The 144,179-nt window shown below is 44.6% G+C and overlaps 1 protein-coding gene across 1 annotated transcript; it reads left to right on the top strand.

Moving 5' to 3' along the window:
* The first annotated feature begins 59,709 nt into the window (after window positions 1–59,709).
* Window positions 59,710–142,898, top strand: si:dkey-22o22.2 (neural-cadherin). The gene is made up of 34 exons (XM_058648281.1): window positions 59,710–60,799; window positions 87,774–87,962; window positions 94,733–94,955; window positions 95,053–95,257; window positions 95,328–95,439; window positions 95,733–95,982; window positions 96,807–96,949; window positions 97,871–98,043; window positions 98,123–98,291; window positions 98,372–98,542; window positions 100,767–100,939; window positions 102,066–102,233; window positions 102,767–103,016; window positions 105,142–105,269; window positions 105,354–105,540; window positions 108,070–108,213; window positions 117,728–118,011; window positions 124,240–124,869; window positions 124,950–125,946; window positions 126,116–126,209; window positions 127,106–127,290; window positions 127,432–127,667; window positions 128,997–129,274; window positions 130,221–130,435; window positions 130,519–130,646; window positions 131,952–132,064; window positions 132,208–132,319; window positions 135,838–136,018; window positions 136,652–136,818; window positions 136,889–137,156; window positions 137,602–137,785; window positions 137,865–138,115; window positions 138,383–138,540; window positions 140,717–142,898. Exons 1-34 carry the CDS (start codon window positions 59,851–59,853, stop codon window positions 141,224–141,226), a joined length of 8,625 nt encoding a protein of 2,874 aa, XP_058504264.1. The 5' UTR covers window positions 59,710–59,850; the 3' UTR covers window positions 141,227–142,898.
* The last annotated feature ends 1,281 nt before the right edge of the window (window positions 142,899–144,179 follow it).

Genomic DNA, 144,179 nt, shown 5'->3' with positions numbered 1-144,179 from the left:
GCAGGTGATTCAGCCTCTAATTATAACCTACGACTGCCATCTACGGTGCCCACGTGACCCAAACCCCACATATCACCGTGGCAACCATACCAATCAAATCAAAGTCCAAATAATCCCCCGCAAACAATGTGTGGCTCCTACAACACCAGCCCCATTTATTAAATTAATCTAAATAATTACTCACATACCAAGGAGGAGACATAAGCACATAAAAAAAACTTTCCACAATAAAGCTCAGCAATAAGTGTCCATCAATAATCCACGCTCAAATCTTCTTTCTTCCTGAATCATATACTGTATATGACTCAAAGGTCCACAGTGTCACCGGTCAAAGTCAGACAGTCAAAATCCAGTAAGATGAGTCTAGTAACAGTCCAAAACAAAGTCAAAGAAGTCACAACTGAAGCCAGCATGTCCTCAAATGGCTTCAGCCTCCTGCAGCAGGCAACCTTCGTGATAGGCCGGTCCAAGCAGCTGCTCCTGGTTTTAATCCGCACCACACGAACAAATCCTCTTCGGTCCGGGAAGGTTTGTATCACGCGTCCCACTGGCCAGGAGTTTTGAGGCGCCGTGCTGTCCATGATGATGACATGGTCTCCCACGACAAGGTTCCTCTTCACCCCTGTCCTTTTCTGCTGCTCCTGCATTGAACCTGTTTCCACCTCCTATGTGCATAAATGTCTGAGGGCTCAAACACTCCTGGTGGCAATGTTGGTGAGGTCTTTAACAGTAGCAGGTGATTTGGCGTCAGCGCTTCCAGGTCATTCGGATCCATGGAGGCCTTGGTGATTGGTCTGCTGTTCATTATGACTTAAATCTCACAAAGCACTGTGTGAGGCTTTCTTCATTCAAGTTTTGTATTTTCAGGGTTGAATTAAGAACCTTTCGAACAGACCATCAGTTCCATTGGGTCCCCTTTTGAAGCATGACATCGTGGATCTGCACCTGATTCCACTGTTCGATGGCCTTCCTCAACTCTCGTTCTGCTCCTACGAAGTTCGTTCCTTTGTCAGATCGTAGCTCCCGAACTTGTCCTCTCCTGGCAATGAAACGCCTTAATGCATTAATAAAAGAGTTGGTGTCCAACGATGATGCAACTTCAATGTGCACCGCACTGCTGGCGAGGCAAGTAAATAAAGCACCATACCTCTTTACCATGCTCTTTCTACTCTTAACCTCAAAAGGTCCGAAGCAATCAACTCCCATACGAGTGAATGGTGGTTCATCTGGGACAATTTTTTCATGAGGCAAATCTGCCATCTGCTGATGAACTGGCAGAGCATTCTGACAGCGACAGATGATACACTTAGCTAGCACTCTCCTCATAGCTGAACCCACACCAGGTATCCAGTATCTCTCTCTCAGTTTAGACAGCATATGGTTATGGTTATTATTACCATGTCCAACTTCCTGATGTACGTGTCTAAGTAAGAGCTCTGAGATGTGGAGATCTTTCACTAGGATTATAGGATGTTTCTCTTCCACAGGCAAAGACAATCTACTGAGCCGACCACCAACTCTCAGGATTCCATCTTGCAGCTGTGGACAGAGCTTATGGAGGTGACTGGACTTCTTAACAGGCTGCTCTTTCCCCAAACTAATTAGCTCTTCAGGAAATCTCTTTCCCTGGCAGAACTTGATGACAGCTAGCTCAGCCTGGTCCATGTCTTTCACTGTGGGACACCTGTGCACCGATGTCCTCCTAAAATCCTTCATCTGCCTTTCCACGGAGGATGCCTGTTGTTCCTTACTGATGTCAGACTGCGCAAAGGTCAAATGTAACTGTCTTCTCTTCTTTACACAGGACATAAGCCAGCTTTTAATCCTCAAGAGCCAAGCCACTGATTTCTTTAGATTTGTCCAGGAGGAAAAGTACTCAATCAAGAGAGTTACAGGTTCTTCCCTGGCCTGGACAACATTCACTGCAACTCTTTTGACCTCAGGATCACCAAGTGAAAGGTGATGGAGGTCTTCCTGGTCAATAGGCCCTTCACTCTCAGGCTGCAAAAGAAAGTGAGGTTATGACACCCATGTAGCATCCCCAATGAACGTGTCAACTTTCACGCCTCTAGAGGCTATATCTGCTGGATTGCTGCTGGTGTCCACATACCTCCATTGAGAAGAACAGGAAACCTTGAGGATTTGTGAGACCCAGTTTGCGACGAAGACTTTGAACCGCAAAGTCTCATTCCTGATATATTTCAAAACAGATGTGCTATCCGTCCAGAACACAGAGTCCACAAGATCTATCTGTAATTCCTTCCTCCAAAGCACATCAATGCGACTGGCCATAGTTGCAGCGATAAGCTCCATCCTAGGGATTGTAACACATTTCAAAGGAGCTACTCAAGCCTTTCCCATCACAAATGCATTGTGTACTTCAGAGTTTTTGGTTTTCAGCAGGAGGTAAGTCACTGTTCCATACCCGTGTTCGCTGGTATCAAAGAAATTATGTAACTGGGCTGAAGTAACTTCTCCAAAGCCTGGTTTGCTTCATACCACTGCCAACCTCAAATCTGTCCATTCCACACCAAGCACTCTCTCCACAGGCAGCGAGTCCAGCTCCATGTCCAACCCTTCAATGCCCTTTGCTCTGTGATTCTCTGGGATGGCTTTCAGCTCTCCAGGCCTATTACTCATCCACTTTGTGAGAGCAAATCCACCCTTGGAACACAAAGAGACCAGGTTCCTGTAAAGCAACACTGCTTCCTTCTCCGTGGCAACTGACATGAGACAACCGTCCACATAAAAGCAGTGCAATAACTTATCCAATGTTTCCTCAATGTAGAGATGCCCATAGTCCTCTGCACACTTTCTGAGACACAACTGGGAGATGATGTTGCCCCAAACAAATGCACTTTCATCCGACGCTCAATGGGTAGTTGGTTCATATCCCCGTTTGGCCACCAGAGGAATCTGAAGAGGTCTCTGTCATCAGGAGGGACCTGTACCTGATTGATCGGGTGACCACTCCAATCAGAGAGCTGGTAAGCGACTTACAATGGAATTGAGTACAATCAGCCAGGGGTGGAATTGAACTAGCGACCATTATGTCTATCGCACAACTTTGCGGAGACAGGTTGGATGGAGCACTCACAACTGGTTTTTTTCTGCAACTGCAACATGGGACAAACACATAACAGTCAGTGCAGTCAACAAGCCGCCAACTCTGCTCCCACTCGAACCACAGTGTAGCATTTTGCTTCTTTAACATGGTGATCGTATAGTGAAACATAGTGATCGTATAGTGGCATCATTTAATAAAACACAAATAAAATAGAAAACATAAAAATATCTTAACGATTTATAATGAGTAGCATACCTGCAACATGGGACAAACACATAACAGTCAGTGCAGTCAACAAGCCGCCAACTCTGCTCCCACTCGAACTACAAAAGAGGAGCTCCGCATCAGTACGTCCAGACCACGCACACATCACACTGCTAATAGCTAGCATACGCCTCACACACCAGCCAACACACACATCGCACACCACGGCAACAATCAGGTCACAAAGCAACAAAACTCCGTTTCTTTAACAAACACATTATACAGTAAAAACAGATAAAGACCACACACCATATGAAACATAATTGCATTTTACAACAGTTTTATGTCCAGACGCACAGGACAGCGACTTACCCACAGCGTAGCATTTTGCTTCTGAGTGCTAAGCAAAATGCACGTCATTAAGCGTAACACTGACTTCCGCTGTGGGCTTTCAAAATAAAATATACAATGATGCGGCTTTAGTCCCAAGTTTAACAGGAATTTAACAATAACAAAACTACTTAATTATGTCCACCGTTACATACACCCCCTTTAAATTCTGTTAAACTCCAGACAAATCCAAAGTACTATAGAAGGAAAAGAAATAGAGAAGAAAAAAAAATCATTTGGGATCACTCAGAGTGAAACCATATCACTGATGTAAACCACAGTCAATACAAAATCCTCCCCTAAGGAGTGCTAAAGCATCAGGAGGTACCAAGCCCAATACTTTTCACAGACCAGTAAAAGATGCCATATACACCTTTTAAACATCTCGTTCAAGGCAATACACACTGCATACCCAAATCCACAAAAACAAAACAAGCAATACCTGGATGTAGCCCATACAAAACTTGTGGGGGGGAGTTAAACAAACAAACAAACAAAAAAAAAAATCCTGGTCACTCAGACCTTAAACAGTCCATGGAAAAATGCATACACAGGACTTGAACTGGGAAAGGTCTGTTGAGCAGACCTTTTCCCAGTTGTGTTTTATGTTGACATCTCATGAATCAGCTTTTTAGGAGGCCTGACATGTCTCCCATATCTAGTAGTGACTGCATCACCCAGGATTGCATGAGTACTGCGGGGTTGTGAACAAATGGCAGTGTTTCCATCAACATCTTCCGTGGGAGTCAAGTGAACTACGCCAGGCACAGGTAAGCGAGCAACACTGGCGGGGACTGAGTCAGGTGGCTGAGCTACACTGGCGGGGACTGGATCAGGGGAATGCATTAGCCAGTCCATAGTCCGGTTGTGGCCATCTGCATCGTTCATCTCCACCGAGTCACAACTACCCGTACATGCCACATCCTGGTCATCCGAGTCCACAAGGGAGGTAGGAGTTTCATCCACAGCAAGAAAGTCAACTGGGAGATTCCGGTGCACAACTTTCTCTCTGCCAGTCATGACATCTCTTATTCTGTAAACGTTGATCCCAGACCTCACCAACACAACATCATAAGGCGTAGAGTCCCATTTATCAGCGAGTTTCTTTTTTCCTCTTTCACCGCAATTGGCCAACAACACTCGATCGCCCACAGCCAGTGGAGAGCCCTTGACTTTCCGGTTGTACAGCCTGGCATGACGTGCTTGCTCATCAAGACTGTGTTTCTGAGCAATTTGTGCGGCTTCACTCAAGTTCTGCTTCAAACTCAAGACAAACTCATTATGACTGATCACTTTGTCATCTTGAATCACATGCTGGAACATGATGTCGACAGGAAGACGTGGGACCCGTCCATACATGAGGTAAAATGGGGCAAAGCCGGTCGTCTCATGTATCTTACAGTTGTAACAAAAGGTCAGGGTCCGCAGCACCTGAGGCCACCTGGCTTTTGCAGTTGGAGGAAGGGTTCTCAACATATTCCCCAGCGTCCTGTTAAAGCGTTCTGTTACACCATTACCCATTGGGTGGTTAGGCGTGGTGTGTAACTTCTTCACTCCTGCTACCTCCAAGAGTTCCCTTAGGAGCCTGCTCTCAAAGTTGGCACCCTAATCGGAATGGATTCTCTTAGGAAAGCCATACACACAGAAGAAATCATCCCACAATCGACGGGCAACATGTTTTGCAGTTTGATTTCGACAGGGGAAGGCATGCGCCATCTTAGAAAAGTGGTCAGTTATAACCAAGACATCAACTACTTTTTTGTCATTCAGTTCAGCTGTCCAAAAGTCAATGCACACCAGTTCCATGGGTTCAGATGTGTGAATGGATTCAAGGGGTGCACGGGCTGCAGGTTCAAGGGTTTTGCCAACAATACATCTCTCGCATCGCCGTACATGGTCTGTTATGTCTGTTTCCATGCCAACCCAGAAAAAACGTTCTCTGGCGAGAGAGAGAGTTTGTGCACGGCCCTGGTGACCAGCATTGTCATGGAGGCCAAGGAGAATCTGATGTTTAAGGCCATCTGGCACAATGAACTGGGACAGCTTTTTGTTCAGTCGGTTGTCTCTTCTCACCCTGTACAAAATCCCATTTTGTACTCTCAGCTTTTTCCAGTGTCTGAGGAGCTTACTGACGCAGGCAGGTTCAGCTTCAGCCTCACGTCTAGTAGCTTTCCTTTTCCGCTGCACATAGAACAGAACCCTGCTTATTGTTTGGTCTCGCTCCTGGAGGCTCAAAAGCTGGCTCTGAGGAATAACGGTGGAAGGGTCCTCGTCAGGCAACTGTGGCAATGGTGACACCATGGGTAAGTTCACTTTTCAGGGTTTGGAATGATTCTTGACATGCAACAGTCCAATCACTAGGTACCATAGCTGGTGGAGCAGAGAACTTTTTCTTGAACTTACCCCTTCTCTTGGCCTGAGGTTGAACTTGCCGTCCAGAAATGAGCCTAAAACGAGGCTTGGCTTTTGCGGAGCAGTCAGCAATGAAATGTTGGTAATAGAAAACCATGCCAAGGAAAGACCTAAGGCTTTGACCTTGTCTGGGTCAGTTCTCACCCCATCTGCACATATGATATGCCCCAGAAACCTAACTGAGCTCTTCAGGAGATGACATTTCTTGGGAGCCAGCTTAAGCTTGTGAGTTTTCAGACGAGAGAACACCATCTCCAGACGTTCAAGGGCCAGCTGCTCACTGGGAGCGAAGACCATCAGGTCGTCCAAGTAACAGAGCAAGCTGCAGAAGTTTTCATCACCAAAGATCGATAACATCATCCGCATGAATGTTGCAGGACTGTACATAAACCTTGAGGCATCCTATTGTACTCATAAAGGCCAAAGGGAGAGGAGAAGGCTGTGTATCTCTTGTGAGCCTCATGAAGTGGTACATTGTAAAATCCAGATGTTAAGTCCATGGTGGAAAAGAAGACATTTCCTCCAAGTGCAGCAAGGGTGTCAGCCTGGTGAGGCAATGGGTGAGCATCTTTCACAGTCTTCGCATTGAGCCATCTGAAGTCAGTACAAATGCGCAGACTCCCATCCTTTTTCCACACCAAGACCAGAGGTGAAGCATACTCTCTTTGTGACTTCCGGATTATTGAATTGAATTGAATTGAATCCTTTTATTGTCATTTATACCAAGGTACAAACGAAATTTAAAATGCAAACCTCCATGTGGTTTAAAAAGACATACACACAATCAACAACAATAAGACAGTAAAATTCAATATTGCACAGCTTCCTAAAGTGAACAGTCAATTTTTAAAGTGCAGTCAGTGTTTTCAGTGTCAGTCAGTGTGGGCAGACAACTATGTGCAAGAGTTCAGTTGCCTGATGGCGCTGGGGTAGAAGCTGTTGGTCAGCCTGGATGTGTGGGACCGTGATGATCTGTAGCGCCTCCCGGAGGGCAGCAGCGAGAACAAGGAGTGGCCTGGGTGGAAACTGTCCTTGATTATGTTTTGTGCTCGTTGTTGGCATCTGGTGTGGTGTATGTCAAAAAGTGACGGCAGTTGTGTGTGTGTTATTTTCTGGGCTGACTTCCTGACTCTGTCCAGGGCTTTTCTGTCAGCCGCAGTACAACTGTTGAACCACACTATGATGTTGTATGTGATGATGCTTTGTATGGCACAGGTGTAAAATGTCTGGAGCAGTTTCTGAGGCAGATTGGCTTTCCTCATTGTTCTTAGAAAGTACAGGCGCTGTTGACCTTTCTTCGCCAGGGCAGAGATGTTAGTGGACCAGGTGAGGTCACAGGAGATGTGTGTTCCGAGGAACTTGAAGTCACTGACCCTCTCCACTACATCTCCTCTGATGTGGACAGGGGCAGGGTCTGTTCTTTTCCTGCGGAAGTCAATCAACATTTCCTTGGTTTTGGAGGAGTTGAGGGCCAGGTTGTTTGTGGAGCACCAGGTGATGAGTTTATGGATGTCGTCTCTGTAAGCAGACTCATCGTTGTTGTGGATGAGCCCCACTACTGTAGTGTCGTCAGCAAATTTGACAAAGATGTTGTTGTTGTGTGACGGTGTACAGTCGTAGGTGTACAGTATGTACAGTAGCGGACTCAGCACACAGCCCTGGGGGGCCCCTGTGCTGAGTGTGAGGACTGATGAGTGGTGAGGGCCCATCCGCACTGACTGAGGGCGGTCTGTCAGAAAGTCTCTGATCCAGCTGCAGATGTTCTGGTTGATGCCCAGGCTGAGTAACTTGGACACCAGCTGGCTGGGGATGATGCAGTTGAATGCAGAGCTGAAGTCCAGAAACAGCAGTCTTGCGTAGGTGCCAGGGTGTTCAAGGTGTGTCAGTATGTTGTGGAGGGCTGTGTTGATGGCATCTGCGGTGGATCTGTTAGCCCTGTACGCAAACTGGTGCCGGTCAAGGCTGGGGGGGAGAGAGGCTTTGATGTTTTTTAGCAACAGTCTTTCAAAACACTTCATCACAGTGGAAGTGAGCGCCACAGGTCTGTAGTCATTTAGGCTGCTCATAACTGTTTTCTTGGGGACCGGGACTATGGTGGCAGATTTCAGGCATTTTGGGACAGTGCAGGTGGAAAGGGAGAGGTTAAAGATGGGGGTAAGAGCGTCTGCCAGCTGGTAAGCGCAGTCTCTCAGTACTCTCCCTGGAATCCTGTCCGGGCCAGCTGCTTTCCTGGGATTTACCCTGCAGAACACCTGCCTTACCTCCTCTGTGCTAACAGAGAGTGTTGGGGTGTTTGTGCATGGGGGTGGTGTGGGGTCAGTCTCATTCCTGCTCACCTCATAGCGTGTGAAGAAGTGGTTGAGCTCCTCAGCCAGGTTGCTGCTGGTGCTGATGTCATGATCCCTTGTTCCCCTGTAGTTTGTTATTTGTTGAATGCCCTGCCAGACACGCCAGGGGTCCCCCTCGTTGAAGTGTTCCTCGATCTTCCTCCTGTATGCTGCTTTTGCCTCTTTGATTCCCTTCTTTAGGTTGGATCTGGCAACATTGTATAGCTCCCTGTTGCCAGAGCGAAAGGCAGTATCTCGATCCCTCAGCAGCAGCTTGACATCTCTGTTCATCCACACTTTGTTGTTTTGATAATGCCTGGTCTGCTTCTCAACAGTAACATTATCAATACAGAATGATATATAATGCAGTACAGTGGATGTATAGCCTTCAAGATCCTGCTGTGAGAACAGTGTCCAGTCAGTGAGCTCAAAGCAGTCCTGCAGTTGTAAGATGGCATCAGTAGGCCAGGACTTTATGGTTCTCACTGTAGGCACAGATGTTTTGATGACAGGTCTGTAAGCCGGGGTAAGCAGGAGAGAGAGGTGGTCAGACTGGCCGAGGTGGGGCAGGGCAGAGACTTTATATGCTCCTTTAACATTGCTGTACACATGGTCCAGTGTTTTGCCCTCCCTAGTTGGACATGTAACGTGCTGATGGAAATTGGGGAGGACGGACCGCATGTTTACATGATTAAAGTCTCCTGCCACAATAAAAATCCCATCCGGGTGTACAGACTGAAGATCTCCAATAGTTTTTAGCAGAATGCTCAAAGCTGCGCTGGCATTTGCGCTTGGTGGAATATAGACTGCCAAAACAAAAACAACAGTAAACTCACGTGGCAAGTAAAATGGTCGGCATCTCAGGGTAACAAACTCCAGATCTGGTGAGCAGTGTCTTTCAGTCACTGTGGCGTTTGTGCACCATCTGTTGTTAGAGTAGATGCAGACTCCTCCACCCCTGCTTTTACCGGAGTTACGGTTCCTGTCAGCCCGGTGCGCTGTGCGTCCTGCCAGAATAATGGCCTCGTCTGGGATCCCCGCATGTAGCCAGGTCTCTGTGATCACCACCAGCGAACAGTCTGTAGTTGTTCTCCGAGCGTCGATGGTCAGCGCCAACTCGTCTAACTTGTTGCCGAGCGATCTGGCGTTGGTCAGGAAGAGGCTTGGGAGCCCTGGTCTGTGTGGGGCTCTCCGAAGTCGGACCTTAATGCCCCCCCTGCTGCCTCGCTTCTGGCGCCGTTCCCTGCGCCGTCTCCTGCGTCTCCGCCCCGGTAAGGTAATCCACGGGTTCCCCGCTGGTAGAGTGATCTCGTGCGGGAGATCAAAACGATGAGATTTAGCAGCGTCTAGCTCACCGTAGAATGTCCCAATCCGTATAAGGTCAAACCGGTCATAAATCAAAGTGTTCGTTGTCACAAAAGACACGGAAGGGAAGACGAACAAGACAAACACGAACCACCACGGAGAGAGCAAAGCCGCTGCATGCGTCTGCGCCGCCATCTTATGCCACTTTCCTCCATTTCAGTCAGTGCAGTTCTCAGCTTCTCATACTGTTGGCGGTACTCGGCGGTAAGGCAGGCGAAATGGCCTCTCGTCCACAAGGTGAATTTTGTGAACAAAGTCTGCAGCCTCCCCACAGTCCATCTTGTCCCTTGAGAAGACCGACTCATACTTCACGACAAGGTGCAAAAGTCTATCTTTCCACTGGTGAGACACCTCACAACCATCCAACTCCAAATCTTGCAGTCCCAAGTTGTTTAAAACCTCTTTTCTCTGCTCTGGTGAATTTGTCGGCACAGGGCCCTGCATGACATCCTGGATATTGGCAGAAACCTTTTCAGGGGAAGGCAACTCCTCAACTGCGACACATGGAAAGATGTCTGCAATCTTGCAGTTCCTCCTCAAAGTCACTGCCCTCTCGCTAGTATTGATTAGTTTAAGGGGGACCCACCTGTCGCCCCACAGAGGTGTGATAACACGACTAACCAGCACATTTTTGGGCCTTGATCTTGACTGAGCCGGTTCAACGATGACTGTGCTCCCCACCGACAGATGTGTGGATGCGGGTAGCTTGCCCCAGACCAGGTGTTCACGCACCGTGAACACCAACTTCACCGTGCCGATCTTGTCAGGCATGGGCCCTCCCCGCCACTTTTCAGAGTTGGAGAGCAGGGATAAGAACTGGTCACAGTCATCATCTGCAACGTCAACTGGTGCGGACAGAAGTCTCCAAAAGTCCTCAGACTTTTTTATCAAGTGTATGAGCAGCTTGATGGCATTACTACCGACAATTATGTCATCTAATTGTCCAGGGATGACCAATGTTGGGATAAGCAACTTGCAGCCATAGATAATCACCTCCAAGTCATAGACTGCTTTTGGGTAGACATGGTGACCTCCTGCACCAACAACAACAATATCATCAGCAGGACTACTCTTTAAATCGGGGCAGTGTTTCAAGAGACATGCAGCAGCAGATTCACTTACGGAGCATGACATGGAACCACTATCAATCATGGCTTTCAGTTGAACTCCACCGGCAGCACAAACATCAGTGTAGAACAAGCTGTCAGACTTCTGAAGTCTGTGGGTCGATTGGAAAACAACTGTCTTTCCAGCTGGTGCAAAGGGGCAAAGAGAGCCATACAAAGATTCCAAATCATCACTGTCACAGCTGGGAGAATCACTATCAGGATCTACACTGTCCTCCCCAAAGTGCAGACCCACTAGTTTTCCGGCTGCTGATGAATGGTTGAGGCAATGTGACCAGGACAAGCACGACTCGAGTGGTTTGGTGAGTGACACTGAAAAACAGAGCTTATGGTCACGGCAGTGAGTGAAGGCGGAGTGAGCAGTATCCTGACAAACAGAACAAGGCATGTTGTATAAACCTTCAATCCTAGGACGCCGTGGGCCAGTCTGTCTGGTTGGACCCGACTGAACAGGCCTCTGCAAAAGTACCTTCTCCAGCATGGCAATAAGGCGCTCCAGGGAAGCAGAGTCTGCAGCCTGCGACTGTGGTAGGTCCTGCCCCACAGGAAGCGGTACAGGTGGTGGAGAAGCAGTGTGCTGTATGTTCATTGTTACCTTCTCCTTGGCTACCTTACTCACAGCGGATGACATGCCTGAATGATACTCACATAAGATTTCTTGAACCTCATGAGCTGTCCACTTGTCCATGGTCTTTGAACGAAAGGTCATAGAAAGCTCAGGAGTGGGGCAGTTTCTTATGAACATACGTGTTACTTCAGTGCTAGGACTTTCCAGCATCTTGCCATGATCCCGCAGCCTTACGACTGCAATGTCAACGGCACAAGTAACCTGAGAAGTCTGCTAGTGGGAGTGGTGAGCATGAAGCAGAGCCAAAGTGCTTCCGTAGGAGACCATAGATAGCTTCAGGGTCACAAGATATCGACGTCACTGTTTCTGGTACCAACCCGGGCAATGTCTTTAGCCTTACCTCTAAGATGAGCAAGAATCTCCTCAGCTTATTCCTCAGATCTCAGGTTACTTTTCTTAATATAAGATCTCATGAGGTCCTCCCACTCTCTCACAGACACAGAGTCAGAGCTATCTCCTCTGAAGCATGGAGGATCTTTAAGCTTCCTGTGGGATACAAGCTGCACATGAGAGGCATCAAACATGTTTGAAGCAGACATGTCAGTATCGGTCGGTGAAGTGGCAGCATTAGCTATAGGATTACTCACAGATGGGCTGAGTTGGGTTATAACATTCTGTACAACCTTCTGAGTCACATGCTGAATTACATCTCCCATCTGATTGACAATCTCACGAGCTAGGGCCTCAGGGGAAGGAACAGCAGAACTGGTGCGTTGAGGCTCATGTGAATGACCCACAGAGTGACTTGGGGGGGAGGACAAATCCCTACTGATCAAAGGGAACCCTGGTGTACCCGCACTACTCCCCAAAACAATTCCACGACCATTTACAGGTGTTTCAAACTGTAAGAACACAGGAGAACTCAACACACCTCTACCCCTACCAACACCACGAGGGGTGCTATCTCCCTCCCGAATAATACTCATTGTGAAAAAAATAAAATAAAATGTACAATGTCACAATTATGCTCAAATACTCGAAATGCAACAAAGCAAGCACAGATGAGCAGTAGAAAAACAACAACAACACAAAAATCACTATGTCCTCTGAGAGCTCTACAGTCCAAATAAAACGTCCACCTGATCACACAAAGAGGAGCAGCAGCAGCCAAAAGAATCCCCGAGTCGTGCTGAGGAAGCCACCGACCAGCAGGAGACCGACGAGTCACGGCACCAATGTGACTTTCGTTACGATGCTCAGCTGCTGTTTGCACAAACTTTGCAGAGACAGGTTGGATGGAGCACTCACAACTGTTTTTTCTGCAACTGCAACATGGGACAAACACATAACAGTCAGTGCAGTCAACAAGCCGCCAACTCTGCTCCCACTCGAACCACAGCGTAGCATTTTGCTTCTTTAACATGGTGATCGTATAGTGAAACACAGTGATCGTATAGTGGCATCATTTAATAAAACACAAATAAAATAGAAAACATAAAAATATCTTAACGATTTATAATGAGTAGCATACCTGCAACATGGGACAAACACATAACAGTCAGTGCAGTCAACAAGCCGCCAACTCTGCTCCCACTCGAACTACAAAAGAGGAGCTCCGCATCAGTACGTCCAGACCACGCACACATCACACTGCTAATAGCTAGCACACGCCTCACACACCAGCCAACACACACATCGCACACCACGGCAACAATCAGGTCACAAAGCAACAAAACTCCGGTGTTTCTTTAACAAACACATTTGACAACAGTTTTATGTCCAGACGCACAGGACAGCGACTTACCCACAGCGTAGCATTTTGCTTCTGAGCGCTAAGCAAAATGCACGTCATTAAGCGTAACACTGACTTCCGCTGTGGGCTTTCAAAATAAAATATACAATGATGCGGCTTTAGTCCCAAGTTTAACAGGAATTTAACAATAACAAAACTACTTAATTATGTCCACCGTTACATATATAAATATAAATATAAATATACATATGTAATAAGGTGCAGTTTCTCTCTGTAGTAAAAATATACAATGAATGTAAACATCGCGTTATGGCAGACCAAAAAAATGAAACATGATAACAACAGGGACATAAACATCTGTTGTTGTAGAGTCGTACTGCAGTTGGAATGAATGACCTGCGAAGGCGCTCTGTCCTGCACTTGGGGTGCACCAGTCTCTGACTGAAGGAGCTGCATAAGGCCCCAACAGTCTTGTGTAGAGGGTGTGAGGTGTGGCCGATAGTTTGGCCAGGGCCCTCCTCTCATGGATGACCTGAACGGAGTCCAAAGGACAGCCACAGACTGAGCCGGCTTTCTTTATGATTCGGTTCAGTCTGTTATTGTCCCGCACAGAACACCCCCCTCCCCAACACACCACAGCAAACAGGGCTACTGACGCGACCACAGTGTCATAGAATGTCCTCAGTAGTTTCCTGCACACCCCAAAGGAACGCAGTCTCCGCAGGAAATACAGACGGCACTAACTCCTCTTGTAGAGTGAGTCAGTGTTGTCAGACCAGTCTAGTTTGTTGTTTAGGTGAACACCCAGGTACTTATGTCCTCACCCTCTCGATGTCCAGTCCCTGGATGTTCACCAGTGCAGTGATTGTGGGTTTCTTGCTGAAGTCAACCACCATTTCCTTCGTCTTGCTGGCGTTCACTTGAAGGTGATTTAGCTCGCACCAGCTGACAAAGTCCATGATGTTCTGCCTATACTCCAGATCGTCCCCCCCCGACACACACCCCACGATAGCGGTGTTGTCTGAGAACTTTTGGAGGTGGCAACTGTCTGTGGAGTTGCCACAGACAGTACCGAAGGGGGAGAGCACTGTTCCCTGGGGGGCTCCCGTACTGCAGACCACCATGTCGGACACACAGTCCTGCAGCCTCACAAATTGGGGTCTATCTGTGAGGTAATTGATGATCCATGCAACCAGCCAGTCGCTGACACCTGCTCTCCCCATCTTCACCCTGAGTAGTGGTGGTTGTATGGTATTAAAGGCACTGGAAAAGTCGAAGAAAGTAATCCTCACGCTGTTTCCAGTGCCCTCCAGGTGGGACAGGGATCTCTGCAGTAGGTAGATGATGGCATCATCCACCCCGATGCCAGGCCGGTACGCAAACTGCAGAGGGTTCATGCTTGGGCTCACCAGAGGGCGGAGGTGATTGAGGATTATCCTCTCCAGTGCCTTCATCAGGTGTGATGTCAGGGCCACAGGTCTGAAGTGGTTGAGCTCCTTGGGGTGCGATATCTTGGGGACGGGGACCACACAAAAAGTCTTCCACAACGTGGGGACATTCTCCAGACTCAGACTCATGTTGAATAGGTAGCAGACGACCTTGCAGAGCTGGTCTGCACAGTCCCTGAGGAGTCTGGGGCTGATGCCATCAGGACCCGTGGCTTTCCTTGGGTTTATTTTCCTCAGCTGCGCTCTCACCTCCTCCACCGTGATAGTGAAGGGAGGAGTGGGGGGTAGCAGAGATGGGGGTGATGGTGAGGGGCCCAGAGGTGTTGGTGATGGTGACGGGGAGTGGGGGTGTTGGGGGAGGGGGACAGGCCGGAGGGGGAGGAGGTGTGAGCGGCGTCGACTCTATTGAAGAACAGATTCAGGTTGTTGGCCCAGTCTCTGTCATCAGGAGCAGGGTCCCTCGTCCTGACCTTGCTCTTCCCCGACATGGCTTTAAGTCCTCCTTGGCGTTGCACTGCTGCAGGTGGTCTTCCATCTGCTTCCTGTAGTTGGCCTTGTACTCCCTGGTCTTCCTTCTCAGTTCCCTCTGCACTCTCCTCAGTTCCCCTCGGTCTCCAGATCTGAAGGCTACACCTTGAGCAAGAAATCTTTTTCCGGCAATCTTTACTGATGTGTCCTGTACACAAGCAGCCAAAACAGATGCCATTTTCCTTTAAGAAGCCTATTTTCCTCTCATGAGGCATTCTTCGCATCTGTACACATACATCCAATGTGTGTTCTCCTCCACAGCAGATGCATGCTTTCCTTCCCGTTTGTTTGATTTCTTTTTCTTTCCTTACAGAATGATGTTTGTTCTCCACAGGGCCTACAGTGGTAGCAAAACTGCTTCCTTTGTTTCCAGGACGAAACTGTGGCTTGGGTTTGTTTGTTCCTGTATTTATGTTTATTGGTTGAGAGTCTTGTATGTTACCAAACACAGGATCCGTCATAATTTTCACTTGCCTTTCAATTAAGTCAGCAATATCTGTGAACTTAGCTCGTTCTTGCAGCTCACATGCACGGTTTCTCCATTTGTCTCTGAGTTTGTAGGGAAGTTTTTTAATGATGCTCAACATGTTGGAAGGCATATCCAAATCCCAAAGATAGTGTAGGAATTAATTCATCTGCATTGACATTGAGTAACTGCTTAGACTGTGCCTTTTCCAAATATGATTCCATTCCATCAGAGACCTTTGACATCCTTTTTCCACTTTTTTCTGCAATTTTAGTGTTCAGTTGGAGTTCTTCTCTCTTTTTGCGCAGATGTTGCTCTTCTTCTTCCAAAGCAGGTTTTTCCTTTAATAGTTTGTGCCTCATAGTTAAAGCTGCCAGCTCAGCTTTCGCCCTTAAACGTGCTGAAGAAGTTGAAGAGCAGTGTGACTGAGATGTTTTGTGGCTTTCAACATTTGAAACACTGTCATTTGGGTTAATGTCATCCTCAATTTTATTTGCTCCATTCATTTCCACAGAGCGCAATGGCATTTCTGGAGAATCCTGTTGCTCCTGAGAAATATTTTGTCAATTTTCAACAATCCATTTTGAGCGTCCTTGTTTGGCTGTAATTCATGATGCTTGAAAACCATTCCTTTTGTTTAATGAGTTCATCCTCAGGGAGTAGTGGCAACAATTCATCAGCGAGCTGGTTTGCCGATGCAGAGCGGAGTGGGCGGGCTGGGGTGTAGGTTTTGATCATGTCCTGGATGTAGGCTGGACGGGATCCGTTTGTAGCATGGAACGCAAGCACTAGGGTCTTGAAGCGGATGCGAGCAGCTACAGGAAGGGAGCGGAGGAGCGGTGTAGTGTGGGAGAATTTTGGTAAGTTGAAGACCAGTCGAGCTGCTACATTCTGGATGAGCTGCAGAGGTCGTATGGCACACGCAGGGAGACCAGCCAGGAGGGAGTTGCAGTAATCCAAGCGTGAGATGACAAGAGCCTGGACCAGAACCTGTGCCGCCTTCTGGGTTAGAAGAGGCCGTATCCTTTTGATGTTGTGCAACATGTATCTGCAAGATTGAGCTGTTGCAGCAATGTTGGCAGTGAGGGAGAGATGGTCATCAAGTGTCACACCCAGGTTCCTTGCGGATGATGGTTAGATCTGTGGCAGGAGAGCCCTTTTGCTCGGAGAAAAAGAAACTCAGTCTTGTCGAGACTGAGTTTCAGGTGATGGTCAGACATCCACTGAGAGATGTCGGTCAGACAAGCGGAGATCCGTTCTGCTACATGTGTGTCGGAGCTGGGAAAAGAGAGAATGAGTTGGGTGTCATCGGCATAGCTGTGATAGGAAAAACCATAAGAGAGAATAACAATGTTCTCACATTTTTTTTTTCAATTGCAACCTCTTCTGTTTCGATCTCAAAAAGATTTTTTTTATTGCCACTAACTCCTTTTTGCTCTCAAATCTCTTTTTTGGTTTCAATTTTATTTTATTTGATTGAATAATAAAGGAACAGAATTCTCTCCATAAGGTGGCGAATGGTCTTTCATGGATGTGTGGATGGCTTTTATTCTGTCCACTGCAAGTGTAACAGATAGCTAAACAATTGGTGTGGCGTTGAAAAGATGAAAAGATGACTCAGACGTAGAAGTAAGTTGAGCTTTACTGTTTGTCTTTGTCAGTTGCTTCACAAAGCCAGACACTCTTTCTTGTGAAACTGAAATAAACACAGAAAAAAATGTATTGTTTAACAACCAATAGAAAGCCAAGGGGTTTTCAAAATAAAAGAGCACCTTTCAAAATAAATGAGGAGTCACTGCTATGTTGTCACTCCGGCAGTTTGCCCCGCCCCCTCCTCCACCGGCCTGCCGGTCCTGATTACACACACCTGCTGACAATTAAGCCATGTGAACCTTAAAAACTCTCTGTTTCCTTGTTTCAGTGCCAGTGTGTTTTCGTCCATGCCTGATCACCAGAGCTCCTCGTCACAGCCACAGATTCCACAAGTTTTCGATCCTCTTAGTGAGCAACTCTTTCTTTTGTAAGTTTTCTTATCATAGCTTTTCAGCTGATACTTTAGTTAAGATTTATAGCCCCTTTTGTTTTGCCTCCTTGGGAGAGATTTCTGTTTGTAAATTTTCACAGCCTTTTAGGAACTCCAATCACTAGGATTGTGACTTACCTTTTATTAGTAAGATTGATTAGATAGAGCGTTGTTTTCCTCCGTTTGGAGAGTTTTCTGTTTGAGTTTTAGGTGATAACAATAGTCTGAGTTTGTTTCCTCTTCGGAGTGATTATTTGTTCCTCGTCCATAGTTCTGCTACGTTTCTTTTGAAGAGCGTTGCGATCTCCATTTGTTATAGTTTTTCATAGCCTCGCTTTTGTTTTCCCTCAGTAAAGAGGATCTGTCTTGTGTTTTGTTAACAAGTGCCAATAAAAACCATTAAAAGGCCTCTGCATCTGAGTCCTCTCTGAACCATCTTGTCATATGTCACATCAGAGCTTTAATCGAACTATCATTTACTTACAGTGTCTCAACAAAAACAACAGGGCCTCAAGTGTACTGGGACTGTTCTGTACTGGTGTACAGACCTTTGGTCTCCCTCTAAGGGTACGCTGTGACCACGGCATGGAGAACACGGTTGTTGCCAGATATGTTGGAGAGACGAGGGCTGAACAGAGGCAGTGTCATTACTGGTCGCAGTGTCCATAATCAGAGAATAGAACGTTTATGGGAAGAGCTTAACAGAGTAGTCTCATTTCACTTCAGCAACCTCTTCACTTTCATGGAACATGAAGGCATATTGGATTCAACAGATGAACAACATCTGTTTTGTCTCCATTACATCTACTTGCCAAGAGTTCAAAGGGCAGCTGCAGAATTCCAAAATCAGTGGAACAACCATGGATTGTCTACAGAGGGAGGACAGACACGACATGATGCCTTTGGAATTAATGAAGACAATCCTGAGTTAGAGACTGAGAACAATGTTGTTGTTCCGGAAAATGACTTGTAATCATGGTATCAGTTTATTTTCAGGCCTGCTACATTTTCTTAGTCAACATTAACAAGGCCAAATGGTGTCGAAACAAATATTTCAACAGACCATCTAAGGCAAAACAGGGTTCCTAAATTCAGTAATATAACTGTCTATACCAAAACCCAGTCAAAAAAAAAGTGGCTGTTTCAGAGAGATGTTTCATGTGTTGGCCATAGGTAACACTAAACTATGATGTAACTGTGAGGAAGCAAGTAACGTTAAGTGGTAGACAACTGTACACAACAGTATTAAAATAAAAACTTGACTAACATTTTCATTCCTTTTTATATTCTAAAAACAAATAAAAACAGTAACCCAAAACATCTACTCAAATTTAATCAGCCCCAAAAATAAATGGTCTAAGCAAATTTCCAACTGACCATATGAGGGAAAAACGGGTTCCTAAATTCAGCATTATTACTCTACCAAAACCCTGAGTATTTTCTAATGCAAAGTCTATACTGTCTTTGAAATCAGTGTATGTATTACAAAGTGGCAGCTTCAGACAGTTGATGCATGTGTTGGCCATAGGCAAACAGCGTCCTGGGCTTACAGACTGGTCATGTAGGAAATCAATTGTGGTTGAGGGGAGAAGCCAATAGGTGGGACGATGCTTGCACCAGTTGCAAAGGCTAAGACATCGCTTAGATTTGAGGTTCCGCCCTCCTCTAATACACAGAAAAAAACAACAAAGAACAATGTCAATGTACAGAACATATCACACTTTATACTGTACGTATATATACTTTGTCATGACACAGAGCCATATGCAATACCAATATTTACCCTCAACATCCAGCAAGTAATCTCTCCAAAATGGCACAACACGTTCCTCTGCCATTCTCCTATTGCTTCCCGCTACAGATAGTCTTATTTGGAAAAGCTGATCCATGGAGTTGGCTGTGAGTGGAGGTGGTTGATGGCACAGCAAGGGTCTAAAACTCTCCGGGTACATCCTCATGGCATCCAGGACACCAAGGGTTTTCAGTCCCTCTTGAAATCTGCAAAAATTAAAAGATGAGACAACAAAATAAAATCATTCCTGCTACTAATTCAAAATGCCAGCAGAGGTTAAAATGACATCTAGGCTGCTAAAACATGTGAAACATTTGTCTGTCAGAATCTGAAATAATTCTGTTTACATCTGGTAAATACATTTTAAAGTGTAGTTTGGTTAAAGATGTACAATGTTTTTTTTAAAGATCTAGCAGAATGCTGTTCCTTAAATCAGGGATGGGCAGTATTACATGTATTTCAAATACGTATTTCAAATACAAAATAATATTTTGTAATTTGTATTTTATTGAGATGATGAAAATGCCTTCGTATTTTGTATCAAAATAGACAGACAGACAGACGACAGACAGACGACTTTATTAATCCCTTTGGGAGGTTCCCTCTGGGAAATTCAGTTTTGTGTATTTTTATATTTTCAAAATACTGTAAAATACTTTCTGTGAGACACTGTAATAACATCTATCTATCTATAAACCACGAAATCTCTGTCTCTGTCTGTGGCACCTTCGCATAGTTAAGCCCCTGTGATGCCACTCTCGGCCACTAGGGAATTTTGGCGCTGTTTCACGCTTGCTATGGGCATGCACATGATTGCACTCACAACACAAAACGTACGGTGCTGCAGATTGAGTGAGGTACTTGGTGCTTTGTCCGGAACTGTCAGAAGTTGTTTCAAAGCAAGGTGAGCAACCAAATTTACCTAGTTTATTTTAGTAACACATTTATTCTCAACCATGAATCACTCTTTTTATGGCATGTTCCTGTTCAGTGTAATGTAAGGTGTTCTTTGTAAGGCTAGGCTATTTCACTTTTGAATGTTAGCTGCTAACTAACTCGCTGTGTTAGTTTCACTCTCTTTGATTTCGCCAGTGAACATTCAAAGAATCACTTTTTTAAAGTTATTGTTACAGTTTCCGTTTGTTTCATGTAGCCTATAGCCTACATAGGAGTTTTGTACGTCATTGTCAATATGTGTGCTGCTGCAGCACCATTAGGCCATAAGGTGAACCAGGAAAAAGTGGCTAGAAAGTGATTTTCGTTCCCACTTCTGGGCACTACTCTTTTTTTGCATTTTTGCATAGACAATGCCATTGTGGACATTAGGTTAAAAGTTCTCCTCAAAATATCTATGACTCTAAAAAATATCCTTTTTAGAGTCATAAATGTATAAAAATAGGAATTACAAAAAAACGAAAATCTTATGCAGCTGGTTTTTCTTGTAAATGTATTTACATTCATTCTGGAAACAGAATCTTTCTCACAAATTGACATTAATACATATACCTAACATGTAAGACAAGTATTTTAGCATTAGTATACTTTAATTTGAATTTAAACCATGAAATATACAAAAAAATTAAAATAAACGCTTCAAAATAAGTGAATAGCAACCTGTACAATTGAACATACACATGGTATGTTTTGCTAAACAATGATGTTTTATACATTAAAAATTTCAGTAGATACTGTGTTATAAGAGGAAGTAAAAAATAAAATAAAATAAAGAACACTTTGGCCCAAAATGGCTGACATCAATCAAAATATCGAATAATGCTGAAAAATGGATAATACAACAAAAACTGCATTACAGTTCTGAATCTGTACACAATATAGTATAAAACAATATTTACCTGAACAAAACAATGTGTTGATGTCACAGCAGGTCTTGAATATTTTTTTATACATTTATTTTATTATTTTGTCTTAACTTTGCACATTGTTAAAGCCATATCTCAAGAATTCTTTGATACATTTTCCTCAAATTTGGCACAAACTCAAACTATGATTATTATAATTTTTTTAAGGTCAAGTGCACTTGTCTTATTACTAGACGCCTTGTCAAGTTTTGTCTTTCCAACGGATTTGTTGAGCTTTGGCATATATAGCTTGGTCAAACACTAACACGATATGGTCCAGTTCAAGCCGATCAGCAATTTGGACACTTCGCTTCAGAATTGTGTTTACTGTTGACATCTCTGTCGGTGAAGCCTCAATGACTGGAAGATAATGCAGTGCTGACTTTTGCAGAGTAGCATCACCTTGAAGCAATGTATGGAAACCTGTCCAGCTTGGGACTGTGCATCGTTCAGCATCTATGTATTTTACAAAAACATATGCCAGTTCAGTTTGGGCTGCAGACACGGTGTTCAATCGGTATGTTTCCAGCTGCAGTGGAATACTATTATTATGAGACAAGTTCTGTGGCCCTTGTCTTTTAGACTGTTGGTAGTGTTCTACAGGAGTGCTAGGGGGTGCTTTGAATGAGGACACTCCCTTCTGTAGTGGTTGTCTGTTTGTTCTTGACGCAGGTTCAGCGACAGAACTTTGCAGCATAATGCCATTTGTATGGTGTGTTGTTCCAAGACCTGACAGTGTCTCCTCCCCAAAGTCAATATTGTCCCACACCAGTATTGTAGGAGTCTTCTTCGAGAATCCAACCGGGATTTTGTCTCTGCCCTCTACTAGCTGTAGTTGGGCAAGGCTAGTGTCTAGACTGACAACTGTGTCCCATGAAGCACAATGTCCTAGCCCACTCAGCAGTGACACAACTTGTGAGGAACCTGTTAAATGCCGAATACTTAGACCAAGACATAATGATTTGGGTGTCTGCCTCCGACCTTTAGATGCAAGATACATAATGTCTTGACAAACAGATATCACTTTTAGGTTCAAATCTTCTGGAATATCAACATAACAGGCTAATGTTGGTTCCTCTGTTGCACCTACAATCCAAGCAATAACATTGTACAGTTCAAGTGGCACAACAGATTTTGCATCGGACATATTTAAATCATCTGATGTGGGTGGCCAGGGGCACGTCATACCGGGAGAGTCACATAGTAGCTGCTTCAATATCAGCGCTGCACTATAAAGTGTCCTTGTGTTCTCAGTAGTTTGCGGACCAGCTTTTGTTCTTGGCAATGTTTTTGCACCGTATTCAAAAACATTTGTCGTAGCTAGTTCATTCTCAGCACCTCCTGATTTACTATTATTCTTTGGCGGATGATCCTCTCGCAGAATATGTTGTAGCTGGCATCAAAGGTTGGTTCACTTCTGAAAAGAAACACACACACACAAATTTAATATGTGCCAAAAGGTATGCAGTCAAGATTGTAGCTACAATACAAACAGCCTTTACAAGTGCATCTAAAACAAATGTAATATCATGGAAAATTCCATTCAAAAAGTGAAACTTCTTGTATATGCAAGAGAATGCTACTGTCTTGCTTTATCCTGGCAGCGTTCATCAACTGGCCTAAAAATGAAAGATGATTAAATGGTTTGTATGTGTGTAAGTGCTGTGTGTGTGTGTCTGTCTGTGTTTACCTGCTGAAAGCGTTTCTGCCTGTGAAAGATGGTCCTTCTGACGTTTGCCTCGCACAGTAATGCTCTTGTCCGTTTTCTTGCAAATTATACAAAAGGCAGGGAGCACAGGACCAGCAGAACTGATAGGCAGGCCCGTCTTCGATCTTAGTTTTTTCCGTGGAATGTCACTAATCGAGGCTGAAGCGTTGTCTGATGCCACAGACTCATCTTGATCCACAGCCAGCCGTTTGGCCCGTTTTTCGGCAGAATCCAATCGCTTCTAACCGCCGATAACAAGTCGGGTGAAACCCAGCGTCATCAGGAATATCTTTATATTCAACATCGATACAGGATTTGAATGTCTCGGCTACTTTATGAGACTCGCCATGAAAGCAGAGCCACCGTTGTAGACAATTCCTGTAAGTATCCTACCTAATAATAGTGAAATTGTTCACCTCTTCATTTTGTACAGACGTAACATGCATGTAGCATATCTTGTTGTTCTCTTTTCAAACTCTTTTAAGGGGTTTCAGATGTTTTAGAGTATTTTCCTCTTCATCGCCAGACGTTGTTGACATCGCCATCTTGGATCTGCGCGGCAACCTGATTGGTCGAATGTGAAGCACGTGACAAAAACGTCACCTCTCGGGACGGAAATATTGTTACGCTCAGCAAGAAATAGTCCCGACTTTAAACACTAATTACAAAAATTCTGCAGGATGTCAAGTGGAGAACTTTTTTTTTCTCGTTGAAAACCAAAATATCTTTTTTAAGAACCAAAAATGTTTTAGTGCCCGACATGGGAACGAGATGAAATGAAAAACGGGTTCACCTTATGGCCTACATGAGTGACTACCCTTCTCCGGCCATTTTAATCTACTTTTTCCAAGACAGTCTGGCTGCAGACCTGCACTGTCAGGACCCTTAGTTGCAGACCTGCACTGTGAGATCTCCTGCACCGTCAGGACCAGAAGTTGGTTCGAAGCCTTTAAAATTAAAGCGAGCATACCGGAAGCATGTATTCAAAATAAAAGCGAACATACCGGAAGCACGTATTTTTCGTTCATGTGAAGTGCAGCAACGACGAGGTGAGTAAAAGTCAAGTGACAACAACTCTGCGTCATACGAAGAAACAGAAACAGTCTTTATTCACTAGAACGTTATGTTGCACACTATATATTGACTATATAAAGTTATATTAATTTGAAAGAATTGGGTTTTGGACTTTTGGGTAGTTTTTGGTGTTGTTATCGTATCGATAGTGCTCACTTAAATGTGCCATTTTCCTACTCAAAGACCAAGAAAACTGAGTTATATCATATAGTTTTTATATAATTTTGTTTTACTTATTACGACATTATTTGTCTCTTACAGATGCATATTTCAATCTTAAGTACCGGCACTACGCCCAAAGTTGAACGCTGCACGTCATGCTGCAAGCGATTTCACTGCCCCCTTGTGCCTAAAAATGAAACCAACACAATTGTCCAAGCTGCAGAGCCACATAGAGGCACATAGGAAAGGTGGCATTTTATTTAAAGGTAAGCATAATGTATTTGTCTGTGTGTTTGTACTCATAAGTATGAGCCAACGCTACTAACTTCTGACAGGTTGTGGTTTGGCTGGTAAAAGGGGAAAAGGAAAATGAAGGGAATGTAAGTTGCAGTGAAGAACACCTGACACCTCACTTTTCTGTGTGTCTTACTGTTCTGAAATTATGTTAATTGTGTACAGTTTTAGATCATTAATCATTAAAATCATCAAAAATAATAAAATAAAATAAAAAGACATTTGAAAGTTTGTCTTGTGTCTACTGTTTTCTCTTGTAACAGAGGTTATTGGTTATCTGGGTCATGTAACTAGGTATTCAGTAATTCACTTTGAATACACAAAGCTCAAAGTTCATTTAAAATCATCAACCCTCTCACCCTCCATTGGCAAATCCATGTGGTCCAACAGCACAAGGTAAGAACATAGCCCAAACAATATTATGCAATCATTAAATGAATTATGAGGTGTTACAATTGCAAACACACATAAGATATGCCTACATAAAAAAATGAGTAAATCAATATGTAAATGTGTCTAACAGTGCAGGGGGCTACAGGGGGCTACATTGTCAATGATAAATAATGGTATAGAAGCAAAGAACAGTCAGCATTAGGTTGGAGTGTAGATGCATTATGCCATCACACATTATGGTGTATTTACAGAGACTTATTGTTTCAAAATGAATTTGTAGTGCAGACTAAACTAACAGCCGTCCTTTTTACAAATTAAATTAAATTAAAATACTGGAGTAAAATAATGCATGTTTTGAGTAGGCTAATAATGTTTTAAGGGGATCATAACAATAGCTGTACATCTAGTTTGCACTGATTATCTGTAGAATAACCCTAGAAGTGGTCATAATGTTTTGTATTTTCTTTTTTTTTATATATATAATTTTGTTTGTTTTTTATCTTGACATTTTCCTGCGTGTTTTCACTTTATCCAGTTTAACTGGAAAGATATACAGTTTTTGAAAAATCTTTAATTAAACATATGGATACATGGAAATTGACAAGATGGTTCAGAGAGGACTCAGACGCAGAGGCCTTTGAATGGTCTTTATTGGCACAAGACATATCCTCTTTACTGAGGGAAAACAAAAACGAGGCTATGAAAAACTATAACAAGTGGAGAACGCAACGCTCTTCAAAAGGAACGTTGCGTTGCCAAACAGAGGAAAACAAAGCTCTAAACTCTTTAAAATGAAAACTAACTCAAAAGCACAATCCTATTGATTGGCGATCTTTAACTAACAAAGAACGAGGTCAAAAACAAAACACAATCTAAATGATTGGATCTAATCAATCTAACTAATAACAGATAAGTCACAATCCTAGTGATTGGAGTTCCTAAAATGGCTGTGAAAATTTACAAACAAAAATCTCTCCCAAGGAGGAAAACAAAAAGGGCTATAAATCTTAACTAAGGTATCAGCTGAAAAGCTATGATAAGAAAACGTACAAAATAAAGCCTAAGAGGCTAAGAGGATCGAAAACTTGTGGATTCTGTGGCTGTGACGAGGAGCTCTGGTGATCAGGCATGGACGAAAACACACTGGCACTGAAACAAGGAAACAGAGAGTTTTTAAGGTTCACATGGCTTAATTGTCAGCAGGTGTGTGTAATCAGGGCCGGCAGGCCGGTGGAGGAGGGGGCGGGGCAAACTGCCGGAGTGACAGATATATGGATATGGATACAAACATATTTACATTGTATACATAAAATAAAGACCCAAGAAATAAACATGGGGAACGAAAAATATGTGCTTCCGGTATGCTCGCTTTTATTTTGCGAGGCTTCGAATCAACTTCCGGTCCTGACGGTGCAGGAGACCTCACAGTGCAGGTCTGCGACGAAGGGTCCTGACAGTGCAGGTCAGACCCCTCTCACTTTTTCTTAGAAATGTACCTAAATAATGTTCTGCTGTTGACTGTATGTAGCCTACACAATATGTAGGCTAAAGTAAGCATCATACAACATGCCTCAAATTTGTTCTCCCTCAGATTCAGAACGTGATTGTAGGGTCAGTTAGGAGTAGCAGGGACCTGTGAGGAGAAATGAGTGAGAATAAGTGATAGAATGGGAGACAATGAGGAGATCATGTAAGGGAGTTGAACTGATGGAAGCTTGTATGCTGCATTGACACATTTACAGCTGTGTAGCATTCATAATGGTATTACAGAAACAAGTATTTATGGATGCTGATTCTGAATTTACTAAGCTTCAGGAATTATGAACGTTGAGCATAGTGGCTATGCTTTTTCAGTGCATAATGTGTTCACAGTTTTCAATTTCTGATGCATTTGGAATTTTAACATAAAAATATAATAGTATATAATATATAATATAATAAATATAATAGTTGCAGCTTCAAACAAAGCACACCACCCGCGGGTGCTATAAACAAACCAATACTGAATTATAAATGATGAAATTATATAAACAATCAAATAAAATAATGAAAATCTGATTTACTAGCAATTTTCAATTAATTTATTATTGGTATAATATTATATATTTAAATTAAAAAATATTTCTGTGGTTTAGATGCAATAGATAGTGAAGTCTTCTTTTCATTTCACAGCTCTGACCAGCCCCTGGAAATACCAGAGGAGAATCCTGCCCCAAGCACTAGTACTGCTCTGTGGAATTGGGGCAAGTTCAAGCTGAGTGCAAATTATGTACAAAGAAGAAAACCATCATATCTGGTTCTGTTCAAGCCCCTACAAATTTCAAAACTCACCTGAAGAGGTTGCATGGTGAGGTACTTCCAGAGTTTGAGCAATACAAGCAGGGTTTCAGCAGTGGAAAGAAAAGGACCATCGGTACCACACACAAGCAGACAAAGTTGTTTACAGAGTGTTCTCCCAGAAATGCCCAGATCTCTCAGAAAAAAGTAGATGACTTAATCACTGCCTATGTTATTAAAGGAATGCATCCTCTTTCAACTGTTGAACAGCAAGAATTCATTGACCTCGTTCAGGGCTTGAACTCAGAAGCAACTGTAATCTCAAGAAGAACTCTAGGAAGAAGAATTGACTTCACAACAAAAGTGGATGATTTGAAAGAAGGTGTTAAGCACTTATGTACCACTGCTGACATTTGGTCTACCAATGTTTCAATCTTTTTTGGTGTGACAGCACACTGGATTCAGCCAGATACATTGAGCCGCCTGTCTACAGCAGTAGCATGCCGCCATTTCCCTAGTCCACACACATACGATAGAATTGCGGAGACACTGGATGAAATCCACGCCGAATATGGGCTGTCCCATGAACGTGTTGTTGCTACAGTAACAGAAAATAGGTCCAATTTCGTCAAAGCATTTAAAGAAAGTAATATTTCAGCAGTGTGTGTGGATGAGCAGAGTCAAAAAGATGGAGAAGATCTCTCATTTATCGCAATAGACTCTTCAGACTCCGAGGAAAATGAGACTGGCATTATTTTACCAACTCATTTGCGATGCGCGTGCCATACTCTAAGTCTGGTTGTGACAATTGATGCAAAAAAGACCATGAAAGTTGTGATGTGTCGTTCGTGAACGATTCGTTCAAAATGAACTAATCTTTTATATAACTCGGGAGTAATGAGTCATCTCAGTGAGTGATTCGTTCATTTTCATGCAGTACCTTCCTTCGCCACATGGCAGGCAGCTGCATAAGCTCAGCAGGACAGGAAACAGAAATGATTAGTTCAGGACTGACTCAACTGAGTGGTTCGTCGTTCATTTTCATGCAGTACCTTCCTTCGCCACACGATGGCAGACAGCTGCATAAGCTCAGTCAGCAGGACAGGAAACAGAAATGATTAGTTCAGGATTCACTCAACTGAGCGTCCGTCCTCAGGTCACTTGACAGCTACCTAGTCACTGTTGTGCTGTTAAACAACAATGGCAGAGAGGATACAGGACACAAGTCACTTGTCACTTTATTGAGGTGTGTATTTGCTTTCCTTGGGTTTCATATGGTTTGAATTGCTTGTGGCATTTTGTTTATTATACTTTGTCAGCTGAAGCAAACAATGTTGCCTACAGTGTTAAGTGTTTGAGAACTGCGGTCTTTTTACAACGCCTACAAGAGGGATACAGCGCCACCCGCTGTAAAAATGAACGAAATGACTCAAAAAAAGATTAGTTCAATTTACTGTCCGAGAGTAAAAGATCCGACTCAGTAAGAAGAGTCAAACTTCCCATCACTACATGAAAGAACACTCTAGCTTGTCGTGTCTTAACAACTCTACAATGGGAAAATGTTCTGCACTGTGGAACGCAGCAGGAAGGCCTAAAAGCGCTGAAGTGGTGTCTGCAGTACTGAAATTCAGGTTGATTACACCTTGTGCAACGCGTTGGAACTCTCTATATAACAGCCTTCATCAGCTCTGCAGCATCTGCGAGACACTCCCTGATCTCATGACAAAGTTAAACCGCCATTGTTTAAGGATGCAGAGCTGGAGTACATTGAAGAGTATACCAAAGTCCTAAAACCCCTTGCACAGGCAATTGATCGCAGAGCCAGTCACCGTGCTATTACGCAGAATTAATTCCAACCTTATTTGCAATAGAGGCTAAGCTTGAAGCTCTGCATGCCAACAACCTTCGTTACTGTTCGCACCTCCTGCATGCCATAGTGTATGGTTTCCAGTGGAGATTTGGTGCCTTTCTAGATCTTCGACCAGAAGTAAACGAAGCGATCCTGGCGAGTGTGACCCATCCGTACTTTAAGATGCACTGGCTGCCTCCACATATGGCAAGTAAAAAAGAAAGAATCCAAGAACTGATGCTTCAGGCCGCCACTGATCTTGGGCATCCTTGGACCAGTATCCCCTCATCAAAAACCTTTTTGTAAGGTTCAATACCATCATTCCGTCCTCTGCTCCAGTAGAGCATTTATTTTCCTTTGCTGGACTGATTAACAGGCCCCATCTGAATGCAAATCTCTTTGAGAAGTTAGTTGTGCTTAAAGGCATTAACTGAGGAGACACCACTAGTTTATACACACCTCTTTGCACATGATTAGATCACAACTCTTGAGTTTACCATTTTCCTTTCTTTTTTCTGTTTTACAGTATTAATGTGACAACCTGTTTTTTTATTTTTTATTTTTACTTTTTTGTTGTGCACTGTGATGAAACTCACAAGTGTGGTAGTGGTGGTGTTTATGCTTCCTAATGTGGTTTAAAGTTCAAAATAAATCATCCATTTGGATTGTCTTTGAGTTATTGTCACTGATTCATAGTTCAAGATTCAAGATTCAAGATTCTTTATTGTTATTATGCAAGCAGAAAACAGAAAACAAGAAAGGTTAAGTGTGCAAATTGCAAGTGAACAGTGCAGGAAAATGTATGTACAGGGGGAAAAAGTGGCAGTTAAATATAAATGATAAATATAAATATAAAGTGCAGCTTAGTGCAAGACCTGTGTCGTCCACTACGGGGGGGGGGGGGGGGGGGGCTTGTTATTGATTTCACAGCTCTGGGGAAGAAGCTGTCCCTGAGTCTTTTGGTGGAGGATCTGATGATCCTGTACCGTTTTCCTGATGGAAGTGGTGCAAAAAGAGCGTTGCCCGGGTGGGTGGGGTCTGTTGCTATCCGTCTGGCCCTCCTCTGGAGTCGTGCGGTGTAAACAGAATCCAGAACAGGTAGACGGCGGCCCACAATCCCCTGTGCAGTTCTCACCACCCGGGCTAAGTCCTTCCTGTTTTGTGACGTGCAGCTGCCGTACCACACCGTCACACTGAGACACAGGATGCTCTCTATTGTGGCTCTGTAAAAGTTTGTGAGCAGCTGAGGAGAGAGTCCAGTCTGCTTCCTGAGGAAGAAGAGCCTTTGTTGGGCCTTCTTCACCAGGTGCGAAGTGTTCACACTCCATGAGAGGTCAGAGGAAATGTGGATTCCCAGGAACTTGATGTTGTCTACGCGCTCCACTCCCTCTCCTTGTATGCAGAGTGGAGCGTGTTCAGTCTTCCTGGACCTCCTGTAGTCTACTATGACCTCCTTTGTTTTGGTGGTGTTCAGGATGAGGTTGTTCCTGAAGCACCATTGTGTGATGTGCTGGACCTCTTTTCTTTAGTGGGTCTCATCATTGTTGGATATGAGACCCACCACGGTGGTGTCGTCCGCAAACTTTACAACCATATTTGTGGGATGGATGGCAGAGCACTCCTGTGTGAAGAGAGTGAAGAGGGCTGGGCTGAGCACACAACCCTGTGGCGTTCCGGTGTTGAGGATCAGTGGTGCAGAGGTGGACCCCCGTATCCTAACCACCTGGGGTCTGTTGGTGAGGAAGTCGCTGATCCAGGAGCAGAGCGATGGTGCCAAACCCAGATTGTGAAGTTTCAGCGCCAACACGTCCGGGAGAACAGTGTTAAACGCTGAACTAAAGTCCACAAACAGCATCCTGACGTAGGTGTTTGGATGCTGCAGGTGAGTCAGGGTCGTGTGAAGTGCTAATGAGACAGCATCCTCCGTAGAGCGGTTCTCCCTGTAGGCGAACTGCAGACTGTCCAGGCCCGCAGGGATGGCGTCTTTGATGTACTTCAGGAGGATCCGCTCGAAGCACTTCATTATGACTGGGGTCAGGGCGACAGGACGGAAGTCATTGAGACAGGTGACAGTGGATTTTTTGGGCACAGGCACAATGGTGGAGGACTTCAGGCAGACAGGGACCGAGGAGAGCTGCAGCTACATGTTGAAAATGTCCAGAAAAACCGCTGCTAGCTGATCCGCACATGACTTCAGTGTCCGACCTGACACCTTATCTGGGCCTGCTGCCTTGTTGGTGTTGATCCTCCTCAGGGTGGACATCACCTGGTGCAGCTGCAGGGTGAGAGGCTGGTGCTGCACCTCTGGCTGAGGAAGATGTACAGTCCTTCTGCTGCTCGGAGAGTCAAATCGTGCGAAGAAGCTGTTTAAAGTGTCAGGCAGAGTGGGGTCGTGGCTGGCCTGCTGCTCACTATGCTTGTAGTCAGTGATGGTCTTGATGCTTTTCCACATGTTGCGGGTGTTCTTGTCTCGGAAGTGTTCCTCGATGCGTTGCCTGTACCGATGTTTTGCCAGCTTTTAGCAGGGACCGCACTGTGCCGTCCACCCATGGCTTGTGGTTGGGAATAACCGTGATTGTTTTTGTGGGTAGAACAGCGTCGGTGCAGAAGTGAATGTAGGACAGCACAGATGACGTGTAATCCTCTAGGTCTGCATCCCTTTTGAACACCTCCCAGTTTGTCTGTTCAAAGCAGTCCTGTAAGGCTGCAGAGGCCTCCTCAGTCCAAACCTGGATGGTCCTGGTGGTGGGTTTTGACGTGCAGATCAGAGGTCTGTAGGCAGGAATCAGCTCCACAGAAATATGGTCTGACATGCCAAAGTGAGGTGCTGCTGCAGCCTTGTATGCCCCTTTGATGTTACAGTACAGTTGATCCAGTGTGTTATTGTCTCTTGTTGGAAAGTTAATGAATTTGGGGAATTTGGGGAAGACAACCTTTAGTTCCACATGGTTAAAGTCCCCAGCCACTATCACAGCCGCTTCTGGATTCACGTTCATTTGGCCGCTGATGAGGCAGTACAGCTCCTCCAGTGCTAGCTTAGCATTAGCTCGCGGTGGAATGTACACGGCTATGATAACAACAGAGCTGAGTTCTCTCGCCAGTTTGAACAGTCTGCACTTCACTGCCAGATATTCCAGGTCGGGGGAGCAGAGTGTTGAGATGACATTCGTAGCTGTACACCAGGAGTCGTGGATGTACAGCGCCAAACCTCCGCCTTTGGACTTGTCTGAAGCTGCAGTCCTGTCGGCTCGGAACAAAGAGCGGCCCGCTAGCTCCACCGCCGCGTCGTGGATGTTGTTGTCCAGCCAGGCCTCAGTGAAAATTGCCACACAGCTGTCCATCCGACGTGAGACGATCCTCAGTTGAATTTCGTCCAGTTTGTTCACGAGTGACCTGACGTTGGCGAGGAGGACACTGGGCAAAGCCGGTCTGTGTGGGTTAGCTTGTAGTCTAGCACGCAGCCCGCTCCGCTTACCCCGCTTTCGTTTCCGTAGCCTCCGCCGTCTCCTAGGCCACAGAGGGGGGATGGTGGGAGCCTCTATGGTCCGCTGCAGCTCCGATGGAATAAAGTCCAGTTTTGTGGGTGAAAAAGGTCCACAAATCTTCCCTAGGTCCCATATTTCAGCCCTTCCATATTGTATTATGGCGGATGTGGGTGAAAACACGAACAGAAACACGTAAAACACAAATGTAAACAAAAACAGCTGAGAGCCCAGAGCGGCTGTGTGTGCATGCGCCACCACCATAGTTGCTGTGGGCAACTATGTGGGCAATGGGCAATGTAATGCAATGTAATGGGCAGTGTTGTTGTAATACAACAATAGAGTAAGGGCAGAAGTTTATATTGGGATGTCTAACATGAGGGGTCAGCATATCTCATTTGTTGACTGATTATGAAAGGAGTCTCTTGTTTCAGATGTTTTTCCAGATAGTGTGCACAAGTGAAGGGATAGTCGAAAAAGGCTTTTAGAAAGAAGTATTTTGTAGTATTTTGAAAATACAAAAATACAGTATTTTATTTTGATACATTTTTGGCTGCTGTATTTTGTAGCTTATTTTGATACATTTTTAAGGTGGGTATTTTGTATTTTATTTGGAAATACATTTTGATGTATTTGTGCCCATCCCTGCTTAAAATGCTGTTCTATGTGCAGCCCATCTCTATGATGAGAATATAATTGTAAAATGTGAAAATAGTATAGGTCAACTTTAAAATAAAAACTTTATGAGTTGTGTTACAAACCTTTCAAATGCCCCAGAGACTCTGTGCACCACCTGGAACATCACAATATCTTGAACTAACAGATCTCTGTCTTCAATGCATTTTAATGGTCTGAGACACCCAGCATTTGCCAGATAATCTTGCAGTGGTTCCGTGGCAGGCATCAGATCCTCCAAAGATGTACTTTCAGACACCTAAAAGCAGCACACAATATAAAGACAGTATAGCATTAGCTGAACATAATGTATATTTATTCACTATATATTCTGACCTTTTTGACTTTCTCATAGAGGTCAGCATCAGCAATGTCCTCCAGAACAGGCTTTATCATGGAACTGCCACCAACCAGATGGGAGTACAGAGCTGGTGTAAAGAATCCTGGTGGAGGACTGCCATGCACCAGGCTGACACCAATGGCCTGGCAAGCAACAAAATATCGATCCTCTCTTAAAGATGGCGCGGGTGAGTCCAGACGCCGTCGCGACTGCTCCCTTGAGACTGTGCTTTTTATATGTTATTTATGCGACTTTCTTGTGCTAACATCTCCCGCAACGATAGTCTATGACCACAGTTTACTTCTGAGTGCTGCAGGGACATCTCCACTCACAATTTTAGGGTTTAAACACTCCTGCTCTACCTGGCCGAAGGAGATCCTACGGGACGCAGCCCCAAACAATGGACCCTCACCTCCGTGGAAAAACGCAGGAAAAAACATAGGGGGAAAAGGGCCGTAATCCGCAACAGACTGCGAGTGAGTGCACACCGTCCACCGCTGCCCAGTATCCTGCTGGCTAATGTCCAGTCCCTGGACAACAAGCTGGACGAGATCAGGGTCTGTGTATGCTACCAAAGGGACATAAGGGACTGCAATGTTCTGTTTCATGGAGTCATGGCTGACCCCCACTGTGCCAGACCACGCCATTGTTCCTGCAGATACTTTCTCCGTGTTTCGCATGGACAGGACCAAGGAATATGGTAAAAGCAAGGGGGGAGGCGTGTGCTTCATGACAAATAACAACTGGTGTGATTCGAGGAATATCTCAGTCCTTTCATGTTCCTGCTCACCACATCTGGAGCATCTAGCAATTCTTTGCCAACCCTTTTACCTGCCCAGGGAACTCACGTCAGTCACCATTGTTGCTGTTTACATCCCACCACATGCGGATGTGGACACTGCTTCGTCTTCACTTCACGACACAATAAACAAACACCACAACAAGCACCCGGACACTGCCCTCATCGTGACAGGTGATTTCAACAAAGCCAATCTCACAAAAGTTATGCTGAACCTTTTCCAGCATTTGACATTAGGTAGGTAACATGCTGGACCACTGCTATACCCTTCTCAAGGACAGCTACAAAGCCACAGCACTGCCGGCTTTCGGTAAGGCAGACCACGCTGCCATCTTCCTCATGCCGGAGTATAAACAGAATCTAAGGGCGGTTGCCCCGGCAACGAGGCAGGTCAGACGATGGTCTGCCCAATCAGAGGCCACGCTGCAGGACGAACTGTGCGACGTGGACTGGGACATGTTCCAGGAGTCCTCCGGCGATGACGTGAGTCTGTTTACGGAAGTGGTGACGGACTTCATTGCTAAGCTTATAGATGATATCGTCCCCGTGGTGACTGTGAAGATTTTCCCAAACCAGAAACCGTGGGTCGATGGAACTATTCGCGAGGCTCTGAAGGTGGTGGAGAGGATGATCGGGGTTATCCATGATGGAAAAAAGTTTATTCAGCATCCTCCTCTCCACCACCGTTTCCACGGTGTCCTGTCCTGCAGCCGATGATAGAGCCGTCCTTCTTTATCAGTTTTTTGAGTTTGTTAGTTTCACCACCATCTCAATGTGCTCCCCCAGTACCCTCAAAGGTTGTGGAGCTGTCCTCTTCCTCCTGAAGTCCACCACCATCTCCTTGGTCTTGGTCACATTCAGAATCAGGTGGTTCTCACTGGCCCACTTCACAAAGTCAGCTACCACTGTCCTGTACTCCCCCTCCTGTCCATCCCTCATACACCCCACCACCGCAGAGTCATCAGAGAACTTCTGCAAGTGGCATGACACAGAGTCATATTTAAAGTCTGAGGTGTATATGGTGAACAGGAAGGGGGACAGCACCTCAACCAGCAGCTCAACAGTCTGAGGTGAGCCAAGACCAGCAGCTCCAGCACCTGCGTGTGAACAATGCCCCCGCTGCGCTGTGCGTCCGTCTCGCCACCAAAAAGTAAAAAAAAGTAACAGAAGAGCCACAGAAACTGCACAAAAGTAGCGGAGTACATGGCGCAACTGTTCCGGAAAGTGTCACTCCAGATGCGAAAATAATAAGTTAGAAAAAAATACTTAAATTAAAGAAAACGCTAATACACAAAGGGAGCTGCTGTATCAAGCTGCCGCTAGCACGGGGCCTAGGACCTAATACAAACGGCTGTACAAAGACAAAGTGGAGGCATCGCTGGGCGATCGGGACACCAGGCATATGTGGCAGGGACTTCGGAATATCACGGACTATAGAGGACGTAAAGAATCATCGGCTGCTGTGGATCGTTCGCTAGCAGAGGAATTGAACTCCTTTTTCGCACACTTCAAGACCTCTAGCGTCGCAGCTAGCGCTAACGCAGAGGAGCCCAGCTTAAACACCGGTGATTACCATGCACTGTTCGTCTCAGAGCACGACATGAGGAGAAGGCTGCTGGCCCTGACTGCATCCCCAGCTGGGTGCTGAAATCATGTGCTGGGCAGCAATCCCCTGTCTTCACCTCTATTTTCAACCTGTCCCTGGCTCACTCCATTGTCCCTGCCTGCTTCAAGAGGTCCACCATCATCCCTGTTCCAAAGAAGCCCAGCTCACTCTGTAATGAAATTAAAATCTCCGATCTACCATTTATAAGCAAAACCATTAAACGGCATCAGTGCTTTAAAAGCATAAATATAAATACCTCCTTGTCAGCCTGGTGGGAATTTATCAAACTCACTGGGTCCTCGCATATCCCATGTAAATATACCCCAATCTGGAATAATCCAGACATACTACGGAATAAAACAACACTAAAACTCAGATCATGGCAAGAAAAAGGTATAAGGCACCTGGAACAAATTCTTCAAGATAACAAATTCATTCCATTTCATAACTTAGTGGAACAATATGACATTAACAGCAACACGTCCTTTGATTATCTACAAATAAAATCTGTAATCCAGACGAGGTTTAAAACCAGTTAATTGGATCTAGAACTACCTCCAATGATCAAACAATTTCTAAACCTTATGTCTCCCAAAATGTGTCTAAAACACATGCACTATTGACTAAAAATGATTGTATAATCTCTTTACCAACCACAAAATGGGAGGCGGACCTATCCATCAGCCTAGATGAAAATTTCTGGTTACAGATATCATCTAACACATTCAAATTGATAAAAAAATCCAGACCTACAACTAATACAATACAAAATCTTACACACTACACAGGACAAAGGATGTTCAGAATGGGGCTCTCACAATCAAATATCTGCACAAACTGCAACGAAAACACAGCAGATAGCTACATGCATGCTATATGGCTATGCACACCGGTGTATAACTTCTGGTGTAGGGTATGCGAGGACCTCTCAGCATGTCTTGAATACACCATACCACCTTCCCCCATGCTATGCATACTGGGTGATTTAAACGGAATACATATAAACATGGAAAAATCACACATATTAATCAATAGCCTAAGCATCGCCAAGAAAACTATCCTCTTGAACTGGAAAAACAAGAAAAACTTAAGTTTAAACCAATACAGAAATTTAATTTTAGATCACATCTCTATGGAGAGAATGTCTGCTTCCATAAAGAAACAATTACCTATATTTGATTTGACCTGGACACCTCTAATTGATTATATTTCCTAGGGCGGATTGGTGACTGTGTCTTCCCTGGTCGGTCCGTGGTGTTGCGGGCCGTGCATCTGGGGTGCTGGGGATGTCTGGTGGTCTGTGTGGGTTGGTGGCCCTGGGTCTACCGTCCCTCGGTGGCTGTGGGTCTGCCCTACAGGGGTCGGGGTGGATTTGTGGGGGGGGCCCCTCCCCACCGCAGATGATACATCTAAACACACACATCTAGGGCACCGGGGGGGGGGGGGGTGTGGCTGAGCTGATGGGGGGTCGGGGGGTGGGACCATCACATGATGGGGCCGCTCTCCGTTCCCCCGATGATCTGCCACTCTTCCCCTAATTTTATCGCATGTTAGACATTAGGGCCTGGTGGGCGAGAGACACGTCGACGGCTCCACTGTCTGCCAACAGTGGGACGCCCGTGCCACATTTTCCTCCGCCATTTTAACTACACCCCAGATACCAACATACATCGTATCACACACCACACACACGCACACACCTCCAAATCACTCACCGGTGGGCTGGGGTGGGGGTGGGGGGTCGTGGGTGCACTCCTGAGCGCTCGATTCCTGCTCACCCCCTGGCCGTGTTGAGACTGGCGGTCTGGGTGAGGGCAGCAGCCCCCACGTCCAGGCATCGCTGGACGTGGGGGATCGGATCCCCTGCGCTCGGTCTGGGGGGTGTCTGGGAGGCATGGTTGTGGCTCATCATGACGCACCTCCCTGAAGGTGCTGTGGTGGGCGGCAGTCTGCCTACCCGGCGGGGGTCGTCGGCGGGCGCAGATGCTCCTGGATGTTGGGGGACCCCTCTCCGGGGCACCGCGGGGTTGGGCGCAGCAGGTCCTTGGACCACTGGCCCTGCCTCTACCTGGGGGGTCTGGACCGGCTCGGGAGTCTGCCTCTCTTCCGTCTCTGGGGGCCCCCTTGGCTGGTGGCCCTACGTGGACCTCCGCCTGTCCCTCCCTGGGCTGGGGGGCGTGCGGTCGGCTTCTGGGGGGGCGGTGGGGGTGGCTGTGGTGGGTATCTGACTGTGCCTCCCTGGTGGGCGGTCTGGGGGGGCTCTGCTCCCCCCGGTGGTGGGCTGGCCCTGCCCTTGGGCGCTGGCGGGCTCTGGGTGTGGGGACCCTGGGCCTCTGCGGCCTGCCTGGGTGTGGGGTGGTTCGGCCTCTGTCCGTGGTCTTGTCGCCGTCGGCCCCCTCGGGTCGACCTTGGGTGGGGGGGGGCTTTCCCCCCGCATTCCTCCGACTGGCCCCCTGCGGGATGGATGCGTTGCTATCCTGGGGGTGGTGGCTGTGGGCCTCTCCTGCCCTGTACGGCTACTGGGCGCCTTAGGCGCCTGGATGATTTTCGGCCCGTCGCTGGGGACTGGCGGACATTGGCACGGTCCCCCACCCAGATTCCAATCACACCTAATGACAACCCCTGCACATATACACTGATATGCACGATCACACACACACACGCACACACACACTAACACGCTAAGATAAATTAAATTTAACTGATATAACTGTTGTAAGCCCGGACATACTGATGTGGTCGTTAACAATTACTATATAAACTGTATCTGAAAGTATGTTCTGTATACACTAAATAATTTCAACTGTTTAATGTTATTAACCTGTTACTAACACACTAATGTCACCCTTAAGTTGTCTAGGTTCTGTCTTATCAGGTATGTTCTGTCTACTTTATATAATCTCAATTTAATGGTACTAACCCATGTATTATACTGTTGTCCACCTTGCTCTCTCTCTCTCTCTCTCACTCTCTCTCCCTCTCGAGCTCTTTCTCTCTTCTTTTTTCTCCCTCTCTCTCTCGCTCTCTCTCTCTCTCACTCCCCCTCCCTTCCTCCTCCCCGCTCACTCCCCCTCCCCTTGTCAGTCCACTCCCTGTCCCCCTGTCCGGTCCGGCTGCCCGCAACACATAATCACAAAACGAATAAATAAAAATACTGCAGTTCCGAGTATCCCAGACTCGTCCTGCACATATCAAATCTGTCCGACACCAAAAGGCATGCGGTCAATCATATTACATGTCCTGGGTACTGGACAGGACAGGTTTAAAAAAAAAAAAAGAAGCCCAGCCCTGCCTGCAACAATGATTACAGCCCAGTAGCACTCACCTCCGTGGTGAGGAAGTGCTTTGAAAGACTGATCAAGGACTTCATCTGCGCTTCACTGCCCAGTTCACTTGACCCTCTTTAGTTCGCCTATCGCCCTAATAGGAGCACTGATGATGCCATCACCCACGTCCTCCACTCCACCCTCACCCACCTGGACAGCGGAAAGGGGAACTATGTGCGGCTGCTGTTCATCGACTACAGCTCCATAGTTCCCCACAGACTAGTGTCAAAGCTCAAGGACCTGGGGCTGAACTCCTCACTCTGCTTCTGGGTCCAGAGCTTCCTGACGGACAGACCACAGGTGGTGAGTTGGCCTGATCTCGAACAACAGGGAGACGGCCTATCTGGAGGGTTAGGGTTAGGGTCGACATGGTGCCAGAAAGACAACCTGGACCTGAACGTCTCTAAGACCAAAGAGATAGTTGTGGATTTCAGGAGGGAGAAGCAGAGGAGCCATCACACCCCCCTAAGGATCTACGGGACCCCGGTGGAGGGATCTAGCAGGTACCTCGAGGACCTAACCTGGACCACACACATCTCCACCCTGGAAAAGGGAGCAAGGCAGCGCCTGTACCACCTCAGACGGCTGAGGAAATTCAAGATTCCCTCAGTGCTGCAGAGAACCTTTTACACTGCAGCAGTGGAGTCTGTGCTCACCGGCAGCATCACTGCGTGGTAGGCAGTTGCACTGCCAGGGACAGGACAGCTCTCCACAGAGGGATCCGCTGTGCTGAACGCTCCACCAGGAGAGCACTGCCCACTCTGCAGGAGCTCTACACGAGGCGCTGCACCAGCAGAGCCAGGAGGATCATAAAGGACTCTCACCACCCATTTCACAGACTGTTCCAGTGGCTGCCCCCTGTCAGACCTGAACCTTGCTGTCCTTCAGGGATTAATAAATCCCATGTCATCGACATTGAGTCATCAGGAGCTTTATATTCAGACACTTGATCTCGTGCAAAGACTATGTTCCTGCAGTTGAACTCCCAAAAACATGTCGTTTTTGTATTTTGATTTTATTTTTTGCCTTTTAAACAATGTTAGGCATACAGAGTTACAACTGTAAATTAATTTGAAATTAAATAAACATCACGTTTGTGGCTATGCCAAGTTGTTGCAAAAGTTATTTACTAACTAGATATATCAAAAACAATCAACACTGAACACTGAACAAAAAAGGTAATATACTTTAGAGTCACATTTGATAGTAGTTTCCATCAGCAGTTTGAAATCGCAGTAATGGAAACAATGTGCAGTCGGAAATGTAATCGTTTGTGTGCATGCACTAACAACCGGATAACATATTGAGTGATTTGGCATCCGTTCCACATGTGTGGTCAAAGTGCACACTAAATGTCTCCCTCTCTGAGAGAAGGAGGTGTCGGTGTGACTGTCCTGTCAGCCACAAGATCAGTTACACCAATTGTGGGCTGAACCTTAGCTTACACAGTCATTTGTGACATAGCAGGAACAACTACTGGTGATAAAGTGACAGCATGACAACTCAAAGGAGCCACATCAGTAGCATGCAAAAGAGGAACAGTGGTCCGGCTACCCACTTTCAAATTACCTTCCCCTATGTTCAATACTGCATGGTGTGAAAGCAGAAAGTCTCAGCCTAGGATTACCGGCTGTGTAAGGTTCCTGACCACTTGAAATATGTGGTTGAACATCTCATTACCTAACCTGATGGTGACAGGAAGTGTACCTAGGATATCTAAATAGTCACCAGTCACTGATCTAGGTAAAAGCTCAGAGCGTTGCATGGGTTTAGTTCTCAATGAGGGGACTGACAATCAGTGAAATGTCTGACCCTGCATCTAAGAAGACTTTAGTAGCAATGTTCTCTATAATACAAATCACATGACACATGGGGGCTTTACAAGAGAGAGATGAGTGTTGTTGGGCCTAAGGTTTTGTAGCAGCAGACACTTGGCCCTCAATACCTGCTACCACTCTTTTCCCTGATAGGGGTCTTCAGTGAAGCTGACATGATAGTCTCTTTCTACACGTTGTTGGTGTCTCTGCCTGGCAGAGGGGGTAGAGTGTGAATCATATCTGGAACTGTCCGAGTCATTGGAGGTGTGTCTGTGAGAGGGACCATAATGTGGGTCTCACGGACCTGGACGATGAGGGGAGTAGTGCCTGTCTGGGCTGCCCTGCCTGAAGCGATCCTGCTGGTAAGCAGATTGATGATCATATCGGTGAGGTGAAGAAGATGGAGGAGTAGGTGAATAACGTCTGTCCTGGTGAGCAGAGGAATATCTAGGGTGATGACCACTGCCAGACCTGCTGAGCCTGTGATGGTCACGATCGCTGTGGGACCAGCTGGATCTGTGATGGTGTCGTGCAGGAGAGTATCCACCACGGTCAGGTGACGCAGATGGGGAGCGACGGTATCTTTCTCTGCCACGCCGAGACATCTGTCCGTCTGGTTGGTCATAATTTCGGATGGAAGCAGCAGCATGTCGTGCTGCAAGGTCAGGATTACGTCCCCGCTGAGAAACTTCCAGCTGGAGAGCATGAGGATCATCAGAAAGCTGTTTAACTGCCTCAAGAAGTCCAGCAGATGAGTCCGACACAGATTTTGTTTTTCTGGTTGACACCATAGCTGTAAACAGTTCCTCTTGTGTAGCAGGAGTAGCAGAAGGCGTGAGTGCAGGTGCAACAACAGGTGGAGGAAGAAGTTTCGAAGCCTCTTATGCTCGCTCCCATTTGCAAGCAACAGCCAAAGCATCCTCGAGAGTAGCTGCACCATGCTCATGACATTTAGCCTGGAGAATGGGGTCCAGACCAGCAACAAAGCGCTCCATGTCAATCACTGGTTTGCTATATTCTGGGAAAGCCTAGTAACTTCTGCAGCATAAACTTCTAACGGTTCTTTAGGCAGGCGTTGTCTGGCGTTTACAAATGTTTGAAAAGGCAGCAAGAATTGTTTCCTTCAAAAAACTTCATTCAGCTTAATCACACATTCCTCATAGTCCTGTTTCACATCTGGTGGTAAAGACAGCCAATATGCCAGTGCATCCCCGCTCAGCCGAGTAGGAAGTTTTGTAGCAATAGCTAGCTGCTGTCCCTCTGCACAAGCTTTAACTGCTAGTTCCAATCTGGTTTTCCAGACGGAAAAACTTTCTTTGTCCTTACCATCACCATGGAAGTATGGCGGCAACTCCACTCTGTAGCGAACGTCCTCATAATCCTCATAAGACCGCAACAACATGATTCCAATACTGTCCAACTTAAAATGACCAGGTGAGAAAAAAACTTCAACCAAAAACACTGCAGCACAGTCCACAAAACTGTCACGTTTCAGAGAGCTGTGGTGGCGGCTCGTAGTCCACCCGGCGTTAACGACTTGACTGCCAAGGCTAATTCACAGAAGAGGGAAAAAAAAGAAAAAGAGAGAGACACCGCTGCCACCAGTTTGTAATCCCGACTTCAAGACAGGTAGCGCCAGGGCCGTGGGTTTTGCGGGTTACAAAAGAGGAAGTTATTTCTTCAAATGAAAAGACACCGTTCTGAATGACAGCAAGACTTTATTTCTCTGTATTCACAGGTAACAGAACAACACACTCACGCGGAGCCGGGCTCTCTTCCCCCGGTCCGTCCCTTTACCTGGTCCCCCACCACAACAAGGGGACGTGGAACCAAAATCACATTACACAAAGAAAACAAAAGACTAAAAGTGATAATAAAACATTATAGACTTAATAACATAATTAATAAAACTAACAATACAACTTATACACATAATTAAAACCCTAACCCTAACCCACGCATCGGATTCTCCTTCACGTGCTGGCAGGATGCCAGTGACACTCATCTCCCCAATGATGGCCGCCACCCTCTCCTTATGTGGCATCAGCTCAGGGCACTTGCCGGGACCCCCTCCGGTTGTTGCCACACTCTGCCGATGTGCAGTGACACGCTGCTTTATGTCCACCTTCACGTCTGACCTTTTTTTTTACTTCTGCCATAGTGCGTGTCTCTGACACAACTGCATTAGTTACTTTGTGCCACTCCACGTTTTTCCGCTTGTTGCTTATACCCGATGATAAGCCACCAAATAAAACATGCTGTCTGGCTTCAACCTCTGTAACCAGCACCTCAAGCTCACAGCTGAAGTTTTTCTTCTTGGGGCGATTAGACATCATTCCTTCAAATTGTTACGGTCAGGATCATGTCCACGCTCATTTGCATGGCAATTTGTAGGCGGAGACAGGGCCAAGCTGCCATGCAGCTGCGATCAATGTCACGTTAATTGAGATGTAGAAAGGAAAGATGCGCAGGACTCGGCGTACGCACGGTTTTATAAGTCTGAGATTTTCTTTGCGTACGTACTTTTCAAATGTTGTGTGTAGGCCGTCTTTCAGTATGAAAGCTGCGCACTCTTTTATACATGAGGCCTCTGGACTTTGATCAAGACATCCTGCCCGTAGAAAGAGCCTTAGGAGTGCAGTGGTGAACGGAAACTGATTCATTTGAATTTGAGATCAATATACAGAAAAAAACCACTTACCAGAAGAGGTATTTTGTCCATGGTACGCTCCATTTATGACCCTCTTGGTATGTTGGCCCCTGTCATCCTTCCTGCTAAGCAAATTCTGCAAAAATTAACTGGACTGACACTTGGATGGGATGAAAGGATCCCAAAAGAGATAGAAATAATGATAGCAGAATATTCCATGGATTTCCCAGCAGATAGAAGAGCCCTGTCTACTAAAAAATAATCGATGCGGGAATAAACTTGAGGTACTTCTCTACTGTAGAGAAATAAGAGAATTCTTTTGAGAATGGGTGGGGCAGGCGCCAGCATCCACGCAGCCCAATTGGCTCATGATAGATGATAATGTCTTCGACATTTCGGGTGGGATCTGTCGAGTTTGGGGTCTATTACTAGGTTCAGGTCTCCCCCTATAATGAGACGATGATTATCCAAGTTGGGAATCTTTGAAAAAAGGGACGTCATAAAATTTGGGTTGTCCCAATTAGGGGTGTAAACGTTTACCAATACAACTGAAGTCTGATATAGTGTGCCACTTACAATAACACAGCGCCCGTGGGGATCAGATATGACCTGATCAGGGGAGAAATGGATACGTTTGTTATTAATAATAATAATAATAATAATAATAATAATAGCAATGGAATATTTGCCCAACCCATGGTTTACGCATGTCAGTGTTAAGAACCTTTAGGTGTGAAAACACTTTGGATGGCTTAATTTGGCCCCCAAGTCTGCGAACGTTCCAACTCACAAGACGGATACTTGACCCACTCAGTCCTCTCCGGGAGATACTTGGACTAACCATTAATCACTTGTGAATTATTAATAAAGATATTAATAAGAATGGTAGGATATAAATGAGCATCCTGGTTAATAACCAGATAAGCATCACATTAGCATCCAGATGAAGTGAGCCTTAAGAAAGAAACACAAACCTCCCAGCAACTAAAGAAAAAGCACACATTCCTCCAAGAACACATTGGCCAGTGCTTAGACTGTAAACCATCCAACAAGTTACGTCCTAAGCTCATCATAACGGAACAAGACGAGTTGCAGGACAGGAGTATACACCACTGGTTTACCATGCAGTAGATTCTACCTCCTGATGAACCAAAATATACACCATATAACTATTTGACCAGTAATTGTCATGATCAAGTATCTTGTTTTGTTTCTCCCTTCATGTTCCATGTCTTTTCTTCCTGTTTTATTTTGAAATCACTCACCCTTGTCTCTGTTTCAGGTTCCTGTCTACCCCGCCCCCTTCCTTGTCTGCGTGCACCTGATCACTGATTGTGTCTACCACACCTGCATCCTATCACTCCCTAATCAGGCACTGCTTATATTCCCCTCTGTGTCTTGTCTCGTCGCCAGTTCGTTGTAGTTCATAGCTCACGTTCCATCACTCTTGATTCACAGCCATAGTTTAGTCTTATCGTGTTTTTGAGCCTTGCCTGATCCCTTTGATCTTCCGTGTACCGAACCTCTGCCTGGAATTAAACTCTGTTACTGACTGATTCGTAGAGATGGGCAAATGAAGCCTCATGAAGCTTTTGAGGCTTCTTTCTGATTGTACCGAAAAAAGATTCGAAGCTTCAAAGCTTCAAAGAAAGAAGCTACCAGTGACATCTAGTCAAGTCATTATTAAGCAGTTGTGTCTTCATTCTAAGAATCACTGTTCACACATTAGTGTTACTATAAAATGTCAATTGACTAATAAAATGTTAAATGTGCTGTCCTGTTATTACCTGTAATTACTTGAAACGTGTGTTTTGGAGGTGTGACTGAGTTTGTGAGAAGTTTTTATGCAATTCAGTGGAAACCACTTATGGTTATGACTTATGATTGTGATGTAACATAATATGAAAAGATTCAAATGCAACATTGTAGAGGTACTTTTGTGAATATGTGAGATTGTGCTTGTGCTACAGTGTCAAAATAAAGTGAATATGTGCATAAGGGAAATGTGCTTGGGGGATGTGTTGTTCTTGTGTTGTGAATGCTTGTGCTACATTTTATTACATGTTTTTATTTAAAAACAAAATTTGTTCAATGGTGCTTGGCTTCAAGCGGCTTCTTTTCTGCCGGAGAGGATCTTTTCCAGCCTTGGAAAAGATCCTCTCACAGGGGACAGAGGATGCTGGTGTAGAGAGATACTGTGTAGAAACTAGGGGTGGGCGGTATACCGGTGTCATAGTCAGCACCGGTGTGACATTGCGCCATGATATGGATTTTGCAATACCGTCAATACCGTGATAAATCAATTGAGCGCCAATAATCTCCTAATTCTAAATAATAATGCATTACATTTTCTTCAAACGTTCAGTGGTCTGAATATCTGTCCTTATATACTGTATATCTTGTTGCAAATAAAAAAGTAAAACATATTCGGTGGTAAAAGGGGAGTGGCCATTAAATTAGCGTAACGAGCACTTGCCAGAGCTGTACACGGAGGTACGGGACAGAGTAATGAACGAAATTCGCCACCTTGACGCCTACTCGGCCACTACTGATTTATGGTCCAGCCGGACTACTGAGCCATACATTAGCCTCACCATCCACTTCATTGACAATGACTGGAAGTTGCGCAGCAGATGCCTCCAGACCGCCTTCTTCCCCGAAGATGAAGCGCGTCTGATGTGCATGACAACTGACAGCGGTGCAAACATGGTGCGCGCTCTGGAAATTAATAAATATACGAGACGCGCATGTTTTGGACACAGACTGCACAACGCTATTGATAAGTTACACTATGTTAACCTAACATTTCATATTCAGAAAATTTGTCAAGTCCTTTTCTGTTTGTATTAAAAAAAGAAAACAAAAACAAATTTAAGGCCACCACATTAGTATTGTATTGTTCGTTGTTAGTATTGTTTAGCCGTGATTCCTCTGGGGACCGGATCAGAAAGGAAAAAAAACTACAAATATCAGATTAGAATATTATTAAAAAATATGTACTCCTGCCAAAACCTACCAAAAAAAGTAATACCGTGATATTATACCGTCACCGTTCAAAAGATGAAAAATACCGTGATATTAATTTTAGGTCATATCGCCCACCCCTAGTAGAAACGATAAAAAGGTGCGGGTAGGCAGACTTTTGGAGGAGCCAATATTTTAGCGGGTCCTCTGTCCTGGGCAGTAGTTTGTCCTTCAGATATCTGGATAAGTAAAGAAAAAATGCAAGGTCATGATCATTTGAGCAAGATATGAATACAAAATGAATTAGAATATGTAAAGTTAAAATGTTTTACCTCTGGACCTCTGCTATTGCACTGGCGGTACAATTGGATGGACGTTGTGCATCCACATGGCTGTGGAGTAGGTCCCAGAGGCTGTTGTTCTGGACAGGGGGTGGACCCTCTGCAGGTGGCAGTGGCAGAGCCGGTGCAGGCATTATATTTGCACATTCTCTTGTGAGCCTTTCCACCGCTGCCTGACAGCTCGTTGAGCTGCAGAAGCCCACCTCTTTGAATCGGGGATCCAGTAATGTTGAAAGTGTTAAGGAAGTTATCTTTTCCAGCATGGCACATTTCTCCTGCAGGTTGGTGTTTATGTTATGAACCAAGTTGCTGGCTATATGATGTGTTACTGAAGCACACTGTCTTACAGCTTGGTGCTTCAGCATTTTGACCATGGGGATCACCTTGGATCCAGACACCCTCCTTTCTGTTGACATCTCCTCTGTGGCCTGGTGGAAGGGAGAGAGGACTGAAATGCACTGATTAATAGTTTCATAGTTCTCAGCAGAAAATGGCAGGAGGGGGGTGTTGAGGCTGCTGAGGGCTGCACCCAGGGGCTCCCTCTGCTCGTACAGCCGCTGGAACATTGAGAATGTACTGTTCCAGCGGGTGTCCACTTCTTGCACAAGTTTGTGCTCGGGTCGGCCCATCTGTCGCTGGATTTCACAGAGCTTTTCTTTGGCTGTAGTGCTGGACTTGAAATGCCCCACGATTTTACGTGCCCTGGTGCGTAGGTCATCCAGGTCAGATGTCTGTGTCAATGACTTCTTCACCACCAGATTTAACATATGAGCAAAACAGTTAATGTGACGCACATTAAGAATATTGGCACAAGCAATCATATTAGGTGCTGCGTCTGTGACCAGACACCTCACTTTGGCTCTGATTCCCCACTCAGCCATCACAGTGGCTTTGGCCTCTGCAATGTGTGCTGCAGTGTGGGACCGGGGGAATTGCTTGACACCAAGCAAGACAGTTTTGAGCTGGACCTCCTCTGTGACAAAGTGCCCAGTCACTGCCAAGTAGGCATCCATGTTTATGGAGGTCCACATATCTGCGGTTAAACAGATAGTGGACGCCTTTGCCACTTCTGCCACGGCCTGCTCTTTTCTGATCTTATATTTTTCCTCCATCATCCGTTTCAGGGCCTTCCTTCCTGGGATCGTATATGTTGGATCCAGGAGGTGGACAAAGGCCCTAAAGCCTTCATTCTCCACCACAGACAATGGCTGTGTATCCACGATGACAAGGTTCAGCAAGGCCTCATCCAGCTGTTGCTTCCTGGACACTGATGAAAGAAAAATATTTAGGTTACGTGTGCAACTATTAAATCTTATTGTATATAAATATAATAGACTCAACTGAAGAATAGGTTGTATTAAATAGTTACAATACCAGAAGGGTCAGCAGGGTGAGCTTCAGCTGAGGTGCTCGGCTGAGAAGTTGCTGCATCCTCATGCTTGGCACGAAGATGCCGCAACATAGAGGAGGTGTTATTCCCATACACCAGCTCTCGCAAGCATATGAGGCACTGAACCTAAATTCAAAAAAATACATTAAGAAAAGTATTTACACGCGATATTAAAACAGTCAAGATAATATGAAGTTGAAAATAATACAAGTGATGTCATAACATTCATTCTTTTTCTGTAACCATTACATCCAAGTGTAACAAGAAGATATTTTGCAATGCCATATTATTTTATATATATTATATCTCATTGCTCCTCAATGCACAACTGAGCGCCACAGGAAGTCATTCCTGCCTGTGGCCATTAAACTGCATAACTCCTCTGTCAAAACAAACAAAGCATATTTATAATTACACATTTGTAAAGCTAATGATTTCACTTTATATATCTGTTGACTGTATTTTAGCTCGTTTTCTACTACTTTGCACGGAGCAACTGGAACAAAAGCAATTTCTCCCCGGGGATCTATAAAGTATTCTGATTCCGATTATAAAACACCTACCTTAGTGGGTGACACAAGTTCGAAGTGTTCCCATACACGGGAACGCTTTCTTCCACTCGGATTCTCCATCACTCAAGTAGGGTTGTCGCTGTCAAAGGTCTGTAAGAACGCAATGAGGCGGGGGGAACACTGGGCATCTCGGTCTCCTTAAAAAGAACAAAGCCGCGCCAAAGTTTCGAATCAGTCACCTCACTTCCGGTGGTTCGTTGTGACGTGTGAAGCTTCAAACGTCATCGGTCATGTGATCGCGGAGATTTGATACAAGCCTCGACACAGCGCTTCGGACCAGCCTGCTTCAGGAAGAGCGACACAAGCTCCAAAGCCTCGGTATCGTTTGCCCATCCCTACTGATTCGTCTTCTGAATCTTGCATTTGAGTCCCTTGTTCTGCTCTGCCATAGTTCATGATAGTAATTGTGCCAGAGTAAACATGTAATCCTCCAGCTAAAATGTGCAGGCAAAGATAGGAGAAAATCACTTTTTAAAATTACTAAGTGAATAAATAAATAAATGAAAATAAGAAAATACACTAAAATAAATAGTTTCAGGCCTGGTGACTTCAAGCCCTATGCAAAGTAAAGACAGTGGTGGATTTCAGTGTCCACATGTCAGGGAATTAAGTGTTTCCTTGATGACGTTTTATTATTTTTTTTTAATTCCGAACTGCCTACCCCACTTAACTATCTACATTGTCTTTTCTTATCTGTTTCTTATTTTTATTTTTATTTATTTATTTTTCTTAGTGTTTTTATTTATTAATGTATTGAACGGTGTCCTCGAGTGCCCAGATAGGCGCCTCCAAATAAAATGTATTATTATTATTATTATTTATATATAAACAAAACACAAAAGCCACAGGCGGAATAAAGCAAAACAGCTGGCCATTAAACACTGTCCACATTTAACTAGAGATGAGATTAAGTAAGATACTGCACATAGTCTGTGGTCCATTTCAACAGTGTGGTCGCGCCTTACCTCGGGAAAGTCCAGTGAAAAAAAAAAAAAAAAAAAGTAAAAATAATAAAGTTAATGGTCCCAAAAATGTATCGGCGATCGTTCCGCTCGTTCCCTCTTTCATGAGTCGCGTATGCGTTCCTCGTAAAACAGCTCTGCTTGCTCCGGGGAATCAAAGATGTGGGTCACACCATTGAAAGTGATGCTCAGCCGGGCAGGGTAGATCATGCCGAATCGTATCCCTTTCTTAAAAAGCAAGATTTCACCTGGTTGAAAGCAGCTTTCCTCTTCGCCACTGCAGCACTGAAGTCCTCGTAAAATTTGATGTTATGACCCCGATAAGTCATGTTGCCGTGTTCCTTTGCCCAAAGCAACACTCTCTCTTTGTCGATGTAACGGTGAAAGCGCACTATCACAGGGCGGGATCCTTGACAAGGTTTGGGTCTGAGACTACGATGGGCATGGTCCAGTTCAGGTGTGGAGTTCGATGGTGCGTCTTCATCCACTTCCTTGAATAAATCTGCCAGGAATTGTCTCGGGTTGTTACCTTCAATGTCTTCAGGAAGCCCAATCACTCGTAGATTCTGACGCTTTGAACGAGACACCAAGTCCTCCACAGCAGCCTGGAGAGCACCGTTCTCTTCCGTTATTGAGGTTAGCTTGGAGTGTAGCTTCACTACGTCTTGCCCCAGGCTAGTGATATTATCCGAGTGGGTTGAGAGGGCCGTTCTCATCTCCAAAATTGTAGAAGTGTGTTTAGCCACGGTGGTGGCAATAGACTCAAGAGCTGAATTAATCGGGGCGAGGGCTGCGTTCAAAGAGGCGGTGAGCTCCGTAGTTGTGCTTTTCCTAGATTTCTCCAGTTCGATGATGAGCGTTTCCAAAGTGAGAGGGGAAGGCCCTGTCGCCATGTTGCTAGCTTCCCGACCAGAGAATAGGAGAGTCTGCTGTTGTGCTTGACTTTTCCGAGTTTGTTTACTCATTCTTATGAGTAATCTCATTCTTAAAATATACTTGAAACTATGATGTAACTAACAAATTTTAGTACGAGGTATGCCCCACACGTCTGCCCTCTACATCGTTAAACCGGAAGTCCCGTCCGAAACTTTTTTGACATATGTGCTGAGTGAGCAACTCCATAGGAATGAACGGCGCCAAAGGGGCGGAGCTACATCCAGGTCTTATAATACATACATGGGTTAATCACATATAAAAAGTCATATTCATACCGTGAGTGTGACAGAGTGCAGTCATGAACCAGCTCTAACTATAACTTTCTCGAAAAGGAAAGTTTTAAGTCTAACTCCGCCTCCTGAACTGTCATTGGGAGCTGGTTCCACACGAGAGGAGGAGCCTTGTCACTGAAGACTCTGCCTCCCATTCAAGAAGGGTCTAGCTCACACCACACGACACACACCCTCACACGTGATGTTCAGGGTGTGTGTGAGAGAGTGAGTGTGCGTGTGTGTGTGTGTGTGTGTGCACTTGTTTTCATGACAAATCAGGACATTTTTATGATAACACACCAACAATATCAGTACGTTGAGAAATATGAGGACATTTTAGAGGTCCTCATTTTTCTGACCATTATATGGTGTTCTGGACCCTCCAAACATGCTCCCAGACTGAAAATCTCCAAAGTCCTAAAATGTCACAATTTTCAAGAATCGAGTGTGTGTGTGTGTGTTAAAATCTTTGATGACGCCAACTAGTGGCCAGTGTTGGTACTTAAACACACTTTTAACACACTTGTACTCATATGTCACTTGTAGACACACTCACACACTCTCCAACATTTGAACAATCTTTATACATTCATTCATCTTCTACCACTTTATTATCCACATTTTCTATAAAATCAGAGTCAAATAAAAATATTTCCAATTGTTATAGTTATCTAATTGTCTTATGTTCTATAAGAATGCAATATTTATTTCCTTTTCTTTGTGGGACAAAATCAACATATGTGCATCTTTTTTCCAGGCCACCTGAGGTATCAGAACATGTATGCTACAGTAATTATTACATGAATGTATTTTTATCTGACAATAAAAACAAAAAAGAAATCGGAATATATATGTATGTATATATGTATACATACTGTACATATATTTATATTTATATATACAATGTTTCATATATACATATATATAATCTGGACAGTATAAATTGAGTAGTTTAAACTATAAACCAAATAATATGCATGACAGGCAGGCCCAACGCTTGAATCAGATGCCCTCAGATGAATCAGATATATATACACACATACAAGCGTTGGGCCTGCCTGTCATGCATATTATTTGGTTTATAGTTTAAACTACTCAATTTATACTGTCCAGATTATACATATATTATATATATAACTTATATATAATATAAATAATTATATATAAACTTATTATATATATATAATCCACTTAATTCACTCATGTATTCCAGACATTTGAGATGAATGCTGCCACACACTGCATGTTTGGTTACACAGTCAATAACACAGCCTCTGATTTGTTAGTAAGTCGGCAAGGCAGCCTGTGATTGGCCAATAGACTGAGCTGAGGCATACCAAGATGGCTGAGTTGTTAACGTTGCTAAAGTTGCTAAATAATCCAGAGTGTAGGATCTATCATTGTGAATGTATTTTATAAAGTCTGCCATGGTACAGAACGGTTCATGGCTTGATTTTAAAGCTTCTGAAACTTATAAGACCGCACTGGCACTCTCGACGAACGTCCCATCCAGGAACTTCAGTACTGTGGAGATATCCATCTTGGCATATACAAGATCTTTGACGTCATTTGCAACGCTGACACGCTAACGCTGATCTGAAGAGGTAAGTTAAAGGTAATTTAAAAGGAACTACAAGCAAATTATTCCAACTGACTAGACGAAGTGCCTGATACATTTTGAATCATTAATTTTTCTTTAGTGTCATCTTCATACAGAGTTAAAGTTTTGTTAATTTTAGCTGTTTAAGTTTTAACAATCCCCATGTGAGCTTAACTTAGCTAATTGGCTAACAATTAAGGTGATGGACATGCTGTACTCCATGGAAAACGAACCAAACAAACGTTTTCTTCATTTTTATCTACAGAGACAGTTGTCTAAAATGTTTTCAACAGTTTGTTAGCCTACAATAGAAGATGCTGGTAGTTATTGACATGAGTCATACATGTGTTCAGTCGTCAGGTCCTCATATTGTTTAGCTTTGAAAGGACTGAAGTGTGTGTGAGGCAGTGTTTATCTTTGGATTTGTTTTGGATGTGCTTCTTTGTTTAGGTAATGTAGTTAGGCTACTATTGTCATCACAGTTGCTTTCTAAGCAAGTATTTGCATTTTTTGCAAAGCTATCTCATTGTAGTTTTGTAATTTCCACATGTCCATTTCCATACACAATAACAGGCTTGAAGAGCACATGGCCGAGTGAACACCATGTCAAAAAGAAGACCCAGACTTACTCCTCAAGCTGAGGCTACTCAATTTATTTTGTCTGGACATGACAAGACTTGTTTGAAATTTCGATGGATCAATGTCTTTAAAGGTATGTTATATAATTCCTTATGGTTCTCAGCACCTTTTTTTGCTGTTAGAACAAAACTTTGTTCTGCATATGTTTTGTCAGTTAGTAAATCTGATATACATTGTTCTACCTAACAATGATTCGCGGAATTTGTTATATCAGGTCGTGGTGTATTTGCCTGTGCACCCATCGAAAAGGGTTCCTTAGTGGTAGAGTACCGTGGGGAATTCATCTCAAAATATGAACGGGACAAGAGGCAAAAGAAGTACACAGAGAAGCAAAATGCATTCCTGTTTGATGTTGACTGGAACAGTGACATATGGTGGTAAGTAGAGACCTAGAGAATAATCATGTGTTCTCAACAGTACTATGGTTTTAGATGTGAAAACTTCAATATGTTCCCTTCTTCAATTGTAGTATTGATGCTTCACGTGAAGATGGCTCACTAGGCCGGCTGGTTAATGATGACCACAAGTCCCCAAACTGCAAAATGAAAAAAATGACAGTCCAGGGTAAACTTCATCTTTGCTTGTTTGCTATCCAAAACATCCAAGCAGAGACTGAAATAACCTACGACTATGGCAAATCTCAGTGGCCATGGCGAGCTCTGGTAAGTAAATCCTCTTGATAGCTTATTGTAGCATCATATAAACAGTGTTATGAGATAATAAGATAACTATAAAAAAATTGTATGTTATTTGCACTTTTCGATAACTTCATGCTGGTTAGTTCACATGATTGAATTTGAGGGGAATTTGATGTATTTAGATTAATTTCTGGTCTACAGCTTTCTTAGACAGCAACAGAAGATGACAGTAGTTATTGGAATGAGTACTACATGTGTTCAGTCGTCAGGTCCTCATATTGTTTAGCTGTCAAAGACTTGAGTGTGTGTTTGGTTTGACGTCCTCATATGGTCTGACCCACTGACTGTAGAGTGTGTGTGTGTGTGTTACAGCGTCCCCATATTGTTGGGAAGTATATCATTTACAATGATAACAGTTTCTATAGAGTCTGGAAGAATAAGTCCAGATCCTCATGAAACAAGTGTGCTTATGTTTTATAATAAGTTCTGCTCTACTGTATGTTATAGTACACAATATATCTGACTGTGTACTGTTGTGTTTTGTTGCAGACATCAAGTGTTGAGATCACGACTAATTCAGCAGACCCTGAAGTCAGTGAGAGATCCACTGCATCCTATGAACAGGTGATTACACATGTATTTTTTTCTATTTGGAATATAACAGATATCTCAGTTTGGTCCATTGCACCATTAAGTACTGTATTAAAACAATAATTACTGTATCAATTGATGTAAAAATGTCCACAACATTAATAATCTCATTACTTTACATCTGATTCTTAATTGGGACAGCTGAGAGGAAACCTCTGTCTGCAAAATCTGAAGCGACACCATTCTCATTGTGAGAAACGTTATGATGAAGCCAAAATAAAGATCTTTGAGAGAGAGAGGCTTAGGACTTTGTGTCTGACAACCAGAATTAATGATTCTGTGAGTAAATAATTTAAAGCTAAAATATTTTATTTACAAAAGTAGCTCATTCAAAAGTAGTTATTGTGTTACACTATTTCTTGGTCTCTTTCATATCATTATAATCATAATTTTGTTCTCCAATTTTCACTCAGATATCGGATCACGATTCCTCAGATCACTCGGATTATGAAGATATCGACTATGTTCCAGAATCACCTGGCAGTTCCTCAGACACAAGTCTTTGCAGTAGGGAACTAAGTATCTCAGAAAATCCTCTGGAAAAGGTCTTCAAGGACACATTTATGGGTATAGCTTCAACACACAGTGGAGAGATTGCAGGTTTAGAAAAGCCTAGAAGTTTTAGTTCATCACCGATAAGCAACAGTCATAGTTCTTCAGTAAGAAGGTGCAGTGCCGATTCACCGGAAAAGATTCCGAACAATGACAGCGCTATAAAAGTCTCACCATTTAAAAAATCCGGACAAAAAAGCAAGTACAACAAGAAGCAATATTGTTTCTGTTAAAAGTAAAAAGCCCATTTCTAAATTGGCAAGACACCTTGAATCTGTTCACAGTAATCAGCCTGATGTTGCAAAGGCTCTCAGTTTTGATAAGAAATCTCGCAAAAGAAGAGAGCTGTTTAGGTGCCTTAAGAAGAGAGGAAACTTTGACCATAATGCCACTGTGGCAATTGATGGTGCTGGAGAATGGGTTCCTTGTCGAAGACCTTCATCAGCAAAACGATCTGATAATTTCAGTCATTGCAAATATTGTCAAGGACTTTATGGAAGAGATTGCCTTTGGAGACATGTAAGAAGGTGCCCTCAGAGGTCAGTTGAAGAGTTTCCCACTGGGCAGAAGAGGATCCGAATTGACTTACCAAAACCTCATGAAATTCATGAAGCTGTTTGGAAGATTGCCTGTGAAATGAACCAGGATGAGATTTCCTTAGTAGTAAGGAGTGAAAGAGAAATTCTTCGCCTTGGCGAGTCATTGTACAATGCAAGGAAACCACATGAGAGAAGGAATGACTACATATGCCAAAAAATGAGAGAGATGGCTAGGTTATTGATAACAGCTAGAGCTACAACACCTTTGAAGTGCACAGAAGACCTTGTCATGCCCAGGAATTTTCGTCATGTGATACAAGCAGTCAGAGCTGTTGCTGGTTATGAGTTGGATAGCAACTCATACAAAATCCCATCCTTGGCTTTAAAACTGGGGCACAGTTTGGCCAAAGTTGCTGGCATTGTGCAGCGCAGTACAATCATTGAAAATCGCCATGAAGTTGCAGAGTTGGCCAAGCAATTTGCCACTCTCTATGAGAAAAAGTGGACAGAGTCCATTTCAGTTGCTGCATTGGGTACACTTCAACAAGCCAAATGGAATAAACCACTGGTTTTACCATTTACTCAGGATGTGACGCTGATGCACAGGTTTCTTGCTACTGAGTGTGCAAAATGCATGAAGGACCTAGAGGAAAAACCTGACGGCACAAGCTTTGGTAATCTTGCTAAAGTGACTTTGACGCAGGTAGTACTTTTTAACAGAAAAAGGCAGGGGGAAGTTTCAAAAATGGAGCTGCAGACTTTCACATCACGAAACCGTACAGAGTTGAATCCTGACATTATGATGGGCCTTACTGAGCTGGAAAAGAATCTTGCAAAGCCCTTTGACAGAGTTGAGATTCGTGGTAAGAGGTCAAGAATGGTGCCTGTGCTTCTTACAACCTGATATGGTCGCTGCAATGGATCTGCTTATAAAAAACAGAATTGAGTGTCAAGTCCACGCAGAGAATGTGTACTTATTTGCACGTCCAGGTGTTCTTTCCCACTACAGAGGGTCTGATTGCCTTCGCACCTACGCCAACCAATGTGGTGCAAAAAACCCAGAGGCACTCACGTCAACAAGACTGTGGAAACAAGTCGCAACTTTGTCCACAGTGCTCAACCTAAAAGAAAATGAAATGGATCAACTTGCCACCTTTCTTGGCCATGACATCCGTGTGCACCGAGAATTCTACCGGCTTCCAGAGAGTACCCTGCAGCTTGCAAAAATCAGCAAACTATTGATTGCAATGGAAAAAGGAAAACTGTCTGACCTGCAGGGGAAAGGGTTGGATGACATTGAGATCAATCCTGAAGGTAAATTTATTTTCATACATAATTTATGGCTTCAAATGTATCATTTATGTGTGTTTATCCTTTACTTAAAATACTTTTCTTGACTGTGTTTTACTCAATCAGATGAAGTAGCTATGAGTGATGATGACTCCAGTGAAGAAACCAGTAGTCACCTAGATCAGCACATAGGTATTGTGACATGAATATTTCGTTGTTGTTGTTGACATTTTTCAGTCTTCCAGGTCATGGTAATCTAACTTGACTTGCTTTTAGTTGCTGCTACAAAGCACCTAGGAATATTGTACTGTGACTTTTTAAAGGTTCGAGAACTGACACCGCTAGGGACTCAACGCATGCACCTGACTCTACCACAATGAACAACTTGGGGGACACTTCTGACACAGCCATACTGGACAACATGGAGGACACCTTTGACTCAACTGCACCAGCAGCTCAAAAACATCAGCTCAAAACCATCAGCAATGTTCAACCAATAAATGGTAAAATATAATATACTGGGATTGAAAATTGTATTCTTCTCAGAAGACAGTATACAAATGTGATTTTATCATAACAAACATTTACATTTTTTTTTTCCAGATCACCAGCAAGACACAGCACTTGGTACAGCCCAATTTTCCTTAAAGAGCTCCAACAAAAAGCAAGGTAAAAGAGCATTTGCTGGTCAAATTGAAAAAACATTCAGGTTAGCAGAGAGCCATTAAACAATTGTTAAGCAATTTATAATGTGCTTTCATTTTTGACAGCTGAGAAGGTGAGAAGCAAGTGGACAGGTGATGAAGTTAAGGCTGTTGAACGACACATGATTCATTTCATAACAAGCTGCAAAGTACCAGGTAAAAGGGACTGTGATGCCTGTCTTCAGGCAGAGTCGGAAGCTCTGAAAGACAGAGACTGGTCTGCCATCAAATTCTACATTCATAACCGAATCACAGCATTAAGAAGGAAGATGAATAGATAGAATGCACTGTGATAGATGCAGTTGAACTTTTTTCTTTTTATTTTGTACAAGACTATGTGAAGGTGTTCACTGCAGCCAAATGTTCAGATTTATGAGCACCTGTTGTGGGGTTTTTAATTTGTTTTTGTTCCCCACTCTTCTGAGTTTTATTTACAGTCATCTTATGTATTTACTAAACTAAATTATGGCTGGCCATAATTTAGTTTAGTAAATACATAAGATGATTGGTTCTTACCTTGTTTTTAGAGAGATAGCACTTGAAGGAAGTGCTAGTTGGGCCAGTCTTGTTTTTTCAAATCATTGTAAAGGAATCCCTGTTATGGGTGCACAGTGTAATTTTTCATGTAAATGTTGTTTGTTTGTTGTTTGTTACATAATAAACATGTTTTGTGTACTGCATGACCTGCAGTAGAGGAAAGGAGGCACAGACCTGTGTTGCTCATAGCCTATTCTGGGCCTTGTTTATCTTTTCATTAAAAGCATGAAAGGCCGAAAGTGTTCCCATGATTTTTTTTCACTTGAACATTTACTGCTTCATAAATCCAACACAATGATAAGTAGACTGACCACATTTGCTCACTTTTGTTGTATGAACATGTGATATTTCTTACCAGGTTACCTGATTAGTGAGCATATACATGTATGATTATTATGTAGATATTTCAGACGTATATAACAGAAGCAAAGTTGCAAATTATGACTCTATCCCTACTTGGTCTTTATAAGTCACAAAAACGTAAAAATTGTGTGTATCCAAGGGTTTCACAATTAACTGACATATGTATATATACATATATAATGACACAACATGAAATAACAGTGACCAAAATATAGCCCTAGCCAAAATCTCAATAGATCAATGCATTCCTGAAAGCAGCCACAAGAGGCATTTTCATTCCCAGGGCTCTAGGTCACTGGGAAAGGCACGTCCTCATATGTCACGTTTTTCTCACACGTCCTGATATGTCCTGAAAACACGTATGTGTGTGTGTGTGTGGGAGAGTGAGTGCGTGTGTGAGAGAGAGAGAAAGTCAGTGTGTGTGTGTGGGAGAGTGAGTGTGTGTGTGTGTGTGTGTGTGTGGGAGAGTGAGTGTGTGTGTGTGTGCGTGGGAGAGTGAGACTGTGTGTGTGTGTTTGTGGGAGAGTGAGTGTGCGTGTGCGTGTGCGTGTGTGTGGGAGAGTGAGTGTGCGTGTGTGGTAGAGTGAGTGTGCGTGTGTGGGAGAGTGAGTGGTTTACAAACGTCAGTTTTCTGTTTGTTTCATGACTTCACGGTCTTAAGTTCAGAGGTGATACTGGGTCTGGTACCAGTTCAGTCCAAGTGTGTGTCATCTCTCTGCATGACACACACTTGGACTGAACCATGAAATAAAGTAGTTCATCCACTTACTCTGTAACTGTGTGTGTGTGTGTGTGTGTGTGCATTTAAATTATAAAAGCATCAGGTTTTTTTATTTGAACACACTCTCGCACTCTCTGGTATGTCACTCATCATATCTCCTTTTCTGTGATTGGCTTGGCTCTTCTGGGTGGGCGGAGCTTGTGGAGACACACGCAGGATGCGGACGGTCAGTCTGCCGTGTGATGCAGATCCACAACAGAGAGAGAGCGCGAGCTTCTTCTTCATCAGTCTGGACCTGAAAAGTCTCTGGACCTGGAGAGTCTGCACCTGGAGAGTCTGGACCTGAAGAGTCTGGATCTGAAGCTCTTTTTGTAAACACCAACTCTTTTGATGAAACCATGACTAAACCTGAGACCGGACCGGTTCTCCTGCAGAACCTCGTGCTGCTGCTGAATCTGGTCTCTCCGGTCTGTCTCTCCGCTCCGCGCGGACACGCAGCGCGTTATTTGGGCCAGATAGCGGAGAACTGTGCGGCGGGGACTCCGGTGGACGGAGTGACGCTGCAGGACACCGGCGGTTGCTCCAGGACGAACCTCGGCACCAGCCTGACCGGAGAGTACGCGACACATTTCCGGCTGGTTAACCACCGGGGACACCTTGGACAGCAGGGACATCTGGGTCTGGTCTCCGCCAGAGCGCTAGACCGGGAGTTTATCGCTGTGTACGAGCTGCGGGTCGAATGTGCGCGCGTGCCCGCGCTGGTCCAGGTCACGGTGTCCGACCTGAACGACAACATCCCGCGCTTCACCGGCGGGAACGTGACCGTCGAAGTGGACGCGCTGACGCCGCGCGGAACAGCGCTGACCCGCTTTGACGCCGAGGACGCGGACGCGGAGCGGAACGGACGCGTGACTTTTTACGCGTCGCCGGAGTCTCACCTGTTGCACGTGCACGCGCGGAGCGGACAGGTGCTGCTGGTCGGCTCGCTCCTGGGTATCAGTCACGTGACCCTCCGCCTGTTTGTGAGGGACGGCGGTGACGCGCCGCTGACAGGTGAGCCTGTGTTCCTACGCGTGCACGTGTGCGGACACGGAGCGCACAGGAGGAGGAAAACCCGGTCCGTGTCTGAAGAGCAGAACTTCACCATCACGGTCCCGGACCAGGCCAGGGTCGGGGACCTGGTGTTCACGGTACCGGACCAAAGGTTCCAACAGAGGTGGTTCCAGGTGACGTCAGAGAAGGAGGAGGAGTCACCGGTCCAGGTTGAGCGGGACTCCGGGCGTTTGTACCTGGCGCGCGCTCTGCGGGAACCCGCCCAGGTGACGGTGAAGGTCCAGAACCGCAGAGGTGAGAAAAATATGTGTGTGTGTGTGCGCGCGCGCGGGGGTGTGCGTGTGTGTGCGCATTTGTGGGGGGGCATGTGTGCGTGTGATAAGTGTCATGCCACGTGCGAACGCAGCAGACGTCTGTGCGCATGCTTGTCTCAATGTACAAATAATGATTTAGTATTTAATTGAATTTAATATTATTAATTATTTATTTTTATTAAAACGCTCCACGACGTGTCTGGCTTTTGCGCATGTGGACAGAACGCAGTTCAGTTGCGAGGCGCACCATGAAGTGTTTTTTTATAAAGAACTGAAGCGTTTATTGCAGCAGGTGGAGGATGTTACAAAACACTGTCACTGGTCATCTGCTTGTGTTTGTCCTGTAGACAGTGAGTGATGCGTCACCTTTCAGCACCTGTGTGGTGAACAGCGGCATGTGCGTCTTTATACACGGGGAAAGCTCTCTTCTGACAACCAGGCTCATATTTGTAATGTTTTAATGACAGAGAATGCAACATTAGGATTTGTAAATAAAATAAATCATTATTTGTACATTCAGACGAGCGTGCGCGCAGGCGTCCGCTGTGTTCGCACGGGGCACGGCACAAATGACCCCTCGCTGTTTGATTTCCACAAACACTACACAGTGTGTGTCTGTACGCTCATTAACAGTCACGCGTGGTCTTCATGTCACGTATTTGAGGCGTAGTTCACCCGTCGCACCCGTCACGCAGGCGTATGTGCAACAATGCGTGTGCAGGAGGTTTTATGTCATGCAGAGACGCTATAAACGCGTTTTTACTATTTCAATTCAATTCAATTCAATGTTATTTGTATAGCGCCAAATCCTAACATACATGATCTCAGGTCTGTACATAGACAACATCAAGGAGAGCAGAGAAACACAACAGTTCACACAATGAGCAAACACTAGGCATCAGTGGAGAGAAAAAACTCCCTCTTAACAGAAGAAGAAATCTCTGACAGAACCAGACTCACACATGTGCAGTCATCTGCCTTGACCGGTTGGGGTGAAAGGAAAATGGGGGACAGAGGAGAGGTGGGGACAGAAAGGGGGGAGAGAAAGGACAAGAGGGAGATGAGGTAGAGACAGAAGAGAGAGAGAGACCAGGAGCAGATACACAACAACTGTATCAAGTTACAAGTTAATACAGTCAATGATATTGACTTTTAATTATAGCACAATAATAATGGTGATGATGTGTATGATATGGATAGCCTCAAACACTGGATCTGGATCCTGCAACCTGCAACATGAGAATACAGAGAGAGAGAGAGAGGGAAGGAAGGAAAGACACAAACTAGGGAGAGAAAGAGACAAGGTTAATGACATATAAAAAGTCATATTCATACCCTGAGTGTGAGAGAGTGAATGTGCGTGCACCACAGGAAAATCCCCCAGCAGTCTAGGTCTATAGCAGCAGAACTAAGAGCTGGTCCAGGTTTCCCTGAACCAGCTCTAACTATAAGCTTTATCAAAAAGGAAAGTTTTAAGTCTAACTTTAAATACAGAGAGAGGCTCCGCCTCCCGAACTATCATTGGAAGCTGGTTCCACAGGAGAGGAGGAGCCTGGTAACTAAAGGCTCTGCCTCCCATTCTGCTCTTACAGACTCTGGGAACCACAAGTAAACCTGTATTTTGTGACCTAAGTGGTCTGTTAGGGTGATAAGGTAAGACTAGGTCTTTCAGGTATGAAGGGGCCTGACCATTAAGTGCTTTGTACGTGAGGAGGAGGATTTTAAATTGAATTCTTAACTGTGGGTGGAGCCAGTGTAGAGAAGCTAACACTGGAGTTATATGGTCTCTCTTTCTAGTTCCTGTCAGAACTCGTGCTGCAGCATTTTGAATGAACTGAAGGGTTCTAACAGACTTGTTGGAACATCCTGATAATAAGGAGTTACAGTAATCTAATCTAGATGTAACAAAAGCATGAACTAGTTTTTCAGCATCCTGTAAAGACAGAATGTTTCTAATTTTCATAATGTTCCGCAGGTGGAAGAAGGCTGTTCTGGAAATGAGTTTTATGTGTGAATCAAATGACATTTCCTGGTCAAAAGTAACTCCAAGGTTCCTCACAGTGGAACTGGAAGCCATGGTGATGTCATCTAAAGTGACAATGTGATCAGAAAGTTTTTCTCTGAGGTGTTTAGGGCCAAGTATAAAAGTTTAAAAGTAGAAAGTTACAGGTCATCCAGGACTTAATGTCTCTGAGACATTCCTGGAGTTGAACAACCTGATTTATTTCATCCGGCCTCATTGATAAATATAGCTGTGTCATCTGCATAACAATGAAAGTGTATGTTGTGCTTTCTAATAATGTTCCCTAGAGGAAGCATATATAAGGTAAAAAGTATAGGCCCAAGCACTTAGCCTTGTGGAACTCCACAATTAACTTTTGTTTGTAGTGAGGCTTTATCATTAACATGAACAAACTGGAATCTATCAGATAAGTATGATTTAAACCAGCAGAGGGCAGCACCTGTGATACCAAGAGTCTGCTCCAATCTCTGCAGTAGAATATTATGATCAATGGTGTCAAATGCAGCACTAAGATCTAACAGGACAAGTAAAGAAACTAGACCATTATCTGAAGCCAAGAGAAGATCATTACTAACTTTAACTAGTGCTGTTTCTGTGCTATGGTTTAATCTCAAACCTGACTGAAAATCTTCAAACAGGCCATTAATGTGCAAATATTCACATAATTGATTAGCAACTGCCTTTTCTAAGATTTTAGAAATAAAGTGAAGATTAGATATAGGTCGGTAATTAGCTAAAATATCTGGGTCAAGGGTCGCTTTTTTGAGAAGGGGTTTAATAACTGCTATTTTAAACGTTTGGGGCACATATCCAGTTAATAAGGATAGATTCATTTGAGTTAATATAGAGCTGTTAATTAAAGGAAACACATCTTTAATCAGTTTGGTGGGGATACTAGTGTGCTGGCATTAAATGCCCCTGATGTGTGTGTGTGTGTGTGCATGTGTGTGTGTAGGTGTGTGTGCATGTGGGTGTGTATAAAAACAAACTCTGACCTCGAGGTTAAATGAAAAATAAACAGCTTCAGAAAAAAAGAAAAAGAAACAAACTTTTGTTTTTAAACTTTAAATTCATTTAAACCACTGTGTTTATCTTCATATTTAAATGCAGCAGAAAACCAGATAACTGTTGTGGTCAGAGTGTGTGTTTCTGTGTGGACACACACACACACACGTTTTTTTTCTGATGAATTTTCATGAACATTTTTGACAAATTAATTTCGGGTCCTCGGAAAAAATCTCCCGTGACCCCTCTGTGGGTCCCTGCCCAGTGTTTGAGAATCACTAACTGGTGTCGACGTGGATGCTGTCCTCAGTGTCTCTGTCCTCCTCGTCCTAATGACTTATTGACAGCGGATCAGCTGTAGCTTCAGGCGCTCACCGACCAGCCAGGACAAGGACAAGGTCGTGTCGCTGTGACGACAGAGATCGACATTCATATTCATGTGATTCATGTTAGAACACACATGATTGTGCCCCAACTCAAAATGGCCGACTTCCTGTTGCGTTGACACTGTGGTCACAAGCGGTCTCATGTGGTTTTGACTTGGTTCTTTACTCTTATTTCATAAAACACTTCTCAGTTCTGATCCGTGTGCCCGTGTGTTATGGATGTGGAGAAGCTCTGTAACGTGATTGTTCACCCTGCAGAGATCAGTGAAGGTCATAAATCACTGCTGTGTGTGAGTCATGGACATTTAAGACTGTTAAAGTTAACTTTGCTCTTGAGTGGTGGTCTCACACCAAACCACCAAAGAGAGAAAGTCACACACACACAGGAGCTGCTGCTCCTCTGCTGCCTCGTGTGGTCACTTTGTGTCACTGCGGTTAGTCTGAGTGAAGGATTTCAAACACTGAAGTAACAAAATCAGACATGTGAACGTAGTGATCGAGGCAGCAGTGGATCAACAACTCCTGTCTGACACACACATACAGACACTCATACACACACACAGACACACACACAGACACTCATACACACATACAGACACACACTCATACACACATACAGACACACACACAGACACTCATACAGACACTCATACACACACATAGACACTCAGACACACATACAGACACTCATACACACATACAGACACACACACAGACACTCATACACACATACAGACACTCAGACACTCATACAGACACTCATACACACATACAGACACACACACAGACACTCATACACACATACAGACACTCAGACACTCATACAGACACTCATACACACATACAGACACACACACAGACACTCATACACACATACAGACACACAGACACACATACAGACACACACATGACACTCATACACACATACAGACACTCATACACACACACACACACTCATACAGACAGACACACCCACAGAAACTCATACACACATACAGACACACACAGAGACACTCATACACACATACAGACACTCATACACACACACAGACACTCATACACTCATACACACATACAGACACTCATACAGACATACAGACACACACACATACAGACACTCATACACACATACAGACACACACAGACACTCATACACACATAGACACACACATAGACACTCATTCACACATAGACACACACATGACACTCATACACACATACAGACACTCATACACACACACACACACTCATACAGACAGACACACCCACAGAAACTCATACACACATACAGACACACACAGAGACACTCATACACACATACAGACACACAGAGACACTCATACACACATACAGACACACACACAGACACTCATACACACATAGACACACACATAGACACTCATTCACATACAGACACACACATGACACTCATACACACATACAGACACTCATACACACACACAGACACACACACAGACACTCATACACACATACAGACACACACTCATACACACATACAGACACACACACAGACACTCATACAGACACTCATACACACACATAGACACTCAGACACACATACAGACACTCATACACACATACAGACACACACACAGACACTCATACACACATACAGACACTCAGACACTCATACAGACACTCATACACACATACAGACACACACACAGACACTCATACACACATACAGACACTCAGACACTCATACAGACACTCATACACACATACAGACACACACACAGACACTCATACACACATACAGACACACAGACACACATACAGACACACACATGACACTCATACACACATACAGACACTCATACACACACACACACACTCATACAGACAGACACACCCACAGAAACTCATACACACATACAGACACACACAGAGACACTCATACACACATACAGACACTCATACACACACACAGACACTCATACACTCATACACACATACAGACACTCATACAGACATACAGACACACACACATACAGACACTCATACACACATACAGACACACACAGACACTCATACACACATAGACACACACATAGACACTCATTCACACATAGACACACACATGACACTCATACACACATACAGACACTCATACACACACACACACACTCATACAGACAGACACACCCACAGAAACTCATACACACATACAGACACACACAGAGACACTCATACACACATACAGACACACAGAGACACTCATACACACATACAGACACACACACAGACACTCATACACACATAGACACACACATAGACACTCATTCACATACAGACACACACATGACACTCATACACACATACAGACACTCATACACACACACAGACACACACACAGACACTCATACACACATACAGACACACACTCATACACACATACAGACACACACAGACACTCATACAGACACTCATACACACACATAGACACTCAGACACACATACAGACACTCATACACACATACAGACACACACACAGACACTCATACACACATACAGACACTCAGACACTCATACAGACACTCATACACACATACAGACACACACACAGACACTCATACACACATACAGACACTCAGACACTCATACAGACACTCATACACACATACAGACACACACACAGACACTCATACACACATACAGACACACAGACACACATACAGACACACACATGACACTCATACACACATACAGACACTCATACACACACACACACACTCATACAGACAGACACACCCACAGAAACTCATACACACATACAGACACACACAGAGACACTCATACACACATACAGACACTCATACACACACACAGACACTCATACACTCATACACACATACAGACACTCATACACACATACAGACACACACACATACAGACACTCATACACACATACAGACACACACAGCCACTCATACACACATAGACACACACATAGACACTCATTCACACATAGACACACACATGACACTCATACACACATACAGACACTCATACACACACACACACACTCATACAGACAGACACACCCACAGAAACTCATACACACATACAGACACACACAGAGACACTCATACACACATACAGACACACAGAGACACTCATACACACATACAGACACACACACAGACACTCATACACACATAGACACTCATTCACATACAGACACACACATGACACTCATACACACATACAGACACTCATACACACACACACACACACTCATACAGACAGACACACCCACAGAAACTCATACACACATACAGACACACACAGAGACACTCATACACACATACAGACACTCATACACACACACAGACACTCATACACACATACAGACACTCATACACACACACAGACACTCATACACACATACAGACACTCATACACACATACAGACACTCATACACACATACAGACACACACACAGACACTCATACACACATAGACACACACATAGACACTCATTCACACATACAGACACAGACACTCATACACACATACAGACACTCATACACACATACAGACACTCATACACACACATAGACACTCATACAGACACACACACAGACACTCATTCACACATACAGACACACACACAGACACTCATACACACACACAGACACTCATACACACACATAGACACTCATACACACATACAGACACTCATACACACAGACACTCATACACACATACAGACACACACATGACACTCATACACACATACAGACACTCATACACACACACACACACACTCATACAGACAGACACACCCACAGAAACTCATACACACATACAGACACACAGACACTCATACATACAGACACACACACAGACACTCATACACACATACAGACACACACACAGACACTCATACACACATAGACACACACATAGACACTCATTCACACATACAGACACAGACACTCATACACACACATAGACACTCATACAGACACACACACAGACACTCATTCACACATACAGACACACACACACAGACACTCATACACACACACAGACACTCATACACACACATAGACACTCATACACACACATAGACACTCATACCCACATACAGACACTCATACACACAGACACTCATACACACATACAGACACACACATGACACTCATACACACACACACACACTCATACAGACAGACACACCCACAGAAACTCATACACACATACAGACACACAGACACTCATACATACAGACACACACACAGACACTCATACACACATACAGACACACACACAGACACTCATACACACATAGACACACACATAGACACTCATTCACACATACAGACACAGACACTCATACACACATACAGACACTCATACACACACATAGACACTCATACAGACACACACACAGACACTCATTCACACATACAGACACACACACAGACACTCATACACACACACAGACACTCATACACACACATAGACACTCATACACACACATAGACACTCATACACACATACAGACACTCATACACACAGACACTCATACACACATACAGACACACACATGACACTCATACACACATACAGACACTCATACACACACACACACACACTCATACAGACAGACACACCCACAGAAACTCATACACACATACAGACACTCATACATACAGACACACACACACACACTCATACACACATACAGACACACACACAGACACACACACAGACACTCATACAGACACACACACACACACACACACACACTCATACAGACAGACACACACACACAGAAACTCATACACACATACAGACACACACACAGACACTGATATAGACATACACACACACAGACACTCATACACACATAGAGACACACACACAGACACTCATACAGACAGACACCCACACAGACACTGATACAGACACACACACACACACTCATACAGACAGACACACACACATAAACTCCTACACACATACAGACACACACAGACACTCATATAGACAGACACACACACAGACACTCATACAAACATACAGACACACACACAGACACTCATACAGACAGACAGACACACACACACTCATACACACAGACACACACACTCATACAGACAGACAGACAGACAGACACACACTCACTCACTCACACACACACACACACACACATAAACTCATACACACATACAGACACAGACATTCATACACACATACAGACACACACACAGACACTCATACAGACAGATAGACACACACACATACACTCATACACACATACAGACACACACACAGACACTCATACACACATACAGACACACACACACACACAGACACTCATACAGACAGATAGACACACACACACACTCATACACACATACAGACACACACACAGACACTCATACACACAGACACACACACACACATACAGACAGACACAGACACTCATACACACATACAGACACACACACACACAGACACTCATACAGACAGATACACACACACACACACTCATACAGACAGGCACACACACACACACAGACACTCATACAGACACACAGACACACACACACTCATACAGACAGGCACACACACACACAGACACTCATACAGACACACAGATACAGACACACACTCATACAGACACACGCACACACACACACACACACAGACACACACATGCACATACAGACACACACACATACACAGACACACGCACACACACACACACAGACACACACTCATACAGACAGACACACACAGACACATACAGACAGACACACACAAAGGCAAACTCACATACATACACACACACAGACACACACTCACATACACACACACACACACACACACACACACACACACTCACAGTGACAGCTGTCCACACTGGTCCCAGTGTACCTGACCCACATGGAGCTGAAGTTCAGGAGCAGCTGTGGCTCAGAGGGTAGAGAGGGTCATTCAATAAACAGGAGGTTGGTGGTTTGATCCCCAGTCTCTGACACAGAGGAGAGGGAGTGGTTTACTTTTGGGAAAGTGTGTCTCACAAACATGTGGATGTTATAACACAAGTCTTTAAAGAGTGCTTTTGGCAGACATGTCAAGAGTCAACTTTATTTTGGTGTCTCAGGGAAAAAAAACTAAAGTGTACATGTCCTCTCTCTCTCTCTCTCTCTCTCTCTCTCTCTCTCTCTCTCTCTCTCACACACACACACACACACACACACACTCTTCAGAGCAGGTATTATAATCTAATATGAAGCAGGTTTGTGTTTTTGAACCCACAACCTCTGATCAGCTCTGACAGGACGACTCGCTCACACCCTGAGGGTCTGCTGCCGTGTGTGCGTGTGTGTCACCGTGCCAACCAGTCGTTCTGCTAACACCTAGCTGTGTTTGTGTTTTCTCTTTGTTTGCTCAGTGACTGTGTTTGACTGAATCTGTATGTGTGTGTCTCTGTGTGTGTCTCTCTCACCCTCTGTGTGTGTGTCTCTGTATGTGTGTGTCTCTCGCTCTGTGTGTGTGTCTCTCACTCTCTGTATGTGTGTGTGTCTCTCGCTCTGTGTGTGTGTGTGTGTGTCTCTTGCTCTCTGTCTGTTTGTGTGTATCTCTCACTCTCTGTCTGTGTTTGTGTGTGTGTGTGTGTGCGTGTGTGTTATAGACAGATGAGTTGTGTACGTAAATAATTTACACAATTAATTATTCTGAAACACAATCATCAACAACTATCAACACACACTCACACTGTGTGTCTGTGTGTGTGTGTGTGTCGAATTATTGATGCCACTCGTCAAACACAGTGTTGTTATGATCCAGTGAAGAAACAAGAAATAAGATGATGTTTTCTCTCCAGAGCTGTTTGTCTGTGTCAGTCAGAAGTGAGGAGGAGGAGGAAGAGGAGATGAGGAAGAGGGAAATGAGGAAGAGAACAAGGGAGATGAGGAAGAGGAGAAGGGAGATGAGGAAGGGGAGAAGTAAGCTACAGTGTTCACTCTGCTTGATTTGAATTGTGAGCTGCAGCTCATGATGACACCTTCAGGTGGCGCTATGACTGAAACATGATGGAGAATCTGAGATCTCATTTCAAGGTGTTCACTTCTCAGGTGACGTCTGTGCTGCAGGTGTGCTGATGAGTGACAGACTGGCAAACAATGAGCAGGGAGCGCTGGCATCACCCTGAGTCTGTTTCACTGTGTTTAATATCACGTGAACACATGAACGTCTGTGTGTGTGTTCACGTGTCACTCAGTAAACGCAGTAAACTCAGGAAATGCAGAAAACGCAGAAAATGCAGGAAACTCAGTAAACACAGTAAACTCAGTAAACGCAGTAAACACAGTAAACTCAGGAAACGCAGAAAATGCAGGAAACTCAGTAAACACAGTAAACTCAGTAAACGCAGTAAACACAGTAAACTCAGTAAACTCAGTAAACGCAGTAAACGCAGTAAACTCAGTAAACGCAGTAAACTCAGGAAACGCAGTAAACTCAGTAAACTCAGTAAACGCAGTAAACTCAGTAAACACAGTAAACTCAGCAAACTCAGTAAACTCAGTAAACACAGTAAACTCAGTAAACTCAGTAAACACAGTAAACTCAGCAAACTCTGTAAACGCAGTAAACTCAGTAAACGCAGTAAACTCAGCAAACTCAGTAAACACAGTAAACTCAGTAAGCTTAGTAAACTCAGGAAACGCAGTAAACTCAGGAAACTCAGGAAACGCAGTAAACTCAGGAAACTCAGGAAACTCAGTAAACTCAGTAAACTCAGTAAACTCCGTAAACGCCGTAAACGCAGGAAACGCAGTAAACTCAGGAAACTCAGGTAACGCAGGAAACGCAGTAAACACAGTAAACTCAGGAAACTCAGGAAACTCAGAAAACTCAGGAAACGCAGTAAACGCAGTAAACTCAGGAAACGCAGGAAACGCAGTAAACTCAGTAAACTCAGGAAACTCAGTAAACGCAGGAAATGCAGTAAACTCAGGAAACTCAGGTAACGCAGGAAACGCAGTAAACTCAGGAAACTCAGGTAACGCAGGAAACGCAGTAAACTCAGGAAACTCAGGAAACTCAGAAAACTCAGTAAACACAATAAATTCAGTAAACATAGTAAACTCAGTAAACTCAGTAGTCAGTAAACTCAATAAACTGAGTAAACTCAGTAAGCGCAGTAAACTCAGGAAACTCAGGAAAAGCAGTAAACTCAGGAAACGCAGTTAACTCAGGAAACGCAGTAAACTCAGTAAACTCAGGAAACGCAGTAAATTCAGGAAACTCAATAAGCGCAGTAAACTCAGGAAATGCAGTAAACTCAGGAAACGCAGTAAATTCAGGAAACTCAATAAGCGCAGTAAACTCAGGAAATGCAGTAAACTCAGGAAACGCAGTAAACTCAGGAAACGCAGTAAATTTAGGGAACTCAATAAGCGCAGTAAACTCAGGAAACGCAGTAAACTCAAGAAACGCAGTAAACTCAGGAAACTCAGGAAACTCAGGAAACGCAGTAAACTCAGGAAACGCAGTAAACTCAAGAAACGCAGGAAACTCAGGAAACGCAGGAAACAGTAAACTCAGTAAACTCAGGAAACGCAGTAAACTCAGGAAACGCAGTAAACTCAGGAAACTCTGTAAATGCAGTAATCGCAGTAATTGCAATAATGGCAGTAAGTGTCTGGCTCCAGCGGCAGCGGTAACGAGTCATCAGTGTGTCAGTGTGTCAGACTCCGTTTCCCACAAAGCATTTCTCTGGTGAGCAGTGTGGACACGTAGAGACACGTAGAGTCAGGAGAGGAGAGGTTTCATCACTTCCTATCTGAAGAGTATCTTCTGACGACCATGTACGATTGTAAAGACCATGTCAATTTAAATATTTGTCCTTTGTTTACCCTTTTAAACTGTGAAGAATTTCCACATACACACGATCAGGAGCCTCACAGTGTTGTCACACTTGAACTTAGAGACGTGGTTGTAACTTTTTAAACAATCAAACCAAACCAAGTTTTTAAACAATCACAGTTTAAGTTTTTATACTTGCAATATGACACTTTTACGTGTGTGTGTGTGTGTGTGATTACAGACAGGGAGGTGTGATGTGATGCTAATGTCAGGTGCTAACTGAGCTGTGTTCACTCACAGTTTGATTGCGTTTCCGTGACAACCCTTTTTAGGCCTGTTTCACTTTGAGCTGATCTACACACACACACGCACACACACGCACACACACACACACACACCCCATTTAATTAAATCCATTAAAAAGCATGTTAGTGTTGAGGAGCTGTCGACTAATTGTTGGTTAACATACAGATCAAAGGCTGCCCAATTAGAGAGGGAGAGAGAGACACAAAGGATGCTGGGAGTTCTTCTCAGTGGACATGTAAACAAAGAGAAAAGGCAGATTGAGGAAGAGAAGTGTGAAGTGAGGAGTTCTCATGTTTGTTTGTGCTGAATTAAAACTATCAGCCCTGTCAGTGAGGAGAGGGTGAGGAAAGGAAGGGATAAACACAAGGGGTGAGAGAGGAGAGGAGGAAAGGAGTATGAGAAGTATTTACAGGAAGGAAACAAATGAGGGGAAAAGGTGAAGAAGAACGTGATTGAAAAACGAGAAGAAAAGAAGACGACAATGAAAAGAGAGGAGAGTGAATGATGAAATGATGAGGAGGAGGAGGGAGATACAAGGATGAAGTCGGAGTCAGAGAGGATGAAGAAGATGTGTGTGCGTCTGCCTGTGTGTGTCTGTCTGTGCGTTTGTGTCTGTGTGTGTGTGTGCGTCTGTGTGCGCGTGTGTCTGTGAGTGTGTGTGTGCGTCTGTGTGTGTGTGTGTGCGTCTGTGTGTGCCTGTGAGTGTGTCTGTGAGTGTGTGTGGGTGTGTCTGTGTGTGTCTGTGAGTGTGTGTGTGTGTGCGTGTGTCTGTCGATGTGTGTGTGTCTGTGAGTGTGTGCGTGGTTGTGTGCGTGTGCGTGTCTGTGTGTCTGTGTGTGTGCGTGTGTCTGTGAGAGTGTGTGCGTGTGTATGTGTGTGTGTGTCTGTGAGTGTGTGTGTGTGTGCGTCTGCGTGTCTGTGTGTGTGCGTGTGTCTGTGAGTGTGTGTGTGCGTGTGTGTGTGTGTGAGTGTGTGTGTGTGTGTGTCTGTGCTTTCAGATTGCGTCCGTATGTCAGAGTCGGTGGATTGTGGATTAAATGAACACTTTTTTGTGATGTCAGTTGAGGGTTTTTGAAGCGTGGTTGTGTGAGTTACTGACACTGACGTCGTGTATGTGTGTCTATGATGTCTTTGTCACATGATCACGTCTTCATCTCACTGTGAGACGGACTTTTCCAACAGGAAACTGAAGTTTGTAAAGCACTCACTCTCTCACACCAAACCTCACAGAGAAAGTCAGTGATTTTAACGTCTCACACACGCACGCACACACACACACACACACACACACAACAGCCTCGATGTCTGGCCTTCATTACAGTGAAGCCCTGTAGACTTACATCACACAGTGTGTGTGTGTGAGCTTGTGTTTAGGGCGGGGGCAAAAACATTTGCACCGGGGCCTATCACCATGATGTTACACTAAAGGGAAGAGGTGAAACAAAAAATGTTGTAAAATCTCTGACGAGAGAATACACACTGTTACGCACAGCACACACGCTTTGACACACACACACACACTCACACACAGCCGCTCGAGAGAACTGCTATTGTCACCATGTAGACTAACGTTACAGGTAACTGTCCACACACTCATCCTGCAACCAGCCTTTGAGCACCACGGACCGTGGCTGAAGCTCCCTGCTGTGGCGCTCTGCGGGTACGTCCAGTGTCACTGACGTCAAACTGAACGCTGGAGTTCAAACACTGAAGAGACAAAATAAGACATTTGAACTTTGTGATGGAGGCAGCAGTGTGTGTGTGTGTGTGTGTGATTCAGCCTGGTGATCAAAGGCTCAGATTTACCATTGTGTGAATAAACACCCTCTTTTCAGACACACACACACACACACTCACACTCATATTGGGGTCACAGTGAGAAAATCCCATCATGAGTTGGAAGCTCAAACATCACACACTGTTAGAACCACTGTTTATCTCACACACTCGCACACATATACAGACACACACACACACACACACTCACTCACACACATATACAGACACATACAGACACACACACACACACTCACACACATATACAGACACACACAGACACACACACACACACACACTCACACACATATACAGACACATACGGACACATATACAGACACACACATACAGACACACACACACATACACATACAGACACACACACACATACACACATATACACACACAGACACACACATTGGTTCAGGTTGGTCCAGGTTGGTCCTGTCTTGTTGGGTCATCCTCAGGTCCAGTTTGTTTTGTTCTGATCTTGTTTGTTGTTGTTTGTATCTGGTCTGGTTTTACTTTCACTTGTTCTGGTCTTACCTGATCAGTTCCACTCTGGTCTAGTCTGGGTTGAGTCCTGCTCTAATGTGTCCTGGTCTGGTTGAGTCCTGCTCTAATGTGTCCCGGTCTGGTTTAGTCCTGCTCTAATGTGTCCTGGTCTGGTTGAGTCCTGCTCTAATGTGTCCTGGTCTGGTTGAGTCCTGCTCTAATGTGTCCTTCTCTGGTTTAGTCCTGCTCTAATGTGTCCTGGTCTGGTTGAGTCCTGCTCTAATGTGTCCTTCTCTGGTTTAGTCCTGCTCTAATGTGTCCTGGTCTGGTTTAGTCCTGCTCTAATGTGTCCTGGTCTAATGTGTCTTGGTCTGTTTTAGTCCTGCTCTGGTTTAGTCCTGCTCTAATGTGTCCTGGTCTGGTTTAGTCCTGCTCTAATGTGTCCCGGTCTGGTTTAGTCCTGCTCTAATGTGTCCTTCTCTGGTTTAGTCCTGCTCTAATGTGTCCTGGTCTAATGTGTCTTGGTCTGTTTTAGTCCTGCACTAATGTGTCCTGCTCTGGTTTAGTCTTGCTCTAATGTGTCCTGGTCTGGTTTAGTCTTGCTCTAATGTGTCCTGGTCTGGTTTAGTCCTGCTCTAATGTGTCCTGGTGTGGTTTGTTCCAGGTTTATCAGGTCAGGTCTTTGTTGATCCTCTCCATCCTGACCACAGAACCAGACTCTGAGTTTTCACTGCAGAGAGTTCAGAGGTTGTCAGGGTTTCCACACACACACACACACACACACACACACACACACACACACACACACACACAGTCTCAGGAGAACATGTCCTCTTCACATATTTGTTTCTAGAAGGTTCTGAGAGTGAGGAATAAACTGATTTTAGCCTCTAAACTAAACCCTTGTGTCATAAAATCTACGTCACTCTAAGTCTACAATGTCGACGTCACATGATCACGTCTTTATCTCACTGTGAGACAGACGTTTGTAAACCACTCACTCTCCCACACCAAAGTCCAGATAGAAAATCAGTGATTTTAACATCACACACACACAGCAGTTGTTGATCCACTGCTGCCTCCATCACTAAGTTCTCATGTGACCACACGAGGCAGCAGAGGAGCAGCTGAAATCACTGATTTTCTGCAGAAAAGTTAGGTGAAAAGAAAGGTTTGAGGGTGCAGACGGTTTTTAATGTCTTCATAAGTCAGTTTACTGTCGCGACACTGTTGTTTTTGTCTGAACAAACACATGAACGTGTAGATTATTTGTTTTCTTGTCGTTTGTTGTTCCCGTTATTATCTGCCTTGTTATCACCACCCCTCTCTCTCTCTCTCTCTCTCGCTTTCATCCCCCTCTCCCTTCATGAGAAGTGAAAAATGGGGCTTAATTAACTCTGTGCCTGCAGGACTTTGGCTTACTGTGTGTGTGTGTGTGTTTGTGTGTGTGCGCGTGTGTGTGTGTGTGTGTGCGTGTTTGAGTGCGTGTGTGCGTGTGTGGAGGTAAAGTAGGGCAGTCTATACGCTGCTTCATTAGGATGCAGCCGGCCTCGTCTCTGTCCGCTGGCTCACAGGGAGCAGATGGAGAGTTGGGTTCACAAACAGAGGAGATTTTTGTCTGATGATGTTTTCATTCCTTCACACCTCGACTCGACTGACGAGCATGAATCCAGATGTGGGTTTCATTCACTCACACTAAAGCTGCTGCTGTTTGTTCTGCGTGAACACAAACGACGTAACGTTTGTGTTCACTGTGTCCTTCATCTGAAATTGTAAACCACTCACTCTCCCACACCAAAGTCCAGAGAGAAAATCAGTGATTTTAGCTGCTGGTCCTCTGCTGCCTCGTGTGGTCACTTTGTGTCACTGAGGTCAATCTGAACAAAGGAATTCAAACACTGAAGTGACAAAATAAGTGATGGAGGCAGCAGTGGATCAACAACTCCTGTGTGTGTGATGTTAAAATCACTGATTTTTTCTCTGAGGTTTGGTGTGGGAGAGTGAGTGTGTGTGTGTGTGTGTGTGTGAGAGTGCTTTACACATGCAGTACAAGTAAACACATACCTGATACATGTATGTAGGGTTATACATGTTCAGTATATTAAACAATTTATATGCAGTGAATATCATCAGAGAGAAAACACATTAAGTACCTCACACACACACATGCACACACACGCACAGACACACAAACAAAAAGTGCTTTTACATGTCACAGACATCTCATCTTGGCAACTGGTCCCTCAAGAACACCTGCACCCCGCTGGTTACCATGGAGACGCATCCCACACTGTCAATCTCACACACACACACAGATATGACGCGTCCTCACAGCAGACTCATTCTAGTTTGAGTTTTGTTCAGAGTTACTTTTGTTTTCTCCTGTGACACATTTATTGTGTGTGTGTGTGTGTGTGTGCATGTGTGTGTGTGTTCCACAGTGTTAAAAACACCACTGCTTCTTTAATCACCTTTAATTGCTGTGATCAGCTGGATGACAACCTGCAGACACAATCATGCTTTAATTAACACTGAGCGGGTGTGTGTGTGTGTGTGTGTGTGTGTGTGTGTGTGTGAGAGACGACATTTTGTCTGATTCCCAGAACTTTAAAGGTCTTCAGGGTTAAGACTTCATTTTAGGGTCAGAATTAGGTCCTGGTTTAAGGTTAGGAAAACCAGTAGGGGAGGAGATGAAGCACGGATGAGGAGGAGGAGGAGGTGAAGAAGAAGCACTGAGGAGGAGGAGATGGAGCACGGAGGAGGAGGAGGAGATGGAGCACGGAGGAGGAGGAGGAGATGAAGAAGCACTGAGGAGGAGGAGGAGATGAAGAAGCACTGAGGAGAAGGAGGATGATGAGATGAAGCACTGAGGAGGAGGTGAAGGAGTCATGTCTCACTTCACTGATCATCTCGTGTCTTTCTGCTCTGCTGATTCTCAGTTTTCTCATAACATCCTGAATAATCTGTTTTACATATGCTAATGCTAACACGATGCTAACTTCTTCTCCTCCTGTTCACAAAACTCGTTAAAAAAATCCACTCTTGTGAGGGATTTCGTTTTTATGAGCATTTATTTGTTAAAATCATTCAAACTGAGCAGAGTTAGAATTCACTTTTATTCTGAAGGTCACGGCTGATGTTTGTGTCGCTCGTGGCCCCGAGTGAACGTGACATCAAATCTGTTACATTATCACCATGAGCATTGTCTGTATGTGTGTGTGTGTGTGTGTGTGTGTGTGTGCGTGTGTGTGTGTGCGCACGTGCGTGCGTGTGTGTGTGCGCGTGTGCCTCAGGGTGAAAACAAGGAAACATGGAGCTACAGAAACACGAGGAGGGGGAGGAGGAGGAGGGGGCGGGGCTTTCAGTCCCCCAGGCTGATGAAAAGCTCAGTGACACCAGAATAATGAATTAATTCATGCTGCGTTCACATGCAGCGTGTAAACACCAGCTCTGTGGTGACCAGTGTTACCACACTGCTTCTCATTTGCATTTTCAATTTGCAAATGAGACAAAAACCTAAATTAGAGGGTGAAGAAGTTGATGTAGCGATAAAAGCTAAATGTTAGTGAGTGCAATGGAAACTATTTAGAAACATGTTCACGTCTTTATCTCACTGTCAGACAGACTTTTCCAACAGGAAACTGAAGTTTGTAAACCACTCACTCTCCCACACCAAAGTCCATAGAGAAAATCAGTGATTTCAGCTGGCGGAGACACAGGAGCTGCTGGTCCTCTGCTGCCTCGTGTGGTATGTCTAAATTAAATATTGTAAAAGCTGAATTTTACAATACAGACAATACAAGACATTAGAACTTAGTGGTGGAGGCAGCAGTGGATCAACAACTCCTGTGTGTGTGTGTGATGTTAAAATCACTGATTTTCTCTATGGGGTTTGGTGTGGGAGAGTGAAGTACTTTGTGGTTGTGTGCTAGCAGGAACACAAGGAAAAACAAATCACTTTACTCAAGATTTGTGTAATAAAATCTACGTCACATGTTCACGTCTTTATCTCACTGTAACTGTGATAGGGATGTAACGATTACCGGTATGACGATAAACCGCGGTAAAATTCCCGACGGTTATCATACCGTTTCAAATTTTAATTATCGTTAAAACCGTGATTGATTACCGCAACTGATTACCGAAAAAATCACAGTGATACTGCTCATTTCCTGGAGAAGCAGCAGCACCTGAATGGCACTCGCTCAAGCGGGCGCGCATGCGCAGTTTGCACTGTCTGTCCAGCGACAACACGGCTGAAGCCACCTGCGCTCCAGAGATTACCCCCCCGTAAGATCAGAAATCTGGGCATATTTTGTATTTTTAAACGATGTTGAGGGTAAAATAATTGAAGACAATCAATCCTTGTGCAGAAAATGCAAAAAAAAAAATCTCTGCGAAGCCACTTCCAATATGATGAGCCATCTCTGTGACCACCACACACAACTGTTCAGCGGGTAAGTCAACAAAAACGTGATTTCGGAATAGTGGGAAACGTCATGGTTTGTCTCGCGAAAGCGAGTAGTGTGCAGACGACACATACCGTAGCAGACCAAAATGTGTTTGTTTCTGTGTTTTTTTTATTTAATTTTTATGCTGTGTACGACCGCTGCTACTTAATTATTATCCGACACAGAGTGAGGACGTGTGTGTGTGTGTGTGTCAGTCAGTCAGATGATAATTATTAATAATAATAATAATAATAATAATAATAATAATGATGATAATAATCATATAATATAAAATATCTTTTTTAAAATAAAACTTGGTTAAAAGATTTCAGTGTGTGTGTTCAGTACTTTTGGAACATTTTGAACACATCTAACAATACCGTGATAATATTGATAACCGTGATAATTTTGGTCACAATAACCGTGATATAAAATTTTCATATCGTTACATCTCTAAACTGTGATTCTGACTGTGACTCTGACTGACTGACTGTGATTCTGACTGTGACTGTAACTGTGACTGACTGTGATTCTGACTGTATCTGTGACTGTAACTGACTGTGACTCTGACTATCTGTGACTGTAAGTGAAAGTGACTAACTGTAACTGACTGTGATTTTGACTGTGACTGACTGTAACTGACTGTGACTAACTGTAACTATAACTGACTGTGATTTTGACTGTGACTCTGACTGACTGTGACTGTAACTGGGACTCTGACTGTATCTGTGACTGTGACTGACTGTAACTGGGACTCTGTGACTGACTGTAACCGACTGTGACTCTGACTGTAAATGTGACTGTGATTCTGACTGTAACCGACTGTGACTCTGTTTCTCTGACTGTAACTGTGACTGTAAATGTGACTGTGATTCTGACTATGACTGTGATTCTGACTGTTTCTCTGACTGTAATTGTGACTCTGACTGTAACTGTGATTCTGACTGTGACTGTGATTCTGACTGACTCTGACTGTAACTGTGATTCTGACTGTGACTCTGACTGTAACTGTGATTTTGACTGTGACTGTAATTCTGACTGTAACTGTGATTCTGACTGTGACTCTGTAACTGACTGATTCTGACTGTGACACTAACTGACTGTGATTCTGAATGTGACTGTGACTGACTGTAACTGTGATTCTGACTGACTCTGACTGTAACTGTGATTCTGACTGTAACTGTGACTCTGACTGTAACTGAAACTGTGATTCTGACTGTAACCGTGACTGTGACTGTAACTGTGATTCTGACTGTGACTGTAACTGTGACGTTGACTCTGACTATAAATGTGACTGTGACTCTGACTGTGATTGTAACTGTGACTCTGACTGTGATTCTGACTATAACTTTGACTTTGACTCTGACTATAACTGTGACTCTGACTGTAACTGTGACTGTGATTCTGACTGTGACTGTGATTCTAACTGTGACTGACTGTAACTGTGACTCTGACTGTGATTCTGACTATAACTTTGACTTTGACTCTGACTGTAACTGTGACTCTGACTGTGATTCTGACTATAACTTTGACTTTGACTCTGACTATAACTGTGACTCTGACTGTAACTGTGACTGTGATTCTGACTGTGACTGTGATTCTAACTGTGACTCTGACTGTAACTGTGACTGTGATTCTGACTGTGACTGTGACTGTAACTGTGACTCTGACTCTGACTGTGACTGTGACTGTGACTGTAACTGTGATTCTGACTCTGACTTTGACTCTGACTATAAATGTGGCTGTGATTCTGACTGTAACTGTGACTGTGATTCTTACTGTGACTCTAACTGTAACTGTGACTGACTGTGATTGTAACTGTGACTCTGACTGTCATTCTGACTGTAACTGTGACTCTGACTGTGACTGTAACTGTGATTCTGACTGTGACTTTGACTCTGACTATAAATGTGACTGTGATTCTGACTGTAACTGTGACTCTGACTGTAACTGTGATTGTAACTGTGACTCTGACTGTAACTGTGAATGACTGTGATTCTGACTGTAACCGTGACTGTGATTCTGACTGTAACTGTGATTCTGACTCTGACTATAACTGTGACTCTGACTGTGACTCTGATTGTAACTGTGACTCTGACTGATTCTCACTGTAACTGTGACTCTGACTGTATCTGTGATTCTGACTCTGACTATAACTGTGACTGCAACTGTGATTCTGACTGTGACTCTGACTGTGACTCTGACTGTAACTGTTACTCTGACTGTTACTGTGACTGACTGTAAATGTGACTGTGATTCTGACTGTAACTGTGTCTGCTACTCTGGCTGTGACTCTGACTGTAACTGTGACTCCGACTGTAACTGACTGACTCTGACTGTAACTGTGATTCTGATTGTGAGTGTAACTGTGACTCTGACTGTAACTGTGATTCTGACTGTGATTGTAACTGTGACTCTGACTGTAACTGTGATTCTGACTGATTGTAACTCTGACTGTAACTGTGACTGACTGTGACTCCGACTGTGAATTTGACTCTGACTGTAACTTTGATTCTGACAGACTGTGACTGTAACTGGGATTCTGACTGTGATTCTGACTGTAACTGTATATGTGACTGTAACTGACTCTGACTGTGATTCTGGCTGTGACTGAGACTGTAACTGGGATTCTGACTGACTCTGACTGTAACTGTGACTGTGATTCTTACTGTGACTCTGACTGTAACTGTGACTCTGACTGGGATTGTGACTGTGATTCTGACTGTGACTCTGACTTTGACTCTGACTATAACTCTGACTGATTCTGACTGTGACTGTAACTGTGACTGTGATTCTTACTGTTACTGTGACTCTGACTTTGACTCTGACTATAACTGTGACTGATTCTGACTGTAACTCTGACTGTGACTGTAACTGTAACTGTGATTCTGACTGTAACTGTGACTCTGACTGTAACTGTGATTCTGACTATAAATGTGACTGTGATTCTGACTGTAACTGTGACTCTGACTGTAACTGTGATTGTAACTGTGACTCTGACTGTAACTGTGAATGACTGTGATTCTGACTGTAACCGTGACTGTGATTCTGACTGTAACTGTGATTCTGACTCTGACTATAACTGTGACTCTGATTGTAACTGTGACTCTGACTGATTCTCACTGTAACTGTGACTCTGACTGTATCTGTGATTCTGACTCTGACTATAACTGTGACTGCAACTGTGATTCTGACTGTGACTCTGACTGTAACTGTGTCTGTTACTCTGGCTGTGACTCTGACTGTAACTGTGACTCCGACTGTAACTGTGACTCCGACTGTAACTGACTGACTCTGACTGTAACTGTGATTCTGATTGTGATTGTAACTGTGACTCTGACTGTAACTGTGATTCTGACTGTGATTGTAACTGTGACTCTGACTGTAACTGTGATTCTGACTGATTGTAACTCTGACTGTAACTGTGACTGACTGTGACTCTGACTGTAACTGTGACTCCGACTGTGAATTTGACTCTGACTGTAACTGTGATTCTGACTGACTGTGACTGTAACTGGGATTCTGACTGTGATTCTGACTGTAACTGTATATGTGACTGTAACTGACTCTGACTGTGATTCTGGCTGTGACTGAGACTGTAACTGGGATTCTGACTGACTCTGACTGTAACTGTGACTGTGATTCTTACTGTGACTCTGACTGTAACTGTGACTCTGACTGGGATTGTGACTGTGATTCTGACTGTGACTCTGACTTTGACTCTGACTATAACTCTGACTGATTCTGACTGTGACTGTAACTGTGACTGTGATTCTTACTGTAACTGTGACTGTAACTGTGACTCTGACTTTGACTCTGACTATAACTGTGACTGATTCTGACTGTTACTGTGACTGTAACTGTGACTGTAACTGTGACTGTAACTGTGATTCTGACTTTGACTCTGACTATAAATGTGGCTGTGATTCTGACTGTAACTGTGACTGTGATTCTTACTGTGACTCTAACTGTAACTGTGACTGACTGTGATTGTAACTGTGACTCTGACTGTCATTCTGACTGTAACTGTGACTCTGACTGTGACTGTAACTGTGATTCTGACTGTGACTTTGACTCTGACTATAAATGTGACTGTGATTCTGACTGTAACTGTGACTCTGACTGTAACTGTGATTGTAACTGTGACTCTGACTGTAACTGTGAATGACTGTGATTCTGACTGTAACCGTGACTGTGATTCTGACTGTAACTGTGATTCTGACTCTGACTATAACTGTGACTCTGACTGTGACTCTGATTGTAACTGTGACTCTGACTGATTCTCACTGTAACTGTGACTCTGACTGTATCTGTGATTCTGACTCTGACTATAACTGTGACTGCAACTGTGATTCTGACTGTGACTCTGACTGTAACTGTTACTCTGACTGTTACTGTGACTGACTGTGACTGTGACTCTGACTGTAACTGTGTCTGTTACTCTGGCTGTGACTCTGACTGTAACTGTGACTCCGACTGTAACTGACTGACTCTGACTGTAACTGTGATTCTGATTGTGATTGTAACTGTGATTCTGACTGTGATTGTAACTGTGACTCTGACTGTAACTGTGATTCTGACTGATTGTAACTCTGACTGTAACTGTGACTGACTGTGAATCTGACTGTAATTGTGGCTCCGACTGTGAATTTGACTCTGACTGTAACTGTGATTCTGACTGTGATTCTGACTGTAACTGTATATGTGACTGTAACTGACTCTGACTGTGATTCTGGCTGTGACTGAGACTGTAACTGTGATTCTGACTGACTCTGACTGTGACTGTGATTCTGACTCTGACTGATTCTAACTGTAACTGTGATTCTGACTGTGACTGTGATTCTGATTGTAACTGTGACTCTGACTGTAACTGTAACTCTGACTGTGATTCTGACTGTATCTGTGACTCTGACTCAGACTGTGATTGTAACTGTGACTGTGATTCTGATTGTAACTGTGACTGTGATTCTGACTCTGACTCTGACTGGCTTTGGCTTTGGCTTGGCTTTTCTGTCCTCCTCCTCAACGAAGGTGGACACATCTTTTCCTCTCTCCCTAACCCTTATCTTCCCTGCTTTGCTTCTCACGTCTCACCCTGTCTTGTCTCAACTTTGGAGCCCCTCTCCGTAGTGCTCTCCTAAACTTTAATCATGGAATTGGTCAACTGGTCTCTCAGCGCAATTGACAAAATTTTCTCGACAAGAAGTTTGGGTTTGGGGGTACCCCGATGCCCTAGCGGAACATTCGCCGCTGGTTACATGAGGGACTCCTGGGAGGAGTAGAGGGTCATGTGCCTGGCGATTCTTTCCGTGGAGGACATCAAAGATGTCTACATATTCGGAACCATGATAACAGGCTATCTACTGATTGGATTAGGCATGGCTCTGATGTATCGGAAAATTCTGAAGACGGTGACAGCAGTCAAAAGCCCCACAAAGCTGCTCGATATGATTGATGGGGTGGGCAGAGCTGTCAGCACTCAGACTGTGATTACTAACCGCAACATGGATAACATCTTGGAGAGGCTACATCTAAGTCTTGGAATGCGACTACTCGCCCTAACCTCATCATAATCTAATCTGTGTTTTCGGACCCCGTGGCACCGGTCTCGGACAAGGCCGTTGCTGGAACAACTCCCTCAGGAGATCGCTGCAGTGAGATGCTCTTCCTTCACGGACACCTGGTGATTGTTGACTCTGTCTGGGACCCGATCAAGGACGTCTCCATGGCAACTTGCTATGTTAACGCAATGGCATCCCGCGAACTGAGACACTGATTGTGAGCTAGGCAAAGCCAAGTCTCCAGGCTTATACACAAACACGCATTCATGGACACACATGCACATATGCTACACATCCCTCTACCCCCATCCCACGCCTTCATCACTTTTACCCGCCAGCACAGCGGGCGGGGTCCGCGTCTGTGCCGCAGAATGGCTGTGATTGCCGGCTGGCTGCATGTCTGTGCTGGAAATCCCTCCACGTCCTCAATTGGAAAGTGTATTATGTATGCTGATGTGCAGAGGTTTTTACTTCTGTACCCACGCTGTACTCCCCCACAGGAGCATAGCATGGGAGCTGCTCTTTTTTTCCTCCTCCCTCCCTATGTCTCTTCCCTCCTCTTATGATAGCACCGGTCATCCTGTCGGATATGTCTCTGTATTGTCTTATTGCAGGGATTCTCAACCTTTTGCAAGCTGGGCCCCCCCAAAGCTGGTTCACTGCAGTTGGGGCCCCTCCTCCCCTTCCCGGCGCCACCCCCACTACACCACCCCTTGGATGGATGGATGGATGGATGGATGGATAGATAGATAGATAGATAGATAGATAGATAGATAGATAGATAGATAGATAGATAGATAGATAGATAGCCATAGGCTAGGCAATTCTTTTTAGGCCCATAATATTATTATTATTATGAGTGGTAGTAGGCCTACTATTATCATTACTGGGCTATTGTTATAATTGGCAGTAGCACCAGACTTCTAATGTGAGCTTGCAGGCATTATTATTATGAGTAGTAGTAGGCCTATTATCATTACTAGGCTTTTGCTATATAATTATATGAGGTTACATACTTTATTATTATTAGTATTATTATTATCATCATCATCATCATCATCAGTAGGCCTATTATCATTACTAGGCTATTGGTATAATTGGGAATTGGCACCAGACCTTTGATATGAATTGATGCTTTATTATTGTTATTATTACGAGGTCTAATAGTAGGAATATCATCTGCATTTTTTACAGAAGCTTGTAGGCGATGTTCATATGAGACCTGAGCCTGCTTTGCCTTGCAAAGATCCTCAATTCTTGGAGTAATTCTTGCATTTCAACTACAAAAAAAATTGCCTACTTAACATGGGCGGAGTCATCACTGCACGGCTGAGTGAAACTGCGGTGACTTCGTTTTATACGCGACACACACACACACACATGAGTGACTAGTGACTTTACACCAGACTTCTGTAGTTGTTGGAGATTAACCAACGTTTTTAGGATTGTTAAGTAGTTTTAACTCATCTACAGTTCGGCGCTGTTCGGCTTGATTTCTGTCCACACGTCTCCGGAGTACAGCCTCCTACTCCACAGACTACAGCGGTCTGTGATGCCGTGCGCGATCAGCGGCGCTGTCCTTAAATACGCCACTCCACTTTAAATGACTCCTGTTAAATATAGAGGTTTCCCTGGTAGTTGTTGGAGATTAACACACGTGTTTAGGATTGTTAAGTAGTTTTAAGTGATCTACAGTAGCAGAGCAGCTTAGAACCTCGCAGGAGCAGGTACTAAAATAGTACCTGGTACCAAAAAGTCGTCATGAGGATGATTTATTTGTTTGTTATAATAATCCAACAACTTGCATTTCGACATGGGGGGAATTTTTTATTTTTATTTTTTTCTTCCTTCCCATCCTGTAGCCTACTCGCGCCCTCCCGGGAGAGTGTCAGCACCCCCCCAGGGGGGAGACTTAAAGTAACATAGATTTTAATAAACAGGTCTTCAGTTAAGTGGATAAAATCAGTTGTTCCTTGTCTCTGCTGACAGCCATGCTTTCACTGACAGTGTGTGACTGTCAGCAGTCAGCTCTTTATTTTCTTTCATTTCTTTAATGAAATTAAAACTCTCTTTCTCTCTCACTCTCTTTGTCTGTCTCCAGCTGATGACTGGTACCTGTGCAGGTTGACACTGAGCATGCTCAGTCAGGCTGACCTTCAGTGGACCATGTTTCCCTCTCCGTACCTGGGAGCTGTCAGTCCTGACGCCATGCCCGGCACTGTGGTGTACCGACTGTCGGCGCAGCAACGAGACGCAACGCAGGGACACGCCCAGTTTCTCCTACTGGACAGTGAGTGTTGATGTGTTGTTTGATTGTTCATAACATAATGTGAGCTGAGTCACACTTTTGGCTCCTCCCACCTCAGCACCAAAGAACTTCAGCAGCAGAAATTATGTTTGTCTTGATCTGAGGGAACGCAAAAACTAATCTGAGGGAACAAGCGCAAAAACTAATCTGACGGAACGCAAAAACTAATCTGAGGGAACAAGCGCAAAAACTAATCTGACGGAACGCAAAAACTAATCTGACGGAACGCAAAAACTAATCTGAGGAAACGCAAAAACTAAATTGACGGAACGCAAAAACTAATACAAGGGAACGCAAAAACTAATCTGATGGAATGCAAAAACTAATCTGAGGGAACAAGCGCAAAAACTAATCTGACGGAACGCAAAAACTAATCTGACGGAACGCAAAAACTAATCTGACGGAACGCAAAAACTAATCTGACGGAACGCAAAAACTAAATTGACGGAGTGCAAAAAATAATACAAGGGAACGCAAAAACTAATCTGAGGAAACACAAAAATTAATCAGACGGAACGCAAAAACTAATCTGACGGAACGCAAAAACTAAATTGACGGAACGCAAAAACTAATACAAGGGAACGCAAAAACTAATCTGAGGAAACACAAAAATTAATCCGACGGAACGCAAAAACTAATACAAGGAAACGCAAAAACTAATCTGATGAAACGCAAAAACTAATCTGACGGAACGTAAAACTAATCTGACGGAACGCAAAAACTAATCTGAGGGCATGGACGTAATTTTGATTTCAGAAGTGGGGGACACACAAATATTTTTAATAAAACTAATCTTTCAGTTGACTGTGTTTTCTAGTAACTCTTCTAGTTTCCTATTGCAAAAATATATTGATGCATGGCATGAACAGTGAGGTAGTGGGGCAACAATCATCAATTTTTTTAATGATACGGTTATAGAGGAAAAAACTTGGATGTATAAAATTCCATTTGTATATATTGTATATTTCCCTTTTTTAATAAAAAGGCTTAATTGATGATGAGGATCTTGAAGTGGATATGCTGTTTTTTTGGGAGCCAGTGAAGGTGTTGCAGGATGGGTGTAATGCATTTCTTTGAGTAACTTACACTTGGACTTCTAAAGAAGTCTCTTATGTCCACTTTTCTTTTTTTAGACATCCTGACTGCACCTATCCATACACACACACACACACACGCACACACGCACATATGCACATGAACACCGATTCAAACGTTGATGTAAATGAAACCTCTGATATTACAATCCTTCTAGCTGACGTGAACCAGGCAGAACAAACGCCCAATTTACAGTAGCAGATTAACAAGAACTCCTGACCGCAGACAAGCAGACCGGCGGTGTGCAAGCAAGATGGAGTGCCAGCAGGGACGGCCAATCACACAAGAAACGGCAGAGCCAATCGAGGAGCTTGTGGGAGGGTCTAAACTAAGGGAAACAGCCAGGCTTCACCTTGAGCGGCCGTTTTTTGCTTGGTCCTAGTGCTTGACGCGTGTCTGTTTACTATAGTGTAACATTGTTTTTGGACGGTAAAAAGTGCAGGGGACCAAAACGGCCTTTTGAAAAAGTGGGGGGGACACAGGGGATATGTCCCCCCCACTTTTACAAATTACGTCCGTGTCTGACGGAACGCAAAAACTAAACTGACGGAACGCAAGAACTATTCACTGAGCTGATGTTAAATGATCATAAATGATCTGTGTCTTTTTGTTAATAACGTATTTAAATGACGTCACAGTCGTTGCTAAACTGTTCGTGGATCCATGACTTAGTTAATGAACACAATTAAACCTGCTGTCTCTCTGTCTGTCTCTCTCTATCTCTCTCTCTCTGTCTTTCTGTCTCTCTGTCTCTCTCTAAATCAGTGATTTTCTCTTGTGGGAACATATGAGCTGCTGGTCCTCTGCTGCCTCGTGTGGTCACATTTGAACTTCGTGATGGAGGCAGCAGTGGATCAACAACTCCTGTGTGCTGTGATGTTATAATCACTGATTTTCTCGATGAGGTTTGGTGTGGGAGAGTGAGTGGTTTACAAACTTCAGATTCTGTCTAACAGTGAGATACAGACGTGATCATGTGACATAGATATCAGAGAATTAAACTGGCTGCAGTATGAATAAATAAATAAATAAATAATCCCTCCATAAATAGATGATTGACAGGTTGGATGGATGTGGGTCTTCACCCTCTGGTCAACAGCTGAGGATTCTTCCTCCTCTTCATCCCTCCTTTTTCCTCTACTCTCATGCCTCCTTCCTTACGTCCTCCCTGCGTCATGTGATTTAACATTGGTTTAAAACTCCAGCTCATTGGCTCTCTTCTCAAAGCTCCGCCCCCATGAAAACACCATGTTTTAATAAAATAGATGTTTTTGTCAAGGCAGAGAGTGGACCGATGGCTCCGGCCACATTCAGGTCAGCAGTAACTACAATTTTAACAAAATGTGACCCAAAGCTTCACCCCCAAAACACATTAGTAACATTTGTAACATTAGTGACATTAGTAACATTATCAACATTTGTAATATTAGTAACATTATTAACATTTGTAGCATTACAAAGCATTTGTAACATTAGTAACACCGGAGTGGTCACCCAGTTAATCCAAGAGGCACGGGAAAACCGAGGAGATTTGTCAGTCATCGGGCTTGACCTGGCAAACGCCTATGGATCGATCCCTCATAAACTAGTGACAAAAGCCTTGCCAACCCACCATGTACCACAGAAGGTCACAGAGCTCATACAGGACTACTACAAACGTTTCAGCATGAGATTCACCTCTGGAGCAACAACATCTGCTTGGCACTGCCTAGAAAAAGGTATCATCACTGGTTGTACCATATAAGTGACGCTGTTTGCTCTGGCGATGACTATGCTTGTCAGCGGAAGTGGAATGCAGAGGGCCTCTGTTCAGATCTGGCTTTCGCCAACCGCCGATTGGAGCCTTTATGGACGATCTGGAGTGGAGTGGCTCAGTGGTTAAGACCGGTACCCTGTGTGCGAAAGACATCATGGTCGCAATGGTTGCAAGTTCTGCTAAATGACATGTAATGTAATGTAATCTGACAGTCACAGTGACATCAGTGCCAGGGTGCCACTGGCTCCTCAAAGGACTGGAAAGGCTAGCAACATGGTCGAGAATGAAATTCAAGTGAGCCAAATGCAGGTCCCTTGTTCTGAGGAAGGGGAAAGTGGAGGACAAATTCCGCTTCCACATGGACGGACTCCAAATTCCGCTTCCACATGGACGGACTCCAAATTCTATCGGTGACAGAGAAGCCTGTGAAGAGCTTGGGGAAGATCTTCAACGCTACTCTGAGAGACACAGCAGCGATCCAAGCAATGCACACCGAGCTGAACACCTGGCTATCAGCAGTGGACAGGTCAGGCCTGCCAGGGAAGTTCAAAACTTGGATATATCAAGATGGCATCCTGCCAAGAGTTTTGTGGCCATTGTTGATGTACCAAGTTCCAATAACAGTGGAGGCCTTAGAGCAAAACATCAGCCAGTTCAGTCTGAGCTGTATTGCCCTGTATGTGCATACTAACAAACTGCAGCTTCCTTTCTCTGGCCTGACAGAGGAATTCAAAGTCACAAGAGCCAGGGAGGTGTTACTGTACAGAGACTCATCCGACACCAAAGTCTCCTTTGCAGGCATAGAGGTCAGGACTGGAAGGAAGTGGCGGGCAAGGTATGCGGCATGGAGTTTTGTTGGGCTCAGTGGCAGTTGGACGAGCGGGGCTTGGCAGCCATACAACACCACACTGCGACAGAGCCCAGGGGAGAGAGAAGAGGCAGATGATCCAGGCTGAGGTCCAGGCAGAAGTGGAGGAGGAACGCCGTAGCAGAACAGTGGCCATGTGCCAGCAAGGAGCTTGGACCAATTGGGACCATGCATTGACTAGGAAGGTCACCTGGTCAGAACTTTAGAAGTCAGACCCAGCAAGACTTAAGTTCCTGATTCAGTCTGTGTATGATATTCTCCCAAGTCCATCAAACTTGCATTGCTGGGGGCTAGCAGAAACACCATCATGTCCACTGGGCCCTGCAAGAGGGTCGTTGGAGCACATCTTAAGCTGCTGCACTGGGAGAGGGGAGGTACAGATGGCGCCATGACCAGGTGCTGAAGGCAGTAGCTGATACCATCTGCGCTGGAATCCAGTAAAGTAGACATCAGCCCCCAGTAAGGCTGAACATCGCATTCATCAGGGCTGGAGGGACACCTCAGTCTCAGCCAAAAGTCTCATCTGGGCTTTTATCCTCAGGACCTGTCTCGCAGCTGAAGGTGGACCTTGGGAGGCAGTTGAAGTTCACAGAGCACATCACCAGCACAACACTCAGGTCAGATGGTCTTAATCTGAAAGTTTGAGGCAAGTGGTGCTACTGGAGCCAACAGTCCCCTGGGAATTGAGGTGGCCTACGAGCGGAAGAAGGAGAAGTACCTGGAGCTGGTAGAGGCCTGCTGGCTGAATGTTGGAGGGCCCGCTGTGAGCCAATAGAGGTTGGCTGCAGGGGATTTCCAGGGCAGAGCCTGCACTGAACATTCAGGCTCCTTGGAATCAGGGGGTTACAGGAGAGGAAAGCCACCAAGAACGTCGGCAAGGCAGCAAATAAAGCCTCTAGTTGGCTGTGGATCAAGAGGGGCGATACATGGACAACGGCTGGGTCACCCAGGCGAGGGTGTCTGATGATCCAAGACCCGAAACATCATCAATTCAATTCGTTCATAAATGAGGATGTGTCCAAGCTGCACCATCAAGGTGTTTCCAAAAACTAAGTAACATTAGTTACATTTGTAGCATTAGTAACATTTGTAGCATTAGTAACATTAGTGACATAAGTAACATTAGTAACATTTATGACATGAGTAACATTTGTAACATTAGTGACATTTGTAACATTAGTGACATTAGTAACATTTGTAACATTAGTAACATTTATGACATTCGTAACATTAGTGACATTAGTAACATTTGTAACATTTGTAACATTAGTAACATTTGTAACATTAGTAACATTAGTAACATTTGTAACATTAGTGACATTAGTAATATTTGTAACATTAGTAACATTAGAAACATTTGTAACATTAGTAACATTAGTTACATTAGTAACATTGTGACATTAGTAACATTAGTAACATTAGTGACATTAGTAACATTTGTAACATTAGTAACATTTGTAATATTTGTAACATTAGTAACATTAGTAATATTTCTAACATTAGTAACATTAGAAACATTTGTAACATTAGAAACATTTGTAACATTTGTAACATTAGTGACATTAGTAACATTAGTAACATTAGTGACATTAGTAACATTTGTAACATTAGTAACATTTGTAATATTTGTCACATTAGTAACATTAGTAATATTTCTAACATTAGTAACATTAGAAACATTTGTAACAGAAACATTTGTAACATTTGTAACATTAGTTACATTAGTAACATTTGTAACATTAGTAACATTTGTAACATTTGTAATATTTGTAACATTAGTAACATTAGTGACATTAGTAACATTTGTAACATTAGTAACATTTGTAACATTTGTAATATTTGTAACATTAGTAACATTAGAAACATTAGTAACGTGTAACATTAGTGACATTAGAAACATTTGTAACAATAGTAACATTTGTAACATTAGTAACATTTGTAACATTAGTAACATTTGTAACATTAGTGCCATTAGTAACATTAGTAACATTTGTAACATTAGTAACATTAGTAATATTTGTAACATTAGTAACATTTGTGACATTAGTAATATTTGTAACATTAGAAACATTTGTAACATTAGTAACATTTGTAACATTAGTAACATTTGTAACATTAGTGACATTAGTAACATTTGTAACATTAGTAACATTAGTTACATTAGTAACATTGTGACATTAGTAACATTTGTAACATTAGTGACATTAGAACATTTGTAACATTAGTGACATTAGTAATATTTGTAACATTAGTAACATTAGAAACGTGTAACATCAGTGACATTAGTAACATTTGTAACATTAGTAACATTTGTAACATTAGTAAAATTTGTAACATTAGTGACATTAGTAATATTTGTAACATTAGTAACATCAGAAACGTGTAACATCAGTGACATTAGTAACATTTGTAACATTAGTAACATTTGTAACATTTGTAACATTAGTAAAATTTGTAACATTAGTGACATTAGTAACATTTGTAACATTTGTAACATTTGTAACAGTAACATTAGTAACATTTGTATCATTAGTGACATTAGTTACATTTATGACATTAGTAACATTAGTAACATTAGTGACATTAGTAACATTTGTAACATTAGTAACATTAGTAATATTTGTTACATTAGTAACATTTGTAACATTAGTAACATTTATGACATTTGTAACATTTATGACATTAGTAACATTAATGACATTAGTAACATTAGTAACATTGATGACATTAGTAACATGTTTAACATTAGTAACATTAGAAACATTTGTAACATTAGTAACATTTGTAACATTAGTAACATTTGTAACATTAGAAACATTAGAAACATTAGTAACATATCTGTGTGTTTTCTTCATATTGAACACTTCATTACAAATGTTCAAATTCACCAGATAAACCCCTCCCCCTTCTTTTGTCCCCGTCATGAAGGCTCGGCCCCTAAAACACAGCAAGTGGTTGTTTATGAATGTTTGCTTTGTGAAGGTGTTGCTCATGTTGTGGGCGGGGCCAGTTATTGTTGCGATGTCTTTCCAGATGACGACTGCTTCGAGGTGGACCGTCGTTCCGGTGAGGTCAGGACCACGGGGCGACCTCTGACCCCTGGTAAGGAGTACCTGCTGCGCGTGCAAGCGCTCGACCAACAGGGGCGCAAAGGGGCGTCGGCCTATGTGTCTGTCCTGGCCGGTTACCGGCCCCCACAGTTCACCAACGCCACCTACAGGGTGAACGTAGCAGAGAACACACCTGCTGGTCAAACGTGAGTCACTGCAGGAGGAGATTTATATTAAGTGTTTAATGAGACATGAAGACATGAAGGTCTCTGTGTGCCTGTGTGTATGCGTGTGTGTGTTCAGTGTTGCCATGGTGAAGGCTGACTCCTTCCAGGTGAAGTCTGTCTCTTACCAGCTGCTGGTGAATCCTGGGAATCTGTTCAGCATCAACCAGCAGGGCGGCACTCTCAGCCTGACCCGGGCTGTAGACTACGAGAGCGGACACAAGATCCACAGCCTGCAGGTCAGAGCGTCTGAATCTGAGACTGGACTGAGCAGCGTGGCAGAGGTACACACACACACACACACACACACACACACACGGTTTATCTACAATAACAGTGAGGCGCCCCCTGCAGGTTGTTGTTCACATTACAGATGAGAACGACTGCACGCCTGAGTTTCTTCAGTCCATTTACACCCGAGAGAATGTTCCAGAGAACATGACACCTGGAAGCTCACTGCTGCAAGGTAACACACACGCACACACATGCACACACATGCGCACGCACACACACAGACACACGCTCACACAGTATTGGGAAAATTACTTTGGAAATGTGGTTGGTTACAATTACAAATGTAATAGTAGTGATGACTTTCTCATTACATGTGATTACATTTTGATGACTTTTCTTCATTAAAAAGTGGATTAAAACCGTAGATCATTATTTTGGAATGAACCACATATTTGTTCTTTACACAAATAACAAAACATGATGAAATGTAAATAAATAATAAAAAATCTTCCTCCTCCTCCTCAGTTGTGGCTCGTGATTGCGACTCTGGTGTAAATTCCGATCTTTCCTACTTTGTGGACGATGGTGATTTTGCGATCACGTCAGGGGGCGTGGTCAGCCCGGCCCGTCACCTGGACTACGAGCGGCCCAATCACATGTACGAGTTTGTGGTGGTTGCTGTGGACGCGGGCACGCCCCCTCGTACTGGCACCGCCTCCGTCCGGATCCGGGTCTCCAATAGCAACGACGAGGCGCCGGTTTTCTCCCAGAGCGTGTAAGGACGATCGAGTACCGCCTCTGCTGCTCTCTCTCTATCTGTTTGATTGTTTTTCTTCTTTTTCTTCTTCTTCTTCACAGACACATAAATGTAATGTTGTTGACTTTAGAGAGAGAGAGGGCGGGGTTGAGAGGGGGGGGGCGGGGCTGACAGTGAGTGAGGACTTTGCTATGCTATATGCAAACTTCTTAAAATACATCACGTGTCAGTGATTGAAGCGGTTGCTCGCGTCTCACTGCGAACTTTACGAATATCGCAACACTGTAAAGGTCCAGTACGTAAAAAGATTTTTACACGTAGGTCAGGAAAGAGTCGTGGTTATTTGAAACGCCACCATCTTGTGCTTCCATGTTGCTACAGCAGCCAGAGCTGACCGTCGTTACCAGACCATAATAACTGTGCTCTCTGCAGGATTTTTGAGTTGCGGCCATCTTGGAATTCCCAATGTCAGGGTTGGCAAGGTTGCTCCGAGTTTCCATGTTGGAAATATCCGACTTGAAACGGGAATGTGCCACCGTCACGTTTGTGTTTTGAGTTGTGAACCTGGAAGTTTACGAATGCTTCACCCACACATAATCAGATACTGTTGCATTCTACACTCTCACCACTAGATGTCACAGTTTCTCACACACTGGACCTTTAATTTGAACGTTGTCACAACATGACAAAGGTAAAAACTTTTTATATGCAGATAACATTTATTCTGTTCTTTGTCGATTTGCATATTTTTCACAATAATTTTTTTTACTGTATCGTGCAGCTGTGGTTAGCGTTAGCGTTAGCCTTGTGTCTCACGTGTCTCTGTCCTCGTCCTCTCTCAGCTATAAGACCTTCCTCAGCGAAGACGCCGGTCCAGACACGCTGGTCGCCATCGTCCATGCCAACGACCCGGACGGCGACATGGTCTCCTACGCCATCACCGGCGGCAATGAGGACCGCAACTTCCTGTTGGACAACCACAAAGGTGAAGGAGCAGCAGAAAAGTTGCACAAAAATACTACGGATGATTTTTTATTTTTTAATATCTTCAAACTGTCGTCATTCTGTACCCCGCACACACACATTCATAGACTCAATGCATTCTCTGACTTTAACCTTTGACCTTAACCTAGTTCTAACACTTAAACCAGGTCTAAAACCTGAACTAACCTTTTAAAGATGTGAGCACCAGACAAAATGTCCTTATGTCCCCATGTCCTCATGAACACCCCCACACACACACACTGTATTCATTATAAATGTGTGTATTCGCATGATTTATTTATGCATGTTAGACACGCACACAGGCACTCTCTCTCACACACACACACACACACAGGCACTCTCTCTCACACACACACACACACACAGGCACTCTCTCACTCACACACACACACAGGCACTCTCTCACACACACACACACACACACACACACACACAGGCACTCTCTCACACACACACACACACACACACACAGGCACTCTCTCACAAACACACACACACACACACACACAGGCACTCTCTCACACGCACACACACACACACACATCTTTGTCACAAAGCCTTGTGTCCTCGTGTTTTCCACTAAAGCTGCTTATTTGTTTGTTTATTTGCTGCCCTGTGTTTGACATGGTTGTGAGCACAGAAAAAGATGCTTGTTTTAGAATAATAATGTGTGTGTGTGTGTTTGGAGACACACACACACACATACAACATAGGAGTTGTACGTGTTTGAAAGAATTGAGGTAAAAAGACTGACTATTACAAAACATGATTTTTGTTCTTAAAAGCAAAATATTATCGCTTTTATTGAGACAGTAGGAGTAAGGGCTGGTTCTCAGCAGCAGGGGGCGCTCACAGTCTCAGCAGCAGGGGGCGCTCACAGTCTGGGATTGTTTGTTTGTAGGAATCATCACGCTGCGGCGCAGTCCCCCCCCCAGGCTGCGGGGACTTCAGTACGTCCTCAACATCACTGCCACAGACGACAACGCGTCCGGTGGACCGCACCCACTTAGCAGCTCCGCCCACGTCGTTGTGGGAATCAACGACATCAACAACAACAAACCAGTTTTCCAGGAGGTGAGTGAAAGCGCTTGTGTCTGATCCTCGTCTTCACGTCATCGCAGAAACTCTCAAACATGTCCCGCTCTGGTCTCAGTGTCACAACTACAGTCTGAACGCCGCCGTCTTAGAGAACCGGCCGCCGGGGACGTTCGTGCTGCGCGTCCACGCCCACGACGCCGACACGGGCGTCAACGGCGATGTCAGATATGGAATCATGCACCGAGACGGCGTCTCCTCGGCTTTTGACATCGATCCGGACTCAGGTGAGTTCCACAGTTGCACGACAACTCGTACAGATGCTCGCTGTGGGCTGACAGTTGCCATGGTAACCTGTGTTTGTTAGGCGTGATCACCACGGCGGTCAGCTTTGACCGGGAGCGTCAGCGGGAGTTCACTCTGTCAGTGACGGCAACGGATCAGGCCGACGAGCCACTGATCGGAATCTGTCAGGTCACCGTGGCGATCGCCGACGTCAACGACAACGAGCCCAAGTTTGAGAACAGTCGCTACCAGTGTGAGTACAAGTACTGCGAAAATTACTACTATTACAACAACCAGTGTGAGTACAAGTACTCTGTAAAATACTACTACTACTACTACAACCAGTGCAAGTACATGTACTGCGGAAAATACTACTAGTACAACAACCAGTGTGAGAACAAGTACTCCAAAAAATACTACTACAGCCAGTGTGAGTACAAGTACTGCGAAAAATACTACTATTACAACAACCAGTGTGAGTACAAGAACTCCGAAAAATAATACTACTACTACTACAACCAGTGTGAGTACAAGTACTGCGAAAAATACTACTACTTCTACTACAACCAGTGTGAGTACAAGTAGTGCAAAAAATACTACAACTACTACTACAACCAGTGTGAGTACAAGTGGTTCAATTCAATTCAATTCAATGTTATTTGTATAGCACCAAATCATAACATACATGATCTCAGGTCTGTACATAGACAACATCAAGGAGAGCAGAGAAACACAACAGTTCACACAATGAGCAAACACTAGGCATCAGTGGAGAGAAAAAACTCCCTCTTAACAGAAGAAGAAATCTCTGACAGAACCAGGCTCAGAGATGTGCAGCATCTGCCTCGACCGGTTGGGGTGAAAGGAAAATGGGGGACAGAGGAGAGGTGGGGGACAGAAAGGGGGGGAGAGAAAGGACAAGAGGGAGATGAGGCAGAGACAGAAGAGAGAGAGAGACCAGGAGCAGATACACAACAACTGTATCAAGTTACAAGTTTATACAGTAAATGATATCGACTTTTAATTATAGCACAATAATAATGGTGATGATATGTATGATATGGATAGCCTCGAAAACTGGATCTGGATCCTGCAACCTGCAAGATGAGAATACAGAGAGAGAGAGGGGGAAGGAAGGAAAGACACAAACTAGGGAGGGAAAGAGACAAGGTTAATGACATATAAAAAGTCATATTCATACCCTGAGTGTGAGAGAGTGAATGTGCGTGCACCACAGGAAAATCACCCAGCATTTTGTGACCTAAGTGGTCTGTTAGGGTGATAAGGTAAGACTAGGTCTTTCAGGTATGAAGGGGCCTGACCATTAAGTGCTTTGTACGTGAGGAGGAGGATTTTAAATTGAGTTCTAAACTGTGGGTGGAGCCAGTGTAGAGAAGCTAACACTGGAGTTATATGGTCTCTCTTTCTAGTTCCTGTCAGAACTCGTGCTGCAGCATTTTGAATGAACTGAAGGGTTCTAACAGACTTGTTGGAACATCCTGATAATAAGGAGTTACAGTAATCTAATCTAGATGTAACAAAAGCATGAACTAGTTTTTCAGCATCCTGTAAAGACAGAATGTTTCTAATTTTCATAATGTTCCACAGGTGGAAGAAGGCTGTTCTGGAAATGAGTTTTATGTGTGAATCAAATGACATTTCCTGGTCAAAAGTAACTCCAAGGTTCCTCACAGTGGAACTGGAAGCCATGGTGATGTCATCTAAAGTGACAATGTGATCAGAAAGTTTTTCTCTGAGGTGTTTAGGGCCGAGTATAAAAGTTTAAAAGTAGAAAGTTACAGGTCATCCAGGACTTAATGTCTCTGAGACATTCCTGGAGTTAAACAACCTGATTTATTTCATCCGGCCTCATTGATAAATATAGCTGTGTGTCATCTGCATAACAATGAAAGTGTATGTTGTGCTTCCTAATAATGTTCCCTAGAGGAAGCATATATAAGGTCAAAAGTATAGGCCCAAGCACTGAGCCTTGTGGAACTCCACAATTAACTGTTGTTTGTAGTGAGGCTTTATCATTAACATGAACAAACTGGAATCTATCATATAAGTATGATTTAAACCAGCAGAGGGCAGCACCTGTGATACCAAGAGTCTGCTCCAATCTCTGCAGTAGAATATTATGATCAATGGTGTCAAATGCAGCACTAAGATCTAACAGGACAAGTAAAGAAACTAGATCATTATCTGAAGCCAAGAGAAGATCGTTACTAACTTTAACTAGTGCTGTTTCTGTGCTATGGTTTAATCTAAAACCTGACTGAAAATCTTCAAACAGGCCATTAATGCGCAAATATTCACATCATAGATTAGCAAAATATCTGGGTCAAGGGTCGCTTTTTTGAGAAGGGGTTTAACAACTGCTATTTTAAACATTTGGGGCACATATCCAGTTAATAAAGTGGTGGTAGTAGTAGTATTATGATGGTGTGTGTGTCTCTTGTGTCTCGTTGTCTCAGACTTCCTGCGTGAGGACACTCCTGTAGGAACTAGTTTCCTTCGAGCGGCCGCTCACGATGACGACCAGGGAAGTAACGCGGTCATCACATACTCACTGACCAATCAGAGCCCAGAGTATCTGCACATCAACCCGAGCACAGGCTGGATCTATGTTAACCAAGCCATATCACAGGTCACGCACACACACACACACACACACACACACACACATACACACATACACATCACAGGTCTCACACACACACACACACACACACACACACACACACATACACACATACACATCACAGGTCTCACACACACACACACATACACATCACAGGTCTCACACACACACACACACACACATACACATCACAGGTCTCACACACACACACACGTATCACAGGTCACACACACACACATATCACAGGTCACACACACACACACACACACACATATCACAGGTCACACACACACACACCACAGTCTCACACACACATACACATCACAGGTCTCACACACACACACATCACAGGTCTCACACACACACACATCACAGGTCTCACACACACACACACACACACACATATCACAGGTCACACACACACACACACATATCACAGGTCACACACATCACAGGTCACACGCACACATACACACACGCACACATACACACATATCACAGGTCACACACGCACACACATACACACACGCACACATACACACACACACACACACGCACACACATACACACACGCACACATACAACACCCACACACATTACAGGTCACACACATATATATCACAGGTCACCCACACACACAGGTCACACACACACACACAGGTCACACACGCACACACAAACATATCACAGGTCACGCACACACACACACACACATACACACCAAACACAAACTTTACTAAAATGTAATTTCTCGACAAAAATGTCTTTATTTTACAAAATTATTTTCCCAAATCTTATTTATTTTATAACATGTATATAACATTCTTTGTCTGTGGTGTCTGTGGTGTCCACTGTCTGTGGTGTCCTCTGTCTGTGGTGTCCACTGTCTGTGGTGTCCACTGTCTGTGGTGTCCACTGTCTGTGGTGTCCACTGTCTGTGGTGTCTGTGGTGTCCACTGTCTGTGGTGTCCTCTGTCTGTGGTGTCCACTGTCTGTGGTGTCCACTGTCTGTGGTGTCTGTGGTGTCCACTGTCTGTGGTGTCCTCTGTCTGTGGTGTCTGTGGTGTCCTCTGTCTGTGGTGTCCACTGTCTGTGGTGTCTGTGGTGTCCTCTGTCTGTGGTGTCCCTGCAGACGTCCAGGATCAGTCAGCAGATTGTGGCGTCAGATGGAGGAAACCGCAGCAGCTCCGTGGATCTGACCGTCATCATCACCAATGTTCACAACCAGCCGCCACAGTGGGAGGAGCTTGAGTATTGGGTCACTGTCCCCGAAAACACCGTCCGAGACGCTAAGATTGTGGTGAGTGACGTCGTGTAAATCTGACTGAAGACTGTCAAACACTGAAGTGACAAAATAAGTGAGTTCAGTTTCAAACACAAGTCGGTCATTTTGTGTCTGAGCTGCAAAAACAAAATGGCTGCCAGCAGGGACACAAGTAAAAAACAGATTTTAGTCACTTAACAAAAAACTCTTGTCATGAAATCTACGTCACTTTAAGTCTCTGATCTCACTGTTAGACTGACTTTGTAAACCACTCTCTGTCCCACACCAAACCTCATAGAGAAAATCAGTGATTTTAGCTGCGGGGACACAGGAGCTGCTGGTCTAATGCTGCCTCGTGTGGTCACTTTGTGACACTGAGGTAAATGTGAGCGAACAATTTTTAATGCCGAATTGACAAAATAAGACATTGGAACTTAGTGATGGAGGCAGCAGTGGATCAACAACTCCTGTGTGTGTGATGTTAAATTCACTGATTTTCTCGATGAGGTTTGGTTTGGGAGAGTGAGTGGTTTACAAACTTCCACTTCCATCATCACTTCCTCCTTCAGACCGTCAAGGCCACGTCGCCGCTCGGTGACCCTCGTGTGACTTATAACCTGGAGGAGGGTCAGGTCCCGGAGACCAACATGCCGGTGCGGTTCTACATCAAACCCAACCGAGCCAACGGCTCCGCCTCCATCCTGGTGGCCGAGAACCTGGACTTTGAGACGATCGGGTTCTTCACGCTGAGAGTGAGAGTGCAGAACATGGCTGCGGTTCCTCTGGCCTCGTTCACCAGTGTCTACATCAATGTGACGGGTGAGAAGTCACATGACTGCACTTACTTACCTAAACTGAAATATCACTGATTGTAAACAACATTTTGCCCAGTTTATTAAAAAAATATTTTATTTTCATAAAAATGTCCAATGTAAACCCTGATGTAAACTCTGGTGTAAACTCTGGTGTAAACTCTGGCGTAAACCCTGACGTAAACCCTGACGTAAACTCTGACGTAAACTCTGGTGTAAACCCTGGCGTAAACCCTGGCGTAAACTCTGGCTTAACCCTGATGTAAACCCTGACGTAAACTCTGGTGTAAACTCTGGCTTAAACCCTGACGTAAACCCTGATGTAAACTCTGACGGAAACTCTGACGTAAACTCTGGCGTAAACCCTGGCGTAAACTCTGGCGTAAACCCTGGTGTAAACCCTGGTGTAAACCCTGGCGTAAACTCTGGTGTAAACCCTGATGTAAACCCTTACGTAAACCCTAACGTAAACTCTGGTGTAAACTCTGGTGTAAACTCTGGCGTAAACCCTGACGTAAACCCTGATGTAAACTCTGGCGTAAACCCTGCCGTAAACTCTGGTGTAAACCCTGGTGTAAACTCTGGTGTAAACCCTGGCGTAAACTCTTTCGTAAACTCTGGCGTGAACTCTGCCGTGAACCCTGGTGTAAACCCTGGTGTAAACTCTGGCGTAAACCCTGGCGTAAACTCTGGCATAAACCCGGGCGTAAACCCTGGTGTAAACTCTGGCGTAAACTCTGGCCTAAACTCTGGTGTAAACCCTGGTGTAAACTCTGGTGTAAACCCTGGCGTAAACCCTGGCGTAAACTCTGGCGTAAACTCTTTCGTAAACTCTGGCGTGAACTCTGGCGTAAACTCTGGCGTGAACTCTGGCGTGAACTCTGGCGTGAACCCTGGCGTGAACTCTGCCGTGAACCCTGGTGTAAACCCTGGTGTAAACTCTGGCGTAAACCCTTGCGTAAACTCTGGCGTAAACCCTGATGTAAACCCTGACGTAAACTCTGGTGTAAACTCTGGCGTAAACCCTGACGTAAACCCTGATGTAAACTCTGACATAAACTCTGGTGTAAACCCTGGCGTAAACTCTGACGTGAACTCTGCCGTGAACCCTGGTGTAAACCCTGGTGTAAACTCTGGCGTAAACTCTGGCGTAAACTCTGGCGTAAACTCTGGCGTAAACCCTGGCGTAAACTCTGGCGTAAACCCTGACGTAAACCCTGATGTAAACTCTGGCGTAAACCCTGGCGTAAACTCTGGCGTAAACTCTGGCGTAAACTCTGGCGTAAACCCTGGCGTAAACCCTGGCGTAAACTCTGGTGAAAACCCTGATGGAAACTCTGGCGTAAACCCTGATGTAAACCCTGACATAAACTCTGGCGTAAACTCTGGCGTAAACCCTGGCGTAAACTCTGGCGTAAACCCTGATGTAAACCCTGACGTAAACTCTGGTGTAAACTCTGGCGTAAACCCTGACGTAAACCCTGATGTAAACTCTGACATAAACTCTGGTGTAAACCCTGGCGTAAACTCTGACGTGAACTCTGCCGTGAACCCTGGTGTAAACCCTGGTGTAAACTCTGGCGTAAACTCTGGCGTAAACTCTGGCGTAAACTCTGGCGTAAACCCTGGCGTAAACCCTGGCGTAAACTCTGGCGTAAACCCTGGCGTAAACTCTGGCGTAAACCCTGACGTAAACCCTGATGTAAACTCTGGCGTAAACCCTGGCGTAAACTCTGGCGTAAACTCTGGCGTAAACCCTGGCGTAAACCCTGGCGTAAACTCTGGCGAAAACCCTGATGGAAACTCTGGCGTAAACCCTGATGTAAACCCTGACGTAAACTCTGGCGTAAACTCTGGCGTAAACCCTGGCGTAAACTCTGGCGTAAACTCTGGCGTAAACTCTGGCGTAAACCCTGGTGTAAACCCTGGTGTAAACTCTGGCGTAAACTCTGGTATAAACTTTGGTGTAAACCCTGGTGTAAACCCTGGTGTAAACCCTGGTGTAAACCCTGGTGTAAACTCTGGTGTAAACCCACTACCTTTTCTTTGTGTCCTGTTTATTTCTTTGATCACATTTCGTGATTTCCTGCAACAAGAAATCACTACTCTCGTTTTCTTTGATGTTTCTTCAGACGTGAACGACAACGTACCTTTCTTCCTGTCGTCCACCTACGAGGCCACGGTTCCCGAGGGCGCAGAGATCGGCACGTCGGTGGCTCAGGTTTCGGCCATAGACCTGGACTCTGGTCTTCACGGGAGGGTGAGGAACATCTACACCTCCTCCTCTTCTTCTTCTTCTTCTTCTCCTCCGTCAGCTTCTTCATGTCCTCACGTTCCTCCTCAGATCCTCTACTCCATCCTGAAGGACGAGAGCGGAGACTCCGAGCTCTTTGGCATCGACTCTCTCAGCGGAGTCATCGTCACTCACACCTCCTTCGACCGCGAGCAGAAATCCTCGTATCTGATCGAGGTTCAGTCACAGGACGGGTCAGAGTCAGCAAGACCAGGTCAACAAGGTCAACCCAACACTGGTAACAACACACACACAACAAACACGCACACACACACCCAACACAAACACACACACACACACACACACACACACACACACACATAGAGACACGACACACACACACACACAGAAGTTCAGTGTGTTTGTCGTCCTCTCCTCCTCAGACACACACAGTAGTTCACTGTGTTTGTCGTCCTCTCCTCCTCAGACACAAACAGTAGTTCAGTGTGTTTGTCGTCTTCTCCTCCTCAGACACACACAGTAGTTCAGTGTGTTTGTCGTCCTCTCCTCCTTAGACACACACACACAGTAGTTCAGCGTGTTTGTCGTCCTCTCCTCCTCAGACACACACACACACACACACACAAACACAGTAGTTCAGCGTGTTTGTCGTCCTCTCCTCCTCAGACACACACACACACACACACACACAAACACAGTAGTTCAGTGTGTTTGTCGTCCTCTCCTCCTCAGACACACACACACACACACAGTAGTTCAGTGCATTTGTCGTCCTCTCCTCCTCAGACACACACACACACAGTAGTTCAGTGTGTTTGTCTCCCTCTCCTCCTCAGACACACACACACACACACACAGTAGTTCAGTGCATTTGTCGTCCTCTCCTCCTCAGACACACACACACACAGACACACAGTAGTTCAGTGTGTTTGTCGTCCTCTCCTCCTCAGACACACACAGAAGTTCAGTGTGTTTGTTGTCCTCTCCTCCTCAGACACACACACACACACACACAGTAGTTCAGTGCATTTGTCGTCCTCTCCTCCTCAGACACACACACACACAGACACACAGTAGTTCAGTGTGTTTGTCGTCCTCTCCTCCTCAGACACACACAGAAGTTCAGTGTGTTTGTCGTCCTCTCCTCCTCAGACACACACAGTAGTTCAGTGTGTTTGTCGTCCTCTCCTCCTCAGACACACACAGTAGTTCAGTGTGTTTGTCGTCTTCTCCTCCTCAGACACACACAGTAGTTCAGTGTGTTTGTCGTCCTCTCCTCCTCAGACACACACACACAGTAGTTCAGCGTGTTTGTCGTCCTCTCCTCCTCAGACACACACACACACACACACACACAAACACAGTAGTTCAGCGTGTTTGTCGTCCTCTCCTCCTCAGACACACACACACACACACACACACAAACACAGTAGTTCAGTGTGTTTGTCGTCCTCTCCTCCTCAGACACACACACACACACACAGTAGTTCAGTGCATTTGTCGTCCTCTCCTCCTCAGACACACACACACACAGTAGTTCAGTGTGTTTGTCTCCCTCTCCTCCTCAGACACACACACACACACACACAGTAGTTCAGTGCATTTGTCGTCCTCTCCTCCTCAGACACACACACACACAGACACACAGTAGTTCAGTGTGTTTGTCGTCCTCTCCTCCTCAGACACACACAGAAGTTCAGTGTGTTTGTTGTCCTCTCCTCCTCAGACACACACACACACACACACACAGTAGTTCAGTGTGTTTGTCGTCCTCTCCTCCTCAGACACACACACACACAGTAGTTCAGTGTGTTTGTCGTCCTCTCCTCCTCAGACACACACACACACACAAACACAGTAGTTCAGTGTGTTTGTCGTCCTCTCCTCCTCAGACACACACAGTAGTTCAGTGTGTTTGTCGTCCTCTCTCCTCAGACACACACACACACAGTAGTTCAGTGTGTTTGTCGTCCTCTCCTCCTCAGACACACACACACACACACACAGTAGTTGCCGGGGCGGCATGGTGGCACAGTGGTTAGTAGTGGTGGTTAGCACTGTTGCCTCACAGCAAGAAGGTGCTGGGTTCAATTCCTGGTCTGGGACCTTTCTGTGTGGAGTTTGCATGTTCTCCCCATGTCTGCGTGGGTTTCCCCTGGGCTCTCCAGTTTCCTCCCACCATCAAAAAAAACATGTTAGAATGTTAGTTACATTCATTCGGTCAGGTTGGTCCCTTGTGGCGGCGCGCTCAGTCGCAGCGGCTCTCTGATTAACCCTCCATCTGACCCCGACATCTCGTTGTACAATACCAGTATGATGACAATAAAGTTGCTTTCCTTTCCTAGTTCAGTGCGTTTGTCGTCCTCTCCTCCTCAGACACACACACACACACACACAGTAGTTCAGTGCGTTTGTCGTCCTCTCCTCCTCAGACACACACACACACACAGTAGTTCAGTGCGTTTGTCGTCCTCTCCTCCTCAGACACACACACACACACAGTAGTTCAGTGCGTTTGTCGTCCTCTCCTCCTCAGACACACACACACAGTAGTTCATTGTGTTTGTTGTCCTCTCCTCCTCAGACACACACACAGTAGTTCAGTGTGTTTGTCGTCCTCTCCTCCTCAGACACACACAGTAGTTCAGTGTGTTTGTCGTCCTCTCCTCCTCAGACACACACAGTAGTTCAGTGTGTTTGTCGTCCTCTCCTCCTCAGACACACACAGTAGTTCAGTGTGTTTGTCGTCCTCTCCTCCTCAGACACACACAGTAGTTCAGTGTGTTTGTCGTACTCTCCTCCTCAGACACGTCGTACGTCAGGATCTTGGTCACGGACGTTAATGACAATGCGCCGGCGTTCGCTCGTCCCGTGTACGAGGTGAGCGTGGAGGAGAACGAGGAGGTCGGCTTCATCCTCATCACCGTCACCGCCAACGACCACGATGAAGGTGATTTTGTTATTTTTATTATTACATATATTATTTACATGTATTTATTTATTTTCTTTAACTCTCTTTGTTCCTCGTTACTACCAAATACAATCAGAGGAAGAAGAGTTGGTATTATGGTCTGTATTTATATAACTGCTTTACACTACAGTTTTCACTTCACTCTCTGTCTCAATTCAATTCAAATTCTTAAAGGTCTTTATTGGCATGGTAACGTACATCTTACATTGTCAAAGCATCATTCACTCTTAATGTCTCTCTCTCTCTCTCTCTCTCTCTCTCTCTGAGTGAATGTTGGGAGTGGGCGTGGCTGAGAGCGTGGTCAGGGTGAGTGATTTTCTAACTTTTCTGACTTTTTCTATCCTCTTCTTTTTGCTGCTTGGTGGTTTTTTGTTGACATTTAATTTTTCTTTTGTGATCACTGATTTTGAGTTGTCTATAGTTTATAGTTTTAGAGTTATTTGTGTTTGACGGTAGCTGCCGCCGGCGCTGCAGCAGTCCTGCAGGTAAATGGCAGCACCTGTGGTCTCCGGGCTGGAGAAGCTGACTCGCCGACATGCCGTTAGACTGTGTCCGGATGTCAGCGTGTCAGTGGAGGCGTGTGGCCTGGCTGTGGGCGCAGTCGTGGGCTACAGCAGAGTTAAAGTCCGCCTCAAGGATGAACAGTGCTGTCGTCATTTTTTGGGACAGCACTGACAAAGTGAATGAACTGGTTGAGAGCAGTGTGGTGGTGGAAGGATCTCTGGTGCAGGTGTTGCCTCTGGTAACACCTGCTAAAAAGATTATTATTTGAAACGCACCGCCGTTTTTGAGTAACGAGTCTCTGATGAAGGAACTGTCGCGGCACAGGAAACTCGTGTCCGTGATAAAGATGATTCCGCTGGGCTGTAAATCTGCTCTCCTGAAGCACGTCGTGTCTTTCAGGAGACAGGTTTTCATGATACTCAAGGACAACAGATCCGAGTTAAATCTGGCGCTGATGTTCAGAGTAGATGATTATGATTACACAGTTCACGTCACGTCAGACTCGCTCAAATGTTTCGGTTGCGGGGCAGAGGGGCACTTGGTCCACTCATGCCCAAGAAGAGCAGGTGACCGCCGGCCTGACGCTGCTGCCGCTGCCGCTGCAGCGGAGCCGACGGTCAGAGCCGACGGTCAGAGCCGACGGTCCCCGCGCAACACACACACACACCACAGACACAGACACACACACCTGAGACACACACAACTGAGACACAGACACCGCACACACACACCACAGACACACACGGAGGTACAGAGTGATGCAGCAAACACACAGACAGGGGAAAGCCCTGATGGACAGAGTGTCCAGACTGAGTCCTCTGCTGTCAGAGGACAGACCGTGACCAGAGTGGCAGAGGCTGCTCTGGACCATAATGATGATATTATTGATGATTCAATGGGTGAAATGATGAAATGTTCAATCAAACGGAAAAACACTGAAACCAAAGTAACCACCATGTCAAAAGATAATTCACAGGTGTCCTCTGAGGGGTCAGAGGACAACACACAGGAAGACACACTGGGTGACACATTGGAGGACACACTGGGTGATACATTAGAGGACACACAGGAAGACACACTGGGAGACACACAGAGCACACAGGGTGATGAGGAGGCCGGGGAGATACACAGTGATTACTCCTTCTCTCGTGTCACACAAAAGGAGAGAAGGGAGTGAACATTGAGGAGTTCTTCCCTGATCTGCGTCTCTTCAGTCAGTCAGTGAGGTCTCTGATGAGGAACAAAGGAGACCTTGGTCAACCTGCTTTTATTGAAACAGAGATCTTTCGGCTGAAGAAAATTTTAACAAAGGTTCGACTCCAGCTAGAGAAGGAAAACGATGGATGAGTGTGTTTATTTTCTCTTTCTTTAGTTTGGTGAGTGTGTTTTTGTTTGTTTGCAGCTCTTTTTTAATCATGTGTGACATCAAACTGGGCTCTTTAAACATTAACGGTGCTCGTCAGGACACAAAGAGAGCTGCACTTTTTAATTTGATCCAAACTAAACAACTGAATGTCACTTTTATTCAGGAGACACACAGCACCTCTGACATTGATGTGACTGGAGAAGGGAGTGGAATGGGGAGCTGGTTTTCCAGCTGGTCGTTCCAGGCCGACTTTTAAAAGTGACTGCTCAGTTTGAGAAGATGAAACTGGTTTTTATAAATGTATATGCTCCAGTTATTGCTCTGGAGAGACTAGTTTTTATAGACACATTGAACCAAACACTTCACAAGTGTTGCAGTGAGGAGTTTTTGTTTTTAGCTGGTGATTTGAACTGCACAGAGAACCCTGTCTTAGACAGGAACCACGGGGAACCTCAAACTGCTTCAAAAAACGCCATCAGCAAAATGATTGAAACCTTTGATTTGATTTGAAAATCTTTAATGTCCCCGAAGGGCAATTTGGTTTACAGCAAAAGTTCAACACAGTAGAGCTCACATAGCACACACATACACAATAAATACATATAAATACATATAGTCATCACAGATAACAGTACTGTACATCCTTCCCAACAGGTTCGCCTACAGCGTATTAAGGAATCTAACGGCAGACGGGACAAAGGATTTTAAATATCTGTTTGATTTGGCCTGACAAGGGAATGTGTACCTCCTCTTAGATGGGAGGAGTCGAAACTCTGCATGAAGAGGGTGAAGAGGGTTTGCCAGAATGGCCCTTGCCCTCTGAATGGCTCTGACCTGATAAACATTATCAAGGTCATTCAAGTTAATGCCAATTGTTTTTTGGCAGAGTTTGACCACATTCTTCATCTTATTCTTATTTGATATGCTGAGGTTCCCAAACCAACAAATCATTGCAAAAGTTAAGATAGACTCAATAAAAGATGAGTAAAACAATTTAAGAAACTTCTTATCAACGTTAAAAGACCTCAGTTTCCTTAAATAAAACAACCTCTGATTTACTTTCCTGCAGATGGCATCTGAGTTGCTCTCAAAAGACAGTTTATCATCCAGGATGGTGCCTAGATACTTATAATGGTTGACTGTGTCCACAGCTGTGCCTTTAACAAAGGTTTGGGCTGTGACAGGTGGATTCTTACGGAAATCAATTTTCATGTCTTTCGTTTTTGACACATTAAGTTGCAGATAAGAATCATCACACCATCTAACAAAATGGTCCAGAACCGGTCCGTGGCCCGCCTCATGGTCCTGCAGGAGGCTGACAATCACGGAGTCATCAGCAAATTTAATTATGTGCCTAGACTCAAACGTGCTCTTACAATCATTAGTGTACAACATAAACAGCAGAGGTGACAAGAAAAAAAAAATCAGCAAAACATAGACGTATGTGTGTTTTCCTGCCTTCCAGGTGCCTGACAATTAAATTCAATAGTGTCGCCACAGCATCCTCCACCCCTTTCCTGGGTTGGTAGGCGAATTGAAGGGGATCAATCACGGTCTGCGTCATAGCAAGCAAGCTCTTTTTTACTATACGCTCAAAACTCTTCATCACCACTGAGGTGAGGGCCACAGGACGATAATCATTTAATGTCTTAGGTGATGGTACCTTTGCCACGGGAACAATAGTGGATTCTTTCCATAATGTGGGAACTTTATTTAATGACAAGGACCACTGGAAAATGTATGTAAAGATTTCACTTAAGAATGGGGCACAGCATTTAAGTAGTCGGCCACTTATTCCATCTGGCCCATAACTTTTCCTTGGGTTAGTCTTTCCAAAATTGCTCCACACACTGATTTCATCTATCTGAATCCCACTGCTTACTGGAACTTCCCTGAATTTAGACAATTCTCCAGAGAAGTCAATTGAATCAAATCTCAAATAAAACTGATTTAATTCTTCTGCCAGGGTGGAGTCAGATTTGTCACTGTTAGATACTCTTTTCTTCTTGTCCTGGATCCTGAACCTTGTCCTTGTACTGCATTTTGGCCAATTTGATTTCCCTTTTCACCAATTTTTGGGCTTCTTTTTGTTCAGATATATCTCCTTGATAGTAAGCTATTTTTTTCTTATTAATAGAATTCTTGAGGGATTTGCTGACCCAGGGCTTATTATTAGGATACAGTGTGATTGTCTTTCTTGGGATTATCATCTCTTCGCAGAAGGTAATATAATTTACCACAGTGTCAGTCAATTCATCTAAATTAGTACATGAGTCTTTAAAAACATCCCAGTTCGTATTATGCAAACAGCCATTCAGTTCCCGAATAGCGCTCTCTGTCCATAGAGCGACCTCTTTGCGCTCAACTTTCCCCTTCTTGAGGGCCGGCTGGTAGACCGGAGCAAGCAAGACACAGCTGTGGTCAGAAGAGCCAAGTGGAGCCAGTGGGAAGGATTTGTAAGCTCCCTTTATAGTGCCGTAGCACAAGTCCAGTATTTTACCATGTCACGTTGGACATTTTACATACTGGTGCAAATGACCAAGATGCTGTTTCAGACTACAAGTGTTAAAATCACCAAGGATAAAATGTGGGGCATCAGGGCATTTATTTTGCAATTGGTGCACAAGTTTAGCAATAGTGGACGCTGCTTCTGCCGTATCAGCTCTGGGATGTATATAAACCACTGTCAGGAACACCTGTGGGATTTCCCTTGGCAGATAAAATGGGCGCAGTGAGACTGATAAGAGTTCGATGTGGGGACTGCATATGGATTCTCTTATTTTGACAGACTTACACCAACGAGGATTGACGTACAAGCACACGCCCCCTCCCAATGATTTGCCGGTGATTTGTGCGTCACGATCAAGCCGGTAAGGCTGACCAAAACCATCAATGTCAAAATCTTGAGTCGGATCATAATCCTTCAGCCAGGTCTCGGTTAAAGCGATCACACAGGCATCCCTGTACTCCGAGATATGCTTCACATTCGCTTGAAGCTCGTCCACCTTATTTCTCAGAGACTGCGCGTTGCCGAGGATAATTGAAGGGAGCGGCAAGCGGCGGAGTCCCAGTCTCCGCAGCCGCTGACGCACACCTCCTCTCCGGCCACGCCTCCTCACCCGAGCCGCAGTCCACCGCCGAGGGCCTCCGGGTCTCCGAGAAGCCGCATGCCCCGCCGCCACCGATGCCAGCCGGTCCGAACGGGAGCCTCCAGCCCAATTCCTCCGGATCTCCGGCGGGATGCCATCAGGTGAAATCACTGCCCCTGAGTTGCTGCAGTGAATAAGGAAGTCACGGCTGTATCGGAGCCTGTCAGGTCGGTTGCTCTGTTGGACGCTTATAGCACTCCCAAGAGCGACCAAGTTCAGGAAAAAAACACTCACTAAATCCATGATGACACAGGTAAAACCACAGTTAAAAAACAGTAAGTTCCCACAATCACTCCCACACACTCTTGCTGTGTGTCGCCATGACCAGCGCCACCTCTGAGTTGTGTGATGTGTGGAGATGTTTCCACAGGAGCCAGCGTCAGTACACCTGGCTTCACTCTAGAGGCAACACACTGTCTTTAGCTAGACTTGATAGGTTTTATTGTTACGAGCATCATTTTAATGTTTTTAAGAGCAGTGCGATCAGCCCTGTCGGGTTCTCCGATCACTCCCTGGTGCAGTGTGTGGTTTTTATAAAGAATGTGAAATGTAGAAGTGCGTACTGGCACTTTAACACCACACTGCTGACTGATAATGGTTTTAAAGAGACACTCAGATATTTTTGGTTTCATTTCAGACGGACTAAGTCCGAGTACAGTTCTCTGCAGCAGTGGTGGGACGTGGGGAAGGTTCAGATCAAACAGCTTTGCTTGCAGTACACTCTCAGTGTCACTAGAGACATGACCAGGTCTATGAGAGATCTGGAGAGAGAAGTGGTGGAACTGCAAAACCAAGCGGACTCCACAGGAGATCGAGAACATATTGAAGTTCTCAAAGTCAAACGCTCAGCTCTGTCCGACCTGCTGGGTTTTCACGCCCATGGGGCTCTGGTTCGGTCACGCTTCCAGAACGTCGCTGAGATGGATGCTCCTTCTCATTTTTTCTTTGGGTTGGAGCGGAAGAGCGGACAGAAGAGACTAATGCACTCACTGAGGTCTGACAGTGGACTACTACTGCAGGAGGACGCAGACATTCGGCAGTGTGCTGTGGGTTTTTATCACAAACTTTACACAGCAGGGCTTCGGGAGGAACCAGAGGTGGCGCTGTCATTCCTGAAGGGCTGCTGCAAGTGACCGAGGACCACAGAGCGGCTCTCGAGGCACAACTTTCCGCCCAGGAGCTACAGGAGGCGCTACAGACTCTGCAGAGTGGGAAAGCTCCCGGCATAGACGGTCTCCCTGCGGAGTTCTATAGAGCCTTCTGGACGGTCATGGGGACGATCTTCTGTGTGTCCTGCAGGACAGTCAGAACAAGGGACGGCTGCCCCTGAGCTGTAGGAGGGCTGTCCTCACCCTCCTCCCAAAGAAAGGAGACCTTCAGGAACTTAAGAACTGGCGTCCTGTGTCTCTGCTGTGTACCGACTATAAACTGCTCTCTAAGGTGCTGGCCATGAGACTCAGGAAGGTGATGGACCAGGTCATTCATGTGGACCAGACCTACTGTGTGCCTGGCAGGTTGATATCTGACAACATTACTCTGATTCGGGACATTTTGGACCTCTCTAGTTCATTAGGCTCAGAGTTTGGTCTGATTTCTTTAGATCAAGAAAAAGCTTTTGACAGAGTTGAGCACCATTACCTGTGGCAGACGCTGCAGGCTTTTGGCTTCAGCTCAGGTTTCATAGCTAAGATCAGGGTCTTGTACAGTGACATTGAGAGTGTGCTGAAAGTCAATGGTCGATTAAGCGCTCCTTTTAAGGTTCAGAGAGGTGTTAGACAGGGCTGCTCAATGTCGGGCATGCTCTACTCTCTGGCCCTGGAGCCTTTTCTCCACAAGCTGAGGTCTCGTCTGTCTGGTCTGTCCTTTCCCGGCTGTGAGGGCTGTTTTAAACTGTCAGCATACGCTGATGACGTCATTCTGGCTGTGAGGACTCAGGATGACATAGATGGTCTCACCCAAACTGCCGCTGACTTCGGGAAACTCTCCTCCTCCAGAATTAACTGGGAGAAAAGTGAAGCTGTGGCAGTGGGGGAGGGGCTAGGGAAGAAGCTGGTTTTACCCGGGGGCTTAGTGTGGAGAAGGGGAGGACTAAGGTACCTTGGTGTCCATCTTGGAGATGCAGCCTCCACCTCCCACAACTGGGACCTTTTTATCGAACATGTTGAAGGTCGTCTTAAGAGGTGGAGATGGATTTTACCCAAGGTGTCCTTCATCTTCCTTCCGTCCTTCCTTCCCTCATCATTAACGACCTTGTGTCCTCCATGTTGTGGCACCGGCTGATGTGTCTGGACCCGCCAGAGAGGCTGCTGTCCAGGGTGCAGGCCGCTATGGTGGACTTCTTCTGGGACCGTCTGCACTGGGTCCCCCAGAGCGTCCTCTTTCTCCCCAAAGAGGAGGGGGGCCACGGACTTGTACATCTGGCCAGCAGGAGAGCAGCGTTCAGACTCCAACACATCCGGCGCTTTTTAACTGGACCCTCGGACTTGGTCTGGAGGCTGGTGGCTCGCGCCATACTGGAGCGGTGTGGTGGACCGGGTCTGGCAGACTCTCTGTTTTTAATGGATTTACGTGGACTTAACTTGGATAATTTCCCCACCTTTTATAGAGGACTTTGTGTGGGGACTCTTCTGTAAGGAAAGAGGGCGCTGCGACTCTCTTTTCTGGCTCCTAAAAGAACCAGTGACTCACGGGACACGGCTCCACTGCGTCGCAGGACCGTCCCTACTCCGGAAACTGCGCGATGCCAGGGTCCTGACCCTGGGCCGTGTAGTTCAGGTGTGTGGACCTCGCCTGGACAATGCTGCTGCTCTGGCCCAGTGTCTGGGGACCAGGTCAGTCAGGGTGAGTGATCTTCTGCTAAAAGACTGGAAACAGCAGCTCACTGATTCTGAACTGACTCTTTTAACGAACTATTGTGACGGCTCAGCTCAGCCTGATCCCACAGACTCCTTCCCCGACATGAAAATTACTCCTGTTTTTGAAAGTGACTCTGGATTTTATTTGAAAGTGAATGATTTTATTGATTATGGTTTGTGGAACATGACGGGAAAGACAATGTATTACTTGGTTTTAAAAGCATTACTGCAGAGCAAGTAAAAAATGTAAAGGATAACATGCTCTGAGCAAATAAAGGAGACTTAAAAATCAAAAATCTCTGTCTCTCTGTCTGTCTCTCTCTCTCTCTCTCTCTCTCTCTCTCTGTCTCTCTCTCTCTCTGTCTGTCTCTCTGTCTCTCTCTCGTGTTTTTGTAAATCTTCTTCAGCCTGAATCAGACTGTTGTGACTCAGCGATAAATGAACATCACTGAAGGCTCAAGTGATGGATGTTGACTCTTATTCTGAAAAAACAAATTTTTGTGTCTGTGTGTGTGTGCGTGTGTGTATGTGTGTGTGTGATAAGTTATGGCACAGTTTGACAGATGTTGTGTGTCAGCTGACCCTTTGTTTACACACACACACACACACACACACACACACTGTCACACACACACACAGCCCAGAGGCAGGTCAGTGTGAGTTCTGCATCCATGGAGACTTTAAGACTTTAAGAGACAAAAACACGACGACCTTCATCACCACACTGCTGTGTGTGTGTGTGTGTGTTTGTGTGTGTATTCCTGTGTGTGTTACCTCTTTAGGACCTTCTCTATCAGGACCAGCAGTTCTCATGGGGACCAAAACCTGGTCCCCATGAGACAGAAGTTTAGGACTAAGATTTGAATTGTGGTTAAGGTTAAGGCTAAGGTTAGGGTAAGGGACTGTAACAGGGATTAAGTTACATGAGTGTGACAAAACTAACGACACGTGTGATGCTATGGTTTTGTTCTTGAATGAGATGTCGCTTACGCACCTGATCAAAAACCCTCACTGTGTCTTTAGAGATTACTGACAGATAATATTTAAATGTTTAGTTATGCTAACAGGGAGCAGCAGTGGAAATCTCCTGCACGCTCTATGTTAAAGGAATGAAGGATAGAGGTACGAAGCTGTGAGCGGGTCATCTATAGAGCTGCTGCTTTAATACACACACACACACAGTGAGTGTGTGTGAGTGTGGGTGTGTGTTAGAGAAAGACAGAGTCAGCATCTCAAAACCTCCCCAGGACACACAGGATGAGATGCTATAGTTAGTAATATACTGTAGGTAGTAAAGTGAACAATAATGCATGTGCACTAATGTGACTAACAACCTAGCATTCTATGACACACACACACACACACACTCAGTGTGTTTACATTCATGTTAAAAGTCAGATTTTAGAATAAGACAAAAATTCCCTTTTCTTAAAGTCATGTAAATGTTAGTCAGACTAAACTCCAGCTCGTCTTAGTCAGATAGTCTGATTACTCTTGCGTGTCAACACAGTCAGACTGTCTCACATACACAAATACAGCGCCACCTAAAGTCCAACTTTGAATGTAAACACTCTGAGGGACAAACCCACTGACCGTCCTCGTCTCACCGTCACGTCCAGGTGCTAACGCCAAGCTGCGTTACCAGATCACGTCGGGGAACAGCGCGGGCAGCTTCGACGTGGAGCCAGAGGTGGGGACCGTGTACGTGGCTCAGCCGCTCGACTACGAGGCGGAGCGGCGCTACGAGCTGAGGCTCGTTGCATCCGACGGGAAGTGGGAGAACGAGACGCTGCTGGTGGTTCAGGTGGTGAATCGCAACGACGAGGCGCCGCTCTTCAGTCAGACCGAGTACCACGCCACCGTGAGCGAGGAGCTGACACAGCTGCCCGTCTTCATCCTGCAGGTCAGTCACTCCTTTAGATTCCATGGTTCTCAAACTGTGGTTCCTGAGCTTCCTCTGAATCAGAAATACTGTTTTACTGAAAACCAGAGAAACAAATAACAAAATCATGGAGGACCAGTGGAGGAACGTTTGTGTGGATTGAACCTGTGCTTTTAGGTGATTTTAAGAAAAACTGCAAGTCATATGAAAATGAAAACAACACACAGGGTTAGACAACAACCACAGCGACATGTTTGTGTAGAAACTGTGTGTGGAGGTTGGAAACTGCAGGAGAAGAGTTTAGTCATTATTCTCATGGACCTCAGCAGAGTGTGCCACTCTTACGGCACAATACACACTCATTATAAAATCTGAACACGTCCAAGAAAATGTACAAAACTTAAACACAGACGTTGCTCATCACAGCAATGTCTGTGTTTTCTCTGCGACACTAGTGACTTGTAAAGCAGTTGTTTTGGGTGAAAATGAATGATTAGTTGAGATGAGTTGACGGAATGGTTCAGTCTTTCAGTCACTGAACTGAAATACCAGTGAACGTGGTCACGAACGTGCTGTCTCTGAATCCACCAGACTCCTCTGTTCAACAGATGAACGCATGTTCTCTTTCATAATATTTCGTTCAATGTTTCACTATGGGATGCACGCCCCTGCTGCAGCCCTTAGAAGCAACAATCTCATTATGCCAATCCTGATTGGCTGTCCGTCCGCCTCAGGTAGTCCCACCTACCATAAATACCATATGCGGACGGCACCACGTCATTCAAACACCTCTTCTCACTCATTTAGCTTCTTTCCCAGGGCGCTAAATAGCCTTGGATGTGGCGGCACCGGGGGCTAGCGTCAGCTGGGGCTCCCAGCTTGACCTGGCCGTGGCTCCCCAACTTGAGGAAGATGTCCTAGACTTGGACTGTGGGGATGATGTCACCTCGGAAATCCTCATATCAGAGGATGAAGACAAGGAGGACATATTCATCCCTCCGGCCTGAGCTTCACAGCCCACGGCCTCTGTCGCCTCCGTTGCACGCCAGCTTCTCCCTTACCCAGCTCGAGCATGTTTACACACATGCTCGACGTGTGTAAACGCGCTGCTGCCCGGCTGGCTATCCCCTGGCCCGTTGTCGTTGCTGAGACCACCAGATCCCGCTACGAGGGGAAGAAATTGACCTTGGCCAAGAGTGCGACGAAGCAACTTCTTCCCTTCTTCCCAGAGCTGCTGGATGAGGTCACGCACTCGTGGAGAGCCTGTCTTTACAGCAGCAGGAGCCCAAGTCCTGGAGCCTCCTCCCTCGTGTTGTGAAGCCTGGGTCTGCTCTGTATGCCTCCGATGGAGCCACTCGTTGCAGCGCACCTTCACCCACGACTGTCAGTGGGCCTCCCGGAGCCCCAGCCTGCCGTCCAAATCTGACCATTTCCAGTCAGCCCTGACTAAAAAGGCTTATAAAGCTCCTTCTCCACCTGCGCAGCACAAAACCTTTGGGAGCTACCACCATAGTGAGACATCGAACAAAATATTATGAAAGAGAACTGTAGGTTATTAGCATAACCCCGGTTCTCTGAGTAATATGAGTGAGATGTCTAACCAGACAACCCTTCTTGCTTGGGCGAGTGAGAAGAGGCGCTTATCTTGAATGACGCGGTGCCGTCCGCATACGGTATTTATGGTAGGTGGGTCTACCTGAGGCGGACGGACACGTTCACCAGCCAATCAGGTTTGGCATAATGAGATTGTTGCTTCTGAGGGCTGCAGCAGGGGCGTGCATCCCACTCATATTACTCAGAGAACCGGGGTTATGTTAATCACCTAACGTTTTCAGGATTTTTAAGTCTTTTTAACTTTGATCCACAGTTGGACTTTGTTGCTTTGACGTCACGCTCATGACTCTTCAGTGACGATGCTCTCTGACCAATCAGAGGCCGGCAGTCTGTTGACGTCACATTTTAGCATCGGCTCAGCTGAACCTCGTCAGAGCAGGAAGTAAAAAAAAGGTTCTATCTCTGATGTAGACAAGAAACAACTGTGCTGAGGCGAGCCAGAGGAAAAACCAACCTGTACTGCACATCCATCTGGTCCACATGAAACCAACATAAGATCATTTCAAAGTTTTAATTATATGAACATCATGTGATATACAGTAGAAGGAGTGTCAGAGGTTCAGCCTCCACACAGGAAGTGGAAAGTGGACGTATTTGATGCTGCTGTTGGTCACAGCTGGCTCTGCACACTCACAGTGATGTGAGAATAAATCAATGTGTGTGTGTGTGTTCAAGGTTCAAGGTTCAAGGTTTTTATTTGCCATTTGTGCTTAAACAGACAGTCCAGGCACATTGGAAATCTTGTGCGGGTTCTACGAGTCAGTTGTAGGAAACATAAACACACTTAAGTATAAATATAAATATAAAAGTATAAAAGTAGACCTCAAATTAAAGTCTATACAGAGTGTAAAGTAATAATAAAAAAATGTAGAAGATGTGGAAAAATAAAAATTAAGAAATAATAATAATAATAATAATAAATAATGATCCTCTCCGCAGTCTTTATGACTCTCTGCAGGGCCTTCCTCTCTGCCTGTGTGGTGTTCCCGTACCAGACAGTGATGCCTGCGGTGAGGATGCTCTCTATCAGTTCTCTGTAGGCCAGGGTGAGAGGGCGGTGGTTCAGTCCAGCTTTCCTGAGCAGCCTGATGAAGTACATTCTTTGCTGGGCTTGTTTCACTGTGGCTGTGGTGTTACAAGCCCAGCTCAGGTCAGATGTTACCTGCAGTCCCAGGAACCTGTAGCTGTCTGTCCTCTCCACCTCAGTCCCGCTAATGAATAGAGGCTGTAGAGGGGGGGGTTTCTTCCTGAAGTCCAGGATTAATTCCCTGGTCTTGTCTGTGTTGAGGAGGAGGTCGTTCTCCTCTCCGTAGACAATGATGTTGTTGACCAGGGCCATTTATCCTGACTCGTCTCCCCCCTTGATGAGCCCCAGGATGGTGGTGTCATCAGCGTATTTAATGATGATGGAGCTGTCCTGGGTGGAGACATGTGTGTACAGGGTGAAGAGTTTGGGGCTGAGGCAGCAGCCCTGTGGTGATCCAGTGCTGACTCTGATTTCAGCAGACACCCGTCCTCCCATCTTCACCGCCTGGGGCCTTTCGGTCAGAAAGTCCAGGATCCAGTTGCAGGTGGGAGTAGGGACTCCAAGGTCTGCCAGCTTTACACTCAGTCTGCCTGGGTGGATGGTGTTAAATGCAGAGCTGTAGTCCAGGAAGAGCATCCTGGCATACGTTCTGCTGCTCTCCAGGTGTTGCAGGGTGTGGTGAAGAGCTAATGCTACTGCGTCGTCCACTGATCAGTTGGGGCGGTAGGCGAACTAAAGGGGGTCCACAGTGTCTGGAACCATGTTGTTGATGTGGGTGAGGACTAATTTTTCCAGGCACTTCATGGCGACTGGTGTGAGTGCCACTGGCCTGAAGTCATTTAGGGTGGGTGTGTCTGGTCTTTTAGGGACTGGTATGATGGTGGAGGTTTTGAAGATACGGGGGACTACAGCCTGAGATAGTGATGTGTTGAAGATATCGGTATACACACCGGCCAGTTGTTCTCCACAGCCTTCAGTACTCTGGGAGGCACTCCGTCGGGTCCCACAGCTTTGTGGGGGTTCACCTTCTTCAGAGCCTTCAGGACCTGTGTGTGTGTCACCTGGAAGGCAGTGTCCGTGGGGTCACAGGGGGTTTTTGAGGGTGAGTCTGTGTTCAGCCTGTCGAACCTCGCATAGAAGTTGTTCAGGCTGTCTGGGAGCGTGACGTCCCGGGGGTCTTTGGTTGTTGTGGTCCTCTTGTAGTTAGTGACAGACTGGATTCCCTGCCACATGCTGTGTGTGTTGTGGTTGTGGTAGTAGCCTTTAAGCTTTTGGGAGTGAGCCCTCTTTGCTGCTCTGATGGACTTCTGCAGCTCGTAGCGGGCTCTCTTATACTCCCCGTGGTCTCCTGACTTGAAGGCCTCCCGCCTCTTCCTTATATTCCGCCGTACGTCCCCATTAAACCAGGGTTTTTGGTTGGGGAACATACGCACAGTCCTGGGGGGTGCGCAGATGGTCGTGCACCAGCTGATGTAATCACTAACGGTCATTGTGTATTCATGGATGTCGTCAGTGGCCTCTTTGAACATGCTCCAGTCTGTGGCCTCTAAGCAGCCCTGCAGGCTAGCTTGTGCACTATCAGTCCAGGTGTTAATAGTTCTGACTGTGACTGGGCTTGACTTGAGCCTTTTGTTATAAACCGGTTTGAGCCGGATAGCCAGGTGATCAGACTTTCCAAAGTGGGGTTGTGGTTCAGCAGAAAAGGCATTTTTGATGTTGCTGTAGCAGTGATCCAGTATGTTGTTTTCCCTGGTGGGAAAGTTCACAAACTGATGCAGTTTAGGCATAGTTTTCCGGAGATTACAGTGGTTGAAATCTCCCAAGATAATAACAGCAGCATCAGGATATGTGTCTTCATGCCCACTGATCATGTCATGTAGCTCCTTAAGTGCAGCCTCCTCTTAGTCTTAGTCTCAAAGTGAGATATTCCACATTTTCAGAGCAGGATCTCGAGATGATCTTACTGTCAGTACACCAGGATTGTTTGACGAGGGCAGCCGTACCTCCTCCGCGAATCTTGCCGCTCTCTGAACCGGGCGCTGCGGTCCTCTCTGAAGACGGTGTAGCCGTCTGGTGTTACTGCCTCGTCTGGTGTTTTCTCCCCCAGCCATGTTTCGCAGAAACACAGTATGGAGCAATCCTGTATGACCTTCTCTGTGGAGATCCTGGCATGAAGTTCGTCCATTTTATTTGCCAGCGACTGGGCGTTAGCAAATAGTATGATGGGGAGGGTTAGCCTGCCGTTGCTAACCAAGCGCCGTAGCTCCAGTCCGGAGCATGTTAGCTCCGGGTAGGACTCCAGCATGTTCGGATCGAAAAGTCCGAAATTGCTGCGGTCTCTCAGCTGTAGTAAGATCGCCCGATTGTAGACACTCTTTGCAGTGTGTGCCTTAACTCGGCATAAAAAAGTGGCAAGTATAAATAAGAAAAGAAACGACTGGACTCGGAGAGCTCCGCGACGTCGCACACTGGGGAGCGCCATCCTGACGCTCACCAAGTCCTAGACCCAGACCTGGTTCTCCTCACCTGCTGGAATCGATTTGCCGTGCTCTCACTTCCTCTCTAATGCTTTTCCACAGGGTTTTATTGGCCCCTCCCCCTGAACCTGTTCATACAGTTCAGCAGAGAGTGAACACATGCTGAACACACGCTGAACACACACTGAACATTCACTGAACACACGCTGAACACACACTGAACACATGCTGAACACACGCTGAACACACGCTGAACACACACTGAACACACACTGAACATTCACTGAACACACGCTGAACACACACTGAACACACGCTAAACACACACTGAACATTCACTGAACACACACTGAACACACGCTGAACACACGCTGAACACACACTGAACACATGCTGAAAATCCAATTTATTTTTAGTAATATATTTTGGCTTCACCTCCTCGGTGGTGCCGCGGCATCAGGAAAGAGGAGGAAACATCAAAGGTAAACAAAGCCCTCAGGTGAGAAGAGAGGAGACGACACAGTCAAAGAGAGAGAGAGCGAGACAAGAGGGAGAGAGACAACAAAAAGCCTTTTCACTATTTTGATAAGAAAAAACAAGACAACAACCGCCATTCTTTTTAAGGGTAACATGAGTTGTGTGTTCACTGAGAACCTAGAGCGCCCTCTGTGTCAGAGTCAAAACATGACAGCCAACAGAGACACAAGGACCAACAGATTTAGACAAAAGACTCAGTTCATAAAATCTATGACAGTTTAAGTCTTTATCTCACTGTGAGACACACGTTTGTAAACCACTCACTCACAGGACACAGGAGCTGCTGGTCCTCTGCTGCCTCGTGTGGTCACTGTGTGTCACTTAATGTTGAATGATGGATTTCAAAAGCCGCAGTGACAAAATTAGACATTAGAACTTAGTTATGAGGCAGCAGTGGATCAACAACTCCTGTGCGTGTGATGTTAAAATCACTGGTTTTCTCTATGAGGTTTGGTGCGGGAGAGTGAGTGTTTTACAAACTTCAGTTTCCTGTTGTAAAGTCAGTCTCACAGTGAGATAAAGACGTGATCATGTGACGTTGACATCATAAGTGTTTAGCTTTGCTTTGACTGAACTGCTGTAATAACTCCTCAGGTTTCAGCTACAGATCCTGATCAAGAGGCCGATCAAACTGCCGTTCGTTACTCGTTCCATGGTCAGGGAGCTGGTGGTGAGTTCACCATTGATGAACACACCGGAAGAATCTATGCCCAACGACGTCTGGACCGCGAGGAGCGTCTGGCCTGGAGGTTCCTGGTCCTGGCCACGGATGAAGAGGGCGGCGGACTCACGGGATTCGCAGACGTGCTGTTAGAAGTACGAGATGTCAATGACAACGCGCCCTTCTTCCCTTGTCCAGCTCTGGAAGTGGACGGATGTTTTGTTGGCCAAGTGCCTGAAAACTCGCCAGCCGACACCTCCGTCATGGAGATGCGAGCCATGGATCTGGACGACCCCAACGAGGACAGAAACACTGCGCTGACGTACAGCATTGTCAAGAACATTCGCAACGACATCAACCTCAACCTCTTCTCCATCAACGCCACCACAGGAACTATCTACACGGTTCTGCGTTACTTGGACCGGGAGGTGGAGGACCGCTATCTGGTGGTGGTGGAGGCCAGAGATGGAGGGGGACTGACGGGGACAGGAACAGCCACCATCATGGTTTCAGACATCAACGATCACCCACCCGTCTTCTCTCAGCGGGTCTACACTGCTCAGGTGAGTTTACCTGTCTGACAGAAACCTGTCAACGTCATCTTCAGTCATGTGACCATCACATACGTGTGTGTGTCTTTTAGGTAACGGAGGACCTGGAGGTGAACAGCGAGGTTGTCGTCGTCTCTGCCACAGACGGAGATGAAGGTGAGAACGCCGTGGTGACCTTCAGCGTTGTCGGAGGGGACGAGGACAGGAAGTTCTTTGTGGAGACAGACAGAGTCAACAGACGTGGCGTGATTAAACTAAAGAAGAAGGTGGACTTTGAGAAGCCACATGAGAGGACTTTCAATCTGACCCTGAAGGCCGAGGACGCTGACTTCTTCAGTCTGGCCTACTGCATCGTTCAGGTGGTGGACTCAAATGACCACGCTCCTGTCTTCTTCCCACAGTTCTACGAGTCAGCGGCCATGTCTGAAGATGTCCCCGTGGGGACAATTGTCACACAGGTCACAGCTTCTGATCTGGACTCTGGCCGAAATGGACATTTTTCCTACAGCATTTCCAAAGAGTCTGACCCCCACAGTCAGTTCCTGGTGGACCAGTCCGGGTGGGTGGTTGTGACCGGTTCACTGGACCGAGAGAAAATCTCACAGCACAGGATCATGGTCCTCGCCACAGATGCTGGGACTCCGCCTCTGACCGGAACCGCTGTTGTGGCGGTGACTGTGCTCGATGTTAACGACAACGGGCCGGAGTTCGAGGTCACGTATAAACCTCTCGTTTGGGAGAACATGGCGGCGCCTCAGCCGGTGCCAATGAACCAAACTTCCTTCCTCCTCCACGCCACTGACCACGACACCTCCACCAACGCCGGGCCCTTCTCCATACGGCTGCTCACGCTCACCTCAGACGCCACCAATTTCAACTTGACCGACTTCGGGAACGGCAGTGCCGCCGTCACGGCTCTGCGGTCCTTTGACCGCGAGCGACAAAAAGAGTACCGCCTACAGATTCTCATGATTGACAGTGGTTCACCTCCAATGAGCTCCACCAGCACGCTGACGGTCGTCATCGGGGACAGGAACGACCACGCCCACTCCCCAGGACACACTCACTTCATTGTCTACAGTTTTGGCGGTATGTTAACCAGTCCTATTCAAATAGCTTAGTTAGCTGCTAAAGTCTTATAGCTGAATTAGCTGCTAAAGTCATATAGCTATGTTAGCTGCTAATGTCATATAGCTATGTTAGCTGCTAATGTCATGTAGCTACATTGAGAATTTGACTCAGTTTGACTTTATTTCAGGAATCCTCCCGACCACGGTGCTGGGTCAGGTTCAGGCCCCTGACCTGGACGACTGGAGTCAGAAGGTTTACCAACTGGAGGGCAAACCCAGCAGGTGCTGTGATGTGACACAAACTCTTCTTTCCTGTCCAGACAAAGATTTTTGGGGTTTTACCAGTTATTTGTAGAAATGTTTTTTACTCTTGCAGCTGAACATGAGTGTTTTCTCACCCCCCTCCCTTTCCCTGTCCTGACCCCCAAAAACAAGCCGTGGAGTCATGTCCACGTCCAAGTCCATGTCCAAGTCCATGTCCATGTCCATGTCCATGTCAATGTCCATGTCTTTCATGGCTCTGGTGCGCAAAAGCAGTTTTTTTTACAAAGTGCTACCAACAAAGCCTATATATCCATCAATAATACGTCAAAGGCTGCATGAACAGAAACAGAGATTATAATCCAAGCCTCCAGAGAAGATGTGTTCTCCTGTGTGTCACAGCAGACGCTCAGAGAAAATACAAGTGACAGATTTTAAAAAGAGACAGAGACAGCACAAAGGGGGAGAAACAAAGAGACAGTGAGGGATCAAGATGGAGGGAGGAAAGTGAGCTATAACTATTGATAACCAGCAGTGTTGAAAATTCCCAGTGAAGCTTTGTCAGGGCCTTCTCCTCTAACGAGACGCCTGTGAAGAAGAGTGACAACAAGAACAAAGACAGAGAGAGAGAGAGAGAGAGAGGGTGAATTAGCATAGATAGTTGGTGTCGCCCGCCCGCCCGCCCTGATCACAGACGCTGACAGGTAGTCATTTGTTCACAGTGAGGATCAGGTTTAGTTTCCACAACATTCACATGTAGAAATAAAGAAGAAGAACAAACAAGATAAGAAGAAGAACAACATGTGATCTCCCAGTAACAGAAAATAAAATGAAATGTGTCACTCAACAAAGACAAGATGTACATTTACTTTACAAGGCACTTTAACAGAAATCGTCATTAAAAACTTCTCTCTCAGGTTCTTCAGTCTGAACCACAGCTCGGGTCAGCTCACTATCAAGGAGGGGACGCCGCCTGGAACGTACCAACTGCAGGTGCGTGTGTCAGACGACACCTGGCCCGACATCACCTCCACTGCACAGGTGGATGTCACAGGTCTGCAGCAGGACGTCCTGCAGGACGCCGCGTCCTTACGTCTGTCCAGTGAGTCCATGGTGATGATGATGAAGACCGTGAAGATGGTTGTAATGATGATGAAGATGATGATGATGATAATGATGACGATTACGATGGTGGTGAAGGTTTATGGAGGCAGTAATAACCATGTTCACGCTGGTCTTGCAGACCTGACAGTGGAGGAGTTCTTCAGCAGTGACGGTGCAGATGACAGTCGCTTCCATCGGCTGGCTCGAGTGTTGGCTCAGCTGCTGCAGACTCTGCCGGAAAACGTCCATATCTTCTCTGTGGGTGACGCCGGCCGTCAGGCGGAGAAGGAGCTGGACGTGTGGTTTTCCGCTCACGGCTCACCGTACTACAGGACGGAGAAGCTGCACGGCTACGTGGCAGCAAACAAAGACAAGGTGAATAAAATAAAAATATTTGGAATAATGTAATATTGTAAACCAGTGGTCCCCAATCCCCGGGCCGCGGACCGGTACCGGTCCATTGGTCAATTGGTACCGGGCTGCAGAGAAAGAATACATAACTTACATTATTTCCGTTCTATTTATTATCAGATTCTGAACAATATTTTATTTAGAAAAATCTGTCGCCACATCTGTCTATGACTCTGTCTTGACTCGGCCACACGTCACGGTCGAAGAAGAAGGTCAACTGCTGGAGATGGCAAAATGACGGCGGCATTAAAAGTATGTTTGAGACAATAACTCTGCCGGTGTTGTGGATTAAAGTCATGACAGAAAACCCTGAGATCGCCACAACAGCAACATCCTATCTGTGTGAAGCAGGGTGAGCGGGTGCTGCTGCTGCTGCTGCTGCTGCTGCTGTTGACGAAGCACCCGTCTCCTGGCGTCTGGGTCCTCCGTTACCGCTGCTGCGCAATGAACAGACGGGACTTCACATTTGTCCTTTGGTCACGGGTGCGCTGTGTGCAGTATTGTTGCCGCGATGTTACGAGGACGCTGCTAATAAAGTTGCATAAACAGTGGATTCACGTTTATTATTATATTTAGAAAATACCGGTCGTATCATTTTATTTTGTTGTATTTATCTGCCACACATTAAAGGCTGGTCCATGAAAATATCTGATATTAAACCGGTCCGTGGCGCAAAAAAAGTTGGGGACTGCTGTTGTAAACCACTAAACCCCATAGAGAAAGTCAGTGATTTTAGTTTGCGGGGACACTGGAGCTGCTGGTCTACTACTGCCTCGTGTGGTCACTTTGTGTCACTTGCATAATGTTGAATGATGGATTTCAAATGCCGAAAATGCTGAAGATATTTGAACTTAGTGATGGAGGCAGCAGTGGATCAACAACTCCTGTGTGTGTGATGTTAAAATCACTGATTTTCTCTGTGGACTTTGGTGTGAATATTATCTTTTCTCCAGCTCCATAATCTGATCCATCGAAAAATGAAACAAAAACTTTAAAAAATCAGAAGTCAGAGAGTTTACAATGTTCTGATATAAACATCACATTTACAGTATTTAACATGAAAACACACCACGAGAGGTTAATGTGGATGTGTCTTCTCACACACACACACACACACAGACTGTATTTCAGGTCGATTAAAAGCCTGAGAGCAGCTGTTGAGCTGAGCTCAGTGATGTCAGAGGCTGACAGTGCTGACCCAAAAACATGTTATCATTAATTATTAACATCCTGTTTATTGATTTATTTCAATAGTTTTGTGAAGAATGTGATTGCACTTCTCATCCCCTCCAGCTGGAGGCCACAGTAGGCGTGTCCATCTCTCAGGTGGGCGTGGACGACTGCCCACGCACTGACTGCAGTCATTCTGGAGGCTGCAGCACTGAGGTTTCGTTCAGCCGGGCCCCGGTGGCCCTCAGCACCGGGGACACCTCGCTGGTGTCGCTGACGACCTCAACAAGAGCTCTGTGTGGCTGCAGGGGTCGAGATCTCGTCCACCTGCCGTGCTCCACATATCCCAGCAACCCCTGCTTCAATGGTGGAACCTGCCAGGACGGACCACTGGGATTCAGGTGCATCCAGAGAACGCTCAGAATAATAGACTGACTGCCAAATAATGAGCTATTTTTTCCATCATTGAGAGACTGACTGCCAAATAATGAGCTCTTCTTACATCATTGAGAGATTGATTGGAAAATAGTGAGCTGTTCTATACATCGAGAGGTTGACTGCCAAATAATGAGCTGTTCTTTACATCATTGAGAGACTGACTGCCAAATAATGAGCTGTTCTTTACATCATCAACAGCCTGATTGCAAAATAATGAGCTGTTCTTTACATCATTGAGAGACTGACTGCCAAATAATGAGTTATTCTTTACCTCATCAACAGACTAATTGCAAAATAGTGAGCTGTTCTATACATCGAGAGACTGACTGCCAAATAATGAGCTGTTCTTTACATCATTGAGAAACTGACTGTCAAATAATGAGCTCTTCTTTACATCATTGAGAGACTGACTGCCAAATAATGAGCTGTTCTTTACATCATCGACAGACTGCAAAATAGTGAGCTGCTCTTTACATCGAGAGATGGACTGCCAAATAATGAGTTATTCTTTACCTCATCAACAGACTGATTGCAAAATAGTGAGCTGTTCTATACATCGAGAGATTGACTGCCAAATAATGTGCTGTTCTTTACGTCATCAACAGACTGATTGCAAAATAGTGAGCTGTTCTCTACATCGAGAGATTGACTGCCAAATAATGAGCTGTTCTTTACATCGCCAAGAGACTGACTGCCAAATAATGAGCTGTTCTTTACATCATTGAGAGACTGACTGCCAAATAATGAGTTTTTCTTTACCTCACCAACAGACTGATTGCAAAATAGTGAGCGGTTCTATTCACCCAGAGATTGACTGCCAAATAATGAGCTGTTCTATACATCATTTAGAGATTGACTGCCAAATAATGAGCTGTTCTCTACATCCACACTGAACGTGGTGTCCCTCAGGTGTCAGTGTCCTCCCATGTTGGACGGTCCTCAGTGTCAGCAGACCAAGCACAGCTTCGGTGGCCGAGGATACGCCTGGTTCCCTCCCATCATGACTTGCTTCCAGAGCCACATCTCCCTGGAGTTTCTGACTGAGTCGGACAACGGGCTGCTCCTCTACAACGGGCCACTCGGCCCCGCCCACTCTGAGGTGCAGGAGGACTTCATTGCTGTAGGTGAGTTTTCTGCTGAAGTGAAATCCCTCATGAGTTCATTGTCTCACTCAGTCATATGACAAACGTTTGTTGTGTCCGTGCAGAGCTGAGAGACGGCGTTCCCACTCTGAGCGTGAACCACGGATCAGGAACGCTGACTCTGCAGCTGCCGCACAAATCCACCGTCACTGACCGCCACTGGCATCGACTGGACATCATCAGTGATGGCAAGGTAAAGAGGACATTTTTATACCTTACATATATATAATGTCCTCCAGGTCCAACGAGCACTTCCTGATTTCTGAAATTAGAATAAAACATAACATCATTTTTGCAGGGCCGACCAAAGCATTAATGCCTTGTAGAACCTGATAATGTAATAAATCCCTGATAATGTAATAACCCCGATAATGTAATAAAAATGTGCACTTGAGTCTATTGAAAATTTAATGAAACCTGATAATGTAATAACTTCCCGATAATGTAATAAAGTGCATTTCCCAATAATGTAATACACTTTTTACCAATAATGTAATAAAGTATTACATTAACGGGAGGTTATTACATTATCAGGTTAGCCTTCATTTCACAGGTCCTGATAATGTAATAATTCCCCAATATTGTAATAATTTAACAGCAGACCACCCGTTACTTGGGTTCAAGTGGTGATACTGTGTAAGCAACGCAAGCTCGAGAGCTCTAGCGCCACCAACAGGACAAAGTTAACTTTTGACTTGTTCATCCGTTTTTCACAAACGATGTATCAGTGGAACCCTTGGGCCAGGCCTTACTTATTGTACCAAGTGTGGTTAAATATGTTAAAGGCTTGCAGAGAAATTGGCTTACTTCCTGTTTGGTGACCTCAACGTCATGTTTGATTGGCTGCCACGGCCAAGTGCCTTTGAATTTCAACATGTTGAATGCATTCGTGTGGCATGGTCTGAAGATCATCTGAACGATGTTTTGAGGAGATTACACTATATGTGTGAAAAGAGAAGCCTTTGAAAGGTTATGGAAAATCCAATATGGCCGAAAAAAACATTAAGGATGCGTTAAACTCGGCTTGGCCCAAGGATTCCAGTGATACATCGTTTGTGAAAAACGGATGAACAAGTCAAAAGTTATTGTACATACATGCATGTCCAACTTTGTCCTGTTGATGGCGCTAGAGCTCTCGAGCTTGCGTTGCTTACACAGTATAACGGCTGGTCTGCTGTTAAATTATTACAATATTGGGGAATTATTACATTATCAGGACCTGCGAAATGAAGGCTAACCTGATAATGTAATAACTTCCTGTTAATGTAATACTTTATTACATTATTGGTAAAAAGTGTATTAAATTATTGGGAAATGCACTTTATTACACTATCGGGGTTATTACATTATCAGGCATTTATTACATTATCAGGTTGTACATGCCTCCACACATACAATTAGGATCACCAGGGGCCCCAGTCAGCCCCTTAGTTCACTTATGCCTCGACACCAAGTTAGTACTAACTCTGTGTGTGTGTGTGTGTGTGTGTATGTTCAGGCCGTCCAGCTGATCCTGGACCAGTGTGGGGGGGCGGGGCTGATGGAGGCCGACGCTCAAGACATGGACGAGTCCGTGTGCAGAGCTGTAGGAGAGACGCCGGGGAGCCAGAGGTCAGAGGTCAAAGTGACTGAACAGTGGAGTCAAACATGTTCCATCCAATAAACCCAGTCCTGAGCAGAGTGGAGCAGAAACAAATACAGTCTCTATGTCTTTTATCCACATGAAAACTCTTCTTTATGTTCAAAAACATCAGGTTTCTCAACGTGTTCCAGCCTCTGCAACTGGGCGGAGTCAAGGACACATCTCCTCAAAGACATTACCACAGTTTCAGCGGCTGCATACGCCACCTGGTGGTGGACAGTCAGGTAATGTCAAACAGTGTGTGTTCTTGTATTTGTGGACATTTTGTGAAAGTGAAACTAAACCTTTTTGAAAGAAATTTGAGAAGTTAAAAAATGTCAGAAAGTAGAACATTTTCACATTTGAGAAGCTGGAAAATGACAGAAAGTAGAAAATATTCACATTTGAGAAGCTGGAAAATGACAGAAAGTAGAAAATATTCACATATAAGAAGCTGAAAAATGACAGAAAGTAGAAAATATTCACATTTAGGAGGTTGAAAAAGTGACAGAAAGTAGCAAATATTCACATTTAAGAAGCTGAAAAATTTGAGAAGTAGAACATTTTCACATTTGAGAAGCTGAAAAATGATACAAAGTAGAACATTTTCACATTTGAGAAGCTAAAAAATGACAGAAAGTTGAAAATGTTCACATTTGAGAAGCTAAAAAATTACAGAAAGTAGAAAATATTCACATTTAAGAAGCTGAAAAAAGTCAGAAAGTACAAAATATTCACATTTAAGTAGCTGAAAAATGTCAGAAAGTACAAAATATTCACATTTGAGTAGCTGAAAAATGTCAGAAAGTAGAAAATGTTCACATATGAGAAGCAAAAAAAATGACAGAAAGTAGAAAATATTCACATTTAAGAAGCGGAAAAATGTCAGAAAGTAGAAAATGTTCACGTTTAAGAAGCTGAAAAATGTCAGAACGTAGAAAAGTTTCACTTTTGAGAAGCTGAAAAATGTCAGAAAGTAGAAAATGTTCACATTTAAGATGTTGACAAATGAAATAAAGTAGAAAACGTTCACATTTAAGAAGCTGAAAAATGTCAGAAAGCAGAAAATGTTCACATTTGAGAAACTGAAAAATGACAGAAAGTAGAAAATGTTCACACTTAAGCTGAAAAATGTCAGAAAGTAGAAAATATTCACATTTAAGAAGCTAAAAAATGTCAGAAAGCAGAAAATGTTCACATTTGAGAAGCTAAAAAATGTCAGAAAGTAGAAAACGTTCACATTTAAGAAGCTGGAAAATGTCAGAAAGTGGAAAATATTCACATTTAAGAAGGTAAAAAATGTCAGAAAGTAGAAAATGTTCACATTTGAGAAACTGAAAAATGACAGAAAGTAGAAAATGTTCACACTTAAGCTGAAAAATGTCAGAAAGTAGAAAATATTCACATTTAAGAAGCTAAAAAATGTCAGAAAGCAGAAAATGTTCACATTTGAGAAGCTGAAAAATGTCAGAAAGTAGAAAATGTTCACATTTAAGAAGCTGAAAAATGACAGAAAGTAGAAAATATTCACATTTAAGAAGCAAAAAAATGTCAGAAAGTAGAAAATATTCACATTTAAGAAGCTAAAAAATGACAGAAAGTAGAAAATGTTCACATTTAAGAAGCTGAAAAATGACAGAAAGTAGAAAATGTTCACATTTAAGAAGCTGAAAAATGACAGAAAGTAGAAAATATTCACATTTAGGAGGTTGAAAAAGTGACAGAAAGTAGCAAATATTCACATTTAAGAAGCTGAAAAATTTGAGAAGTAGAACATTTTCACATTTGAGAAGCTGAAAAATGATACAAAGTAGAACATTTTCACATTTGAGAAGCTAAAAAATGACAGAAAGTTGAAAATGTTCACATTTGAGAAGCTAAAAAATTACAGAAAGTAGAAAATATTCACATTTAAGAAGCTGAAAAAAGTCAGAAAGTACAAAATATTCACATTTAAGTAGCTGAAAAATGTCAGAAAGTACAAAATATTCACATTTGAGTAGCTGAAAAATGTCAGAAAGTAGAAAATGTTCACATATGAGAAGCAAAAAAAATGACAGAAAGTAGAAAATATTCACATTTAAGAAGCGGAAAAATGTCAGAAAGTAGAAAATGTTCACGTTTAAGAAGCTGAAAAATGTCAGAACGTAGAAAAGTTTCACATTTAAGAAGCTGAAAAATGACAGAAAGTAGAAAATGTTCACATTTAAGAAGCTGAAAAATGACAGAAAGTAGAAAATATTCACATTTAGGAGGTTGAAAAAGTGACAGAAAGTAGCAAATATTCACATTTAAGAAGCTGAAAAATTTGAGAAGTAGAACATTTTCACATTTGAGAAGCTGAAAAATGATACAAAGTAGAACATTTTCACATTTGAGAAGCTAAAAAATGACAGAAAGTTGAAAATGTTCACATTTGAGAAGCTAAAAAATTACAGAAAGTAGAAAATATTCACATTTAAGAAGCTGAAAAAAGTCAGAAAGTACAAAATATTCACATTTAAGTAGCTGAAAAATGTCAGAAAGTACAAAATATTCACATTTGAGTAGCTGAAAAATGTCAGAAAGTAGAAAATGTTCACATATGAGAAGCAAAAAAAATGACAGAAAGTAGAAAATATTCACATTTAAGAAGCGGAAAAATGTCAGAAAGTAGAAAATGTTCACGTTTAAGAAGCTGAAAAATGTCAGAACGTAGAAAAGTTTCACTTTTGAGAAGCTGAAAAATGTCAGAAAGTAGAAAATGTTCACATTTAAGATGTTGACAAATGAAATAAAGTAGAAAACGTTCACATTTAAGAAGCTGAAAAATGTCAGAAAGCAGAAAATGTTCACATTTGAGAAACTGAAAAATGACAGAAAGTAGAAAATGTTCACACTTAAGCTGAAAAATGTCAGAAAGTAGAAAATATTCACATTTAAGAAGCTAAAAAATGTCAGAAAGCAGAAAATGTTCACATTTGAGAAGCTAAAAAATGTCAGAAAGTAGAAAACGTTCACATTTAAGAAGCTGGAAAATGTCAGAAAGTGGAAAATATTCACATTTAAGAAGGTAAAAAATGTCAGAAAGTAGAAAATGTTCACATTTGAGAAACTGAAAAATGACAGAAAGTAGAAAATGTTCACACTTAAGCTGAAAAATGTCAGAAAGTAGAAAATATTCACATTTAAGAAGCTAAAAAATGTCAGAAAGCAGAAAATGTTCACATTTGAGAAGCTGAAAAATGTCAGAAAGTAGAAAATGTTCACATTTAAGAAGCTGAAAAATGACAGAAAGTAGAAAATATTCACATTTAAGAAGCAAAAAAATGTCAGAAAGTAGAAAATATTCACATTTAAGAAGCTAAAAAATGACAGAAAGTAGAAAATGTTCACATTTAAGAAGCTGAAAAATGACAGAAAGTAGAAAATGTTCACATTTAAGAAGCTGAAAAATGACAGAAAGTAGAAAATATTCACATTTAAGAAGCTGAAAAATGACAGAAAGTAGAAAATGTTCACATTTGAGAAGCTAAAAAATGACAGAAAGTAGAAAATATTCACATTTAAGAAGCTGAAAAATGACAGAAAGTAGAAAATATTCACATTTAAGAAGCTGAAAAATGACAGAAAGTAGAAAATGTTCACATTTAAGAAGCTGAAAAATGACAGAAAGTAGAAAATATTCACATTTAAGAAGCTGAAAAATGTCAGAAAGTTGAAAATATTCAAATTCCAGAAGCTGGAAAATGACAAAGTAGATTTAATGATTTCTGTCCCTCAGGTGTTGGACCTGGCGTCTCCAGGTGAGAGTGTGGACAGCGCTGCAGGCTGCAGGTTCACAGACGCCGTGTGTTTGACGGCGGCAAGTCCTTCCTGTGGTGTCCACGCCTCCTGTGACGCTGAGTGGGGCTCCTTCAGCTGCAAGTGTCACCCGGGACACGAGGGACACAAGTGTGATAGAGGTGAGATGTCTGTTTGTCTCTGAGTCCAGCAGATGTTCTGTGTGTCATTTCATTTCAATTCAATTCAATTCAATTTTATTTGTATAGCGCTAAATCCTAACATACATGATCTCAGGTCTGTACATAGACAACATCAAGGAGAGCAGAGAAACACAACTTCACACAATGAGCAAACACTAGGCATCAGTGGAGAGAAAACACTCCCTCTTAACAGAAGAAGAAATCTCTGACAGAACCAGACTCACACATGTGCAGCATCTGCCTCGACCGATTGGGGTGAAAGGAAAATGGGGGACAGAGGAGAGGAGAGGGACAGAAAGGGGGGAGAGAAAGGACAAGAGGGAGATGAGGTAGAGACAGAAGAGAGAGAGAGACCAGGAGCAGATACACAACAACTGTATCAAGTTACAAGTTTATACAGTTAATGATATCGACTTTTAATTATAGCACAATAATAATGGTGATGATATGTATGATATGGATAGCCTCGAAAACTGGATCTGGATCCTGCAACCTGCAAGATGAGAATACAGAGAGAGAGAGAGGGAAGGAAGGAAGGACACAAACTAGGGAACATGTGTCATGTTGAGATGTTTAAGAGCTGGATGTGTTCATATGCCCCTCCCCCCACAGTCGTCCCTGAGTTCTCCTTCGACTCTGGCGGCGTGGTCCGTTACCAGCTCAGAGGAGGCAGCAGCTCCAGACGCACAGACGTGCAGCTGCTCCTCAGAACCAGATCCACGTCAGGGTCCCTGCTCTCCATCACGTCCCGGGACACCAACAAGTACATCGTCCTGGAGGTGAGTCCAAGCTCCGCCCATCGCCACTCGTCTACCTCTAAATGTGTTTTGACATTTTTGTGTCTCTCAGATCTTGGACGGTCTCCTCTCGGTCCGTGCCAACCTCGGCGACGGTGCCCGCACCCTGAGACTCCCCGGTCAGCGGATAGACATCGGACAGTGGGTCCTGGTCAGCCTCAGTCGTCACGGCAACCTGTTTACGCTAAGGCTGGAGCGAGGCGGAGGGTCGCGGGAGGTCCAGGCCCGGCTGGGGAGTCGGCAGGAGATCGCGGTCGACCCGGCGAGTGTGACAGTCGGCAACGGTCCAAACACCAGAGACGAGAGTGAAGAGTTTCAGGGTGAGATCTGGACTTCACAGAGGGAGGGAGAGTTCACAGAGACACAGAGGCTCACTTTAAGTGAAAACATGATCACGTCTTTGTCTCACTGTGAGACAGAAACTGAAGTTTGTAAAGCACTCACTCTCTCACACACACACACACACACACACACACACTCTATCACACCAAACCTCATAGAGAAAATCAGTGATTTTAACATCACACACGCACAGGAGTTGTTGATCCACTGCTGCCTCCATCACTAAGTTCAAATGTCTTATTTTGTAAAATTTGGCTTTCTAAATATTTAATGTAGACTTACTTCAGTGACACAAAGTGACCACACGAGGCAGCAGGTTTGGTGTGGTACAGCACAGCCAGCAGAGTCGCCCCCTGGTGGCTACTGAACGTTTGTTGTCGCTACTGTCAGATCCAGGATCAGGGTTCTGGTTCTTGTGTGCAGGCTGCCTGAAGGACGTTCGTTTTAACGGTCAGGTTCTCCCTCTGGATGGGCGGAGTCAGGAGCTAGTGGCGGTGCAGGAGCGCGGTGGCGTCTCGTCCGGCTGCGTCAGCGATGCCTGCAGAGGCGATCCGTGCGTCCATCCGCTGCTGCGCTGCGTCGACCTGTGGCGGAAGCACCAGTGCAGGTGAAGCCACGCCCACACGCAGCAGCACACGTGGTCACGAGTCATTGCTAACTTTGCTGAGTCATGCCGTCATGTCCAGGTGTCCCGCGGGTCAGGTGACCGTGACCGATGAGTCGGGTCAGCAGCGGTGCGGACCCTCGCCGTGTGGACTCACTTCCTGTCGTAACGGCGGCGTTTGCCAGGCGCTGTCGCCCGACAACTACCACTGCCGATGCCAGGACGGGTTCAGAGGTCAGCGCTGCGAGCTGGGGCAGGTCAAAGGTCACCGTGTGGCTGCTCTGAGTCCCAGCTCCATCCTGGCCATCAGCATGTGTCTGCTCGTCTTCTTTGGTGAGAAACGACCACAACGTTTGATTTTTACAAACATCACAACAACATCGACAAAACCTGCACTTCCTGTAAATAATACACACACTTGTGTGTCTGTCTGTGTGTGTGTGTGTGTGTGTGTCCAGGTAATACTAATGTTGTGGGGACCTAAACCTGTTTACACAGTCACATTATGGGGACTTGTCTTCCTTGTGGGGACAAGGGACAACAATCAAGTCCCCACAACGTAAATGCTACATTTTAAGGTGAAGATGTGTTTGTGTGCAGCGGTGCTGGTGGCAGTGACCGTATGGAACCAGACAGGAAGTCGTAACAAGTTCCAGAAACAAGGAGTTTATCAGCTTCCTGCAGAGAATCAGAGCTGGGAGGATGTGAGAGAGAACATCCTGAACTACAACGAGGAGGGAGGAGGAGAACAAGACCAGGTGAGAGGGTGAGAGGGTGAGAGGGTGAGAGGAGGAGAACTAGACCAGGTGAGAGGGTGAGAGGGTGAGAGGAGGAGAACTAGACCAGGTGAGAAGGTGAGAGGAGGAGAACAAGACCCGGTGAGAGGGTGAGAGGGTGAGAGGGTGAGAACAAGACCAGGTGAGAGGGTTAGAGGAGGAGAACTAGACCAGGTGAGAAGGTGAGAGGAGGAGAACAAGACCAGGTGAGAGGGTGTGAGGGTGAGAGGAGGAGAACAAGACCAGGTGAGAGGGTGAGAGGAGGAGAACAAGACCAGGTGAGAGGGTGAGAGGAGGAGAACTAGACCAGGTGAGAGGGTGAGAGGAGGAGAACTAGACCAGGTGAGAGGGTGAGAGGAGGAGAACTAGACCAGGTGAGAGGGTGAGAGGAGGAGAACAAGACCAGGTGAGAGGGTGAGAGGAGGAGAACTAGACCAGGTGAGAGGGTGGGTGTGGTCTTCACAGTGCAGACAGGAAGTGAACTTTCTCTCGCGTTTGTTGCTTTAGGCATCAGTCATGTGGGCGGAGCCTCTCTCCCTTTATTTAACATTTTATTCTCAAACTGAAGTATGAGGTTAAATGAGTTCTAATAATATCTGTATATGTGCAGAGGCTGATCCACACGTACGTCTGGATTTGAACGCGTTTAAAGATCCACAAATAAATTAAAAAAACATTTGTAACTTGTATATTGATTTTTACAAATATAGATGTGTATTTGTAAATAATACGACATTTGTAAAACTGAAAATTGCATTTGTGGATCAACAGCTCACACATTCATCATCTCTTTCCACATATTTGTCTCAGTAATGCCTCCCTTCACCAGCAGGTGGCAGTGTTTTACAAGTACAATCTAGCTAAAGTGACAATGCACTCCATGACATGGATGTATTATAAGAACTGGATAGAGCCCCGCCCCTTTCGGCGCGTCCATAAACCGCTAAAGGCATGATGGGAGTACAAGCGGATTTCATGAATATGAATTTTATAACTCCAGATTCTTTCACTCTAATTCATGTGTTCATCACATTCATCAGTAACTTTATGAAAAGAAAGTGACGATAAGACAAGCAGGATCCCCGGGAATCAGTGGTGATGTGAGCACAGGTCTGAGGTCATCACACCATCATCTGCCCCGTGTCAGTATAACTCCACACAGCAGCTCGTTGACTGATATAGACGTCAATTTCACCACTGCTCTGAAAATGACTGGCAGCTCGTTAATACATCGATAATAAGTTTGAAAATAAATGCTAATGAGCGACGAATAAATAACTAAAACCTGTTTTGTCACAATAATTTTAAAAAATGTCAAAGACAACCCATCATTGCCTTCATTTATTCACATTTCTCATAAAGTTTTCAAACGGTTCTCTGACTGTAGCCGTTCCCGAGACGTCACATGACCGCGCTTTGCTGTGCTCGTACACACCTGTGACGTCACATGACCGCGCTTTGCTGTGCTCGTACACACCTGTGACGTCACATGACCGCGCTTTGCTGTGCTCGTACACACCTGTGACGTCACTCTGGGAAATAAGAGTTTTCTGGGCTTTTTATGGCCTTTAGGAAGGTTTTAAATGTGAAACTCCATGAATTAAAAATATAGAATATAAAGATCTATACATGACTGTGTCCTTGTCTCCACGTGTCCTGTGGACACCTTTAAACGCGGCTCTTTTACTCTTGTGCTCAATGGGAAAATTCTTTTTGTATTTGTTGTTGCAGTACCACGAGTGGCCACCATGACAAAATGTCTTCAAGGCAGAGGGGGCGGAGCTCTATCCAGTTCTTATAATACATCCATGTCATGGAGTGCATTGTCACTTTAGCTAGATTGTACTTGTAAAACACTGCCACCTGCTGGTGAAGGGAGGCATTACTGAGACAAATATGTGGAAAGAGATGATGAATGTGTGAGCTGTTGATCCACAAATGCAATTGTCAGTTTTACAAATGTCGTATTATTTACAAATACACATTTATATTTGTAAAAATCAATATACAAGTTACAAATGTTTTTTAATTTATTTGTGGATCTTTAAACACGCGTTCAAATCCGGACATACGTGTGGATCAGCCTGAAGATGTTTAATGTTGACGTTTACAAACAGCTGTACCTAATAAAGTGACCGCCCCCTCCTTTTCCCTCCAGAAGGGTTATGACATCACAGAGCTGCAGCGCCCCCTGTGTTCCAGTGTGTCACAGTTGTCGTCCTGCACCACAGCGCCCGGCTCTCAGGAGGAAGTTCACGCGTGCGGCTCCTCCTGCAGCTCTGGCGCCGCCTACCTCAGCACGCACCGCCCCTGTCAGCCACACAGCAGCAACGACGCCACCTGCAGGCGTCACGCAGGCACGCATTCACACGGCGACTTTAAGAGCTACGTGGAGCGAATCGTCTGGGACGCCGACCGCGACGGCGAGGCGTCGCCGCCCGACACCTGCCACGTGTGGAACGTGGAGGGTCAGGGGTCGGCGGCGGGAAGTCTCAGCTCGCTGGGGTCGGACGTTTCTCGTGGACGCGTCGGCATAGAAGACGTCGCAGAGTTTGTTTACGACAGATTATCGCGATGGGGCCCGAAGTTCCGGACGCTGAGCGACATGTACGAGCGACCGCAGCGCGCCGTCTCGTACGGAGACGCCACACCGCCTCAACACCACTAGAGGGCGACACACACACACACACACACAGTCCTCTCAGGAAAATGATTCTCTCAGGTCTCTCTCTCCTGGATCAGAGGACGAGATACGATGACATCATCACGAGTCACATGATCACCGTCGATAGGGAACCAAAACACGAGCGTGACAGAAAATCCGATTTTTAAAAAGATTCTATTTTTTTATTCTTCTGACTCATGATCACATTTTATCGTAAAAAAAAAAACCACACGCAACTTTCCATGTCTTAAAAATGTGTGAAATGATTTCATAAAATCTGCGTCGGAAAGCGATGTTTTGACATATTTGGACAAATGAAACTGTAAGAAAGTCAAAAAACCCTGAACGTGGACTTCGTGTTTGTTCTTCTTCACACACTCTGTGCGACATTCGCACTCAAATCGCGAGCTTTGGCGTTTCATTGCAGACGTTCTCCTCGTACAACTTTAAATTGACTGTTTCTGCTCGTTTCCCTGACAACGGCCCTCATGTGTTTTTTTAAAAGCTCAGATAGAAAATAGATGAGAAGTTGATTTAGATGTGATCTGGAAAAAAAAACCCACACAACCTACATCACAGCGCGCTTTGATCGGGAACGGTGTGCTACGACTTGTCGTAGTGTTTCCAGTAACCATGGCAACAAAAATTGCAAAGAACTGTGAATCATTTCCACATACACATGAATGGAAAAACAATCAGAACCCTGCCCACTGTGTGGTCACACTTTAACACTTTAACATAAAGATGTGGTTCACATGACACGAGGCTTTTCTCACCTAAATCAAAGTTTTGATAAATACTAAGTTTTTTAAACAATCACAGTTGAAGTTTTGTACTTCTGTTTGGACGTATTCAGATTTTATAATGAGTGTGTGTTGCAGTGGCACACAGACAGTTTCTACATAAACACGTTGATTCCACAAAAATTCTACTTTTTCTAAATACTTCAGATTTTAAAAGTTAATGTTACGAATAAAAACTCAGAGTTCGGACTTTCACTGGCGACGGTCGTTGCTACCTCTCGCGTGTTGTCATGACAACGCCAGATGAATGTAGTTTTATTAAAAAAAGAAAAGATTATAAAATCTGATTTTTTTTCCTGCGACTGTTGGGGGCGGAGCCAGTGAACAATCAGAGTTTTGTGTCAGTCAGTCGTGAGTAAATGTTTTAATCCTGAACTCTTTTCTTTCTTCTGTTTTTTTCCCTTGTGATTAAAAGTTTGTTTTTTTTCAGATCTATGCGTCCAAACATGTTTTTAAACGTTGTGTCGACTCGAGTCGTGTGTTAACTGTGAAATAGTCAAAAACAGACGTTTGTAAAGCACTCATTCTCTCACACCAAAGTCCAATCACACACACAGCAGTTGTTGATCCACTGCTGCCTCCATCACTAAGTTCAAATGTCTTATTTTGTCAAATTCGGCTTTTAAAATATTTTATTCAGACTTACTTCAGTGACACAAAGTGACCACACGAGGCAGCAGAGGACCAGCAGCTCCAGTGGGCTTTGGTGTGGGAGATAAAGTGAGATAAAGACGTGAATGTGTGACGTAGACGTGTTGATGTTTGTTTTTCTCCTTCAGTCAGTGATGCTGTGTGTGAGTGATGTAAACATGTTTTACAAACGTGGAATATTCCTTTTGTAAATGACTTTTAATTAAAATGTTCTTTCCCAACTGTTTCAATTTGTAATTTTGTTCCTCAACATGTTTTCTTTCTTTTCAGTTCTTTGTGTTGGCTTTTGATAAGACTTTTTATTTTGAAAACTGGAAATAGGACAGTTTGGTTTGGACGCTTTCAGTAAATGTATTTATTTATTTATTTGTTATTTATTTAAGGAAGAAAATCTGCGCTGATTGGACCACAGCTGCCTCTCGTGAGAAGTGTCCATATACAAACTGGTCAACTTTAAATGTGCCGGTAGCTTCTGTTGTGACCTCTGTTGTGAGGTCATGTCTCCGGGGTTTTACCATAGAACTGGACGACTTTTACAGACACGCTGCAGCAAAAAGCTGTTGAAACGTGAGCTCAGAAGAATTATGAGACCAGTACAGCATGTTTTCAGAGGGTTTATTTTTACTGCATAACTGATTATGACATCATAGTAATACTGTAAGATGTATTTTTAGTCACATTTAACTTTTCACAACAAAAACTGACCATTAGTCTGTGGACGTGGTATAAAATACACAATTTGTAATTGTACTGTTTGGTTTCAGTTTTATAGTACTTGGTTCATCTTGTACTTTATGCACAGGTAGTATGAAGTACTTTTACTGTGTACTTTCCCATTAATCCAGGGTCAAAATTCACTTTTCACAACAAAATTTAAGTTGTATAAAATACACAATTTGTGTTAGTACTTTATGATTTCACACACACACTTACATGTATATTTTCCTTTGTCAATAATTTTCACTTTCCTATGAAAAAGAACCTGCATTTTCCTCATCATGGTGAAACTGTGCCACCCTGTGGTGAACGGTGGAACTGCACTGAACACGAGTCCTAGTTTGTTTTGGTGGATTAACTGGGGCTCGTTTCAGAAAGCAGGTGAACACTATGACATTTTATACATTAGATTAGATCTTTATTCAGCTGGAACCTGACGACACACAAACTGAAGATGAGAAAACTATCATTATAACTTGTTTTGCTATTTTACTATTTCATGACTATATTTGCACATGTAAATATAAACAGAGACAAACATTAAAGGCGACATAGACCGGAAGCTCCAATTAACGCTGTGTTTGTGTGTGTATCTGCGTCTGGTGCGGGCACTAGTCCGGGCACATCCGGTTGCGTACATTCAACCGCAGTAGAAGAAGACCTTCTCTCGTTGTAGCTGCTGAGATGCAGAGCATCCACCGTTCCAGAGGAGAAGGGTCTAGCTGCAGACCCGCAGACCACTCAACGACACACCCCTCCATTCAATGACACACCCCTCACACTCT

Source organism: Solea solea, chromosome 13, assembly GCF_958295425.1.
Source record: "Solea solea chromosome 13, fSolSol10.1, whole genome shotgun sequence".
Classification (NCBI taxonomy): Eukaryota; Metazoa; Chordata; class Actinopteri; order Pleuronectiformes; family Soleidae; genus Solea; species Solea solea.
Note: the sequence above shows the minus strand (reverse complement) of the source record. Positions and strands in the feature narration are given on the sequence as shown.

Excerpts from the sequence above, each read along its gene's own strand:
- si:dkey-22o22.2 (XM_058648281.1), top strand. The coding sequence starts at position 59,851 with ATGACTAAACCTGAGACCGGACCGGTTCTCCTGCAGAACCTCGTGCTG. Across the intron at positions 130,436-130,518 it reads GGAGGACTTCATTGCTGTAG|AGCTGAGAGACGGCGTTCCC; the intron begins GTGAGTTTTCTG and ends GTGTCCGTGCAG. Across the intron at positions 130,647-131,951 it reads ACATCATCAGTGATGGCAAG|GCCGTCCAGCTGATCCTGGA; the intron begins GTAAAGAGGACA and ends GTGTATGTTCAG.